The 121896-nt window shown below is 40.8% G+C and overlaps 5 protein-coding genes and 1 long non-coding RNA gene across 7 annotated transcripts; 4 read left to right on the top strand and 2 right to left on the bottom strand.

The window, feature by feature from the left end:
• Window positions 1-765: 765 nt before the first annotated feature.
• itgav (integrin, alpha V) lies at window positions 766-48032 on the top strand. Its single transcript, XM_085384327.1, has 32 exons — window positions 766-1343; window positions 5081-5208; window positions 20823-20911; window positions 21603-21717; window positions 22875-22936; window positions 24300-24348; window positions 26205-26327; window positions 26818-26862; window positions 27202-27245; window positions 29119-29175; window positions 30475-30527; window positions 32031-32106; window positions 32665-32794; window positions 33100-33197; window positions 33770-33863; window positions 34054-34099; window positions 35050-35157; window positions 35353-35408; window positions 35516-35667; window positions 35848-35985; window positions 36200-36267; window positions 36375-36513; window positions 36735-36827; window positions 37111-37190; window positions 40654-40734; window positions 41048-41153; window positions 41542-41700; window positions 42278-42412; window positions 42671-42784; window positions 43396-43503; window positions 44249-44368; window positions 44557-48032. Exons 1-32 carry the CDS (start codon window positions 1180-1182, stop codon window positions 44647-44649), a joined length of 3123 nt encoding a protein of 1040 aa, XP_085240453.1. The 5' UTR covers window positions 766-1179; the 3' UTR covers window positions 44650-48032.
• Window positions 11455-13128, top strand: LOC146650638 (uncharacterized). Its single transcript, XM_085384329.1, has 2 exons — window positions 11455-11768; window positions 12657-13128. The coding sequence occupies exons 1-2, from the start codon at window positions 11509-11511 to the stop codon at window positions 12925-12927; spliced, it is 531 nt and encodes a 176-aa protein (XP_085240455.1). The 5' UTR covers window positions 11455-11508; the 3' UTR covers window positions 12928-13128.
• On the bottom strand, window positions 47809-55349 carry LOC146650636 (alpha-aspartyl dipeptidase). The gene is made up of 8 exons (XM_085384328.1): window positions 54921-55349; window positions 54147-54235; window positions 52251-52325; window positions 52024-52103; window positions 51422-51595; window positions 48895-48954; window positions 48702-48784; window positions 47809-48400 (listed from the first exon to the last, which is right to left on the bottom strand). Exons 1-8 carry the CDS (start codon window positions 55013-55015, stop codon window positions 48334-48336), a joined length of 723 nt encoding a protein of 240 aa, XP_085240454.1. The 5' UTR covers window positions 55016-55349; the 3' UTR covers window positions 47809-48333.
• Window positions 55350-56977: 1628 nt separating this feature from the next.
• tgfbr2l (transforming growth factor beta receptor-like) lies at window positions 56978-72198 on the top strand. Its single transcript, XM_085385088.1, has 9 exons — window positions 56978-57145; window positions 64087-64243; window positions 66231-66439; window positions 66597-67345; window positions 68741-68878; window positions 69012-69153; window positions 70309-70436; window positions 70728-70877; window positions 71871-72198. Exons 1-9 carry the CDS (start codon window positions 56992-56994, stop codon window positions 72003-72005), a joined length of 1962 nt encoding a protein of 653 aa, XP_085241214.1. The 5' UTR covers window positions 56978-56991; the 3' UTR covers window positions 72006-72198.
• A 3097-nt stretch (window positions 72199-75295) lies between these two features.
• On the top strand, window positions 75296-88220 carry lmln (leishmanolysin-like (metallopeptidase M8 family)). Of its 2 annotated transcripts, XM_085384951.1 has the most exons (16): window positions 75296-75715; window positions 76694-76797; window positions 76924-76954; window positions 77382-77464; window positions 78259-78376; window positions 78730-78908; window positions 79096-79201; window positions 79556-79650; window positions 79730-79847; window positions 80155-80262; window positions 80354-80541; window positions 80789-80921; window positions 81125-81284; window positions 82504-82634; window positions 83645-83855; window positions 84141-88220. In XM_085384951.1, exons 1-16 carry the CDS (start codon window positions 75578-75580, stop codon window positions 84239-84241), a joined length of 2004 nt encoding a protein of 667 aa, XP_085241077.1. In that variant the 5' UTR covers window positions 75296-75577; the 3' UTR covers window positions 84242-88220. The 2 variants fall into 2 exon arrangements, with proteins under 2 accessions (XP_085241077.1, XP_085241078.1); XM_085384952.1 differs by lacking the exon at window positions 84141-88220 and having other exon boundaries at window positions 83712-83852.
• A 5259-nt stretch (window positions 88221-93479) lies between these two features.
• On the bottom strand, window positions 93480-94404 carry LOC146650633 (uncharacterized). The gene is made up of 2 exons (XR_014907830.1): window positions 94310-94404; window positions 93480-93728 (listed from the first exon to the last, which is right to left on the bottom strand). It is a non-coding gene; the product is annotated as an uncharacterized LOC146650633 (long non-coding RNA).
• Window positions 94405-121896: the final 27492 nt, after the last annotated feature.

Here is a 121896-nt window from a genome sequence, read left to right as displayed (position 1 = left end):
TTTGGGGCATGTATTCTGTAATCTGTAGTGGAATACATTTTAAAAGTAACCTTCCCAAATTCAAATTCATATTTTATTTGTCACATACACAGTCATACACAGTAGGATATGCAGTGAAATGCTTAGACAACTGCTCGTGACCTAAAATAAAAGACTATGAATAGGATAGGAAATAAATATCCTATTCTACTGCAATTATGCAATCTGCATAACTGCAGTAAGTGCAGTAAGTGGTTTTTGATGGAATTTTACTGCTTTTTCAGCAGAGCATCATACATAGTGTTTCTCACAACTGTAATGAATTGTAGTGGCACAAACATTTCTAGGACTTTTTTTGTATGTGTCTCCTGATGGTCTGGATCCAGTTTATTTCTCTTATATGTATTTTCTCTCTATTAATGGGAGTTTTTTATTTGGAAACGGCAGTGCTTAGTGGCCAGCTTATTTTTGGCAGGAAGAGAACCTGGGTGTATATGGACTTGATGGAATGTCTGAGCATTTATGAATTATCATCACAACAACAGTAACTACCAATGATACCATGGCAATGATTGAAAATAACTTTAACTATCTATTATTTATATTTATTTATATATCTAGCTATCTTGAAATAAGCTCAACTGTCCTGAATCCCTTCCTACATTTGAAATTGTACATTTGATTTAAATTCCCAACTCCCGGTACAGCCGAAAATCATGCTTTTGTTTTGAAGGGAATTCGACGGAAGTTGTTTGCTGTGTTTGGATGTTTAACTTGACTTTAGCTAGTTGGAGCGAGCCTATGCTTGACACACTTACCCACACCATACGCATACACAGTGTCGCGGCCTCTCCCCGAGCTTGTTCCGAGATTACGCCGCTTTCATCGGTTAGACAAACTAACGAATCGCCGGTGAAAGACTGACTCTCCCCCCGCCCTGCGCTGTGTGTGACGCTGGTTAGCTCCGGTACAAGCTGGGAATGTGTTTTATTTAACAATTACATGACGACTTGTTCTCCGTACGGTTGCGGGGGGGGACGCTTGTTAGCAGGGCTGAGATTTTAGGCATTTTAAAGTTGCACCGTGGGTGCATACAGGCCACAACACCTCTAGCTAACTGAGTAACTTGATAAGGGACAGACAACATCTTGGGCGTCTGTGTTTGTTTCGGTGAAGCCGCGGAGGTCTCCAGCAGCAGCCATGGCAGGGACACGGACAGCTGCTCTGCTGGTCCTGGTGTGTTTACACTTCCATCGCTCCAGCTCTTTCAACCTGGATGTGGATAATCCCTACGTATATTCCGGACCCGAGGGGAGCTACTTCGGCTTTTCGGTGGACTTCTTTAAGCCTTCAAACAACCTACAGTAAGATTTGTAGCAGAGTAGATGGTTATGGTAATGATGGTGATGGAGAAGCGCCTGTTCAATGTAACCTTTGGTTTGCTTTACTTTACATTATATATGCTTCTGTTAAAGTACTTTACTAAAGTTTTACACTTGGACCCTTTTCTTTTTTAGTGACAAGTTCTGAGTTGTTAAATCTTAAAAACATATTACTATGACAACAAATTAGAAGACAGTCCATTAACAGCAGTCCATTAACTTTTAACTTTTACTTCAGTTCTTTATTAACCAAATTGTAAGGGCATAACTTTCAAGAAAAGGTTTTCTCTGTTCACAGCTACACCAGCTGTAACTTTATTTAAAACACAGACAAACAGGAACAGTGCCCAGAGGCCATGAAGGCTTGTTGCTCTAAACTCTCGTCTACTGAAGCAGTGGATATCCATGGTTATCCAGTTTTACTGAAGTGAAAGTAGTTCTCTCAAAAGAACACTACTGATCTAGTTGTTTTCAGACTCTTTTTGTTTAGTTAATTTACATCATTAACAGACTAAGTGCAGTCCCAAAATAGTGCCGATGCCCTCAGTCATAGAGGAGGTTTAACCTGAGGTGCATTTAAATTGTGTTTCCCATATTGTCAAGTGTCATAAAATTTCCTGAAAAACGTTTAAAAAAAAAAATTCCCTGGAGTGTGTGAGATATCCTAATAACAGTCTTATCATCTGCCTTGATGCTTCCTGGTCTTGTTTCTTGCTGTATCTTTAGAGTGTCTGCATGAAATGATAGCAAAAAGCTGCCTGTCATCCTCTCTCCCTGCACAGAGTTTCTGCAGCAGTTTTGTAGATGCACATTAACAAACTTGCACCGTGCTACTTTTTATGTATATTAAGAAAACAGGTTTTTTCCCCAGACATCTTTAAAACATCATCCTATAACCCATACCCCAGTTGTTCATTTTTTGTGTGTGTGTTAAATCAATTCTTGTGGATTTCATTCCTTGTTCAACTAAACATATATCAGTAGGTACCCAGGAAAATGTCACTTTATTGCAGATAACTCCCTCAGAGCAGAGCCCTGTTGACCTTGGTACAGGAACATACTCAGATTCTGTAACTTTGTGTTTTAACTTAGTATCTAAAACCACTATGCTGTGTAGAGAAACATCGATTGCCTGCCATTTCTCCATATTTGAAAAAATATCAGAGGAATGTTGCAGTCTCATGTGACAATAGACTGACAGAGCGGACAGACAGTTAGAGACTTTCATCTACAGTAGCCTGAAAAACATTGAATCCTTTTAGTAACACTAATTAGATCAGCACTGAAATTCACTGCTCATATTACAGTTATTGCCATGGTCAGAGGGGATTTGTATAATATGATATCAGGACTGAAGCTGGCTGACCATGGCTTAATAATGTAAATATTTCCTTATACAGAACACGGTCACTGTGGAGACTCGTTTGGTTCTAGTTATTAAAAAGGAACTATACATCTTTTTTTCCTCACAGGGCCTAATGCATATCAAGCATTTTGGTTTACTGAACCCAGAAGTGACTGTGGTTAGATGATAGGGTGGAATGATAAGTTGTCGCTAGGAAACGTCATCTATAAACCATATGGGTTGAATGCACAGTTACAGATGCCTACTAACTAGTGCTAAATAACAGACAGACACTACAATTTCACTCACCAAAACTGAATCACAAACCTCTTAGATGCTCCGTACCACACCCATGTCGTCAACAGTTGTTTAAACATGGTGACTCCAGTTAGTGAAGCTGAAACCCAGCGGGTACCAATCAGCTACAGCTAAACATGTTGTCAGCATTCAGATGGATGAGTTATGAAAATAAATACAAATTCCCTCATACTAGAATTGTTATGAAGGTGGACACTCTCCACGGAGGCCAAAAACAGTTTTTACACCAGGCTGTAAACAGGCCTTGTAATGCATCTATGGGCACTGTCTCACATTTAGAGCTATATATTGTGTTAAATAAAAAAGGTGTTACAAACAATAAGCTACGCTAAGTTCAGGCTATCATTCAATTTTTATTAGCTAGTTTGAGGCAGCAGTAGTGGCTGGAAGCTAAAAAAAAAACCCCCAGCGTAACAATGTGTGGCCTGCAGTAATTACACGTATTGAGAGATCACTTGATTTGTAGCTGTTTTCCTGTTGTTGTTTTACTTTTATTCTACTGACTGTGGTTCCTGTCAGCTTTTAAAGCAACCACATCAATCAGTACAACCACCTCGGTCTCACTGAACCAGCAGCCTTTTAGCACGGCAGTGCTTAACGAATTAAAAGTATTCATTCGTTTTATAAGTGGTCAATACATTAGGTAGTGAAAACAGTTGAAAAGGAAAAATGTCCACTGAATGGCTCTTTATAAACAAATCCTGTTTCGCACTGCAGGGAAACCTTAATGCTTTGAACAAAGACCAACTGTTCACATGAAAACTGTTGGCTGTCTCTTGCAGCATCGCTACAAGCAGCCAAATTATGTTTTGTATTGCTGAGGAAATTTGTCATGTTACTGCAGCATCTACAGACGGGAGATGATCTGTGTTTCATATGTTTATTATATTAAGAACTAGTCAGTAGGGCATGTTCCAGGCAATGATACTTTTGGACAAACACTCACTGTTGCAGCACTGTGTAGACCTCTTTAATAAAGGGACACCAATACTACATATGAAGGTCATTGTACCAGTCTTGGTCAGTAGTACCGATAATATCATCTTGTGGTACTCTGGGTGTAGATTTGTAGTCCTGTGTGATTTATGCAGAGTAGAGACATCAACACTGGAAGAAATGAGCAGGTTGAAGATAAAAGCAGCATCCAGTGTTTTCTTTCTTTTCTTTTTAAATTTAGTTTGAACCGTATTAGAGACTAAAGTTCTGCTTTCACCACAGACTTCCTGGGGAGTATGAGTCTTTTGAGGAACTCCTCTACTTAAGATTTAACTGGATGAACCAGAGTTTAAAGTTCTGTGAGATGGTTAGATCCCCAGAAAGTCCTTGCTTTGGTGCTAGATAAAGTGTGTTTATTAGTTCACTGTTCTTCAGTAAATTGAACACACGGCTGAACTCTTGGCCTTTTTATGCATTAATGCATATCCTTATGCTAACAATATCAATCTCAGTGCTAAATATAAAAACCTGCCTGAAATGTGCTGTTGTTGGTATTACTTACACCACAAAGTTGGACAGTGATGACGCCCTGACTATGAGAAGATGGGGAAAATCCCACCACCTCATCACTGCGCCTCAGAACCTGAGCGATATTGAATTGAATTAAAAACAAAAACAAACAAACTGTATTTATTGGCTGTTATAAATATCATTGTGGGTATATCAACAAATAGCCAGAATTAACCAATATATTAACCCTGTCTATTTATCTATCAAGAAATATACATATTCGTATAGCTAATATGCACATTGCATATCCATATGCAAGTATTTGATGAGTTCTTACTCACAGACTTTCCTCATATCGAGTTCATTCACAGAAATTACTATGGCAGTAAAGCTCCCATACTTTGAAACACCAGCTGACTCATGTATGCACAGATTTTTAGACTGAGGTGGTAACAGATGACTGAAAGATTAAGCTTTGTTTCCTAAGCTGAATGAGACACAGTTTAGCCTCTCTTGGTCAGCTTAATTACTACATGAGAGCATTTGTGGCTTTTTCTGTATGAGTTGGTGGCTGTTTGTGTTACGGAATAACGTCCTCTCCTCTCCTCAGGTCAGACGTTCTGATTGGAGCTCCTCGAGCTAACTTGTCTGCGGACAGCATTGTGGAGAGAGGAGCAGTGTACAGCTGCCCCTGGGGCGGATCCAGCGCCTGTCAGCAGCTGGTGTTTGACAACAAAGGTACCAGAAGACCCCTTAGTTTGGTTAAAACCTCTTCCCCATCACCTTAGGGTGGGTTTAACCTTCAGTATCTCTCCCTCCTTTAATGAAAACCACTTAGAATTTACATTTTAATTCCAGACCATGATAGATATCATGAACAGTTTTCAGTAAGCATATTACTGATTGAATACTGAGGGTTCAGCTCAGCCTGTTTCTGTTGTTTTCATGCTAAGACGCATTCAGGAATGTGCGTTGAAGCAGAATGTGTGTGGACTCGTCCATGTACTGTGAGTGACTGACAAACTGCTGCCTCCTTCTGTTTATCCATGTTGCAATCATCTCTCTCCAGCATTGATCATAATTTAGTAATTTACTGTTTCTCTTTGATTGTGAAAGGCCAGATGAGCAGAGCACTGTCTTCACTGTAAATATTTACACAGTGATAAACAGTTAGAATTTGGTAATGTTCTGTGATGTGGGTATTAATCCCTTTATTGTCTTTGTAGAATTTCAGTCATTTTTTTTCTGTGAGGCAGCAGCACCCACACGTTCCAGGAATCCTGGAAGCTTCACACAATAAAATGTCCTTTTCTTAGGTGCAAATGGTGATTATTTCCTTTATATGTGAATGAAATGATTATGAAGAACAGCAGAAGTTGTCAAGGAAATGTTTTTGGTCATGTCTGTTGTTTTTACCAGGGGAAGCCAAAGTTACTCACTTTCAGAGAATATGTGGCATTTTGGATCTATAAATGAGTAAATCTGTGTTTCACAGACTTTTCTGACTACCCCAAATGTGATCCAGAGCTTTAAATGTTCTCTTTTAAAGTCTCCTCTCTAGGCTTAAAGCCTATGTGACATTTGAAAGGTAAACAAAGAAAAGTTTTATAAGAAATCGTATCCGTTTTTGTTTTGTTTTTCCCTCCAGCCATGTTGGTGCCTGATGTTTTGCAAAAGTTGTACCATCTCCAAGCTTCTTCTTGGGAGATGATGTGCTCAGATGTGAACACACCTTCTTACTGCCTGACACATTTCATTTAATTTAATCATTTGACTTCTGCCTGCTGTTCTGTCTGGATGTCCTCCTTAATGATTCAGACTGGGAGGTGGTCAGTTGGCTGTAAGAACCTATAAGTGTGTTGTTGTTAAAAGTATTACATTCAGATGTCTTGTTACTTTTGACAACTTAAGAAGGACAAGCTGTGGTGTGTTCACCACTGACTTTAAAGCAGGAAGAATCACACCTCTGAATGCTGCGACACCCAGCACAACACTAGTGGTTTAAATTGCTTTAAATGTAAACTGGGTGTGTAGCTGGTTTATCGCTGGTGTTACCAAGGTCTCTTTGAGTGTCAACAGTATTGTGTCATATAAAGATTTGAAAGATGTCTATAAGTCTTTCAAAACAGAACTTATCCTCTGGTGAAACAGTGCAGTCACAGTGTTTCCAAATCACTGGTGACTGCACGCATTGACAGACATGATTTATAGTTTTCATAACGGGGCTGGGTAACTGTGGCTATATGATTAACTTTTCCTGCTAGCTTTCATTTTTTAAGAGTAGGTGTTAAATGAGTGACTGTCATCTTTTAGAGTGTAGGTTTAATGTCTTCTACACACTGGAGTGAAATACAAAAACACACCTAAAGATCCAAGGGAGAAAAATGGCAGGCACAGGAGAGCAAAGACAAGCCAGGTGTTGATGTTAGCTGAACAGTATGCTTGGGGCAATTGAGTTCATGTAGCAACCAAATCAAATCACTTTTATTGTCACATCACATGTGCAGGTACATTGGTACAGCACATGTGAATGAAATTCTTGTGTGCGAGCTTCACAAGCAACAGAGTTGTGCAAAATACAATAACATAAACAGGCAAAATATACGAATGGCTAAATCTGAAACTAATAAATATATGTACAATATATATAATAGTATATGCTGACACTGACACATGCTCTAATAATGATGGCAAAGCACTGACTGACCAAAGCGATGAATAAACTTCTTTTTGGGTGCTTTGTGTTTTAAGCTATGTTTTTATGCACATTCTTAATTTGAGTTTAAGATATACCTAAGCTGAAATGTACAAGTCTTTTAAAGTCTAAAAAAACCACCCCTCTTAATCTATAAAAGCAAAGTGTGACAAAGTGCAGTGGAAAGAAATGATGACGTATATGAAGCATGTGACCTCAAGTTCCACTGAAGCTCTAGCTCCACTAAAGATGTGCAAAAACATCACATGAAAAAACAGAAACGTCATATTTCCGTTGTCTTTTCTACATTTTTATCTGGCACTCTTTCAGTTATCTCTTTTTCTGCTGTGGTGTTGGGGTAACCAACCAGCTACTTTTGGGGTTTTTTTTGACATAGTCGTTAAGATTGACATAGCAATAGTGAATTAAATTGGTGGGATGGGAGATTTGCATTTGGTAACTAAGGAAATTAATTTGTTTTTCTATGCTTACATTTGCCAAGAAATCTCCAGTATACATACCTAACATATTTTACCCTAAACTGGAACCACACTTTCTGCCAGTTCCATTAAAAGAGGACATGGAAGACAAAGCGGAATGAAGGAAGTATAAATAGCCGGAGACAGGGCAGTATGTGTTTCTTTGAGCGAGGCTGTGTAGTTGAGCTTGGTTGGTATTCTGTGGGAGACCTGAGCCATGAAAATAGGAAGTTAAAAAACAAACAAACCACACAACACTCCAAAACAGTGACGTCCCGCCCCCTCCAGCATGGCGTCAATATTGCCCGTGCACAAGCTCTTTGCAGACAAAGAATACATGCAGTATCGTGTTAAAGCAGAGTTCATGTTGCTTTCACCATTTAAACCAACAGCGAATATTCTCCCTCCTCCTTTGAAAAATCTGACACTGATGTTTGACACACTTTGAGTGGCACATGAATAAAAACTGAAATCTTCACTGCCACAGTTAATGAAACTGCTTTCATTTTCCAGTAAAATAATGTTAGACATTCAAAGTTAGAACCTACAATTTAGCTCTCTAAATTTCTTTTAAAAGCCACAAATGCCAAGGATTACATTTTGTGTTGATCAACAGAATTGCTTTTGCTGCTTTTATTTTGCATTCATAAAACTAATATAGAATAGTGCAGGATTTAGTTGGAAACCTGCAGACTTAAATACCTTCAGCCTTATTATAATTTGGCTTTTTGGCAGAAGTATTCAGTGCTATGTACTGTACGTATATCTGTCTTTAATCAACTGATTTTGGCCTGTAGCTCTACAGCACTGGAATACCTGCTGAACAGTTGGCTTCATGCAGCCTGCTGTTCCAGGCCTCTTATGTCCATAAAAGGTAAATTTGTCTTACATAGCCTCAGTAAGTCTTGTAAAGCAGGCGCCTAGTGCAGGATGTTTACTTTTCAACTTGTTCAACTTCATCTCCTGATGTTACAGTCTAATTGATCAGCAAATTCCTTCCCATCTGCCTTAGAACAGGACACGGTCAGCACTGAGAGCCTGCAGGCTCGGACAGAAACCAAACATGTTCGGTGACACTCTTCTCTTTTGGTCGTAATGTAGTTAGTCAGTGGCCTAGTTATAATGCTGTGTGTGCACACACGTGTGAGTGTGTGTGCGCCCATGTGTGTGCTTTTCCCCACAATAGAGGCCTTTGTTGATGACCTGAGTAATTACTGGCCAAAAGCTTTACTGGACCAGAGAACAGAATTAACTGGAATTTGACTGTGTGTGTGTGATTGTGTGTGTCTGTCTCACAGTGACCCAGACTCAGCATTAATCTGTCCTGACTCTGGTTTTTTTCTTTTTTTGGGTTGTTTTATACTGTCTTCAAGAATATTGTGTACAGCAAATATATAACAGTTTTTATATATTTGCTTTTATGTGCAGCACATAAAATTAGGTCAGAGGTCATAGTAATGCTATTAGTAATGCTCGATAGAGCTACTAAAAATGACAATAGGTTTTCAGAATGACAGGAACATGTCATCATAGGATGCTTTATGTGTATAATTGATTCATTTTATTACAACATATGATGTTATGTACAGTAACTGGTTATAATCTAAACTATTTACTGAACAATGAAATGAATGCTGCTCACACTTTATCCATGTAAATAAAAAGAAAATGTACTGAAAATGATCCCAGGTACAGTACAATGTGTTTCAACAGGATAAACTTTGCAGTTGTTTTTACTGCACTACAAACTTTTTAAAAGTACGAAGCACAAAACTTTTTAAAAAGAACAAAGAAAAAAAATGTGTAGAAAATACAAAACTTCCCCTAAAAGTGAGCTGAGAGCGAGTAAGTGAGCTGCCTTGGTGGAGGTTTGTTCTCACCACGTGAATGTCGATAATAACAAATTTTTTGGTTAGCAAACAACAAACAGTGTCTGAGTTTGTTCCTTTTCAGATGGTAACTAGCTGGCAGGAAACAGTTGGCATCATGGCTCCTTGATTCACCACCATAATTACAGATTAGGTAAGACTGATGCAAGTTATTGCCAAACTGGGAAACTAATCCTTTTGTACTTCATCCCTCGTGTCCACTAGAGCACTCTTTTATCAACCAAACAGTTCTGAGAGTCAAAGAATTTGAATTTAGCTGGAACTGCCGAGGCTGGAGTTTCCCATCCTGGTGGGAAAATCCCAAACTGTCCGTGTGTAATATCTGCCCAGGCTTAAATATTTATCTGCTTATTGCTTGTAAATATTTATCTGATTTCTATGGGAGTGGTCCTTTTGTTTCACTAATTCGGAGCTCAGTCTGTTATTATGTTTTTGTTGTTTTGTTGTTTGTTTTTTCACTCCAGCTGGGAGCAGTCAAATGCCAGCTGTTGTCTCCTGACAGCATTCCTATTATACACTAGTGATGGGATTTCCGGCTCTTTTTAGAGATCCGGCTCTTTCGGTTCGGCTCACTAAAAAGAGCCGGCTCTTTCGGCTCCGAACCGGCTCTTCAGGTTGTTTTGTTGCTTTAATTAATTTATTATTAACAATAATATAAAATTATGCACAAAAGGAATTACTAACATAAAAACAAGTGGTTTTATTTATATATGTTTATATATAAATATATGCGGTGGCCCCTAGAGACAAAACACGTACAAACTCCAAAACACATTTCTAGCATGAACTGAACTTCCAAAGCAGAGCTACTAGATCACTTAAATTACACAATTGAAAGCATGTGTGTATTGTTTGTGTATTTATACACAGGCACTCATATATATATTCAAATAATTTAAAAAAAAGTTCATTTACCTGTTATTACCACACACCAAATCCGGTCGTTGGTACTTGCTGGCTTGTGTAGCCACAAGATAACAAAGGCTCAACACTGCGCCCAGCATCCTGGAGCACTTCTGTTGTCTTTTGTACGTGTTTTGAGTTTTTATATGCTTCTGAGTTTTTATGTGCTTCGGAGTTTGTACGTGTTTTTACGTGTTTTGGAGTTTTTACGTGTTTTGGAGTTTGTACATGCTTCAGAGTTCGTACGTGATTTGAAGTTTGTATGTGCTTTGTCTCTAGGGGCCACCGTAAATATACTTTTATTTATTCACTCCACATAAAATGTAATAAATAAATCATATAATACAAAAATCAACTATTCACATTTCAAGTTTTAACTATTTAAATTTTCAGCTTTTTCCTTTCACAAATTTAAAGTGAAAAGAACACAAAACACTGCAAACCACAACACAATTAAATATAAATTATAATATGAAAACTAAAAGAACATGCATATTCTCTGTCATATGGACCTGCATGAATAAACTTTCTCAATCCTTTATCATCTGCAACTGAAAATAGTTGTGGATGATTACTATACCTTTCTAATGTTGTTGTCCCTGCCTCTCTTTCTCTCTCTCTCTGGCTCTGTTCCTGTGCTACTGAGTGTAACTACCGCCCCTCCCCCCTCTGCCCAGCGTAAAGCACAAGGCTCGCGTGCAGAGTGAAGCGGAAAAAAAGTGCGAGAGAGAGGCTGAGAGAAAGAAAAAAAAAAAAAAAAAAAAAAAACCCCACGTGACGGCTCGCGATAAGGAGCCGGCTCGCGTCGTTCACGGCAAAGAGCCGGCTCTAACGGTGTGTTCACACCGAACGCGATGGACGCGAATAAAACGCCCCAAACGCCCCTAATTTGACGCGTGTACATTCGCGTCTCAACGCGTGTCCAAGAAAAATCCATCGCGCGTCAAAATATGATATTTTGACGCGCGTGAACCGGAAATGTGGGAGGAATGTGGGAGGGAGTTGTGCCAGACCTGGTTTTGCAAGATGGCAGCTATCGAGCTAGCGCTTGAAGAGAGAGTCTCCCTTCTCTATGTACTGTGGAGAGCAGAGCAGCAGCGTAAAAGACGTCCTCGCCGTACCTGGGTCCATCAGGTCCTCCAGAGGCATGAGCAGTTTGGTGAGTTTCACCACTTGCTCCAGGAGCTGCGCCTGGATGACGGCCGATTCCAGCGCTATCACCGTCGGCCAGTTTGAGGACCTGCTTTCCCTCGTCGGTCCCAGCATTGCCCGCCTAGACACCAACTACAGACGCTCAATCCCACCTGCAGAGCGCCTGTCCGTCTGCCTGAGGTTAGTAAAACTATTTAATACGGTAGTCCTTTATTGATATCTGTGCTAATATGCTAATCCATCCAGTTATACACTGCTAACATGGATGTGCTATGCTAACAGTGAATGCTGTCGGTGTTTACTGAAAGCAAACTGTGGTACAGAGACGACTCTTTATAATATTTCTAGTGATACTCAGAAGGTCTCATCAAGTCCCGATTTAATTCGATTTATGCTGTTATCAGTGTTTGAATGATAGCATGGCTGTGGTGTCACATCAATGTATGCGCTCGGTGTTTGCTGATATCAAACTGTAGCATTAGGACCACTGAGTTAACCTTTGTAGTGATACTCACTCCTTTTTATTTAGACCTGGTTTAATTCTGGGATAGTTGAATATTTGTATATAATCCCTGCAGCTGTCAGACTCTATAGCAGGGGTCACAGCCTTTATTAAAACAGAGTTAGATAAAACTGTGAACAGTTTGGTTCATCTCTAGTTACATGGTTCTATCTTGATAAGCTGTCTTATCACAGATTAATTTTTCAAAAATATTAATGATTTAAGCAAGGAAAGGGCTACATGTCAACACACAACTCTTTATTTCTATTAATGTCTCACTTCATTCCTACCTGATTGACATGTTTAGGAATTATGAGTGATTGGCTCACTGTAGTTGTGAAAGTTGCTACCAATCAAATTATGATATGTTAAAGTTAAAACAAAACACAACTGTTTTAGATATTATCTAATATACATTTTGTAATTATCCTTATAATTACAAAAGGTTTTATGTAAGATTCATGTTTTGTGATTTAAATCTGACATCACAAAAGTATTTTGGAATTTGAATAATGTATTTTGTAACTGCAGCACACATAATACTAATTTTGAACAATTTTGTCCAGGTTCCTTGTCACCGGGGACTCCTTCAGGACCATCGCGTTCAGTTTCAGAGTCGGTGTGTCCACGGTGAGCCAGATCACCCCCCAGGCAGCGACGTCCATCTGGGACTGTCTAGTGGACGACTTCATGGCTGTGCCTTCACCTGGAGACTGGCGCTCCATCACAGAGGGATTCCAGGAGCGCTGGAACTTTCCTCTGTGCTGTGCAGCTCTGGATGGGAAGCACATCCAGACAAAGGCACCCCATATATCATATAGGAGACACACACATTGATATACACTAAATATTCATTTCATTTCTTTTTTGTGGTGCCCAAATTGATGCACCTGCTTGATTTTGTTTAAACAATTATTGCACACTTTCTGTAAATCCAGTAAACTTCTTTTCACTTCTCAAATATCACTGTGTGTGTCTCCTGTATGATATTTAACTGACATTTTTTATTGTAACAACCAACGATTTATACAGGAAAATAATGTCTATTAACAAGGTTGCCCAAACTTCTGCATCCCACTGTATCAGTATATTTTGTCATTAGTATAATATGAAATAAAGTCTACATGTGTCAAGTCGTGTGCCAACATTTGCTGTGTAGTAGAACTGAGACATCAGTCATTATAAACATTTATTTAAAATAATATTAAAAGTCTCAAACAGAAAAACATTAAACATAAATATATAAAATATAAGAATTTACAGAGAGACAGGAATAAAAAGGACCAGCTGCTCTCCAGAGCAGGAACAAGGCTGAGGAGGAAATGCTCCATTGGAGACTGGTGTGGCCTCTTCAGGGACTCCAGGATGGCCAGCTCCACCGCCGATGGACCGTCCTGGGACCCATCCCTCATCTGCCTCGGAGCCGTCCTCCTCTGTGGGCCTGTAAAACAGCACAAAACACAAAGAAATGAGAAGGCTGCTACTAGATTTTAATTTCAACATTGAAAAAAAACAAAACAATAACAGGATATAATCAGATTGGTTGTAGATATTTAGTAAAGGTGATCACAAGGGAATCCCACCGACTAAAAAGGTATCAGTGCTTGCTGTACATATCTGTGGGTGCAGCAGCAGGAGCTCAGGGACTGGGGATGCTCTGCTGCAGAATCAGTTGGTTCTATCAATACAGTATTAAATGTTAACAGGTTGGATATAATAATCGTAGAGTAGACAGTGGTCCCTCATTTATTGCAGGGGTTCTCAGAATAACTAGCCCCTGGTCACAGTTCTCACAATTGATTCTCAAAGTGCAAACCTTTGTAGATTGCAAAACGTAAAAGTATTATTATGCCGCGGTTTGTCTTCATCTGCCCGCCACTTTCGTGCGCCTTTTTCCCTCACGGTGCAGGTGTCTATTTCCGAATGAGGCTCATAGTTATGGGTGTTTTTGTGCTGTTTTTTCTATTGGACGCGATGGTTATCAAAACCAAACGTGATAAATTTGGCAAGCGCAGGAGATTTGTCAATCAGGCTGCAGAATGCAATGCTGTACTGTGCAATAAAAAATCAGCGAAAAAGCAAAGCAGTGACGGATGAACAGCGGGACCACTGTGTGCTGTTTATTAATAAACAATAAAATATATTCCTAAATGATAACATGCATAAAAGCAGAACGGTATTTGTACGTCAGTGGGAAAATAGCGGTGGCTTGCTAGCTTTTGTGCGGCTTCCCCGGGTCAGTGAAAACTTTCAAAAGAGAAATGAATGAACTTACCAGGTTGCCCGATCTCTTCACATATCTTCCTCCAAGCTCGGTCCTTTTTATTCCTGTCTCGGTACTGAAAGCAGCTGGTGTTGTACAGCTCCGAGTTGTTTGCTACCGCATTGATTAGCCTTCCCCTCCATTGAAGTATGAAAGGCTTTGGCTGGATCTGCCCCTTTGACCTAGGTAACAGCCATGTCACCAGGCTCCTGATTGGTTGTTGCGGCGCGATTTGACGCTGGAGTTCAGATTTTTCCAACTCGAGCGGTAGACGCGAAACGCGCGTATGCACAAAGTGCAACACAAAAACTCACGCGCGTGGTTTTATTCGCGCGTCAAACGCGCCAGACGCGCTACACTGACGCGCGTTTCACGCGTTTTGGCGTTTTCGCGACGCAAATCTGCTTCCGAATTTTCGCGGGACCCGCAATCGCGCGTCATCGCGCCTTTCCATTGACTTTACATGTAAACCTGACGCTCTATTCGCGTCCATCGCGTTCGGTGTGAACACACCGTAAGAGCCATTTCGTTCGCGAACGACCCATCACTATTATACACACAGTATCAGTCAGTGAAACCTGTGGAATCACAGGCATGTGGATTTGTGTGTTATAGTCCTCAGAGTAACTGCTATTTACATTGTATATGTACAAAGCTATTATCTACGGTGGCCCCTAGAGACAAAGCACGTACAAACTCCAAAACACTTGCAAACTCCAAAACACTTGCAAACTCCAAAACACTTGCAAACTCCAAAACACATGCAAACTCCAAAACACTTGCAAACTAAAAAACACATGCAAACTCCAAAACACGTACAAACTCCAAAACACTTGCAAAATCCAAAACACTTGCAAACTAAAAAACACATGCAAACTCCAAAACACGTACAGACTCCAAAACACTTGCAAAATCCAAAACACTTGCAAACTAAAAAACACATGCAAATTCCAAAACACGTACAAATTCCAAAACACTTGCAAAATCCAAAACACTTGCAAACTAAAAAACACATGAAAATTCCAAAACACGTACAAATTCCAAAACACTTGCAAATTCCAAAACACGTACAAATTCCAAAACACTTGCAAAATCCAAAACACGTACAAATTCCAAAACACTTGCAAAATCCAAAACACGTACAAATTCCAAAACACTTGCAAAATCCAAAACACGTACAAATTCCAAAACACTTGCAAAATCCAAAACACGTACAAATTCCAAAACACTTGCAAAATCCAAAACACGTACAAATTCCAAAACACTTGCAAAATCCAAAACACGTACAAATTCCAAAACACTTGCAAAATCCAAAACACTTGCAAACTAAAAAACACATGCAAATTCCAAAACACGTACAAATTCCAAAACACTTGCAAAATCCAAAACACTTGCAAACTAAAAAACACATGAAAATTCCAAAACACGTACAAATTCCAAAACACTTGCAAAATCCAAAACACGTACAAATTCCAAAACACTTGCAAAATCCAAAACACGTACAAATTCCAAAACACTTGCAAAATCCAAAACACGTACAAATTCCAAAACACTTGCAAAATCCAAAACACGTACAAATTCCAAAACACTTGCAAAATCCAAAACACGTACAAATTCCAAAACACTTGCAAAATCCAAAACACGTACAAATTCCAAAACACTTGCAAAATCCAAAACACGTACAAATTCCAAAACACTTGCAAAATCCAAAACACGTACAAATTCCAAAACACTTGCAAAATCCAAAACACGTACAAATTCCAAAACACTTGCAAAATCCAAAACACGTACAAATTCCAAAACACTTGCAAAATCCAAAACACGTACAAATTCCAAAACACTTGCAAATTCCAAAACACGTACAAAATCCAAAACACTTGCAAAATCCAAAACACGTACAAATTCCAAAACACTTGCAAAATCCAAAACACGTACAAATTCCAAAACACTTGCAAAATCCAAAACACTTGCAAACTAAAAAACACATGCAAATTCCAAAACACGTACAAATTCCAAAACACTTGCAAAATCCAAAACACGTACAAAACACAACGGAAGTGCTCCAGGACGCTAGGGGCAGTGTTGAGCTTTTGTTACCTAGTAACTACACAAGCCAGGAAGTACCAATGACCGGATTTGGGGTTTGCAGCCTTAAAGGCCGCATTTTAAGGCCGATTACGTCACAGTAAATGATGAGCGTTCTCTCTCTAGCTGGTATAAAGAAGGCTTTCCCAATTCAAAGGCTGCTCGAAATGCGGCCCTCAAATGCGTCCATAATTTCCCTGAATTTTAAGGATGGGTCGGTGTAGCCTTCATGGCCCAACATATCCCAGACTTCATAGTGCGGTGGTGGTGTGGATAATTTTGCCGAAAAAAAACGGTGGAAGCGGAGCGGAGGAAGTGTAAACTTTCAGAAGTAAGTACTGAATATTATGTCACTTATTTATGCGCAAATATTTTTTTAATGAAGAACATTAAACCATTATTGTTGGCCACATGTCGGGAAAGTTATGTGACATTAGTCATGTCTGTACTTTCAGAATTAACTTGGTTTTAAAGCCTTTACTTTAAAAATATATATATAGTCGACCTTAATCTTACAGAGATTGTGATGATTTTGTGGATAATTAAAGTCAGTCATATATCCACAAACACAACAAGCTGAAAGTCAGTGATGCTGCTCGGTTTGCAGTCCTGAATATCACAGCACAAGGAAGATTCACTGCACTGTTAATGTTAGCTATGTTATATTGCTGCCTCTGTTCGGTGGTGTCGAGCCAAACGGACTTTAACGTGTGTTTGAACGAGCTGACGGTTCACTCGTTAAGCTGAAAGAAAGATGCTTTAATCACAGGAGTCACACATGTGTGTCCACTGTACCATCTGGGAACTCCTCTTGTTTCGTAATAACACAAACACTAAATCCTCCTTCTTTTGTGCTGTTTTGTAGCAGTGTATACACCTGAGACTGTCACCTGTCTGTCTGTCCTGCACTCTCTCTCTGTTTCTTTCTCTCTGATTGTGTAATAAAAATATGAACATGTGTTTATAAGTCACACTTGTGTTTGAATCCTGCAGCTTATCACACATTTGATTTCCATGTGTGACAACTGCAAGTGTCCAGAGTGAGGACAGACTGAGGGACCCACTGCTGCACATCATCTGTGAGGCTTTGCACCCCTGATGATCCACCAGGACAAACTCAACAGCGTGTGAGGAAGAGGAGGAGGAAGAGCCAGCAGCAGCTGACAGATGGAGAGAATAGACAGACTGTTCCCTGTTTGTGAAGGACTGCTAGAAAAGTTTAAAATAACTAATTGTCTGTCCTGAATCAGTCTTACTAGGTAATGTTCAAATAATTTTATCATTCCAGTGTTTTCAGTGTGGGAGAAAGTACTCAGGGCCTTCAAGTTACGCACTATGAAAGGCAGCAACAAGTGTAATATTCAGAAACCTAAAGTATGTATCAGCAGCAGAATGGAGCTAAAAATAAATGTTTGTTTCAGTTCTATGAAGCTTTGAGTATTTTGGATTAGTAGCACTGCTGTGTTTGTTGCATCATATTGCTGTAATTGTTTATATGCTTTATATATTCTGAGGTAAGTTGATCTATAGTGTTACATCATATTCTGTAAGGATGTTATGTGTTTGTAGACTTTCTGCCCAGTTTGACCCATTTAGCAGAAGCCAGCCTGTTTAAGGCTCTGATATCTATTCTGTATGACTTAAAGCAGTTATGACATGGTCTGATTTTCTCACCCAATAAAGGAATATTTCATATATCAGTCTACTCTTCATTTTATCAGAAACAGTTATCACAGCTTGTACATTTTCTTTTAATAAATATATGTAAGCAATGAGCCAAATTTAGTAATGCCAACATACTGAAGGAACAACATTTATCTCTTATATATGATACACCTATATATGCACTGTCAAAGATACTTGTCTTTGAGTGAAGATTTAAGGTGATAAGACATATAAATAACTGCAACTTGAATCTGTACTGAAGCTCAGTATTTGACACAGAGTTCATGTTCACTGCTGTAATAGCTAATAATGATTAATATAATAACTAGAATATTGGCCATATTATATTTACATTACCAAAGTGATATGACTTTAGTCTCATGAACAACATCAGCTAATTCTTATTTACTAATTAATCTTGAAATGACTGTTCAGTACAGAAATGAAGCCCAAAAATCATGTTTTACTGTCCTGTGGTCTCAGCCTCAGATACTTATCAAATCACACAAAGCTCATGTAGAAACAAACAAACAAATGAACAAAATATGTTCTCCCTCATTTCTGTCAAACCAAGTTGTATGACACGTTTCCAGCGGTTAGTATCACGGTTGCTAGGCAACCTGGGAAGCGCGACGGAGACTAGACCGTCCCATACAGACAAACTTGCCGTTTATTTTGCAAATCGAGCTCAACACTGCCCCTAGCGTCCTGGAGCACTTCCGTTGTGTTTTGGAATTTGCATGTGTTTTTGAGTTTGCAAGTGTTTTGGAATTTGTACGTGTTTTGGATTTTGCAAGTGTTTTGGAGTTTGTACGTGCTTTGGAGTTTGTACGTGCTTTGGAGTTTGTACGTGTTTTGGAATTTTCATGTGTTTTTTAGTTTGCAAGTGTTTTGGATTTTGTACGTGTTTTGGAATTTGCATGTGTTTTTTAGTTTGCAAGTGTTTTGGGTTTTGCAAGTGTTTTGGAGTTTGTACGTGTTTTGGGTTTTGCAAGTGTTTTGGAGTTTGTACGTGTTTTGGGTTTTGCAAGTGTTTTGGATTTTGCAAGTGTTTTGGAGTTTGTACGTGTTTTGGAGTTTGCATGTGTTCTTTAGTTTGCAAGTGTTTTGGAGTTTGCATGTGTTCTTTAGTTTGCAAGTGTTTTGGAGTTTGCATGTGTTTTGGAATTTGCATGTGTTTTGGAGTTTGTACGTGCTTTGTCTCTAGGGGCCACCGTAATTATCACTGTAAGTAACATTTTTTCATAATTCACATTTAAAACAGAGCTTTTAGTGACCCAAGTGCTGTACAAAGTATGTATGGCTACAGTATGTACACACACAAGAATGTCATTAAATGAAAAAGTAAAAAGTGGGCACAAAATACACAATTTAAGATGTTTGAAGCACCTCCATTGGGTTGTTTTGTTGAATGTTTTTCAATAATTTATTAAAAATTGGTTATTCTGTGAAGATATAGTCAGATAATTTTGAGATTTTCAAGAACTTTGTTAAAGAGCAGTCGAAAAAGGCATGAAATGCTGCGATGGCACATACTGTCAGTGGTGTATAAGACTGTCATCAGTGTGCAAATGCCACTGTAAGGAAAAATGACGTATACTTTCTATTACATGGCATTACATAATTCCAGATGTTGTAGTTCAAATCCTGTTGCTTGTATAAATAAACAGCAACTGTCCATATGCAGTACTGTGCGAAAGAAGGTCAGGATATCTGGACTCAAGAGCAGAAGTGCTGTTTGGTCTCTCAGTCATAGTGAGACCCACTTCTCATCAGCATTGGTGATTCTCTGTAGCTCGGTTGGTCATTTTGAAACAAAAACACTTGTGTGTTTGCTAAAGTGTGAGGTCTGTAATGAAATGTCTGATGCAGAATGTGAGTGGTCATAATGGGAATCATACAGCGGTCCACAGGTCCATGAAAAGATGACCTTCATAGGGAGACTGGGGAAATTTTGTAGCCTTTTAAAACATGCGTCATAGCACGTGGGATGTGCTTATGTGTAATGGAGAGGGTGGCTACGCCAGTCTTGAATTAAATAAAAAAACAAAAACAGAAGGACCATTAAATTTCAGTGTGGTGTTCATCATTCAGTGCTTATTAGGAAAAACTGTGCTTAAGATGGTAATTAATGGTGTATGTTTGCAGTTGTAGTCATGCTGCGATCTGTCTGATTGTCTCCTGTTTTTCTTCCTGAAATACTCATCCTGTCTGTCCTTCTTTTAGGACACTGGAGATTTTCACAGCACTGCAGTCATTTATAGCCACAGCTGTGTATGTGTCATAAGTCTATCAGAATTCTAAGTTTATCCATGTTTGAATGGTGCGTGTTGGCAGGAAAAAAAAACCATATGCTGCCCAAACGTTATTAAACATAGGTCAGAGCTTTCCCGTTGGAAAACTGCTGCACTAAACTTTTAACAAAGACTGTCCCATGTCACATTATAATTTACCAATCAGGAATCTTCCCTGATTAAGATGGAGTCCCGACAGTCGACCATTTATTTCATGTAGTTATTGTTCATTTGAAAAACCTGGACAGTTTTGTGCTGCTGCAGATTTTAAAAGGGGAAAACGGACATCTTGAGTATTAGTCCAAAATTTGTATTTGTGTGTTTAAAGATATTTTTCTGCTGCTTTATTTTGTGGCCGTTTCTTTTTTTTACCATCGTTGTTCTCTAATTTAAATTGTTTAACAATGATCTTTTTCTTTTTGCAGACGAAAGGACGCGTGATGGGGCTAAGATGGAGTTTAAATCCAAACAATGGTTTGGAGCGTCAGTGCGATCTGATGGAGAACACATTCTGGTAAGAAACACGGCACGTAAAATGTCTGAGGAACAGCACTAACTTCATGCCTTGCCTCATGGACTTTCTGTCCAGAGTACCCAGAATGTTTTGTCTCACTGCCGTTTTTTTCTTCCTGCTGAAGTGAAGACCTCTGAACTTTTGGATTGTTCAATGTACTGATCTAGCATTTTCAAAATCCTACAATTCCTGGTTGTAGTATGCAGATGATTAAATGAATTATTTCCATGGTCAGTCCACACTTTCACATATGTGATTTGACCACAGGAGCTGCCCATTTAGAACCATTGTTTTGGGTAAATAAAGTGTGCCTTCTCCAGTGTAGGAGCCTCAGAGTTGTTCTAAAAATCCTGAAACCTTTGATCCAAACCTTTGTGGAAAGGTGAAGGACAGTACAGTGCATATAAGCTAAGAAAATAACACAGCGTCTCATTTTGTTTTCGTCCACTGTTCTTGTTTCATTGCGGTCGGATATGTCTTAAGGTTTTGCATCAGTTTGTGCCAGTGGTGGGTTCTCCACCACAACTGAAACAGAAAGGCTGAAAGGATACACTACACCACCTTGCAAGAGTCCTCACAGTTAATGACTTAGAGGATGAAGCACAGTTTTACCAACAATGGACACCAACCATTTTTACACTGAACTAATATGTCGCTGGATTTGTTTTGTCTATGTGTGTATGCTCTGTAGGCGTGTGCTCCCCTTTACCAGTGGTCAACCTTAGGTGTCTCTGAGCGTGAGCCTGTGGGAACTTGTTACCTGAAGAAAGGAAACCAGGTGGTTGAATACTCGCCCTGCAGAACAGGTATGTTTGTTGCTTCCTGTCCTAGTATCTGCAGTGGAATTCTGTTCTTACCCCTCCCAGTTCAAGTGCATGATCTCAGCTACAGTGGCCACTGTAGGACAAACATATTTCAGAAAACATTTAGTCCGTTTTTCATAACAACCCGCAGCTGGACAGGTTTCAATACTACATGTGCATTCTATATTTTAACATATTTGAGTAATATTGACACTTAGCAATACATTAGGAATAAGATAATAAGTGAGACATATTGTGCGATATTTTACATTTTTACCGTGGAGTTACCTCGAAAACTCTGCTCGCCGTTCATCTGTGATAAGCGCAGGCTGTCAGTCTGCTGTTTACCACAGCTGTCAGTATGATACAAGACAACGTGTCAGTGAAGCTCACTTCTGTTCAGTGACAGCGATACTGAGGTGAGTTTTTGAGGAATTTTTCTGTCAGCGCGTGCTGGTGGTTTTTGCTGCTGGAAGTGTTATTGAACTTGGGTACTTTTGAATAAACTCTCATACAATGTGAGAATGTAATCAAACTTCACGTCAGAAGTAAAGTGTGATTTTTAGCACACTCCAGCCCAACATTAGCCTATAACCAGCTGTTATTGTTTAGCTGGCTCATTCTCAGATATCCAGAGACTGGAGGGTCGCATTTTTAATTTGCTGTATAGTTTCAACTATGTCAGGAATAAATGAGCATGTTCATGCACATTTTCATGTTAGGGCTCTGACCTATGTTCAGTTCAGACTGAAGTAAGATCTTCAGTAAGGAGGAAAAGGATGAGGTGGAAATGAGGAAGGAGACAGCAGCAGAGTATGAGACTCATAATAAAATATTAAATAACCTCAAAAAATGACTTTTTTAGTTTTTTGTATTTAATAGATATTTAAGCAGTTAGTTTGTTAGTTTTTACCCCACTTTACAGCTGGGTGGCATGGACACCCAAGTTTGTCAGTGCGATAACTCCAGCATGAGGCGACGTAGGAATTCAGACCATAGGCACGTCTACTAAAAAGTCTTGAATGAGTTTGAATCTCAGTGACCTCGTCTTCAAGGTCAGGATAAGAGGTCACGCTTTCTGAAAATCTTGTCATCATATATCATCATATCCTTCTATTTGGTGCTTTATAATAAATTCTGCTATTTTATTTCTTCTCCAGATAAAAACTCACCAGAAGGGCAGGGCTTCTGCCAGGCTGGCTTCAGTGTCGATTTCCTTAAGGTAGGATTCACACACGCTGTCCCCAAATAACCTGTTTTGTAAATTGCCTCATAGCGCTCATTGTCAACTACGTCAGGAGTTAGTGAGGCTGTCTGCAGTGCTGCTGCTCTTGGAAGTTAGGTGTCAGTACAAATGAACAAATGAGTACCTAATCCAATAGTAATGTTTAGATTAGTGTGTGAGATTGTTATTTTTTTTAATTTTTATCATCCCTTTAGTTTGTTTTTGTGGACAGTAAACAGGTGGAAGAAAATGTAGTTTTAAATGAGTGTATCTTAGTTTACCTAGTGCACCTTGTTTATATAGACAGGAAGCAGCATGAAGAGAGAGAGAAATCTGTCTGGGATATACAGGGTGGGCCATTTATATGGATACACCGTAATAACATGGGGATGGTTGGTGATATTAAAGATGTGTCACATGGCCCTCTTCCTATTGAAAAAACAAAAGTTGTATCCAAGATGGCCGACTTCTAAATGGCCACCATGGTCACCACCCATCTTGAGGAGTTTGCCCCCTCACATATACTAATGTGCCACAAACAAGACTTTAATATCACCAACCATTCCCATGTTATTACGGTGTATCCGTATAAATGGCCCACCCTGTAGTTTTGCAGTTCAGAGCCACATCCAGGAAATTAAATATTGAGTTTTGCTGATTAATATTTGTTTAATCAACAAAACTCAACAACTTGCTGCTGGACGGTGATTTTAAACAAGTCAAGCCTCACACTGCTGGCGCTTCCATAAATGGTTCTGCATAACAGCATTTGCTCATAAAAGAAATTTCTCACAGCATTTTTCATGTAAGACAAGTTAATGAATTCAAAAACGAGTTTAAGTTATAGGATCACTGTAGTACTTAAGATGTATGCTTTGGAGATTCTCATAGCATCTTAATACTTCAGTGTCTGTGGGATGACATTCCTATAGATAAAGGCACGACCAAATGAGAGTTGGAGAAAACAGTGCAGGCTGTGGAATGTTGTATACACTGCACAGTTAAGCGATTTTGAATCAGGAGATAAAAATGCAATAAGTCTTCAGTTGCAGCAGATTGTCCTTTCATCAACCTTGAATCAATTTGAGGTTTTTAGTTTAGTACAGCAGTGTCACATTCAGCTAGAATTCACTGCCTCTCTATTTGTTACAACATAATGCAAAATTAATAATGGTAGAAATGAAAGATTTGGGGCGAGGATATGATCCCAGTCAGGGGAGCATCTGTACTGAATCACTAGTTCAGTAAGTTGAACTGTTAACCCTTTGGAAAAGAATGTGTTTTTTTACTATGATACTGAGTAAGGAGTGCAAGACAAAATCTGGATTTTCCTTTCCCCTCTCCTTTTTTATGTCTTCAGAATGACAAAAGGGTGGTGGTGGGAGGACCTGGCAGCTTCTACTGGCAGGGTGAGTGTAACACTGACTTACGTGTAGGCGTTTGTGTGTGTGTTTCCTGCTGCCACCTTAAAGCAAGTGTGGTGACTCACACATGAAGACAAACAGTTCATTTCCAGGTCATCCAGCCAGCCCTGTTTTCACTGCCCCTCTCTCTGTTTTTAGTTCAGGGTGAACAGACAGAGACCGGCACCTTTTTATGAATGACAAGTAGTAACAAATAAGGCTATGACAGAGCATTCAGGCCGAACACTGTGTCAAAAAGGTGTTTGTATATCCCTCCACATCGTTGATAACATGGTCTGCTGCTCGATGAGGCTTTCAGCTGAGCTGTCAGTGGTTTTAAAAGCTGCTGGATCAGCATGAGCAGTGTGTGCTGTGTCACTGTGGGGTCTGGGGGCAAGAGAACATTTACTGTAACTGTATTTAAATATAGTTTTACGCTAGGTACTTTACCCCTTTCACGCATAGTGGTCACAACAGTGGACAGTTATTCAAGGCCTGTTTTCTTGTATTTGTGTCAGTGTTGATGGTATACTTGCACATAAACCACTACATTGGAGACTGATGTGTCACTCCATACCCTGCCACCCACTCCAAAGGTGATGTTGTCCACCTAAGTGGACTTGTAAAAAAACTATTTGAAAAGTGCATGTTTAAAAAATCATGTTCAAAAATCTGTTTTTTCATGCCTAAAGATGAATAAAAATACTTAATAATAATAATAATAATAATTCATCAGAATCAGAAAGACTTTATTTATCCCCAAGGGGCAATTAACATACAACAGAGCAGCATGACGTTGAAGAACAGGACATGGCATAAACATGAAAGGGTTAAAGAAAGGTAGTTTTTCTGAGTCTATCCACTGGAATACAGAGTCATAACTATTGTTTTATAACTCTTAACTGAAGTGGACTTTGTATTCAAGTTCAAATTTGGTCCTAAAAACTGTTTTGCTTGTGAGCTGCATATAAAATTCATTTTAACTGTTGCAATTTTGATCAGCATGTGTGGTTGGAATTGAAGCACCCAGTTTTTTTTTTTTTTTTTCTACGTTGACAAAAAGTAACTCAGATTAAAAAATAATGAACAAAAGAAAAAGCTGTTATTATGATGTTGTCTGTAGCGTAGTTTTCACAGGTACAGTTGATCAGAATGTTAACAGCTATAGGAAAAAAAACACTGATCTCAACTTGTAGTTAACGGCATTACTCACTGCACCATCTCACTCTGGACCATAGCATGCATCATCGCACGCTTAAGATTTTAATGAGCAGGTAAAGCTATGAGGTGTGTGTGTGTCTGTCTGTCTTTCTATATCTGAGCAGCATTTTGTAATGTTTGTCTGGCTATCTGATATTAGAGGGTGTGACATGGATTATACCCCGAACGCTGAGTCAGTCACACAATTTTTTTTCCCCCCTTTATGGTCATAGTCTTCCTGCGCCTTCCTGTGTTAGCCTAATGATTGTTTCCTGTTGAGTCAGCACTCACAGTTACACACTCCACACTGTTGTTTCTGATTTGATAGCTGTTAATGCTGCGTCTCTGTGGCTCCTTTAATTACAAGTTGTATGTTTTTTGTTTTTTTCTCGACACCAAAAGTGCGTCAGCGTGTAAACACACATGTGAAAGAACTTTTTCTTTCTGCCCTTTACCTCCTTCACTTTTTTTCTGTTCCCCTAAATTGCTGGTGTTTTTTCACTTTTGTCTCTTGTGCTCTAACATTTTTCTTTTCCATCTTTTTTTCTCTCTTGCTCTCTATCCTCACTCTTTCCTTGTGTTCTGTCTTGCTTTGCTCTTCTTGTTCTCCTCCATGCCGTCTCCTCTGTCTTTTCTTCTTCTCTCTCCTCCTCTCTCTTCAGGTCAGCTGATCTCGGATGACGTCTCAGAGATTTTTACCCGCTTCACTAATGATTACTTCACCCGTTATGGAAACACGCTCTCCACCAAGTCAGCCAATGCCCAGTATGACGACAGTTATCTTGGTAACTACACAATCACGTACACACCTTCAGTCAGATTTTCATAACTTCTATGTTTATGTCTCAGAGCTCTTTGTTAACCAGTGGGTGGAATCCATCTTTTGCATGTAGTCTGTGATCATCATATTAGTGCTGGTCTACAAGCAGGACCTGGTATAAAGAGATAAAAAAAAAAAACCTGCTGCTTGAGTTTTTTTATGTGTAAAATAAATAACTGTCAAATATAAAACTATGAAAGCAAAGTTTAACAGTAAAGCATTTACACAAATTACAACGTTGCAGCTGCAAGCTTTGAGAACGATCCAAACACAGAGGATGAACTTTTCTAGTGTGTCTAGCTTTTGAGAATGTGCCTGTAAATTACAATATGTTTGAATTATATACACAAATTCTTATTTAGAGGTCCTTGTGCATCTTTAAACATTTTTTGAAACGATCAAACCCCAGAAAATTTGAACAGTTTGACCGAGAGACTCTGTGATTGTGTTCACAGGATACTCTGTGACAGTTGCAGACTTCAATGGCGATGGAAAGGACGGTAAGAGGGATAATGAAGGGGATTTATATAATGCAAGTGTACTGCAAATACACCAGTGTGAAATGTTCACACAGTTTTCACACACTTATAAAGAAAAGGCTCGGAGTGAGTTGAATTAATTGCTCTGTTTTTTAAAGGCAGTGTCCCGTGGACGCCCAGCTTCCCTTTTAAAGCCACAGTAAATGTAACAGTGTTGGGTTTTTTGATTTTCATATAAACCAAGTCAATGGCATAATTATAACAGCAATATTTGAAGCAATAGCAAAAAAAGTCACATCTGTAGTTAGATGATAACCAGTCTGTTAGTGTCTATCTGTTCAACTTTTTATGCTTCCACAGATTTTGTGACTGGAGTACCGAGGGGGGAGAAGGCGCTGGGTTATGTAAGTGTTACAAGCTCACACACACACTTCTCAATGTTTGAACTATGCCAAGTTACGGCTGTTGTCCTAGAGCTTCCATAGTGCAGGACATGCATATTATCCAGTCAGTCTGTGGTCAGAGAGTGTACCTACCTCAGGGCTTTAGGCAGAGTGCTTCATAGCATCTAACCAACAATTATCAGCTAGTGCTCTGCTTCAGATATTCACTGTCAGTCTTCTCAAGCTCAAGCTGTGATTGGATGATTGGTGGTTTCTCTTCATCTAGTTGTATAACAATTTAAAGCAAACCGTTATTGAGAGTTCAGAGTTTCAGTTACAAAGACTAACTTCAATTCTTCTTATGTTCATTACATATGGTTAGAGTAATAAACCCACACTTTAAAGACTTAAGATTTTTTTTCATTAGGAAACATAAGCTTGCTGTTAAATATTAATCATTGTGGCTTCATATTGCATTGCAAATAAAACACAGAGAAAAATAAGCTAAAAATACAGCACTGTCTACAGCACCATGTGTATCCGGTCGTTAAGTGATGACGTGACGAATCCTACTTCCGGGCCTAAAGTAGTCTGCGTTTAATATGGCTTTTGTGTTGTTAACATGTTTAATGTTATGTATTTTCTTCTATTTGATCTCAAAAAGCTCCTAAAACAGTCAGTGATCCCTGTTGACCTCCCTCGGCTTTTATTACCGCTAATCATTTATTTAAGCTCAGTTTTTAAAACCATAGGATGTAGCTACAGCCCAGCCCATGCAGCAGTATATGAATGACTAACCTCGTATTGTGGATGGATTATCTCAGTTGTTCTCCTGGCTGAAGTTTGGTCCTTTTACAGCATCCTGCCATGCGATTACATTTGTTCCTGACCACCGAGAACACTCACGTTAACTTTTATCGAGTGGAAAAAAAGTTAGCTTGTTTATATTATGCTAACATAGATGTGTCGCTAGCGGTCATGTAGCACATCATTATATACCAGCTAGCCAAACTTCAGTAACCCTACAAACGTCACTGCTGTTTAGTTTTCTGTCTTCATTTATGTTGGAAGTGATAGCAGAGCTGTACGTTTTAATTTGTTTCCAAAACCCTGTAGTCAGGACATGCTATATTGTATTTAGATAGAAGCTAGCGAGCTAACTTCCTGCTAACTTCTAACTCCGTTAAATGTCATAAATTCCGTTTTCATGGATGCCTTGATGTTAAACTCAATTATTACACCTGGTAGAGCAGAACGCTGATCATTTTATTAAAGATGAAAGACTTTAGACAGTTTTTCAACTCTCAGTAATGCCATAGTGATCGTTTGATATATGGACCTGCAGCAGAGTTTAGGTCCAGACACTGATAGTGACGTCAGACTTAATGACCGGATAGAAAAGAGTAAGAAAAGAAGACATAATGAAGTACAAATCTCTCTTGGGTTTAATTTTGTAGTTTGGAGTCACGTCCAGGATATAAATATTGAGGTTTGTTGATTAATTTTTAAGTAATTGTTGGAGCCAAGGGTATAATGCAGCTGATGTGGGCTATTATAAACCAGTGAAACTGCTTGCACTGGCTTATTACTGCATAAGTGAAGAAGTGGCAAAGATCAGAGAAAGTTGTATAGCAGAAACAGATTTTTTTTCCCTTTCATAATGTCTGGTAAACTTTTAGAGGGGCTGGACCCTTAGATTAGGAACCAGTGCACAAAGCTGGATTCAACGGTGCTGCTGACATTTGATGATTCTGTGTTATTACTGTAAATGTGTTATGTCAATAACAGAAGCAGAAGATGCTTTATTATTGTGAGATGCACAGCAGCACTGCTGAGTTCTAAAAGCGTTAATGGGGATTTAGCTGCTGATCTGTGCTGTGTTTCGATGTTTTAGGTGAACATCTTTAACGGCGCAGTCATGGAGTCCATGATCAACTTCACAGGGTCACAGGTGAGTTGTGGGACAGCCATACTCTGTGGCACAGAAAGCCACAGCTGCATGTTTCAAAGTGGGTTTGCCCCTGAGGATATAATCAGTAAAACAAGGGGTGGAGAAAAACAAAAAATCAGCAGGCGTTCTAGATCAGTTTACAGATTGCACGAGGCCAGTTAGAAATATTGGAAGTTGACACGGGTGTTTGGTTGCCTGGAGGAGACGAGCATCAGCGTGCATTGTAATGTAACAGCTTGTACTATACCGTTTTGAACCTGCTTTGAAATACGGTCTGATTGTGGTTTATTAATGAGCTGTTCACCAACAGTTACTTTTCAAGAAGCTGTAATCCAGATGATATTCACTTATTACATTGAGAAAAATGATCGATCATGTCTACACAGAGGGGTTATATTCAGCTGCACATTAAGCATCTCAGTGAGCTGCAAATGTTTTTTTAGTTTGCTGTAAAACACCTAAATGTCAGAAGAACAGAGCAGTTTTTCCTGCTACCACAAAGAAACGTGCTGGATGCCTTTTTAGTAATGGTCAGTGTCAGATGGCAAGAAGAAGAGAGCTGCTCCTGTATCCACTGTATTATTATTTTGGTAGTTCTGAAGGGTTGAAGAAACCAGGCTTTGGATCTTTTTAGGTGTAGAAGATCCTGTGAACACTGATCTTAAATCAAGATGTAAACTGCTCCAGATGCAGATGTAGCAGAGGGGGAGGAGGGTGGGGAGGAAAACAGACTGTCATCGCTCGAGTTAATTAGTTCCTCTTCGTTTTCCTGTCTGTCCACCATAGCTCCCTCTCTGAACTTTGTAACCTCACTTTTCAGCTTCCTGCTGCCTGCTTTCTCTTTAAAGAGACAGACGCCTCTCCCTGACGTCAAGCCTCTCACTCCTCCTTTAGTTTTCTCTGAATGTCTTCTGTTTATGCGATCTCACCTCTGATATCATTGTGCTAGTCACTGGGTTGTGGTTTGAGAACGGCCTCTTATTTCACTCAGAAGCCGCTGATGGACTGTGTTTCTTTACGAGGAGAAACATCATTCTAGCTTGTATCAGAGATGCAGCCATTACATCACAACTATTTACAGAGATATAACATTGAGTTCCTAAAGACTATTAACTTCAAAAGGCCACAGTAGTCTGACAGGCAATAAATGCTTTTGATTTTGTAATGCTAATATAATATACTTAAATAAAAAGTTCAATCTAAAGATTTCCAATCTGACCAAAATGTTTGTGACTGCGTGTTTTCTTGTGTAAACTCATGATTCCATCTCCTCGACTCTCCTTCGCTCTCATCTTGTAGATGGCCGCGTACTTTGGACATTCAGTTGCAGCTTTTGATGTCAACAATGACGGGTGAGTACGTGTTTGTGTGTGCTCATACAATTTCCCCATCTGTGGTTTAAGACAAGCCCTCCAATAAAAGAATAGATATATTCTTCTGTACGTAGATATCCGTACAGCACCATCCATGGAATTTATGGCAGAACAATTTTTGTCACCACAGTGCAACAATAGGATGACAACATATTTCCACTGAACTGTCTCTCTTTGCAGTTGGTGGCAGTTGGGGGTATTATTTGCTGTGTTTTGCTGCTATTTGGTGTGGTTCTGTGTGTATGTGTGAGTGTGTATCAGTGTTTTCTGCCGTGTTAAAGCTACATATTAAACCGGAATCCATTTTTCTTTAAATATCTGAATCCTACTTCCAATCACCATTAAAATGACAAGAGCTGACACTTAGAAGAGCTAATGTTTGTCCAGCTTGGGTAGTGTTTGGGGGAAATATGAATGGCAGATATTTTTATATTAATGCGTCTCTAAAGTAGACTTTGGTGTACTTGTACCCTCGATAGTGAAGTGAGCTCTGTTATTTTCTCTTGCGAGAGCTCCCGGGTAATTTAAAAGCACATTGAAGACTTTTTACAACTGCTTTTGACCTCTGGAAACGCTCAAACTTCAACACTGTTCACTTTGCTGTCAGCTTGAGCTTTGATGGCCTCTTTTAAGTGAAACCAGAACGCGGCTAAATTTGGAGTGTTTCGAGACTTTACACGTTTGTGAAGTTTGCGGTGGTTCATACACTTGTTTACGTGTTTAGTTGTGTGCCAACTAAAATAAGTGGTGTGAGAGAAGCTGGGTGCTAATGCCATCGCTTTAAGGAAGTGGTGAAAATTATCAAACACAACCACCAAACCTCTCAGAGGATGTTTGACCATCTTATCAGTGTTTCTGTTCAGCATGCTAACAAACACTGACTGCTTGTTCCCATCTGCTCCTGTTGTGAGAGTATTGTGTTAACTGGTTGATGATGATAAACAGCTGGTTGGTCTCTATTGGTGCGTTTAAGAAAGAGGAAATAATGAGTGTCAGTAAATCTATTAAAATCTATTTATCTGGCAAAGAATCAGAGTGGGTGAAATGTGGGTAACATCGTGGAAATGTGATACTAGAGTTGTTGTTGTTTATCAGTCGACACAGCTCTGATGTCTTCTGAGTGACATTTAAGTCTTTCCGCTGTTGTTGATGGAGCAATGCTGCACGGCACCTTCTAAAGTAAAAAAGCAGTTGAGATAAAATCACTCCATACTGAGCGATTCGATGACTCGGTGTATAGTTTTGTTTAAACAGCCTTTTCACCCGTTCTTGTGCCATCTCTGTCCTCTCTACAAGCACTCTTCTTAGTGTCAAACAGATCACAAAGGGATGTAAAGGATGACAGACGCTTTGCCCTTAGAATAATATGGATACACTGTGTTTTAGTTATAAATATAAAATGCAGATGAATGAATATTAAATTAATATAATCAAATAATAAGTAATCTGGTGTTCTTATTTTGTGTTTCATCTGTCTGTCAGTAATATGGATGTGTTCGTTGGAGCTCCTCTCTTCATGGACAGGGGCTCAGATGGAAAACTGAGGGAGGTGGGACAGGTAGGCACACACAGAGCATCCGTTGCATATGTGCATACATACATACTCATACTGTAAAAGTGTTTGACAGATTAGGTGAACTGTGCTTTCTTTGTTTTTTATTAAAGAAAGCAAATATATTTAGCTGGAAACTCATCAAATTTGTAAGAAGTAATTAGAAAATTAACAACTCTGTGCCGAAGTATGAAGCTATTTTAAAATAGTGCTGTCAGTGTTAATATTGTTAAAATGAAGTTAACAAGAGTTAGCTAAGGCATAGGGCTGCACGGCATCAAAGCATGCAGCAAGTTAGCACGGATCGCCCCGTGCTAACTTGCTAATGGAGATTTGCCGCGTTACTGCAGTTATGGCGTTAACATCATTTTAATGAGATTAACGCTGGCAGCACTAATTTTAAAATATTAATACTGTAACACAAATTTAAGGCAAAGGGTAAATCTTTCTAAAATATGAGCAAAATATAAAAGATGTGGAGTTTTTTGTTAGGCTTCAGTTTGTTAAAACCGTGTGTGTGTGTGTGTGTGTGTCTGTGTGTGTGTGTGTGTGTGTGTTCTTCAGGTGTCTGTCTATCTTGGTCGGGGTGGATTTTCCTTCCAACCACCTCGGTTGCTCACTGGGTCCGAAGTTTACGCCAGATATGGCTCTGCCATTGCAGCGCTAGGAGACCTGAACATGGATGGCTACAATGGTAACAGAGAGCACCACAACACACCACCCTCTCCCCCTCCGGTGTTTTAGCTCTTTCTGTCTTTGTGAGGATAAAGTGAGCCACTAACCAGTTCAAGCCCCCACACATCCCTTTGATGATGAAGACCAGTTGAAACAGCGGTTTAAAACTGAAATTTGTCCACAGATACATATGTGTGGATACAAACACAGACACAGGTCCCTGCTGAAGTATACATGATTTAGTAAATGCATCAGCTGCTTTTCACCTTGACATCTACACAGTAGTTCTTTACCCACTCCACATCTCCCTCCACTCTTGTCCAGATGTGGCCATCTCTGCTCCTTACGGAGGCCCCAACCATAATGGCTTGGTTTACATCCATAATGGCAGCCCTCAGGGGCCCAAAGCATCACCATCCCAGGTAAATGCCACACCTGCCCCTTCCATTCACTGTGTTTATATACACTTTAGTTACCCGCTTATAGTTAGATTTCTACAGTAACTGGATTTTGTAAATGTTATATAGGTGACAACTTTTATTCTTTGTTTTCATTTTTAAGACTTCTGTTTAGTGTTTATGGTGTGAAGCGCTGTACACAGTGAAAATCCTGCCCACACTCTGAAGTCGTCACAGGCAAAGACTGCTGAAACCAGTGATTCTAACCTCACTGAAAATACAGCAAACATAAAGTTTTCACTTAAACTGGTTCACAGTTAGTCTGGGATTACCATAAAACCCTGATTAGACATTCAAAGAATGGCTGTAAGAACTATTTTAGTTATGTTTGTTTTTAGTTTCACTTTCAAATCAGCTGATTTAGATAACTGGATTCAGTTCTGACCACTGTGCAGCTGGTCACGTCGATGTGGCCTTCCCACATCCTCCCAGTCACGTTGGTGTGCTATAATTTTTAGCTGAAAGGACGTTTACTACTATAGCAACAAGAGCTCCAACATAAACTTTTAATTTGAAATGTTTGCCTCATCTCTCAGCGCCTGGAGGGCAAATGGGCATCCAGTTACATGCCCCCTAGCTTTGGGTACTCCATGTCTGGAAATACTGACATAGACCAGAATGGATATCCAGGTAAAGACACACACACACACACACACACACACACACACACACACACACACACACACACACACACACACACACACACACACACACACACACACACACAGAAACGTGTACATGTAGAGAAGCACAGCAGGAGGCAAATGAATGTCAGTAGCTGTGCTGTGAAAAAGAGCTGATGTGTGTTTCTGCCCCACAGATTTAATAGTTGGAGTGTTTGGAGCAGACAAAGCCGTTTTGTACAGGTAATCAAATCCTTAATCTACACTGCGTGTGTGAGTGTGCTTGCCTGCTGTGACTGTGTGTGTGTCTGTAATGCTTCTGATAGAAGCTGATGAGTTTAATGAGCAAGGCCACCTCTGATATCAAAGAGCTGCTGTTTTCATTCAGCTCCTACTGGCTTTACAGATGCTATTAGGACACGTTCAACCTTCATCCCCGTGCTCATTTGTTTTTGTTTGTTAATATTTATGTACATATATATCCTAAATGTTTAATGTGAACCCTTTTCATACAGTCATACTCATTCATAACCGCTTAGAACAACCAGATGTGCATGGAGTGTTTCCATTGTTGAGGTCTTGAAACCAGATGTGATGAGTGAGTGGAAGGGTTTCTGACTGGGGCACTGTACGCTCAGCTGTCAATTGCAATAACTGCTTTCTAAAATGTACAGTAGAATCAGTGATGTAGATCATGCAGTCATTATGGAGGCATGTACTCAGATCAAGTTAAAGGAGAGTTTTGCAGAGACTTGTTGCAACAACAGCTGTCGACCCCCTGCTGGACATTAAGAAGAATGCAGGTTTAAGGCCTAGAACATTAAGTAAAAGTGTCCACATATTCACTGGAATTCCTAAAAGCTTGTTTTTCCATACTTAATTTTCCAAAACAAACCAAATGCAGGACGAACAACAAGGTTTAAAAACAGCTTTGTCCCAGCAGCCATGGCAGCCATGTGACATGATGCTGTGTGGTTTTTAAATACTTTTGTCTGTCTTAATGTGTTCTGCCTTGAGCACCTTACAAGGCAATTTTTTAAATATACTTTTAAAAATCATTTGTAAAATGCTAAATGCTTGATTAGAGCTGTAACAGTCAATTAGTCTTTCATCAAAATCTTTCATCTTAATAAGCAACTTTTTTGTTGCTTGTATTGTCACTGACCTAACCTCGGTGTGTTGTGCATGTACAGAGCCCGTCCAGTGATCAGTGTAAATGCCACGTTGGACATCACACCCCTGATCATCAACCCTGAGGAAAAGAACTGCACACTGTCTAATACCAGCACACCTGTATCATGGTGAGCAGTCACATTTCTACTAAAACATGTACTTGTAGTCTTTTCTGACAGGTTTTTTCTTTTTCTTGTCAATACGTTCGGTTCGCCTGCACACATAAACACCTACAGTCATCCTTTGCTGTGCATTTTTGTCAATAACTGATTGAAACATCATTGTTAAACATTATTAGGGGGGACTCATGTGTTGTTTTTCAGTTTTAAGGTGAAGTACTGTCTGAAGGTCAACGGCCATAGGGCTCCAAACCTGCTCAGTAAGTAAATCTGCAGAAGCTACATCCGATTTTCCCTCCGCACAACAAGAAGAGTTGCATTAGTTGTGGCGGTGCAACATTCACATTTTGTCTAATAACTCTCCCAGCTTTCCGAGTGCACCTCATGTTGGACCGCTTGAAGCAGAAGGAGACGACTAAGCGTGTCTTCTTCCTGCACAGTGGCACCTTTCAGTACTCCAAAAACACGACCGTGTCCAACGGCAAAGGGCCGACCTGCGAGGAGCAGTGGGTCTACCTGGTGAGCGAGTCACACGGTTTAGGATCACAGGACTAACACAGGATGAAAGATGCTTTTAGAGATGCATGTTAACTGGATTTGTGACCACAGAGGTTTTCAAAGTTTGAAGGATAAAAGGAAAATGCTTCCCAGGAATGGATTTACAAACATGGCTCTTTATGTTTCCTCCTGCTCTGTCAGGATAATCGAGAGTTCCGGGATAAGATCACTCCCATCTCAGTGTCAATGGAGTACAGTATGAACTACCAGCAGGCTGCAGACAAAACGGGATTGCAGCCTATTGTTGACATGTCATCTCCATCCGAAATCAACAAACAGGTAAGTATGTGCAGCTTATTCAATGAATGAACAGCGATCTGTGACTTTTAGGGCCTTTGGTAGTCATGTTGGCATGTAGAGAATGATAGTTCACAATAAATTTTTTTGATAATGAAGGCTTTATAGTAGTTTGGACCAAACAATACTGAATGACTCCTTTTATTTATCGTTCTTTGATACTGAACATCTTCATCTTTGCTCTTCTCTCCATCAGGTTCATATCCTGTTGGACTGTGGGCCTGACAACATCTGCAAACCTGACCTCAAGCTGTCGGTTAAAAGGTGAGAAAACAAACTCAACCTAAGTTAAACCAAAAAGTTTTGCCAATGAAATCAGGACGGAAATTTAGGTTGAAACCCTCAGTTTAGTGTTCTTTGCCTCCCTTCAGTGACCGTGACCAGATTTACATTGGCGATGATAACGCTCTGACCCTGGAGATCACAGCTGAGAATCAAGGCGAGGGAGCCTACGAGGCCGAACTCCACATCTACCCTCCGCAGCAGGCTGACTTCAGCGGTCGCAGTCAGGTAATACAGACACCACTCCACTTTGCCCAGATTCAGGCAAAATCAGTTTAATGTTCACTTTGAAGTGAGGAGGTACATTTTCCTGCTGCTGTACTTTGAGAAATAAAGCTGAAAAGTTCTTGCATTGGAATGTTTGTTCATAAAGTATTACTGTACAATCCAGTTCATCATTGAGCTGGTAATAATTCTTGTAATAATCAGTGATGTCTTATTTTTCTTAGGCCCTGTCTAGGCTGTCCTGCGCCTACAAGAAAGAGAACCAGACTAAAATGGTGGTGTGTGACCTTGGAAACCCCATGAAGGGAGGAACTAAGGTCAGTGATCGGTGCATGTAAAGACACACACACACATAGGAGTTGGTCCAGCTGGAAGTTGATCAGAAGGGAAAGAAAACTTTAAAGCACATTTGATTTGCCCGAATAAATATTTGAATCAAATATATTGAACTGCAGCTTTAAAATCAGAATACGTCAGTAATGAAGTTTCGATTATTTTGAGTGACCTTTGTTCACCAAATCAAGTCTAGTGATGTCTGCTGGATTTTCTTGCATCCTCCTGCTCACTGATTGTCCCTGTCCCTGTGCTCTCATTGGTCAGATGGTGGCTGAGTTGGGGTTCAGCGTGCAACAGCTATCAGAGGACGACACATCTGTCCGCTTTGACCTGCAGATAGTCAGGTACGGAACAGTGTTTGGTCTCTTTGTTCTGACCCTGCTTTAACTCATCAAATTTAACCCATTTTGATATTTGATAGAAGCAAAAATACCCTGGATGCTACGCTTTTGTATAGGTGCTATAAATGTTTGTACACCGAGACTGCTCCTGGACAAATTCGACCTGAATCGGTTCAGATCAGGTGGATTTTAAATCTTGGGGAACAGTAAAACTGTGTAGGAGTGGTCATATGTGGTACACATAAGAACAAAGGTCATAACGAGGTCAGATGGTGCCTTCACACAGAAACAAGAGCTGTAATAGGGTGGTGGGGTGGTTAGGAAACAGGGCAAGAAGGTTCCTGGTTCAAATCCCAGCTGGGGCCTTTCTGTGTGGGGCTTGCATGTTCCTCCTTTGCCTGCTGGGTACTCCAGCAAAAATGCACGTGTTAGGTTAATTGTTGATTCTAAATTCAATTCAATTCAATTTTATTTATATAGCGCCAAATCAAAACATAAGTCGCCTCAAGGCGCTTCATAGTTACAGAGAAAAACCCAACAATCATATGACCCCCTATGAGCAAGCACTTTGGCAACAGTGGGAAGGAAAAACTCCCTTTTAACAGGAAGAAACCTCCAGCAGAACCAGGCTCAGGGAGGGGCGGCCATCTGCTGCGACCATGGAGCCATGGAGGTAGATAAAGTGCTGTATGAAAGTCAATGTGTGACTAGTAGAAAAATGCATTACAAACATTTCATTAGGATTAATCATCAGTTTAGTTTGGTTATTAGCAATGTTCCCTCTAATTTTTCATGTGTCTGAGTGAACAAACAAACTCCCTGAGCGGTCCCTCGGACCACTGTGAGCAACATTAGACGTGTGCACTGTTGTCACGCCAGCATCAAATCCATCCAAGTCACATGGTTTATTAAAATAATCAAATTACAGCATTTACGTTTATGTTAGACGACTTTTAAATAACTGCTTTAGCCCACTTACAATGAAAATTTTAAAAAATCTTGTTCATGACCTGTGTAGTATGTTCACACTATTGGAAGTAAGTAGTAGTAGTATGTTTTTGCTCACAGGCGGAGAGTGTTTTCGAGCGTTTTCCTTATAAAACGCAGTTTTTACCGTTTCTTCCCGCAGTAAATATAAACAACGATGGTATTCAGGAAGAAAACCAAACATTAAAAATATTTTTATCATATCTCTGGTTTTACGTGACCTATCAACATGATTTAAAAACTGGTATAAAGTCGACACTTTTTCCGTCAATTGTTCCGTCTGTCCTGCTCACACCTCCAATGGTTGTACACGTTGTCATTAACGTGGCTTCACTCCACATCATCCACGCCGCTTTGCTAGCTAAAACACCGGTGTCGGCATATAAGGACGCTGTCATAGTCTGTCAACGACGTTGATTAGCTGCGTATATACGAATGTGAATCGCATCATTGGCTGGACTATGGGATAAGGTGGCATCGTTCTAATCCCATACGGGAGCAGCCAGCGACTTACTGACTCACACTGCAAAACAGAATTGTTAAAGTTTTAATTTTAATTTCAATTCAGGTAGATTTTTTTTTTTGTGCGCAGCACAGATTTTCTGTGTGCAGAGAGTGTGCCAGCAGTGCGCAATTGCGCAGCTTAGAGGGAACATTGGTTATTAGTCAAATGGGCTGTTTATACATTCTAAACAGATCTGTTGTTTAAAAATTGTTGTACACAATCACTATGATGGACTCTCTGGCCTTGGTCAAAATTGAGTCGAACTTACTTCGAAGGCCTGAAATATCAACAGTAGGTAATTCTGGGTAATTGTAATGAGTGCCGCATAGTGCCACCTACTGACAGCACTTCAGTTTTTGTTTTCTTTTTCATATTAGCACACAAACACTGGTGTATAGAGAGGCAAAAGTTACACAAAGACTAAAATCAAGGCTAAAATATAAATAAAGTTTTCATTTTGTCATTATGAGGAATTAATGGTAGTCTCAAGAAGTGTTTAAAATGAAGGATTTCAGTACATCCTGTATCCAGTGTGAAATGATAAGGACTCTGCTGTTATTCCAAGGACACAAAAGAAAATCAGGGTACAGTAGCATCAACACACCTCAGAAGGTTTAGCGTGATAGAAGCTAACTGCAATCAGACTGAGTGTTAAGCCCACTTAATTCATTAAAGCAGAGCTGTTTTCCTCGTCTCGCTCATCTGAATGACAAAAGCCCTGAAACTCTGAAGGAAGCAGCTCCGTCTTCACATTCTTCTGTGTTAGTGTTTTTGTACTTCTGTGGCAGAGAGAGAGAGAGAAGTATGTTAATGAAGGGTTTTCAGCAGTCTTTGGTTCGCCTCCTCTTCAGCTCATCGACACACTCGTACTGCACAGCAGTTTCACTGCTCCTTAAATGTGTGCCAGGAGATTTCTGAAGGCCGTTTCTCTCTTTTTGTCATCACCTTTGACATGTACAGATTAACTATGTTTTAACCTTTTCTCATATTCTTAAACTTTTTAAGGTAGTTATCTTTATTATTATCCGTTACATTTGACTTATTCCTGATTTATTTTTGATTTCTTTCATGAGCTCTACATTTTAGCAACTTTGTTGGTGATTACTGTATTTATTTGTCAGGTTGGAGCAACAGATTTTCAGTCAGTTAGTTGCAGTTGAGTGTTGTGATGTCTTTGATTTGCAGTATGGCACTGACAGCATTTTGTTCACGATAAGCACAAATGTAGAATTTAGCACTTTAGCATCAGGTTCGAACTTTTAATCAGGATTTTACTTTTTTTAGTATTTATTACCATCATTCACTGGACTTATTATTCAATAGTGGCTTTCATTTTATTTTATCTTTATCTTTATTTGCCTTTTTTATGACATATATCTTCTTTGAAATGTCTTTTAGATGCTTTACAAATAAGAATAGAGTAATCAATAAGTTGTAATATTTCTCCAGCCATTCATTCATTTTCTTCAGCTTATCCAATTTAGGATCCTTACATTAGAAATGTAACAGACTCCAGGACTGAGTTGCTGCGCATAAGATAGGGTTCTGGCAGAGCCTATCATAGCTGTCCTAGGACGAGAGGCACGGTTCCCCCTGGACAATTTGTCAGTCTGCCGCAGGGCTGAATCATAAAGACAGACAACCATTCATTGCATTCAGACCTGTGCGCAGTTTGAATTACTGATGTAACTAAACCTGGCACAGTGGTTAGTACGATGGCCTCGCAGCAAAAAGGTCCTGGGTTCAAATCCAGCCTCTACGTCTTCTCCCGTGTCTGTGTGGGTTCTCTCAGGTGACTCTGGCTTCCATCTACAGTCCAGAGACGTGTGCGAGGTTAGGTTATCTTAATAAGGTTAGATCATTGTATTCTGATGTTGTTTATTTTAACACATTTAGGGGTTAGGGATTTTGTTTGTTTGTTTGTTTGTTTGTTTTTGGTCATGTGAATGTGACTGTTTGTTGTTGATTTTTCAGCTCTAACCAGTTTGACAACACTAGTCCCAAAGTCACCAGCGTCATCAAACTGGCTGTACTCGCTAAAGTCTCCATCAGAGGGTAAAACGCACAGAAACACACACTGCTGCTCCTGAAGGTGTTTCTCTTTCTGCTTAAGAAGCTTCAAAAGAAGAGGCTGTAATTTATATGATTTTCCCAATAGTGTATTTAAATAATAATAATAATTGATAAGCTTGTTGCCTCATCTTTAAAAAGGGATGAGGCTTTAAAAGCTACAGAATTTGTACAACTATAAAAACAAAAGTGTTGACTACACCCTCGTTTAACTGGTATATCTCTGACTTTGAAACTTGCTTTAAAAACAAGTTTTTATGATTCCAGCTTCACATTGTTCCTTAAAATGTGTTTCCAGGTCTTCATCTCCTGGTCAGGTGTTTATTCCTATCGCCAACTGGAAACCGAGAGACCCTCCTGTATTCGGTGACGACATCGGACCACAAATAGTACACGTCTACGAGGTACAGACACACGTGCACGAACATGCGGGAGAGACGGGTGATTCTGTTTTTTTATCTCACTGATTTAACTAAGACTGCACAAGATGATAATATTATTATTATTATTATTATTATTATTATTATTATTATTATTATTATTAGCAGCAAGCATAATGTAATGTAGGTCAAGCTGACCTCATGATTTCACAATGAATTATGCTATATGAGACTGTATTTCTTGGTCTCCCACCCTTTTGGTATTATTGTATAGTTCAACTGCTTTTTGTTTTTTGAAATGATTTATTAGAGCTTCACAGTCACAGATTTAATGCCAGTGGTTATTGAAAATATTTCTTCTGTATTTTTATTTCTTTGGACTGAGAATAAAACTTGCATTCCCCTTTCACAGCTCCTGAACAACGGTCCCAGTACGTTCAGTAAGGCAGCGCTGGAGGTCAAGTGGCCGTACCAGTTTAGAAACAGCTCTCTGCTCTACATCACCAGCTACGACACAGAGGGACCCATCAACTGTACCACTGACATACAGATAAACCCACTCAATGTCTCTGTAAGGCACACAAATACAGAAACAACACAAATGCACACCAATACTCAAACAGTTCACAACATACAGCTTCTTTCCACAGTTTTGTCAATTGTGATCTTAAAGGTACTTCTTCTAAATTTGTGCTTAAAAATATGACTATCACAACCATGGATTATCTTAAAGAGATCAGCTGACATTAAACTATTGCCAGGCTGTACTTTATACCACTTTGTACCAAAACATGCTGAGTCAGTTTAACCTTCAGTTAAGCGGCCACATCATCACAGGACACACCTGCTTACAGTGGTGGCGAGAGAAAAAGGCAAAGCCTCTTGAGGAAATGGGGTAGCTAAATCAAATGTTCAAAGTCAAACAGCAGCGCAGACCAACAAACATGTCAACACCAGCTGATAAAAAGCTGCCCTCTAGTGGTGAAAGTTTTTGTTGAATTCTTCAGTTTGTAATTAGACGAAGTAGCTTTAAACACCAATAAGAAGTATTTCTGCTGTTCCAATTAATAATGTGCTGCTGTGGCAGTGCTCCTTCTCTTACATGTTTCCAACAAATAAGCCTTTCTTTGTGTGTCTGTGTCTTTCAGAACCCAGTGAGCACTTCAAAGAACACCAGCACTGTTACGCCTGGAGGACGAGAGTCGGAGGGACGGAATCAAAACAGCGTCCGCCAGAGGAGAGATCTGGAGTCCAGAAATGCAGAGAATGACCTGCAGACACTGGTAAATCTACACAAGCACATATGCTTTGAATAACCCATTTGTATGACATGAAATTACACCTTGACTCATGCCTGATCGTGCTAAGAACAGCTGATGCATCCCAGCAGCTTTAGATGACATCTCCCAATCAAATTGCGTTCCTAAAGAAAAGCATTCATTTGACTCCTGCTGTGCTTCTCTACATGTAAACGTTTCTCTGTGTGTGTGTGTGTGTGTGTGTGTGTGTGTGTGTGTGTGTGTGTGTGTGTGTGTGTGTAGGACTGCCACACAGCTAAGTGTCTGACACTGAAATGTCAGGTCGGTCGTCTAGAAAGGAGGAAGAACGCCATCCTCTTCATCTACTCCAGACTGGATGTCAACAACTTCCTCAGGGTAATCAAATAAAAGCACCTATGTTAGGGCAGAGCAATGTTACTGAACACAGCAACCAGCTCTGTGTCTGTGTTCTCTTAAATTATAAATGCATGCTCTTTTCTTTCTGTTTCCTTTCCTGATTAACACAACACAACATGCACTGGTTTGGGTTTGCTGTGTGTCTCCATCATATTATTGTAGTGTCTTTACCTTACAATATAGAGCACCTCAAAGCAACTGTTGTTGCAATTTGGTGCTATGCAAATAAATGGAATCTAATCACACAACAGAACATGTGTGCAACGTCTTAGAAACAAAAGCTGGTCTTTATAAAGTTTCACTGTTGCACTAACCCAGTGATGGCTGCCTGTGCATCTATGGGTGCATTACATGCAGTGGTTGCTAGTAGCTAATCCAACATTCATAATCTGGACTTTTTGCCAAAATGTAAACAAATAACCAGAACAGTGTTGCCCAGACTGTCACATTTTTAAACCTCTGTCCTAATTTCTCTAATAGCTGAAGAACACATGTCTGTTGTTAGGTAATATCCATTCTCCAGGTCGTGATTTATCCTCAGCATTTTGGACTTCATTTGTCAGACATGTGACTTTTTTCCCTCCTTTCAGCCTGAGAATCAGAATCGTTCCTATGTGATACAATCAACGGCTAGCTTCAGTGTGATCGAGATGCCCTACAAGAACCTGGAGATGGAGCTACCATCCAATAGCACCACAGTAAGACACACAAACAGAAATGATCAGCACTGCATGGAAGACACAGAATTATCTACAAACAGAAAGTCAACACAAAATGCGTGTGCACATATACGGAGGTTTCATGAATGAAATACGTAGCAAACTAGTGACTTTAAAGTTATGGTTTTCTTCTGAAGTTCACAGAAAGATAAACAAGCATACAAAACCTCTCAGTGCAGGAAGTCAGACTCATGACAGTAGACTCGTTATCAGCAAGGAGATGAAAAATAAGCTCTCTCACCTTGTTGTTACACAAACCAGTTCCTGTCTGCAGAAAAACAAAAAACAAAAGAAAAAATCTTGATTTCTGAATGAGCTCATATTTTCACATAAACTACATGAAATGTAATCATATAAACAGTAGGAGTCCCTTAATATTAGATTTTAAATCAGTCAGAGAAAACACATTCTTCAGTGTTTTGCTATAACACAGCAGTCTCTAAATCACTGATAAAACATGTTAGTGCAGGTCCACAGCGTGTTCGGAAGCACTCGCTGGCATTTAGACTCCCGACTCTTCGTAAAGATTATGGACCGTAGACTTAATGAAGCGTTGGAACAAGTTGATACCAGTCTTGAGGAATTTATTATAACAGCCTTAAAGGAACACAGATGGAAGGACAGTGCATATTTTAAAGAGTTAGATTGGTCATTTTATAACAGCATAATGACTTTAAGCTGATCAGGACGAAGTAAGTATGTTTTTGGTTTTGTCTCGTTTCAGGTGAGTGTATCAGTGGTTTGGGTGGCTGAGCCTCCTCCACCAGTGCCAGGCTGGGTGGTGGCTCTGGCTGTGCTGGCAGGACTGCTGCTGCTGGCGCTGCTTATCTTCATCATGTACAAGGTAGTAAACATGTCCATTGTCACTGTTCTTGTGCTGCTTTTTTCCTTTTTCCTAAGCTTCTGTAGTTTTACACTGAGACGTGTGTTCAGACGTTGCTCTTCTGTGTCAGATTAATGGCTGAAACACCACTTTCACTACCAAATATAACCGACTCTTGTGCCCTCTTTTCTTCTTCTTCTCCTGTGCAGTTGGGTTTCTTTAAGAGAGTCCGCCCCCCACAGGAGGACTGCATTGAAAAGGAGCAGCTGCAGCCGGAGGAGAACGGAAACACTGATGCCTAGATGTCAAACTGTGAGGGACTGATGGCAAATCAGTAGGGGGTGGGAAGAAATCAGGGTAAAAAGGCCTCTGAGAGCATTTCACTGTATTGACTGTTGGATGGCAGATAATGATATGATTTAAGATTTAATGTGCTGGTTTTATTTTTATTTTTATTTTTATTTTTTAAAAAGTCAACATGTATTTGTGCCAAAAGAGAATCTGGAAAACATTGATCAAACAAAATCCACAAAGTTTAGTGTTAAAGGAGCAGTTCGACGTTTCCTGAGAAGCTGCATCACAATGTGTGCGTGATGGCTGAACGACGCTGATGTTACGAACTGCAGATGTTTTGTGAGTTCACACATACATTTGTTTAATTTGTGAGAGTTGCATGATCAGATTGCCTGCTTTAAAAATATAAAGCTACAGCTTGATTAGCTTACCTTAACATGGGACTGGGAACAAAGAAAATTCACCTCATCTTTTCACATTAATGATATTAAAAATCACAACTCTAAGTATTATATAAACATTTAATAAATGTTTTTTGTTCCCTAAAATCATTATTGATAAAATGTGTCAAAATGCTTTTACAAACTAGCTGTGAGAGCTAGCAAGTCGATCTCTTGTATTGTATTCAACATTTGAAAAATGCAGAATTTCATATTTACAATTCAAGCATTAAAAATTAAACAAGCTAGAGCATATTAGTGAACATTAAAGCTGCCAGGCAGATCTTGTTACCTCTTCACAGGACCACGCTAGCTGTTCCCTAGCCAAGCTAATCCACTGCAGTTTCATATTTAATATTCAAACACAAGCCTGTTGTCATTCTGAACATGTCCTAAACCGTTGAGCTATTCCTTTAACAAATCGAGAAACTTAATGGTTTTGTTCCAGCAGGCAGTTGAAATCAAAATTACAGTTTTCCAGAAGTTATAAGAAGCATAAACCACCTTAATTTTCACATTTTCCATCCAAACACAAATTCAGCAATGAGATAAACAGCCTTGTTGTTATGCTACACTTAAGTCATTGTTTTAGAGTTTCTAAGAGCAGTTAATTATTAATACAGCCAGTGATTATTATTGTATTGTATTATAGAATACCACAGACTGAATCAGTGGAGTTTAAATCAGCAAAGGTGCGCTATAAAAACACATTATCCCAGCTGAGACACAAGAAGCGTAAAACACCACAAACACAATAGCCAACTGATCCAAGCAGAGCATAAACAAATAACACATATGTCACAGTGATGTGCCATATTATCTTAGTATGGACTCAAATTATTACTACGCAAAACAAGTGTTTGTTTCATATGTGAGAGTATCGGCCGATATATTGAATTTTTATCAGTCGGGTTCCACTTGTAATTTAGTAAATGTTTTTTTTCTTTTTGTTTTAGTGACGTGATTAATTTTGATCAACCAGCAATGTAAAAACAAACAAAAACAAAGCAATACGGTAACTGAAGCAGCTAGTTAGCTGCATTCAGGTCTTTTTAGATGTTTCGGTAAAACTGGTTTATCTGCTGTAGCATGGGATGATGGGAAGCTCACAATAATATATTTGCCCTTATGTACGCTTGTTTTTTCTCTTCCTGCTTTGTGTGTGGGGTAGCTGATCTGCATTTCTCTTGTATGAGTTTGCTTTGGGATGTTGGTGGTTGTTTCCTTTGTATTTTGTACACAACATTAATTAGAGTTTTAGAAGTTTGTCCAACTTTTTTCAACACAATCAAGAAAATGTTTGGCCAAATGTAATTTTGTTTGTGCAGAAAATGGTTGAAAATCATTTTAAGTTCTGTCTGATTAGTCAGTCCACAGAAGCCTCATATCTCGCATCATTATGTTGAAGCTGATCTTATGTTGTGTCTCTGCAAGCAAAGAGCTGTAACTGGCTGAGAAAATGTTTCAGGCTGTATGGAAACCGGTCTATATTTGCCATACATTAAATGCATTCTAGATCCTAACAAGTATTATTAAATGAACAATTTCAGTTATTTTTCAAGTGAATAGATAAACTTAAAAACATTTTTTTTGGATTTTTATTTTTATTTTTAACCTGACCAATTGATGAAAGTATTAAAGTATTTAAGACATTACACATTTTAATGTTTAAGATTTGTCAACATGTGTAAATACCTTCAGTCAGTGGCTAGAGCAACAGCAATAGTAACTATGGGGGTGGAGCTTAACAGACTATTAGTAATTCTAACCTGGCAAAGTACGGGCTGTTTTAGTGTTAGTGAGCTGCGACTTGAGTGTTGACCAGTGTGTGTTGACATGATCGATTGGATTGTGTATTTGCAAGCATGTGATTGGTTCATGTTTCATTGTAATCACTAGTTGAGGCCCGTTCAGCTCACACAGCAACAAGCATAGAGTTTTATTGTGTAGTTTTAAATCACAAACTTCTTTTTAAAAAGACTTGTAGTCCTTTTCACTGAATTGGTTGTGACAGTTTTTCCTGCACTGAGGCCTTTTGGATTTCTACTTATTTACATTCAGATTTCAGACTGGCAGCTTTGCTGGGAACAAGTTAAAACAAACGCAGGTTTCTACTTTGTGTTTTGAGTATATGATTGCTCTAATACTTAAGGAAAAAAAAAAAGAAAAAAATACTTTGCTATTTACCCATATTGGGTTCGCATTATAAATTAATGTTTATAGCTGATTATAGGTTTACAAATATAATAATGCAGGTAACATTCATCATAAAATAACAGGAAGACTTTAATAAGCACATTATACATTGTTTTCTTTCAGTGGCATCTTAACCAATACTTTGAACCAACTTGTCCTACTTGAGCAAAGAGTTGTGTGTTTGTGTCGGACGGCACTTCTTAACAAATGAGTGATTTTGGTATGAGGATTGATCTTAGGTCAGTGCTCTCATGCGGGAGATAAACTGAGCGGCTTCACTGCACTGTTAATTTTTTCTATAAAGGTTTTCTAAGGTTGATTGTGTGTAAATTAGACCAAAACAGCATGTTTCTCTTTGCCAGGAGTCAGTTGGACAGAAATCTGTTCATTTCAGTATCAGTCATTTCAAATTACTCAGAAAAGCTGCAAATCGCTAAAACATTTATTTCTGTCCTAACATCTTTGATATGACCTTATTGTCAGCACCGTTGTCCTGAGCGATGATGCAAAAGCCTTTGGTGAGTAGAGGAGTTTGTGTTAAATATGGAGGAATAATAAAAAAAAAACAAAGCCTCCTGGCAGATACGAGTGATTTGCAGCCAGTCATTTGTATTTAATATTGCTCCGTGTTTCTTTCTGCCCTAAGAAAATATTGACTATTTTTGATGTATGTATTCTTTCACATAGAGAATAAAACAATGATTTCATAAAGAGATGATTTTACCTTTAAACTAAAATAAACTGATTTGTTCACATCTGTTCAGTGTTTTGTGGTGATCTCTTCTTTTTAAACCAGGCAGCCTTTTACAAATGTATATACGAATATTGCATTTAAATCACATCACCATGTGTAAATTGGAAGGAATTTGTACTTTACAGACTTAATGGTCAATTTTTGTTTTAATTTATTCAGGTTTTTGCACAAGTTGCTAAAAAAAAAAAAACTAGATTAACTTTACTGGAGAGACACATTAGATGTTTCCTTAAAATCTTTATTCTGTTCCAACCAGAAACATTGAAAACTTTGTGCTCCTCGTCTTGCTTCCATTTGACCGATCATTGTGCATCAGTTAGCAGGAAGCTAAAGTCACTGCCTGGCTCATACTCCACTGTGGGCTTTTTCCTGAAACACATAATTATACACAAAAAGAAAGCATTTATAAAAATCCTGCTGATATTTTCTGGTCACTGGAATAACTCAACTTGTTTCGCGTTCTCAAATTGTGTGTTTGTTCTACTGATGATGTACACACCCTGGTTACACAGCCGCATTGCTGGGATGCTGTTTAGATTTAGTTAAGAACATGTTAACATTAAACTAATTTTGTTTTAGTGTAAGGCTAATAAAGGCTACAGTCGATTAGAAAGGAGATTGGATAAGTCAGTGTGATGTCATCTCAAGTCATGAAAACTTAGTGTGTTACCTGGTGAACAGTCTGGCCTTAGTGGTTCCCAGCAGTGTCGCTTTGTTTCCCTCCACTAGCAGCAGGGAGCCCTCCCTCAGACCCTGACAACAAACAAAAAAGACGGTAATTTTCTAATGAAGCCGCTTCATCTTCTCGGCATGAAAGATTTAAGCACTATTACATGTATGCAGGTCTGCTTCCCCTCACTTACCAGGACACACGGAGTATCGGGTTCTTCGTGGTACTGGATGATCCTCTGCTCTCTGGTTTCCTACATGAAAACAAGATTCAAGATTGTAAGCACAGTGGAAACAGTGGAGGCTGAAACCACAGCTGAAATATAACTATTGATGTGACAAAATGTTCAAAATAACCTCGTCATTCACTCTTCTTTTTAACAAGAAATAAGGACAACTGCTCATTGGTGACAAACTGTCCTCAGTTAATTCAGCAAGTGTATTTTAATAACAGCATTCCTGTTTTGCTGAATACCTGCTGCTGTGACCACATTACAATGACAGAAGAAAACCCAAACCAAAGGGGAAACTCGGGGTTTAGTATCTTACATGGACGACTAGAGGAGCTGGGAATTGAACCGCTGACCTTCCAAACAGATGACCCAGTGTACCTCCTAAACCACAGTTGCTCATGTCTGTTCAGCTAAATACTGCTCCCAAATGTGTGATGATATTAAAATAAATTATAAACATAAATAAAAACTAAAATATTTAAAGATACAAATCTAGGTTTATTAACATTTGTCACTGTTGCAATCACCAAGAGTGACCACCAGGGGTCGGTGGACACAGCAATATATCTTTCAGAAAATAAATTTGTGCTTTATCGACGCAAATATTTTTATGAAGTGATTGTTTTTCCTTTGTGATTCTTCTCACAGCTGTTTGTTAACAAATGCTAACAACTGCTTGTCAATGTAAATCATTTTTCCAGCACAAAATGCAATTATTCTTCAGTTCTTTTCTAGTGTCAGGATTTGGATTTTGTTTTGTTTTGGTTTTCTTCTTCTTCTATATCATTACAGCATCAGAATCATTTCACTATGAAATGTATGCAATAACAAAACTCATACTCCAGACTTCACCTTACCCTCTGACAGCTTGCACTGAGCAAACCTTTCCTGTTTTCTGACACTTTTACCATCTGAACAAGAAATGATGAAAACCACCCTTCCATGAACGAAATTTACACCTCAGGAACGTTTTTTAAACCATTTAAGAATAATAGTTCGTGTTCTCCCTTAAGCTGGACACCAGATGCTTGCTGCCACGCCCTGTAGGTAGTGCAACTGCTACCCCATGGCCTGGCTCTATGAATTCAGTGTTTCACAACCCTCAAACTAAACATTGCATGTCATCACATTGGTCAGAGCTACCCTAAATCGCTTTGCTGACACTGCAGCTTTTTTGTCAGCTGTTGCAGTTTTACAGCTCTGAGTGTTGCATAATTTCCTCAGGCTGTTTTATCACGTGTTAGCTGGAACTCATGTCAGTCAAACCTTCTGCAAATCATCTGTCCCTTCATGCAGATTGTTTATAAACCCTTAAGGTCTAGAATGCATCCAGTTTAGGCTGGAGTCCAGTCTTGGTTATTTCCTACTGTGTCTCCATTCGTTTCTGCAGAGATACTTAATATGACCACAAAATGCAGGTAGTGCATAATCATTTATTAAAAAGATTCCCACTGGTGTTATCGTCTTTCTCCTAACTATCATTCTGTGGCATGAAGTTATTAAGTAATAAAGAGCAGATATATCCATTCATCTTCTACGGTCCAGGTCAGAGGGGCTAAGGTCTCAGCAGAGAAGCCCAAAGCTCCCTCTACTCACCCACCTCATCCACCTCGTCCCAGGGAGACACGGAGGTGTTCCGAAGTCGAGAGATATAATCTCTCCAGTGTGTCCTGTGTTTGCCCTTGGCTCTTCCTGGTAGGACATGTTTGTTATACGTCATCTTGGAGGCATCCTAATCAGATTCCTGTACCACCTTAATTGTCTCCTTTCAAAGTGGACGAGCAGTTGATCTACTACTGCAGATTTACTGAGGTCCAAATTCACTCAGTGTAAGGCGACATCCTTTTAAAGCCGAGCGAAAAACCTCCATGGCACTTCCACCGTTTCACTGTTGGAGCTGTTTCAACAGCTTAATTATTTTATTTACATATTACTCATAGTGCAAACATGTTGTTGCTTTGTCGCTTCCAAACATATCTGCTTATCTCTGAGCAGAGGGCAGCCATAAAGCAATGTTAGAGTGTTACTTATAACACTGATACGGCATACAAGCGACAGCTCAGTGCAGTAATCATTTTCTTATATCTGTCAACCAGCTAGCAAAACAAAGACTCCTACATCGTTTTTCACTGATGATTTTTAACCTCGGGCTCGTAGCAGTTCGGAATTTTGAGTAGTTGTAATACTCCCAGTATCTCTGATCAGTTTCATTTATCTGTATATTAGTGAAGGCTTTGCAGTGGACTGTGGCTGGAGTGTCTGCAGCAAGAATTTCAGCTTCATCTAGTAGCAGTGTAAAGCAACAGAAAATAGAAATCCTCAAAAACAAGCATCCAAAGCTCTACTTGTTATAAAATATATAGTTATTTCCAGCTCTGACAATCAGTAACTCTGATTATAAAACTGATTATTTGCAGAGACAAAGTCTAGACTAACCTGGCCTAACGGCCTCCTCACAGCAAACAGAACCTCAGGCTGTGCGACTCACCCCCATGTGGCGGCTGGTGCGGTCGGCGTCCAGGTAGTGCGGGTTGATGTTGAAGGGGACGAGGCCAATGGCAGAGAAGGACGGAGGGAAAACAATGGGCATGTCGTTAGTGGTACTGATGCTGATGGTGGCCACATTAGTGCCTGCACTGGAGCCCATGTAGGGGACACCATCCTGGGCAAGGATTTAAAGAATGTGGGAGTAAAGAAAAGGGAGACAAGAAGTAGTCATACTACTTAACTAAGAGCACACAGGAATCATTGGTTTAATTTCTTTTTAATAATCAAGACAGAATTTTTCTGCAATTATTTTTTAAAGAATCTAATCGATTTGGTCTGTTGTTTATGTGCATATTCATATAAAATGCGTACATAACTCCCCCAAATCTATTAAATTTATTTAAAACCTTCATAAGACAATAGTATATGTTTTTATAAAACATACACAAAATTATATTGAAATGGAATGTTTTTAATAAAAAACAACATCTATCAATCTATATATATAACCATTTGTAAAAATGTTACATTTTGCAATTATAAAGTATTTTGTTTGTTTGCTGTCTTGTTTTGTTCCAGTAAATATTTTTGGATTAAATATACCTCCATCACTCTCTTCCTGATCTCCATCACCACCTTGTTGTCATAAAGACTCTTCAGCAGCCGGAAAGTGTTGCCTCCACCTACAAACAAAAGCCTCTTTTAGCATCTCCATACTGCAGATTGGGTAAAGTAAAGGTTAGATGGTAATGTAGAATAAGAGAAAGAGAAAAAGTGTGAAATCCCTGAAGAAATTCCAAGAGCTGTTGCTTTCCTCAGATGTTCCTCACCTATAAAAATGCCCTCGGCCTTCCGGACAGCATCTACAGGGTCTGAGGCCTCGTGGATGCTGTCCACCTCATAACCTGCAGAAGACAAATGCTCTTATGACATGTAGGATTTGACTGAATTACATCTAGCAAAGCATGTCCTGTAAACTATCGTATGCACTGAAATCGAAAACAAAAACAAATACTGAAAGAATGCAGAAAAAATGGAGAAAACACCAAAATGCACATAAATAATAATGGATTGCATTTATATAGCGCTTTTCGGGACCCTCAAAGCACTTTACAATACCACTATTCATTCACTCTCACATTCACACACTGGTGGAGGCAGCTACAGGTGTAGCCACAGCTGCCCTGGGTCAGACTGACAGAAGCGAGGCTGCCATATCGCTCCATCGGCCCCTCTGGCCATCACCAGTAGGCGGTAGGTGAAGTGTCTTGCCCAAGGACACAACGACCAAGACTGTCCGAGCCGGGGCTCAAACCGGCAACCTTCCAATTACAAGACGAACACCCAACTCTTGAGCCACGATCGCCCCTGGACTGTGGCTCAAGATAGACCAAATACACTGACTTACATCAACACGATGCACAGAAAACACAAGGAAATACACAGAATACACTAGAATATATAGGAGAAACTGCACAGAAAATACAGGGGAAAATTCATTTCAAAATACCATAAAGCATAACACCTTAAACGTGTGAATCACCCATAAATTATTACTATACTACGGAGGAGCGGTCTGTGTGTCTCGGTGATTCCATCGGCTATGATGTCCTATGGACTTGCCCCAGGTAGGGTCTCTTGTTGGACAGGGTTACCGGGACCACACCCTGCAGCATGACCTGGAAGGGAGGTAGAGCATCTGATTGCTGGGCCTTAGCACATGTGGTCCAGACAGGCACAGCTCAAAAAGGCAAATTGAGCCCATCTACTTGTTTGCTCAAAGAGACAGAGGCCTTCTACTTTGGTGCTCTCTGCTTTCCGCAGTTGATGTGATCCTGTTGGCTTCATTGGTGGGTCCAAGTCGTCTGAAGCCAGGGTTCTGAAAAGGAAAAGGATTGAGTTCCCACTCCGAGTTAGAGACTTGCTATCCCAAGTGGATGAGTTCAAGTATGACTGTGACTTGTTCCCAAGATAGGGAAGTGGAAGATTGACAGACAGGGCTGTATCTCCAGTGATGAGGACTTTGTACTGGTAGATTGCTCTGAGCCATCAGTTTACCAACCGATTCACATCCACACCCTCACCTGTGGTCACAAGCTCTGAGCAGTGACCAAAAGAATGAGACTGGAGCTACAAGCAGTGGAAATGAGTTTCCTTTGAAAGGCTGGGCTTTCGCTAAGTGATAGTGTGGCGAGTTCAGTCATTCAGGTAGAATTTAGAATGACTGAACCACTACTCCACACCAAAAGGAGCCAGTTACATCCTAATCAGTTGGGCATCTGATTAGGATGTCTCCTGAATGTCTCCTGAGCAAGTGTTCCAGGCATGTCCTAGACCCAGATACATTGGATTAATTACATCTCTTGCCTGGCCTGGGAATGCCATGGTGTTCCCCGACATCAGCTACAAGCAGTTGCTGGACTTCTGTGCTTTTGCTGCTACTGTCAATGACCCGGCCCCAGATAAGTGGCAAAAAATGTATAGATGGATATACAGAAAAATTCCTAGAAACACTGAAAACTGTGCTTTCCAAAACAAAATATAGAATATATACACACCCTCAAATATTAAAGTAAGAGAAAAATATAGAACACAACTCTTAAATAAATGTATGTTTTATTAAACATGAACACAAAGGCATATAATTACTTAAGGCTTTATAAATATGAAACTAACAAGCAGGTGTACAGTATGAGACTCAAAAATAATCTGTTACATGAACCTACCAAGAGTCTTAAACTTGTCTCTGGCTAACTTAGTGTAGGCGTCTCTATCATGGAGAGCATAAGGAACAAACAGCACCCTCTTCACGTCTCTGAAATACATACAAACAGATTCATGATAAACACCAGACAGGCCGTCAGGAGTCCTACCTCAAGGCCAGTCGTGAATGTCTGCACACTAAACTTAAAAAGATTTCATTCTAAGGATTTTCACTGCCCTCTGTCCATAACTTTACAGTATTACATTGATGCTGAGTAACAGAGCTAAGAATATTTATTAGGTACTCTATATAATTACATTTTATTAGTTTCATGGGTTTTCAAACACAAGTTGTGTTTACCATTAAATACAACCTTATGAACAGATTAAAAGTGCAGCATAATTTGAATTTCATACATATGAGTGGGCAGGCTTATATATGAACCAGAAAACTGTGCCCATTCTTTGCTGTTCAGGTTTTCTACAACATATTTATTTCTGATCAGCTATTCTGATTTCCTTTTCCTTCCAACCCCCTCATCCCAACCCCCCACCCCACTCTGCCACCACCCTGAAAAATTCTGCAAACGCCCCTGCTCGTAGAGGGATTTACAAAGAATCAAATACAAATGCAATTATAATCCACGTTTGCTCAGTAAACTGACAGAATAAAAAAATAAAAACTTTCATCTTTCTTTTACGTCTTTGCATGTCACTTGACTTTGGCCCCACTTCCTGTTTCCTGTCCCCTTTGTCAACTTTCTGGCCCACATATATGAACCGCGGCGCTAACTTACTTTCCAAAGAAGCTGGAGATGTGCTGCTGACAGTGCTCCAGGTAACCACTGCCGTGCAAAGTGGAGTTGGACACCAGCAGGAGTCTCCTCTTCATCTTGGCTCGAATAGAGAAACAGAAGAAAACCCACAGAAGTTTCAGTGCGGCGGAGTCCAGAGGTCCGGGGTCACAGTTCAGCTGTGATTAGGCTGATAGCGGCTCCCTGACAGCCCGTAAACCGGCTCTCATCAACTCTGATCCCGCCACGGAAGTTCACCTTGGAGCCGTTTAAAGCTCACAGCAGCATTCACGGTGCAGCACACCGTGTTACTATCAGAGCCGCTCTGTCCTTTCTACTTTAAACTTACACTGGATCCAGCTAATACTTTTTATAAGGAGTAGTTGTATTTGATCAATTTTACCACTAGCGGAAACAACACTAGCGCTTCTAACCAAGTACTTTCATAATAAAAGTACCTCTATTTCGTTTCTCCTCAATTCTGCCAAAATAAAAGCGTCCTTTTCCCTGCAAGTCTATCGTCTAGTTCTAACAAAACAAAAGTCCTTCTTCATGGGCTGCTCACAGTCCAGTAAAATCCTTTCAGGGTAGAATTCTCTTTTTCTCCTTTCTCTTGAGTTATGTCAAATTAAAGCCTTGTATTTCCTTTCTGGATTTCCCCAAGTTCATCAGAATATAAGTGTTCTGTACTTTTTGTACTACTACTACTACTTCTTTGTTGGTCTTCCATGGGTCCATTTAGAATAACAGGTGTTCCCTTGGCCTTGCTTTTTCCCTCTCCATCTTGTTTCCTGAAAACATGTGTACAAAGTGATTTCTAGATATAAATACAGAAAAAAGGTCATTTGTACTTTCATACAAAATTTATTATCTCAAGCTCAGAAGTTTTCTTCGTTCAGTGACCCAGCCAACAGGAACACAGTAAGAAAAAAAATCTTGTGAAAGTAAGTGATACAAAGTTGTGTCAGCATTTATATGTATTTGCTCACTGAGCCCTCACATCACTGTGGTTTGAGCATAACCTGACTAATGAGCTGGAATAAACCTGTTAGTGCTCACAGTCTCACCCACCGTTTCTTCTTCAGATTGGTTTAATAGAAATGCAAAGTTCTGTGAAGAAACTTTTAAAACTCTAAACTGAGATAATAAAAAAATGAAAAAAATGGACAAGGATGAACAATGGTAAAAAGTAAATAAATAAAATGTATTATAATATACAGAACTTACCTAGAATATATTTTCTGAGACTAAGAAAAAAATCATGCAACATAATAAATGCATTACAATGAAAGTTTGATTTTGCTCTATTAAAAAAAGACTAGAAAAATAGTTTCATAAACATTCTTGGTGCTGTTTGGCCAAGAATTTGAATTAAGTAAGTAATCTCACTGCATTTAACAGGCTGTCAAAACAGGACTGATACGTTTGGATTTTTCCTGCTTTTAAATATGTAAAGTGTAAAATTATATCATGAACAATATCAAATCATTTTCTTTGATGCCCATTTATTTTCCTTCTGTAACAATAAGATAAATGCGAAATATTAAATTAAATTATAATTAATTATAATGAATGCAGTAATAACAAAACAGTAATAATAATAACATAAAAGAGCAATAAAAACAACATTTCCTGTTTTCAAAATTAAACTGTTGAAAATAATTACCCAAAAATTTACCATTGTTTAAATGCTCATGGACCTAACTGCAAATGAGTACAAATAATAAACACACGATGACACTATGTTTTTTTTTTTGTAATTTTTTAAAGAAATTACAAGGAAAGAAATTCTTAATGAAAAAGTGATGTAAAGTCATAAAAAGGGCATCTGCTTTAATTGTTTGTTTTTAAAATACGTTTTCAAAAAGTATTTACGATGATTTTTGTTTGCGGATTTTTTTGAAAGCAGGACTTTGCTGTAATGGAGTACTTTTACACTGAGTGAATACTGTTTCCACCGCTGTGTGTCACATGTGGAGAAATGAGACACAGAAACAGAGGCAGTAGAAGGGGGCGGGGCCAGCCCACATCTGGATGAAAAACATCTGGGCTCCCTCTCTCTTTCTCTGCGTACATGAGAGGCTCTCCGCTGACACCGGGGGCTGAAGACCGAAGCACCAACACACCGACTGACCGGGGTCCCCTGAGTTTCATCGACTTACTTTGCCGGAAGATGATGGCTCAGTGCTGGACGATTTGGACCGGGATCCTCGTCCTCCTGACTGCCTGTGAGTGCTGCCTGATTTCTGGGCTGTTTCTCTCTTTTCCTCGGAGCTGGAGGGCCGAGAGGAGGGCATGACAGAGAGGAGGGACGTTTTGTTTTGGAAAAGCTACTCAGATCCGTTATCTTGGTTGAATGACTATACAGCACATGAAGAAATACTCATGTGTTATCAAGTGAGAGTGGAAGATTCATGTAGCAATAAAAGTTGCAACGAAGGTATCAGATTCATGTAGCTTAGTTGCAGTGTCAACAGAGAAGTACACAAATATCATTCATGTAATTTAGTTTATCAGCTTTGTGTATTGTCAGCAGTCCACAAATATTATCAGCTCCATCAGCAGATAAGATGCTAAATGTGACTGTCTTCTGATTCAAACCATGGATCCTGAGCCATTAAAGTCTCAGCAGCATTTTCCTGTTTATTCTCTTTTAATCTCTCTCTGATACTCTAAAAGTCCTGAATGAAAAATGTTACCTAAGTAAAACGTAGTCTAAAACATAGTCTTAATTTAAACATATTCATTTAAATGTACTCAGTACAAAGATATGACCCATGTGAATATTACAGATGTTATGTACTCCTGAACATTGTGTTTTACACTATTTTACTCTTGCTGGTTGGAGTGGATTTGATTTATTTCATGTGGGATTCTAAATAATGTCTGCACCATTTCATATTCAAATACGTTTCTCAACAAATCAGTTCGCTTGACTTCCTGGTTTTCTAAGTCATAATATCAATAATTCAAACTTCAAAAAAGGCGAAATAAGTTGTTAAAATATTTCAAAAGAAAAGCATGAAATGGTCAGCATTTTTGTTTTGGCAGTTATCGAAAAAGATATCTTTTCTATCAACAATCAAATTCCATTTCAGCTTTAGTCTTGTATATATTATATTTCTTGTTAGACATGGTTCAATCTATAGCAAAACATGCAGTAAAACAGACAGTAACTGCCTTCAAAATGCAGAAATGGATTCTCTTCTTGAGTAAATGTGCTTTCCACCATGGTCATTATGCATGCAGTTCCTGTTAAAGGGCAGCTTATTATCTCATATCTAACAAAGAGTGAGTGTATCTGAAAGTCCTCATGAATGGCTACACACACAGTCACATCTTGGCGCTGTTTAAGACATTGGAGAAGACACAGACTGGCACTAAAAGAAAGAGTGTGTTAATGCTTTTGGACACTTTTCTTGTACTTACAGAAGAAATTGAACAGAATACATATTTCAAAAAGATAAATTCCCAAACGAACAACAGTACAAAGGGAGTGCTGAAAAGAATCCACTTATGTGGGGATTTACAGACTTTTGTTTCTTTTGTGCACAAAATAATTCAAATCACATACAGACAGAATGTTAAACTGCATCTGACAACATGCTCCACAAAAAGCTGTCTAAGTCATCAGAGTAAAAAACAAAAAAGGCTGTTGTGTCAAATACAAATATCCTGTCACTTCAGTCTGATTTACTGCACATAGTGACAAATACAGCATCTCAAAGATGTCTCAGAGCACCATCCATGCATAAATATCAACTTTTCATTGTTCCAGTCTCTCATACAGCATGAGGTTGTTTTTAAAAAAAATTGTTTTATGATTTTACTCACATTTGAGGAGCTTTTGTTTGCATCCAGATTTACTGCCTGTGTGAAAAGTGCAAAATGCTGAAATGTAGTATTGAACCCGTTGGTATGTTTCTTTAAATTTTAATTCAATGATGGGAATAAAGAACATGAGCAGTACTAGTCCCCAATCATGGAAGGGATTAATAACAAAAAGGAAAAGGTAAAGATTATGACCAAACAATAGCGATAAAAAAAAAAAATCCAGGCATATGAGGCAGGTTGGAGCAACTTAAAGTAGATCTTTAATTCAGTTGGAAGCAAGCATAAAACAATACTGACTTACAAGCTGATGTGCATGATTTAATTCGTTTATATGAGTCTCTGTTGTAGTCGTTCATTGTAATTTTTCTCTTAAATAATGTTTTGAAGATGAGAACACCAGAAACTCCCAACTCTGGAAACTACTCGTCTACTAATATTCTACTAAGTATTTATGTCGCCTCACTCAAATTCATCATTAAATTCAAAACAAACATTAATGGCTACTGGCTTCAACACAATCCTGTGGGACTCCTGCTTGTGTGTTTACTCACATTAATTAAGAGAAAAATTAGATGGTAAATTATGTAGCATAAATACTTTGCAAATCTGTAAACAATGATAGTTTTAAATTTCATAATAATGCAACAACGAAACAGTCTGTTATCTGGCTAGTTTCTCAGAGCCAAACTTGAAGTCTCTATGTTTATAGTCTTAGGACTAAGATAAGCCAGCAAGCTGCCGGCTGAATGCATCAGTAATTGGAACATTTAACCATGGATGCAAATGAAGGTATTTTACAAAATGTCAGACCTTTCTGTCAACATAATGTAAATAAAAATCAGTTTGTTTTGCGCGTGTTGCACATGAGTGCAACATGCATATGTGTATAAGCTTAAATCTCCTGTTTGTGTGTGTGTGTCTATCTGTGTGTGTGTCTTAAGTAAAGTTGGAGTTGTGATAGGGAGGGCCTCCTCCTCCTCCGAGTAGCATGGAGCGCTCACATTTCCCATGAGCCTTTGAGGGAGGAGTGTTGGATGCTAACTTGGCTCTCGATGCAGCTCACTTCTGGCTTCAATTTATTCCTGGAGGCACACACACACACACACACACACACACACACACACACACACACACACACACACACACACACACACACACACACACACACACACACACAGACATATACTCACATGTGTGTACTTCTAACTCTTGAGGGTCTTAATGCAGTCCAGGCCACCTACCCTAACCTCAACCATATTATAGCTGCAGAGGGTGGGACAAGTATTTAGAACTTTTGCTTTAGTAATTCAATCATGTAAATGTCCTGTTACCAGTGAAATCACGCATGCGAAGCTTTACATAATTAAATACCAAAAAATAAAAGCACTTACCATGCATGATTAGTTGTTTGCATTATGGCTATAAATGCATTAATATATTTATGTATTGCGGCTATAACAGATGCTGCCTGTAACTGCTGGATACTGCTGGGTAACATTATGACATGATAATACATCATCATTTACATGTTGATGTATTTTTACTCCAAACTGTAATTAACCATTAAATAACATGATATTTACCTCTCAAATATTTGGGAGTGTGTTTAATATTGTGTGATATTTGTTGTGCTTATTCTACTTTGTTTTTGTAGGGTTACTGATATTTTAAATGGCCTTTTTAGGTATCCATGCTGTCACAGCTGCATGAGTATAAATGAATGATGGTGCAAGTAAGTGGTAGTAGCACTCGACCTGAAAGCAAACTATACTCTAGCCTACTTAATAACATTAGTTTGTTTTTTATTTTATATTACAATGATAGTATTATTAACATGTTATTAAAGTTAACATCATGTAATAGGTTTAGTTTTTGTATGATGTTAGACTTTGTATCTGAAAAAGTAAATTAACTGCAGACAGCCTTTGAAGACGGGTCCCTAAATTGGGACCAGTTGAAAGTTACTAACTTTCCACAAATGTCCACATACCCAGTCTCTAAAACTCGTACTGACCCTTACAAAGATAAACATTTGAGTACACGCAGAGCCTGTGATGCTGATTCAAGCTTTTTACATCCCAACTCTTTCTTCCTTTGTCTTCAGCCCAGTTTGGAAGAAACATCTGGAACTGCTTCGCCTTTGTGTGTGTGTGTGTGTGTGTGTGTGTGTGTGTGTGTGTGTGTGTGTGTGTGTGTGTGTGTGTGTGTGTGCGCGCGCGCGTGTATTTGTATGTGTATTTGTATGTGCATTTGTGTGTTACAGAGTTAATGAACTGCTGTGTGTTTATGTGTACTACTCTGTATGTGTGTGTAGAGCATTTCTAATTATAATGCATTGTGGTTGGGTTTGTGTGTGTAATTGAGTACATGTTTACATAGTTATCCATGCAACACTGGGATTTCTATTTGTGTATGCCTGTGTCGTTGAGAGGACCCATTTTAGCTTTCCATTTTATGCCACTTTATGTTGTTACTACACACTTGAATTATAAATATCATACCCTGTACTCCACTCTACTTTTTACTTAATAATTTTTTACTGCTTCTGTTACTTTAGTTACTTTGTAGATGGTATAAAGACAGAACCTCAATATATATGAATTAAACTGCGCTGCAGAATGGCTACTTTGCATTTACATGACTTTTACCTTCAGCAGAACGTTTTTACACAGCAGCATCATTAAAACTTTGACTCTTCTGGGAATGCATGATATCATAAGTACAGCATGTTTGTTGCTTGGGCCATTATATCTGTGTCATCTGGGTGGGATGGCAATCTGGCAGAGCAACACACGCATATGCAAGCTCAAGCATAGTGTAAAGATATTCACTTACTCTACAGACAAATACACAACAACCACATAGTACAAATACCAAAGCCTAAAACCGCACACAAAGAAATAAAGTCTGCTTATTTCTTTGAGAGACTGCTTGCTAACAGTTTTCAGCTCCAAAGGGACACACCCATATCCTGCTCTAAGTCACATTCACTTTATGTAATTCTGTACGTGGCAGAGCTGATGCAGTAGGATGTTTTGAACTTTACTATGTTGGAACCTCCAGCTAAAACCGAGAACACAGCTGTCTGTTGCCCTCAACACTTTCAGCTGTCATTATATTATCACATATCACAAGCCTCAAAGCTAATCTCCTCTGTGACCTAAGCAATGTCATGCTATATGTACGCAATGTTATTAATGAAGTAGGATTTTTGGGTTACCAGTCAGGCAGGGGTTGACACAGAAGTCACATATGTCTTTTATGTTTCATGTAAAACCTTTTTTACTCTGTGCCACACTGATCCATTTCCATAAAAGTCATAACACTGTGTAAAAAGGAATTAAAAGCACAGTGCAATGATCTCTTAGTCATTTGATGCAGATTGTTAACTGAACATGTTAAATGCAGAAATGTTGATTTGATTTGATTTGAAAACAGATGGTACATCCCAGAAATAATTGGAATTGTTGCCAACAGGTGAGTAACACTAGCATCAAAGAGTGTTTCAGAAGTAAGGGTGGGAGGAGGTTAAGCAATGTGTGAGGAACTGTGCAGCCAAATAGTTGTATGTATGATATATAAAATCTAGAAGAATTAAAGGAAAGCTCGTTAAAGGATAATCCAATGAAATCCCCTTGTGAGAAGGGTATGAGGCTGGAAACCAGTACTGAAAGGCTTCAGCACGGCATTAAAATCAGACACACGCTCAGGAACACTTGTGAAAACAAAACGTGTGCGCACAAATGTAAGTTAAAGCTCTGCCATGCATTGCATATAAATGACATTTGTGGCCCATGGACTGATTTGAATGTCACATCCATCGGGCCAGAGATGAGTGACACCATTCACCTTGTGATCCATGGAGCACCAGCATATAAACAGTTTGAAAATGGTCTGCCTGTTTTAATTTTTATCCTAAGATATACTTTAGTGAATAAGTAGCATTTTTGTGCCTTTTTCAAATTGTGAAACCCGGATGAGATCACTAACTCCACTGCCTAAAACGTTTTATACCAGCGGTCCTCAATCCCCGGTAACGGTCCGTGAGTCGTTTGGTAACGGGCCGCGAGAGTTGAGGGTCAGGTGTGAAATTTGTGGTTTTCAGATTTTTCCTCATTAACTCGGTCTCCCTGGGTCTTTTCCCGTGTTGTAGTTGTGTCTTATTTTGAAATAAATGTTTACGCGTTGCCATAGCGACCAGAGAGCATTAAGGGACAGAGAGGACGACGTCACTCTCAGTGTTGTTGGCGCATTTCAGGAGGACGCTGCTAATAAAGTAACACAATTACACAGTGAATTTGCGTTTATTATTATATTTACAAAATACCACAGTTTTTGTCTTGGTCGTATCATTTTATTTTGTTGTATTCATCCGTGACACCTTAAAGGCCGGTCCGTGAAAATATTGTTTGACGTTAAACCGGTCCGTGGCGCAAGAAAGATTGGGGCCGGTGTTTTATACAACAGAATGGGAGTGGAAACAGGAAATAAACAGGGATCTTGTTAAAGCGTTGTGTTTGTCGACACCAACTTCATACTATATGTGTCACGGTCTGCGGAGGCAGACCGTGCGGAAAGGTGTGTGGTGGACCCAGGTGCGAACACAAACGAGGATGCAGGAGTGGATTCCAACAAACGAGCCTTTTATTATGGCTGATGAAAAGAACAAAAACAGAATGAGGGCAGCATACGTGTAGTACTCAACAGAAAACCTAAACTGGACAAAACTAAGGAAAGACTATGGCTGGAGGTACAGAACACAGGAGGTGGTAACACAGACGATGCGAGACAGACTGTATGAAACACAGAGACTAAATACACATGAGGGATGATCAGGGGAAGTGGCCACACATGGGAACACAGCTGACACACATGAACTTAACGACAGGACAGAAGGAGTGAAACTGAATACACTGACCGTGAATACAGACTTTCAAAGTAAAACAGGAAACATGGAGATTAGACAAGACACATGAACCGGGGAGACGTAGTACAGGGGAGATGACATAACCGACAGCATGGACTTGACAATATAAGACACGCAGACATAAACACACGAAGGGCAAGGGAGACTTAATACACGGGTAATATGTACAAATGGCTGGACTGCCTTAGTGACCCTAAACAAAGAATAAACATCAAAATAGGCTAAAACACAAAACACTGGGTCGCACGACCCAGGACCATGACAATATGTGTTTATACTAAACCATAAACCTCTGGTCCTGCAGCATAATTCCCACGGCTGCTACAGATGAGCTTTGGGGTTGGCTGAAATGACTCATGTTGTTATTTTTCCTGCTGATTTCTGATTCATCCTTTTCTTACCCTGAAGGTCTTCCAGTTGATGTCCAGTCTTTAAGCCACCTGAGCTTCAATTTATGCAGGTGGTGTGAGGTATCCACGCCGGTGTGCGAAGGCAACATATGCTCCAGCAACTGCAACTTGAGCTCTTTCTGCAACACCACTGAAGAGATCTGCATGGCCATATGGTGAGACCCTTTTTGAGTAACTTATATTCCTATAATTTGTTTTGTCTGTCTTCTGTGGGGAAACTTACAGAGCCTATGACCTAACCTGTATATAGGTAACTACATGAGAAAATAGACACATGGTAGTTTTTACCTTTCTCAGTTTGATGTTTTCTAGCTGACTGTTTTGTTATTTGTTTAATACAGCACATCCTGAAGCCTCTAACATCCATAGAAATGCTATAAAATGACCATGCCCACATTGTTATTCTTCAGCACTGTCCCATGAGTCTGCAGATAAGAGAACAGTACAGCCAAGCTGGTTCAATATGGTGTCGATCAGTATTATGAAACATCCTGAAGTGATTTCTCTCAGCGTGCTACTGTTGGACTTAAATGAAAACACACACAGTCTCACACGCACGAACGCAAACAAAACATGTGACCACAGTTTGGCCTTTTTCATAGTTGTTGGTTAATTTTTCTATTAGAGAGAATCTCTGTAGCTTCAAAACTTCACGCCAGCTTTCTGCTGCTGCTTTCTTCATGACTGGAAAGTTTTTGCTGATTGGTAGTTTTGTTTGGATAGCAGTCCTACACTGTGATCCCCTCACTACACCCCCCCCCCCCCCCCCCCCTCTCATTTCCTGTGCACGTGAGCCAGCCTGACCCTCCCAGCTCTCTGAAGGAAACCAGCAATAGAGAACTGACAGAAGAAAAGAGGAGAAGAAAATTGGTTTATTCAGGGCAAATATACACAGTCTGTAGACTCTCTGTCAGGAACACGGTGTTTGTGTGAACTCCACTTCACTGGTGTCATCTTTGCATCAGTGGTGCAAAGATTCAAAACTCTGTTTACTCACGTACTGTAGCTCAGTGAAGGTTTGAGGTACTTTTATTTTCTGCTTTACTCTTTGATGTGTTTATTGGATGAAGATGAAAAAATACTACCAAAAATGGTCAAAAGCAACAACAAACAAACAACCCTACAGATTGTTGAACAGCTGGCTTGTGAGCAGACTTTGGGATGAGCTTAGAGATTGCTTTTATTAACATTATTAATAATGCAGTAGCCAGTATTCTATTATTCTCTTGTATTGTAAAAAAGACCCCGGACTCAGGCCTCTTCAAGCGTTAGTTTATAGAAAACTACAAGACATGAGAACATCACCATGTAGCTGTGGTCTTGTACAAGCCCAAATCGGGTGTAATAAACAAATCAGTGATTCTCTGAAATGATTGTTTTTCAAAAGAAAAAAATGTTATAGTATAATAGCTTTAATAAAATTAGCTTAGATGCAAATTAACATTCCAGGAGTTAGTCTGTATGTTCTCCCTGTGCTCATGTAGTTTCCTAGCTTCCTTTCACAGTCCAAAGACATGTATATTAGGTTAACTGGTGATTGTAAGTTGTACATCGATGTTAGTTTGAATATTGTCTGTCTCTCTGAATTAGCCCAGCAGCAAACTCTCAACTCATCCTGGGTGTACTATACCTTTTGCCAGCTGGAAAACGCCCCAGCCCTGGCTGAACTGGATAAGTGGAGGAAGATGGGGTGCATTTTCTTTTTGGACAGTTACACATTAACATATTTAACAGCAGGGGTAATAGAAGGGCTGAACTTCCATCCACTTTCTTCTGCTTGTCCAGTCCATAGTGAGAGGGACTGGGTACATCCTCAACAGGTTGCTGGTCTGCAAGTCTCCTTGCTAGTCTCGTGACTGTCCTCAGTCAGTGCTGTCTTGATGACTGTATAAATGGCTTCAAAGATAAATGTATGAATGTAATAAATGGCAGAGCACAGAGCAGTGTTGACCTTCAGCTTTGTGATGCAATCCGTGGCTGTTCACAAGCCAAGTGGGCATGAAGTCTAAATCTGCTGAGCGTCAGGCTGGAGAGATGATGTCTCATCTCTCTCACATCAGCAGGATGTAAACTCCTGTTTAAGTAAAGCCAGTCACATGCATTACTTTCTAATGTTTCTAATTTTTTTGTCTGCTCTTCCAGGAGGAAGGCAAACAACACAATGACAGTGTACACAATGTGTCACCACCCAAATCTGCCACTGGATGGTATCAGTCCTGACCTGCTGCAGACCTTCACTTCCAGGGAGTGTCGTATGGTCCCACAGGCTGCAAATGACTCCATGATGGTCTGTGGATGTCAGGGTGAACATGAATGTAACGACAAACTTGTCTTCGACAAGGGAGCAAATGGTGAAGAGAAGGAGGAACGAGGGAGTGTGGGAAAGAATAAATGCATGAAAAGATAAATATGTGAATATAATGAAATCCAGCTAGGTGGATGAATAGATAAAACAATGAACAGGTAGCTAAATCAGTGGTTAACTGATAAAATCCTCTGTTCCTGCAGGATTCTTACCGCTCCAAAGTAAGGATGTGATCCCTGTGGTAGTGGTTAGTTTGGTGCCCCCTATTCTGGTGGCCATAGTTGCCATTGCTGCCTTCTATTTCTACCGCATACGTCGTCCTGACAAACCAGCTCCGTCAGTATGCCCTGACTGGCCCACTAAACGCACCCCTGAGCTTTACCAGGCCTTGGATCTACCATGTGGGGGCCTGGGTGCTCAGGGAGAAGGTGGAGGAGGAGGTGTGACTGATGCTGAACAGGATGAGTCGAACACCAAGGTTCAACCTCTTAACAGTGACACTATCAGCGGTATGACCAGTTGGCAGGGCCAGCCAGCTGAACTGCTACCTATCAAACTGGATGTGCTCGTGGGGAAGGGGCGCTTTGCCGAAGTGTGGAGGGGATGGCTGCTCCAGGGCGAAAAAGGTGGAGTTAATAGCTATGAAACTGTGGCGGTGAAGGTGTTTCCGGATGTGGAGTACGCCTCATGGAGAAATGAATGCTCCATCTTTGCTGACCCCAAGCTACAGCACGATAATGTGATTCAGTTCCTAGCAGCTGAGGAAAGGGGCCTGTCGGGCCACACCCCACACACCTACTGGCTGGTTTTAGCCTATCACAGCCTAGGAAATCTGCAGGACTTCCTCACAGCTAACATATTGAGCTGGGAAGAACTTGTTGCCATGGCAGGCAGCATTGCTAAAGGATTAGCTCACCTTCATAGTGACACAACACTCAGTGGGCTACCAAAGGTAAATTTAACCTATTATCTTCTAAGATTTATTATTATTGATGGTCCCAACGAAGAGCTGAAGGGAATCCACCATGAAGTTTAGATTCAGTTCAATTCCATTTGTATAGCACCAAATAATAACAACAGTAGTCTCAAGATGCTTCAAAGGGAAAGGGAATGAGCCAGAATTTTAAACGACTTACTAACAATTAAACTACAATAGTGGTATCAAACACCGAAGCTGAAGACCCTATCTCCCATAGGAACCACAAGTAAGCCCACAGTCTGGGATAATATGTTGCTATAAGGTCTTTAAGATATTATTGAGCATGATTGTTCTAGAAAGAAATATAACTCCTGAAAATAATCAAATTAATTATTAGTCATCAAGTATTAACTTTGATTTTAGTACATTGCATGGATGAATTTTGAGTTGCATGGCTTTGATTAAATAAGTTGCAGTTATTCAAGGATTTGAACGCCAGCAATGAAATGTTTGTATGCTTTGTATGTTTATGAATTACCCCCTTTTTACATTACAAAGGTTTCAATGCCATTTACTAACTTCTAAAGCAGATTTAATGGAACAAATGCTGGCTGAGAGATTGCATTTACAAAGAAGCTGGTTAAAACTAGACTTGCTTAAGTGAAGCTTTGGCTCTATACACACACCTACAGTCATTCATGAAATGCCAGATCAGATTTCTAACTTAGTCCTGACCACCGCACAGTACACTTAACCCACACTGGATACATATATGACTCAGGGTGATTATAGTGGTTATTATGCCAAAGGGAAGTGTGGCTAAAATCATTTGTTTACAACTCAGATAAACAACGGTAAAAAGTATACTTCGTCTTGGTTAGCCAAACACAAGGCCTATGCTCTTTAGCTTCTTCTTCTCTTTTTTTCAATCTTTGCTCTACAGCTTCTTCCTAATATCCAAACTTAAGGACACAAGTGTATATTCTTGCATTGCCAGGTAGTAGACTGCTGTATCTATGTCAGTAAATTAACAACACATAATTCACTGAACTCATAGAGGATGATAAGGTGCCCTTGTCAGACCAAGGCCTAAGCATATAATGCAATTTAATTACTGTTTCCTCCAGGTTCACATAGATTTGGACAAAGCCATTTAAATTGACAAATGCTAGCCAAGAAAACTCTACCAGCATATTTTAAATCAATGCTGCCTATTGTGAATGAAATCATGCATTGTTTGAAACCTCAAAGCCTCATGATTCATTGTATGGATGTGGACCATGATACAGATACCACAGCAGCAATATTTTCACAAAACAGATTTATCTCTATCTGATATGAATATATATGAATCTCTAGGATTGATTTTGGGCACAGTTTTTGGCTCCTTGCTGAAGTTGTTGTTTTGAGCATTGCTTGTTTTTGTAGGTACCAGTGGCCCATCGGGACCTCAAGAGCAGTAACATCCTGGTAAAGAGCAGGAAAGAGTGCACACTGTGTGACTTTGGTCTGGCTTTAAGACTGGACCTGTCCCTTACAGTTGATGACTATGCCAACAGTGGACAGGTAATCTGTGCATATCTGTGCAGTTTGTGTTTGAATATTTTTATTAAATACACCCATGACCCAAACTATTATGCCTACCTGTCTGATGTGCTGTTTGCATGGCACCAAAAAAAGAGTTTATCATTCTGTCTAGGTGGGGACAGCTCGCTACATGGCTCCTGAGGTCCTTGAGTCCAGGGTGAACCTGGAGGATCTCGAGGCCTTTAAACAGATGGATGTTTATTCCATGGCTCTAGTGTTGTGGGAGATGGCCTCTCGATGCAATGCAATTGGAGGTATGTGTTCTTTTCTGTGTTTCTGTAGATCAAGAGAACAAATCCTTCATAGAGAGGACCTGCCACCCCATGTTTTTCACAGTTTAGGTTAAGGCCCAAGACCATACAAAGATGTGATGCCAGTCATTGTGCAGTCCTATGTTAAAAAAAGAAGGAGGTGATCAATCAGAGTCCAAAAGGAGGCTATGACCACAGAAGTAAACTAAATGTGTTCTGCTGTGCTTACCACAAGGAGGGAAAAAAGTAAAAGAAAACAAAACAGATTCAGTATGCAACCTTTGACTTACTGATATCCAACACATGGAGACTTCCTTTATGAATGAAGAGGTGGAGTTAGTTTAGTTTTTTGGAGCCCGTTTGTATGTTTGCTTTGACTGGAAGTGAACCAAAACCAAAGTCTCTGACTTTCTCCAGTTGCTTCACGGCATAGCACCCCCTGGCTGTAATGCTCAGCCTGCTTCCTGCACTTTCTTTGTTTAAAACTGATCTTGCGTGGCCCAAAGTGCTTTCCTTGCCTACAGCTTGTGTGGTTGATATAGTTAGCATATGTAATTTGATACACAAATATAATGACATGTAATCTTTCTAAATCTGTAGGGTAAAAGTGCTTAATTCTGCTTTGCTTTCCACTGTTTTTTTCAAACGGGGAAAGACTAGATCTCTGTCTTATCAAAAAAAAAGGGAAAAAAAGAAAAAAAGAGGTGACGTGGGACAGATGTTCTTAGTTTTTTGCATGTGTCCAAAACCTCTTTGCACTCTTCACTGTTCTTTAGAGCTTAGCACAAAAACGGCGTGTTGACGTGTGCATAAAAGTGAAATGATGGCTACTGTCCCCGGAACTTGATTTAAGCATGACCTCCGGTTGAAGACTGAAATTTCGATCTTGGAAGTTTGCTCCAAAGTGTGGGGGGAGTGGTGCAGCTGAACTAAAGGTAGTCCCTGTGACAACAGCTGCAAGTTCAGTTACAGGTCAGACAACTCCCATTGCAGAAAAAAAAGTTTATGATAAATGTGTGTGTGTGTGTGTGTGTGTGTGTGTGTGTGTGTGTGTGTGTGTGTGTGTGTGTGTGTGTGTGTGTGTGCGTGCGTGTGTGTGTGCGTGCGTGTGTGTGTGTGTGTGTGTACGTGCATGCGTGTGTGTGTGTATTGCTGCAGAGGTAAAGAGCTATGAGCCAGCATTTGGCTCCAAGGTTTGTGAGCAGCCCTGTGTGGATAGCATGAGAGATCTGGTGTTGAGAGACCGAGGACGTCCGGACATCCCACTAGCATGGACGCAGCACCAGGTCAGTAAAAAAGTAAAAGTGCAGTAAAAATCATGTAGAGACACAGACAAACTGAAAGTTTAGGCTTATGGCCACTGTCAACTGCCCACTCACAATTCAGCCAATCATATACCAGGGAATTCATTTTTTACATGGTTTATTTCAGGGTGTAAAAACTCACAAATCAATTACAAAGATATTCAAAATGTGCCTAATCGTGACCAAATCAGATTGTAAGAGTTGCTTGTTACAAGCTTATAGTCATCACTGTCTTCAAATGAAGCCTTTGGATCTAACGCTGATCTTCTTTAGGGGATGAACATCTTCTGTTCCACCATCACTGAGTGCTGGGATCACGACCCCGAGGCTAGGCTCACGGCTCACTGCGTGGTCGAGCGCTTCAGCGCCCTGGAGCAGGCGGAAGATGACGACAGGGTGGGAGACGAAGAAGACGAGGAAGAAGTAAGTCAGGAGTAAGAAGACGAGGTGAAACTCTGGCAAGAGAATGAAGCAGAGAGAAAAATAGACTTGGAGACGCCTCATGCTCCGTCTCCTCGAGGAGAGGAGATCTCTTTTCTTCCAGATTGAAAGGGAGGACATGCCTGAGGTTCACTGCTTCACACTGGTTTTCCCCCTAACGAGTCTTCATGGTTCGCTGTGTTTGCATTGTCGGAGAAACACGTGTTTTTTTCTGCTAATCTTCAATGAGACACTGATAGAGAATGAATTGTTAAGTCACTAAAACTGACAAGAATCTAAACCACAGTTACAGTTAAAGCAGTTTTTGACTGATAGTTAGGATTATCTAATTTGCCACAATAAGGATATTCAAAAAGTCAATATTAGCAAGAGTGGACCACTTCATAGACATTGCCCCAGTTTGCTCAGATGGAAGTTTAGCTCAGTCTCAACAGATGGGAATGGACCACTGGTGCAGACTGGAACATCTCAACATGGAGAGGGATTTTACACAAACTTTTAAACTCACAGTCGTATAGTCTGGAGAATCTTTAGGTAGTGTTATCTTTCTCAAATAAAATGTGAAGAAAATAAGTTTTCCCACAAGAATATATAAATAAATAGAACAAAATGGTCCAACATATAGTATGACAAACCTTTATATGAACCAAAGAATAATTCATTGTTGTGCAATTTGGTTGAACTTGTGTAAAGCAAAAAATCTATACCAGCAACCCCATGACTGCACTGTTGCCATTTTATATTGACTTCTAGAGAGACAATCATAAAGAAAAGAATGGCCCCAAATTTCATGTTTTTTAGACTGTACATTTTCTGAGATATTTCAAGCACACCCACTCTTGGTGCCATTTTTACCCCTTTGCTTTGTCGTGTAGTGATCTGGCAGTGCGAACACAGCCGTTGTCACCCAACAGAGGGATTTTGTTTATTACGAATTTGTGTGTTTTCTCTTTGTTGCTTCCTGGATGTTTCCAGCAAAAGACCAGAGGAGACAGAAATGAACCAAAGACTGACTGTGCCTTAAACGACAGACCTACTTCTTCGCAAACGTTTGCTGAGGATGTGACACCCGAATCAGTCATAGATCTGCTGGCAGTTGCTGATCGCTGAACAGTTTGAAAAAGATTTGATTTGTTGGAGCTGGTCTCCATTTTGTCACGGTATTATTCTTTTATACTGGCTGTGACATGTGACTTATCATTGCTATACTATAACCTACTACTGTAGGTCATGTGACTATAACCTACATTTATGAATAAACAGGAGAGAAAAATCTTTTTCCTGGTTTTATGTTTGTTTGATAAAAAAATCTTAAAAAATAAATTTGACTTTTTTCATCTACACAGTTTCATCCCTTGGTGTATTTTCTTCTTTTCAATTACTTCTCTGAAAGACATTACTATAAATGCTGATAATATAAACTTATCTGCCACTCAATTCTATACATCTTGCTATCACTGGTTTGAACCCCTTTTTTGCTGTTTGAGTGGCCTCATATGGATTTAAAATAAGATTCTCCGAGGTGCTGGAAACATTTCTCTGAGATTTTGGTCCATGTTGACATGACAGCTTAAAAATAACCTACACACCATTACACCACCAGCAGTAGCCTAAACCATTGATACAAGGGAGGATGGAGCCATGCATTTGCATTAATTACACTAAATTTCACAGCAGAAATTGAGACTCAGACCAGGGAACTTCTTTCCAATCTGGTGCTTGACTTTGGTGAGCCTGTGCAAATTGCAGTCCCAGTTTTCTGTCCTTTGCTGACAGGAGTGGCACCTGGTGTGGTCTTTTGCTGTTAGAACCCATCTGCTTGTGCTTTCAGAGATGCTCTTCTGCATACCTTGGATGTAACAAGCGGTTGCTTGAGTTACTGTTAACTTTCTATCAGTTTGAAGTGGTTTGCCTTTCTCCTCTGACCTCGGGCTTTTTGGCTTAAAGAACTGCCTCACACTGGATATTTTTTATTTTTCAGACCATTCTCTGTGAGCCCTGGAGAGGCTCTGTGGGAATATCCCAGTAGATCACCAGTTTATGAATTACTCAGACCAGCCTGTCTGGCACCACCAAGCATGCCACATTCAAAGTCACCTAAAATCACATTCTGATGCTTGTCTGTATACTTGAAGGCATTGAGTTCCTGCCGTGTGATTGGCTGATTAGATTTAGATTAGATCAGACATTTGCCTTAATGAGCATGTTATATACCCGAGAGTAAGGCTACGGGACGTGGAATAACAATGGTATAACAGGGAAAAGAAAAAGCCAAGCAGAACAAATTGTGAAAAACTAAGTTTAAATTAATAAAGGAGTCAACTCAAAAAGTCGGCAACACCGCTATTTCAACTAAACAAACGACATCCACAAACTAAAACACACCGAGGAAAGACAAAGGAGATGGTTAACCAAATTAAAGGTTCACTTCTGCTACCAGTGGATACCAGCTACTCATTAGAAGCTCAAAGAAAACAAAGTTTCATTAAGACAAGCTGAATACACCACTAATGCTCACTAAGAGGGGTCCACACACTGACTGAGCTGCTCTTTAGTAGCCAGCTGTGCACTGGCTCCTCAGGAGGGATGGATGGCAGCTGAGCTCCTGAATGACAATCTAGTGTCTAAAAACCTATATGTTGAAAAACAATATAGTATTGTTCATTATAAAAAATAAAGTTTTAAAACTTTTAAAACCATTTTTATGGTGGATACAAAGCTAAGTAACAATGTTTCTAGCTTGTTTCTATCTGACAAAAGATATTCCACCTAAAGATAATGCACCATATATAATAAAAATGATTATTTGTTTGAATTATCTATGTTCTGTTTTAGCCTACATTTGTTTACACTGAAAAAAAATATGCCCATTAGCCAGCAGAAGTTGTTGTGTACCTGTGAATGTAAAGATGAAATCCATTTTACTACTGGCTAAAAAACAAAAATTTAATGTGATGATTCAGAAGTAAGTTCTTCCACTTTCTGATCATTTCTGAACCCTTTTTTAAAAAATAAATAAATGTTTGTTCAAATTTAGGAATGAACACTTCATACGCTATTTCATCCTAGTTTGTTTATAAAAGAATAAAAATCTGTTGATTCTGTTTGTTGTGGGAGACAAGAGACAAAGATCGAATAGGTTAGATTGCTTTCAAAAAGGAAAGGGAGAGTAAGTGTCGCAGGATTGTTAGGGATAAACTAACACAGACATTGATCAACAAACGTATAAAATATAAAATGTCAGAAAATATTGAAAATATACAGTGTGTATATCATCATATCCTTACCAAGCAATCCTTTTGAAGCCGGTGCTTCTGTAGATTTATGTTTTCTTATTTTTTCTTTTTTAACCATAATGAAAATGCAAATCTCCAACATCACAGAAGAAACAAATGAAAGGGAAGCTGAAAACCACAAAAACTTTACAGCAGCATTTTATGGGTTGGGCTGGGCACTGAGATGGTTTTGGAGCCGGCTAAGCAAAACAGAATTTTTCATTAAAGCCTGAAAAATACAATAACCATAACACATGAGAAATAAATACCTATTACAATGAAAGAAATGATCACTTAACATAAAAAAACGTACCAAATATGCATGTTTTTGGTGCTACAATTTGACTTAAAATGTTCCGTTAAAATGAAAATTTTAAGTCATTACCATGTAACACTGGAGTTTTCCACCTTCCTAACAGAGTGAAACAAGAGCTAATACAATCAAACAGACACAGGGTGGATTCTCATTAGCTACAGCGATCAGAGATGGTCTAAGTGTAAGCCATGATGGGCATTCAGATGTAATCACATTTACCTCATGTGTCTGATGTTTTGGTGCCACAGAGCGTGGGAACACAGCATCACATGGTGGAAAAAGTGAAAAGCTTTACAGACCTGCCTTAAGAAAAGAGGCAGGCATTAACTTTGAAGTGAAGGGAACCATAATGAACCTAACCCATTTTCTTCAAATTTTTGGTTAAGCATGATGTCTTCACAATTCACAAGAATAATACCCAAAAGTTTTTCTTAATTTTTTTTTCTCCCATGTCCCTTGCGGGGCTCCGTAAAATTATGTCTCAAGTACATTTTTTAGACGGATTCTAACTTTTTATGGATTTGTGAATCTGTATCGCTGCTATAAATAATTAAACTTATGAAAAATATTGTATATAATAAAAAAATATTATACAAGCTTTTAAAGCAAATGCCTTTCTAAACTCCGCACTAAAAAAAGATAAAACGTTGTTATTTATTTCCTTTGCCCCTTTGAGAGAGGAAAAAGATGTACCATATCTGTTGAATATACCTCATCCTACTAAAATATGATCTTTGGAGCGCTGTCTTCCTTCATTTGGGGGAGTGAATCATCTTGACAACAGACGATCTTCGGAGTGCACCCTCAGCTGACATAAGCTACAAACCAGGACCGCCGCAACTGTCAGGCGTATATTTATCCCCTCACCGGCCGGCGTTACTGCTTTTACTGCTCTTTTCACTTCGGGTATAACTTATTTGAATTTGTTCGCTTGTTTTTCATTTATTCATTTATTTTTTGCGGGATGTTAACATGTTTTGATTCACCGCGCAAGCGATGAACGAAACGAAAGTAGAAGGGACCGGACCGACACCGGCGAAGATTCTGTTGACTTCGGGCTGCCAAGCCCCTTTTGTCGGGCAGGTTGGAGGATGGAGCTGAGGTTAAGCCGGGATGGCAAGCCGTCCGTGTCCTGGCTCCTCCTCAGCCCAGCCCTTTTCTTCTCCCTTCTGGCCGTGCTAGTGAGCTGTCACGGTTCCTGCAAACACCGAGTCCCTTCTCCCAACGAGGTGAGCCTCGGCTGTCTCTGCCACAGCTTAGCTAAGCTAGATCTGTAACAGCAGAGGCTAAGCTAGCACGTTAGCTGCGTCGGCTATTTAAGATGGTATTAAATATTATACAGTGTAATAAGACTTTATCGCCTCGGTACGTGGAAAATGAATAGTTGACAATCCCCAGCACGATGTGAAGGACGTGTTTTTGTGATAAATACAACGAAAGCGTGTTGTTCAGTTGGTTCCTCACTAAGACTTGATGTGCAGTTTGATAGCAAGCTTACAGGCTAACAGTGATGCCACTGTGGTATACAAAGCTTGTACTGTGTTCACTGTACAGCTTCTGTCATGCACATTTAGACTATGAAAGCAGCTTTCAGATCACATGCCACTGTCTATAAATCAGTTTCAGCTGTTCAGCTTCAGCCTTTTCCCCTTTAAACAGCCAAAATGACATCTGGCTAGATTAATTATTTCTTAATTTATTAATTCAAAATACAGCTGCACTCTGTACCCCAAACATTGTATTCACAGAAGACAGGTATTTTTAACTAAATGTACACAAAACCCATTCACAGTAAAATGGACAGATTAGGTTTTTAATAACTAACTAAAAGGCGAGTTTGTGACTCTCAGTTTTTAGCCATTAAAAAAATAAACAGAAAAGCTTATTGGACGTCGTTTGTAAGGTGGAGCGCTTTACCTATTCTGAAGGTATTTCCAGAATCCTTAAAGGCTCTGATCACCAGCATCAAATATAATACTTGCTTCTGATTGAGAGGAAGTTGAACTGTGTTTTGAGCATTTCAGTTTCTCAGTTATCATAAACACATTTTTGTACTGCAATTTCTACTCTTGATAGTTGGCATATGTTCCAATACTATACCAATAATAGTTTTGTAAAACACTAAACACATCTATTGTTAGTAGTATTGGTTGATTTAGTTCTCCTCTTATAAATTGCAATTCTCATTTTCTGCTATCCTGTTTCAGATTGTCCACCATGTTTACTTGAAGCCTGAGCGTTTGACTAAGAGAAGCTCTCCAGAAGACCTTCAGCTGAAAATAAAGATCATCTATGACAGCAGTGTTGACCAGTAAGTGCTACAGCAACTCAAAGGATTAAAAAACAAAACAAAAAGCCAAACAGAGCAACTGTCACCATTTTTCTAGCATCCATATGCCAGGTTTGTGTGTGTAACAAGTATGCTCTCCATCCACAGACTTACTGCAGACAAAAGGAGACTTGTGAAGGTGAGGACACACCTGAGCACTTTATACAATAAATGTTTTGTAATAGTTAAAGTCTAACTATAACCTTGTAAAATAACACATCTCAACCACAGAGAAATTGGTATAAATAAAAGTGGAAATTAAGAGTCAACTTGTTGTGGTTTTCCCGATTTTGATTTTTAAGCAGTAAATAGGGTTTTCTGTTAAATCTTACATTCAAAGTCCAGTATCCACAAGAACTGCAACATGAGGACATCATCAGTGGTTTTAACATTCAGCCGTGCCTTCTGCTGTTTGTTTTGGTTCTCAGCTGTGAGGTTCAAGTGCAGCACTCGTGAAAAACATTAGCAGTAGTTGAAGTGATGTCGGATTGGGCTTTGCAGCATTGTTGGCTGTGATCAGAGGTGTAACAGATTGAAAATGTGTTACTCCATGTGTCCCTCTCTAGGATAAGCTCTTTCCTCAGGCCATCGCTTACCTGCAGAGGGCTTTCAGTGTCAGGCGCAGAGTGGGGCCTGTACTGCTCAGCAGGTATGTAGTCCCTGCCGTCACTATTTTAGCTACACATGTGCACAAATTTTCAGTTCAGTAATCTAAAAGAAAGTATAAAACAATAGTCTAGAGTAATTTAGATTTTTAAATATGTTCCACATACTGTCATAAGAGGTTTAAAGGTATTTTATTTAAGTAAAAGCATTAATATCAAAGTGTGTGCATATGTATTTTATTTTATTTTTTAAAGAAAGAATGAAACTACAATGACATCACCCAGTGGTTTTGGGATTCTGCCTTTTGAAGACACAACGTTAGCATTTTGTTGCTTGCCATGTAGATTCTTTGGCTCTGTGATCAAATTTGGATCAGAGTGCAAAGTGCTAAGCAGTCAGCTAACAAACACTTGGTCAGAAACCTGCATCCACAAGTTGTGCGGGTGCAATGGGCAAACACAGATAGCTGACAACTGGTGGTAAGTGACAGATTAATAAATACTACAGTGTCACTCACCAAAAACTGTAGCACAAACCTCTTTAATTGGGCTGTTTCATGGATTAAGTCGTGTTATTTGTGTGATGATTTGAAGAAGAGTCACCAAACACACCAAGACCAGTTGACTGAGGCCTAGCAGGTGTCAATTAGCTCCAGTGTAAGCACTCCTATAAATCAAAGCACCCCCTTAATAAAATCCAGATGAGTAATTTAATCAAGTGCTGTGTGTTTATGTTATACTATTTAATTGCCAGAAAGTTGTTTAAATGTTTGTTTCTCTTGGATTTCTGGGAACCACATCTGTGGTTATATTTAATTAACTGTTTCTGTTATCTCAGACAATGTGCAACCAACCAGTACATGAGGAAGAGAGATGACCCTCATCGCTACTGCCAGGACGCCTGTGCAAACCTTACGCGATGTGGGCCCGTCATTGTACCACAGCACCACCTGCAGGTCAGAGCGTGCATAGATAGATTACTGATCACACACGACAAGGACTCTAGCCTTGTTAGCAGCTGTTTTCTGTTTTTATTTGGAACATATGAAGTGTTAATTCATTGCTAATTAACATTAAAATATTGACCAAGCATGCATTGACCAAAATGTATATAATGTTACTGCTGTAGTTGAATTCTACAGATAACACATAACCAGACAGTGCTGTTGACCATTTTCCCCATGATTTAAAAAAAATTCTGACCAACTTTTAACCGACAGTGTTTTTATGCTAAGATGTGAACACTGTTGTCCATCCTCACTGGTTCAGTGTGCTCTCTGCTCACTCCAATGTCGTGTTTCTCTTCTAGCAATGCAAGGTGTGCAGTGAGTCTGGGAAGTCATGTGGCCCTACAGGGCCCCCAGATGGGCCTGGAGTCGAAGGGTCCGATTTTGTGCTGTACGTCAGCGGTGTCACCACAGAACGCTGTGGGCAGGAGAACATAGTGGCCTATGCTGCTTACTGCCAGCTGGAGGCGGAGCTGGATAGGTGGGAGGATAAAAACCTTACTTAGTGTTAATTTAAAAAATAAACTAAAAATACAATCCAGTCTTTAAATAAAGTCTCATTTTTTTGCTTAATAAGCAATGAACTGTCATCTTGGTAACAGAAATAAATCAAACTGTCAGAATATCACAGTATAAACTAATGTTTGTCAGGGTGTTTTTCCTTTTAGACCTATAGCAGGCTACGCCAACCTGTGCCCTGCTATGATCTCCTCTCAACCTCAGGAGTTTGAAGGGATGCTGTCCACAGTCAAACATGAAATCATCCACGCTCTGGTCAGTACCACTTGTCACTGCTGTTGAGCTTCCCGTGGGTGAATTAGGTTCACACAGATTGCTCAAAAGACATTTTTGAACCATATTTTCGTAGGCAGATTTTTAACATTTGAATACATTTGGAGATGCTTTACTGTTGACCAACAACAGTTTGCCAAAGCTGAACTTAAAAGCTAAAAATTGATGTGGGTTTATTTTTACCTCGTGAGCATATTAATAAAAAATGCAAGATTTTGCCCAGAAGATGTGCTGCTATAAATATTCTTGTAATTTGGTGCTAAATAGACTCTTGTTGAGTAATTTGTGCATGTGTGAAATCTGTCACTGACTGGAGTTTCTCCTTACGTCCTCTAGGGGTTTTCAGCCGGTCTGTTTGCTTTCTACCACGATGATGAGGGCAAACCTCTGACTCCTCGTTTTGCAAGCGGCCTGCCCGCCTTCAACGAGAGGTGATTACACTATATGTAATGGTCATCTATGATTTCTAGTGTTCAAGCTCTAACTTCTAATCCTATACCTGTGCATCAGTCTGGGTCTGTACCAGTGGAGCGATGCCGTTATCAGAAGAGTTACCAGACTGTGGGACATCAGAGGAGGCGTGATGGTCCGACACCAAGTGCATGTCCTTGTCACTCCTCGTGTTGTGGTAAGAAGCTTCAATATTAAGAAAACTGGTTAGTTTCGTAACTCTTCTTCTGTTTATGTGAGTCTAGAAAAAGATCATGTACTGTCATTTTGCACCTCTTAGCTGTAGTTTTGACTGTGCTTATAAAAACAATTGTTTTACAAAGATTTATACACACCAGGAGTTGTTGAAGGAATGTAATATATAGGTCTGATTAGAAAGAGTGGACAAACTTGAACCTATGAGATTGTTATTGGAGGCCAGTTTAGGTGTTATAGTTGATGTCAAGTAATAACTAAGTAGTATGTGTCTTCCTTTCTGTTTCCAGGAGGAGGCGAGGAAACATTTTAATTGCCCCATCCTGGAGGGGATGGAGCTGGAGAACCAAGGAGGGACAGGAACCGAACTAAACCATTGGGAAAAGAGACTCTTAGAGGTCAGCACATGTTTTCTCGTGGCTTTTTGGTAGCCAGTAGTTTGGGCTTCTCCGTTGTGTTCATCCATTTTTTTTTTCTCATTCATCCCAGAATGAGGCAATGACGGGCTCCCACACTCAGAACCGAGTATTTTCTCGGCTGACGCTGGCTATCATGGAGGACAGCGGATGGTACCGCGCCAACTACAGCCTGGCTCAGAGGCTGGACTGGGGCCGTGGTCTCGGCTGCGACTTTGTCATGAAGAGCTGCAAATTCTGGATGGACAAGCAGAGACAGAGGTCACAGAAACACAAACTCTGTGTCAAACAGAGTTGAAGTTTTTTTTTTTTGCTATTTTTTTCCCTCATGATCACAAAGCTCATGGTTTTAGTTTGAAGCTGGCACCAATGGTTGAAAAAATGACCAAGTTTAACACACTGAAAAAGGGGCATATGTATATGTTACAGATAAATTCTGTACTGTACCAGGTACCCACAGTAATGGCATATCTAACTAGCAGCATTTATCATGTACTTGTTGTTGCAGAAGACACGCTGTAACTCCGTACTGTGACACAGTGCGAGCCTCTCCTCTGCAGCTCACCTGCAGACAGGATCAGCTGGCTGTGGCTGTGTGCAACTTGCAAAAATACCCACAAGAACTGCCACTTAAGTACCAGGTATGCAAGCCCCCCACCACTACCAATATTGATATGTTTGTGATTGTTCTGCTGAAACTAGTGGATGTGTTATTTTTTTTTTTCTTATATAAAATGCCTGACAAGGTTATTTATAGCTACCACACAGTGCTGTATGTGCATGTTACAGTAAGCTCTGCTGTGTTCAGTGAGTGTGCTGTGGGTAACTATATGTGCTGTGTCAGTATTTCGAGCGGATCCCTGACGTGGCTGCTGATCAGCTGTCGTTCTTTGGGGGTGCTGTGGAGATCGCGGACTACTGTCCATTTAGTCAGGAGTTCAGCTGGCACCTCAGTGGAGAATACCAGAGAAACTCCTACTGCAGAGTGTCTGAGAACCAGCCAGGTACTGCTTATACTGCTGTTTCTACTGCTGCCTTTAGTCTAGTGCTGTTTTAAATCAAACTCTGTGAACAGCTGTAGTACAGGGAGGGAGGTTAGAATAGTTTCCTAATATATTTCTTATTCTTCTGTGCCTTAAACGCAGGTCACACACACACACCCGATTATTTAAAAAAATAAATAAATAAATAAATAAAAATATGCAAAGAAACCACTCACTAGACTAATTACAGCAATTACCTTTACTCTTTCAAGTATTGAATTTCAAAAAGCGACTTCATATAAAGATGCATAAGATGATCCTAAAGCTCCTTAGGACTAGAACTAATCCTGGTTTGGACACCTTAAGGCCCTTTCACATAGGACACGGCACGTGCAGCAAGGAGTACTCACAGTCAAGTTCAACTTTGAACTTTGACCACTGTTTTCAGTGGCCAGATCAGACAGATGCATGGTGTTCATTTTTAAGTAATTTTATTTTTATTATAATTTTCAATAATTTTTAAATAATTTGTTAAAATCAAAAAGAGCTTGACAGAGAAGTAGCTCACCACCATTTAGCATAAATCCATAAGAACACATGTCTGCCCAGTTTCACTGTCAGGAACGTGAAACCTATTCTGTCATAGGTGTGACTGAGAGCTCATCAGTAAAGACGGTGGTCCCCACCCTTTTTTGCTCCATGGACCGGTTTAATGTCAGACAATATTTTCATGGACAGCCTTTAAGGTGTCTCTGATAAATACAACAAAATAAAATGATACGACCAAGACAAAAACTGTGGTATTTTGTAAATATAATAATAAACGCCAACTCACTGTGTAATTGTGTTACTTTATTAGCAGCGTCTTCCTGAAATGTGCCAACAACATGGAGAGTAACATCCTCCTCTCTGCCACTTAATGCTCTCTGGTCGCTATGGTAATGCGTAAATATTTCTTTCAAAATAAGATGCACAACTATAATACGGAAAATGACCCAGGGAAACCGAATTAACGATAAAAACCCCGAAAACCATAAATTTCACACCCGAGCCTCAACTCTCGTGGTCCGGTACCAAACGACTCACAGACCAGTACCGGTCCATGGCCCGGGGGTTGGGGACCACTGAGTAAAGACATTTGGAGGAATCCTTGTATAAAATCTGTTTTGATCTGCTGTTGTTGATGCTGTTTCTATGACATATGCGAGCTTTCTATCTGTGGTTTTCTCTGTTTGTTCAGACTGGTGGAGAAATTATGGAGCAGAGCAGTATGGACCAGACTCTGTGTGTCTGTACCAGAAATCAGCCTTTGTGATGGAGCAGTGCACTCGGAAGATGACGTACCCTGACTGGGGCTCCGGATGCTACAAGGTGCTGACATGTACATATACTTATTTATGTTTCTGTGAATTTTTAAGATCCCCTTTACAGCTCAGTGGAGAAGGTGACATCTGTAGGTTGAGACTTTTACCTTCTAGAAATCTGTAGATAGGGCTGTTCAATATAACGATATATATCGGATGATGATATAAAAACATCTATAGTTTCATTTTACACTATCGTTTGTTTCGTGGTGTCTTAAATAAACAGTTTACAGCAATATTTTTTTTCATCGTTTTGATGGTCACGGTAGTGGCTATATTAATTTCTTAAATTATTTCTTAATTTCTTTCTCTTATATTTAATGTAACCACACTACAGACAGACAAGGGGCTGTTTTTACGTGCTGTTATTTACAACGACGGTAAAACCATCCCGTGGCTCTGCGTGTTTGTTTTCCATGTACACCTTTCACAATAAAGCTCAAGATCCTGTTGAGACTTTTCAAAATAAACTGAATCACAGGAAAAAGTATGCAGAGAGTTTACGGATGAGAAGGGGGAAAAAAAAAAAAAAAAAAGAGCCGTCAGGTGCTAAAAAATAAACCTTAGACTCAAACTTTGAAAGAAAATGGTGGCCGTTACAACTTATGTCTTATGTCATGCATCGGTTAAAACACTCGAATCCAGCTACATGACGCCCAGCTGGAAAAACTTCATGCAAGTCGAGTTGCCAGAGATTCACAGAATTTACAGAAAATATTACATTTTTGTGATTTATATCCTTGTCAGGACGATAAATGTCTCATATCGGGATATGAGATTTTTGTCATATCGCACTGCCCCATTTGTAGATTTTAATTTTATTTATGTATGACAAACAGATTAATAGTTCAGGTTAAATAAATTAAATCCCTTTTTGTTGTCCCAAACTGCTTTAGTGGGCTCTCAAAAGGTTTTTATACAAAGGGAAAAAAAATCCCTAATAAACTTAGAGAAATGAGAGGAAAGTGCATGTCGCTGTGTGTTTTGGGTCTGTGTCACACCCTCTCTGTGCTGCAGGTGTCGTGCTCAGCTCAGGGCCTCATGGTGTTCGTTCAGGATCGTTCCTTCCTCTGTGTCCGTAAAGGTCAGCTGCTGAGCATCAGCGTACGCGTTAACGAGTGGGTTTACAACGGTGTCCTCATCTGCCCCGCCTGCACCGACTTCTGTGATGACTGCCCCCTACCCTACCATCTCCCACCCATCAACACCTCCAGGAGCAACCCAATTGGTCAGTCAGTGGACCAGCTGATTTAAATGCTTCTCTTCCTGTCCCATGGTGAAGCTGTCTGCCTTTTAGATTTCAACTGATGGTTGAATGAAGTTGTTTAATGAGTGAAGAAATGGGAAAAGATATAAATGAGAACAAAGTAAAGAAATCTGTGAGGAAAGCACTGAAAGGGAAAGATAAAACTTAAGATGTATGTATAATTAAATACTCAATGTGTGTAGAATATAATTCTGTTATGTAAAACAAACATGATTTGATAGATGTTATTTTCTGTCTTTCTTTTAGATCCATGCTCCAGTTCTCCAGGTTTGGCCACCACTCTGTGGCTCCTGCTGCTCAACCTGTTTCCTCTAGTGGCTGGACTGCTGCTCTGCCACTGCAGCTGATAAAACACACACACACCAAACACACCAAGGTAGCTGAACAGTCCTCTATACCATAGTCACTTGAGGACTTGGACTGCAGATGTTTTTCCTCTTTGTTTTACTCATTACCTCCTCCTTCCTTCCCTTCTGCACTTGCGTTCCTTTCTTTGCCATTCTCAGCCTGTTTTCTCATTTTGTTCTGTGACTGCATCCTCATGCATCTCTCAGCACAGTCAGGTATCCTTTTGCTGAAGGTCCATTCAGTTGTCCCTCACCAGATTTACATGCACTTAAGTAATCAGGTTATAGCCAGCTTTAATTTGAACAGGATTTATCTGACTGACACACACAGCCAAAACTCTGTCAGTTATCAACATGGAAAGCAGCTAAATGGCAGCTAATACTGTTATTTGTGGGCGAATTATTGGCAAAAAGAGCAAGTTGGATCGACAGGGACCATTTTTATGGCAGAGCAATGGAACATGAAAAATAAGCAGTGTAATTTGTCCTTTTCAGTGAGGCAGGGATTACTCACATTACATATACTCAGAATGCACTAACACCACTTTTTTATTATCAAGACCATGATACATATATGTACTTACAATACACCTATTATTGTTGTTGTTAATATTGTTATTATTATTATTATTATTATCAACAACAACAACCTCTTCAAAACAAAAGTCTAGCATGATAGAAATAAGTTTTTGTATGTAAAAATAATGAATAAAAAGCCAAATATTTGCAAATTTTAGCATCTTGTATTCAAAGATCTGCTTATTTCTCATGTTTTCACACACAGGGTTTAGTGTAAAACGAGACATTGATCAGTATGTTTCATATGCTAATCGATTAATGAACAGTAATTTAAGGTTATTTTAGGATTAAGAATTTTAAAGTGATTTTATAATGAATCATTTATGTAATTTGAAATGAAATTTGTCAGCCCTTTTATAATAATTGACCAGTTGTTACTACAGCTTGCTTTTCAGATGGTCAGCTAACATATCCAAAGTTGTAATAGTGTAATATTGTTTTGTGTACACTTGAAATTGTATTCACAGATATTTTTAAGGACGTCATTGAATGTTTAACCAGGTTACTGTATATATGTTTAATATGTTTCTGATTTCTGCTGGAACCAGGTTGCTTGCGGTGATTTGGTTACTTAAGTGCATGAAAATGGTTAATTCAATTCAGCATGTAGAGTGTCTGCAGCATCATTATTCCCTAAAAAAACACATTTTAGTTCTGGACACTTGTTTATTTTCAATTTTTTTGTTCTTTTTTTTTTTTTTTTTTTACTGTGAGCTGTGGAAACCTGATAGATTCACATTGGTTTCTGCCTAAATTTCACAACTTTACTTCAGCTTTGGGATCATCGTACTTCGTCAGATTCCTTTTTCTTACAGTGTAGTGATGGAAGCGGGATGTCTGTATTTTTTAGCTGATCTCTTCAAACTAATTTCAAGATTGTGACAAACTGACTGTCGATCGACAATACCACAATGGTGCAAACTACCTGCAAACTTCTTCCTCTTAACTGAAACAACACGAGGCTCTGTGCAGTTTGCTGAACTCTGGTGGCAGCAGAAGGTAACTGTTCAAAGTTTTTTAAGCTTACAGGATCTTTTATGCTGAAAACTCTTTCTGTAAATATAAATATGAGACCGGACAGGAATATGGTGGAAGGACTTCCCCTGCCACCTCCTGACAGGTCACTTGAGCTTAAATTCATTACCTCATTTTCTTCTAAGAGTCATTTTATCCTTATTTAAGATATGTAGCTGTTCAGATGTAGGTATGGATCTTCTTTGGAGTACAGATTGATAATGTTGATGATCGTTTCTCTCTACATGATGAGCTCAAGCGTTTGCATTCAAGGCCTTTGCTTTTTGCAAGTAGAAGTTTTGCTGATGACGATGCTGTACATTCACTTTACTATAATTATTTTCCAACCTCATAAATATATAGGAATTTATTTGTTGTAAAAAGCAAATGAATTTTCTGTTGTTGTTGTTTTTTTTTTTTTTTTTTGGATAATCAGTCAACTCAGATTAACACCTTAACAACTCAGATTGTCAAGCCTGCTGCTGCTGCAGCCACTTAAAGGCTAATAGGTTGGAGATTAAATGGTGGAAGGTCTTTACTGAGGAGTAATATCTAAAAAATGTTTCCCATAGGTTTCATTTCATTGTGTCCTCAGCAGGGCCAAAACCCAGCAACGTTTCCGCAAATGAGTCCACTGACATTTCAAAAGCACAAAGCTCTCAAATTTCCTCCTGAGTTCAAAACCAAGACTGGATTTGTCCTCGTTCCATTGGTCTTAAAATTACGTGACTGCTTATTTCTGTTAATTATTGGCCAAAAATTACAAACCAAATGGCCTGTTTACAGTTAGCTTAGGTGGTGATGCAATGAGCTAAACTAAGATTTGGCAGGAATCCAGTGGTGCTTAAAATCATAAACCTGCTATGGAAACACTTTTACTGTTTAAATACAGATTATAATGTTTGGCTCTTTGTTTCTGTAATGACGGGCACTCTTTCTCTCAGCAGTTCATACATTTGTTGGATTAGCGATTGTTTTCAGTTTATGGCCCAGAGTGAGAAGGGCTCCTACATTTGTGGTTCATTAAACTCTTTTGCATGAGCCAATTGAGAACAGCCTCTGAAGCCACAATGGCAATGCTTTAGGATAAAAGTGCAAATTTCTGTTTGTTTGTTTTTTGTGGTGGAGAGTGGTGTGGAGAATGAATGTCTGAAATAATGATTTGCTCCTTTTTTCCAATGAATCTGCAATGTTTTGCTCTTATTTATGCAAAAACAAACAAAGACACAAAACAAACTCAAAATGACACAAAATTATTAACAAACTTATTATTAACAAATTTTTGATTACCTTAAAAAGTACGTTGAGACACAATTCTACCAGTTCAGTGAGGAGAGAAGAACAATAAAGACACAAAAATGACCTTCCATAGAAAACAAAAACCTATAAAATCACCACACAGATGCAAAATAAGCACATGAGCATGCTAAATGTCTCCAATAGTGGAAACGTGACCATGAAAGCCCTGAAAATGTTTTGAAATGAGATGCAAATTAAAATTGCAAAGAAACTGTGTGACTTGCACATAAATTTAAGTTAGTAGCGTGGGTACAAAATAATTTTCGGACCGTAATGAAAAGAAAATAATTCAGCACTCAAAGAAAATATAATCTAACATTAAACAACTTGGTTTAGTGATTGATGTTAATAATCTGGCTCATTTCCTCGACTAATGGAGCTCATTACATTCATTTAAGACTGACTTTGCATTTCTGTGTTTGCACTAAAAGAACTGGCCTTAATGTGCGGGGATGTCTCTGTTTGAAAGCTGATGCCAGGAGAGGTTTTATTATTATCTGAAGCCCACAAATGACGTTTGCCACCAGGTCGGTCATGCATGTGTGTCTGTGTTGTGTAAGAATGTTTTAATTGATAACACTGTCAGTAATGTGTCCGGGAACATGATTTATATGATGTAAGTGTTTCGAGTCATGCGCTGTAGAGTTTGTGTCGTTGGTGTTAGTCCTGTGCAGACCTGACCTCAGTTTACTTTGATCATGTTAAAAGTGAATTTCAGCTAAAACTGACTGAACTGTAAGAGTTTGTGATTTACTTTTACTTGTTTGAAATTACTGTTCAATGTGATGACTGAACTTGCACTAAGTTGAGGGGGGAAGAAAAAAATCAGATCCCACGTCAGTGTTGGTGAAACACGCAGAAATGTGATGCTTCTGTTTCCAGTTAATTTTATGCAGAAATGAGGCTGTTGAGAAAACAGCCGATCTTTTCAGTGAGACACTTTGTGTTACTAAAATGATCTTTGTTATATTTATTTTATTTTTTAGGAAAAGGGCTGCTTTGTAAGACAAATCAAGACTTTTGTCTCAGAATAAAAACTGTCTGTATCCCTGAAGATGTCGGTGTCTGTCATGCTTAATAAAATTACATTTATTCATTATATTAAACCAAACAACAGAAAGTTTAATGCTCCTAAAAGTTTGGAACTAAAACTGATATGTAAAACCAACCAGTGTCTCCACCTAACAGCCACAGAATTAAACAGGATTGTAGATTACTGGAAAATTATTTTTGACAGAGAAGGAATTAAGGCTATAGTGGGAATATCAAACACTAGGTTTAAAAAAAACAAATTTCCTATTTGGTATAACTTGTTCTGGCTTATCTCACATGGTGATGAAATCCTTTAAAAGTTGGACTCAAAAGTTATTTTTTTTCCCACAGAATAATCAGAGAACAGATCAAACTAATGGTTGTTTCTGTTCCTCTCCATCAGAAACATTAAACTGGTGCAGTTGGTTGGTTTTCATGGAATGACCCATCTATCGCCTGGATATTCTACTGTAAAATGTGACAGATTTGAACTCTGATGAACCCAACTGCTATCTGTCATTCAGTTAATTAATAAAACCCACGTAGCCGGTCATTGGACTGAAAGTTCATTGAACACAAAAATTACCATGCTTTACAATGCAGAAAGAGAAATATCAACGTAAAATATGCTGTACAGATTTCTACAGTCATTCACCAAGAGAAATTGAATGGCCTCACCGCTTAGAGCCTCACTCCTTTAAGGTATTATGTGTGTTCTGTCTTAAATCTTATATCACTGAGTAATATTATGCTGTACGTCTCTGACTAAAGTTAAATGCCATTTAAAAACCATCTCTCAAGATTTTCAGTACAAGAATAAAAAGAAAAAGGTCTATTTGGTCCGCGTGTTATCCAAGTATTTAAACCCACCAATTCATTCTCTAAATGAATAATTCTGTTGGCTCAGGTTGGAATTAAGAGAGACAGATTAGAGCCGCTAGGTGAATGCTTACTGGCTAGTGGGTAGTTTGCTTGGTACATTGGATCCACAACTGTCCAAATGTTACGTGTTTGGTTAAAAACGGTATCAGTCCAGTATTCCTATGCCGTTTCCAAAAACATAGAAATAATTCCCTGCAAATTAGATTTGGGGGGGGGGGGGAAATATCTTATGAGTTATAAAACATGTTTGTTCAACTGAGAAATCCCTGAAAGTTAGCGAAATTTTAAATAATAAAATAGTAATAATTTAGCCTAGAGAAATTTTAATTTGTGTCTGCACTTACAGACTTAAGACAGGAAGGTTCATACTGTGGAGATCAGGGGAATTATTTTGCTGCTATTGTTAATAATCATCATCATTACCATTGCATTAATAATACAGTTTACAGTATTGATATTGTATTCAGATGTTTAAACATATTGGTACCCAATTAGCCTTTATTACAGGTGCAGTTATAACCACTTTAAACTGTTGAGTTAAATCAATAATCTTAAATGCTTTTGAATGCTTGTTATAATCTTAAATGTGTATGTGCTGATTCTGATAAAAGAAAGGCCTAACTCTGAGTACACTCTGTGCCAAAGTAGACAGGAAGCGCAGGCTTTTGCAGAGCGTGCTTGTGAAAGTGAATGTTACTTTGAGGAGCTGATTGAATGATGCTATTTGAATAACCAGGTTATTCAAATTGTCTTTTATACTTTTATATTCTTTGATTAAGCTTTTAGTAGAGGTTCTTGCAGGATGTGGGCCTGATGTTTCAGACGATAAGCGTGCGTCCGGCAGCGACAGAAAGACAACTGGCAGGGAGACGAGGCGATGTTCTTTTCAAACTGTGTTAAAAGTCATTGTGGTTTTGATTTGATGTAAGCATGTATTGTATCTGATGACGCATGAGGGGGCGTTAACCCTGATGAATCAAAAGCAATCTGAAGTGTCTTTTGGGTGGAGATCTACAGCTGATGTTTTGCAGTGTACATCTCACCACGCTGCGTGTGTTCATTAAAATCATCGTTTGACTCCACCCGGCCAGATCATTGTTGTTATTGGATTACCTCCTGTATCCCTCCTTAATATTTGAACCCTTAACAATACCCATGTTTTATCATCTGGTTTACTTCACTAAAGAAGCAAAAATGCGAGGGAAGGCGATAACTGGATAAAATGTCATCCTCTTTCTCCTCAGCTTAATCTACTGAACTGAAGTCAGAGCTCTAACACATGAAATGTGTAAAACATGTTCATTTTTTCCTGTTTTCATCACAATTACTTATTGTTAGCAGATTAAACATGCGACCCTACTACCTACAGACAGCTGACACCGAGCTGGCTAAAACACAGCAGCAATAAGCTAATGCTATATTACCTAATGTTAGACTCAAGTGTCCTAAAAATCACATTTTCCCTCCAATAAACAATTTGATTACATTCTCACATTGTATGAGAGTTTATTCGCTAAGAGTCTGAATTTAACAAAGTTAGCTCCACTTCAAAGTGTCACTAACAAGGGCAGCACTTATTGACAGAGAAGTTCAGGATATCTTGAACAACACTGCAGTATAATTTTCAGACCGAAATGAGCTTCAGTGACTCATCGACTCATATTGGACTCAACCACAAAGTTTTGCGTTTTCCTCCATAGATGTCGATACATATTGCTACTGCTGAGCTAAACAGCGGACTGACAGCACACACTCACTACAGATAAATGGAAACCACCTTAGTTGGGATTGTGTATTTGAACTGGGAGGGGTACGAAAACAGAAATGGGTTGAATGCAGTCTGCTATGTACTGACATCTAGTGTTGAGATTTTGCACACTGTAACTTTAATCTTGATTAATATTCACAATAAAAATATTAATCAAACATTTTGAAGTCTGTATGTGTTTCATAGTGTCTAACTGTCCTGGTACATTTAAACCTAACAATTACTACATGATGGAAACACGTCATGTTATCTCTTTTAATAAAGTTTGTGTATGTATACACAGGTCATGCTGATATTGAACAAAAAACACAAAGATCAGATGTTAATCAGATTTATTTGCTCTCTTTCCTTCTTAAACATGTTTTTAATGTTAGTTATGATTCAGAATTGGTGACTGACCCTTTCTCACTGTCCCTCTTCCCTTCTGTTTTTCTTTTCCTTCATCTTTCTTTCTCCCTTTCCTATCCCTCAGTCATGTCTGTCCCGTCTGTAACAACTGAAAATAAAATAAAATAAACAATAACAACAAAGGACGATCAAATGGACCAATACGGCAAGGCAGTGATGATCCATATGGCAAAGTAATTCTGACAGCTAAAGAACTAAATGGAACAGGCAAAAAAAGAATTGGTGACTGAAACAAGTATGACACATACGGACATCAGGAAATAAAGACACAATAGATATAACCTCGGTAAATGAAATTGGTGTACACTAGGCCAAAGCAATGGTTTTGACTGGAACAGTGTTAACCCCCTGGGTTTGATGTCATTAATCAAATAAAATTTAAAATAAGTAATTTATTAAATGTTTGAACAGAAATATTTAAATCTTTATTTAGTTCACTAATTCCAATTTTAAATAACTGACACATTTAATTATTTAATGGTGTATTTAATTCATTTATGTATTTAATTTTGTCACTCCTTGCCCCCTAATATTAATATTAGTTGTAAATAAGAAAACACACGAAGACAAAAAAGTACCCCAAATTGGATTAAAGTCATATTTCACCAATATCTTTTCCTTGGGACCCAGTTTTTAAACACCTGAAACCTTTGACTCAGATATAATGTGTTGTGAGACACGTGTGGCTCCTGAGCCACTGTCTGTGAATCACAGCATTCGGTAATGTCCATGACCCACACATTGGATTCCAACTCACTGTTCATCTAAGACCTGAAGTCAGGATAGCTGTCATAATTTATTGACAGCTCCATTACATGTGTGTGTCACAGGTTGTCTCTAGAAACCCGACATAACCACAGTTAATGCCTTTTATGCATTCATCATTTGCTAGAAGGCATTGAAAACTGAATAACCTGGCGCAAATTTGTTCACGTTTGCTACCTCACGGTCCGATTTTGAGTGCGCATGCATTGGCACCATCTCCTTCCAGGTAACAAGGAAATTAAATCATTCAGATGGGTTCCTGATTGGCAGAGCTAACTCGAAAAAAAAATTACTCTTTTTTTTTTTTTTTTTTTTTTTGCCTGTCCCGTTTGGCTCTTTTGCCATCAGAATTGTTGTCTAAAGGCAAACAAAGATGCCCAACGGATTTACTTTACCAAATTGACCATCCCAGCCTTGCCGTAATGGTCCATTTGATTCACCTTTTATTGTTTATTTTATTTTCACTTACTGAATACGGGACAGACTTGACTGGGGGAAAGAAGGGGAGAAAGAAAGAGGGAAAGAGAAACAGCTGAGAAGAGGGACAGGGGAGAAGGGCAAAAGACAAAAACCAACAGAATGAGCAGAAAAAAAAGAAAAAAAAGGCATATATCAATCACCTGGATCACCTGCTGAGAAAGAAAAAAGAAAACAAGCAGAAGAGAACAAGAGTAATAGAATAAACAACATCACAATGATATATGGGAATATGACAGTAAATACTAAATATTAAACATTATTGTGCAGCACATAAGATCAACAGAACACAGTGTGCTTTGAGGTAGGAGCCAAAAAGGGTGTAGTTTGTGGGTGTGATCACCCGTGTGTACACCTGTGAGCAAAAAAAATTACTCTAAATTTTGCGTTATGGATAGCTTTTTTTCTCTAAAGAGTGATACATGTGCCAGAAATGGCTGCCCCTGCTTCCTCCTCTGGATGCTTCTGAATTGAAGATTCACTTGTCCTCCTCCAAAAGGTCCAGGTGGTGGTACCAAATGAGAAGGAGGGGAAGAGGGACTGTAGGAGAGTCCATATCAATAAAAGCTGAGCAGGAGCTAAGAGCATGAACTATGAGAGGCTGAAAACAGAGCAGGAACTATGAACTAGGGGATTCAGAGCTAAGAGGGAAGTGGCAAATAACATGAACTGTGAGGGGACACTACACAGCAAATCCAGCATGTCCAAATTAACACTGTCGGATTTGATTTCAACACTATTAAAGTGTCTATATGGGTCCACACCAGAGAGTGTTAATTTAACTCTTTTTGGAGAGTTGGTACGTTAACTCTGATTTAGTGTTAAACACCAAATCTGTCTGGAGTTGATCATTTAACACTTGGTGTTAAGAGTTTATATATTAACCCTCAAAGAGTATTTTAGTTTAACTAAGCATAAGAGTTATCTTCTAATTCATTCTAAAAAGCGGGAATTTTACTGTTCTGAACTTCTAGAAATTTCTTTTGGAAATAAACATTTACTAAAAAGATGCAATGGTTTTTGAAAAACATTTATTCTGAACTGTGCACCACAATTTCAAAACATTTTCTGAAAGATGTAACAGTATACATGTTCTCACTTTCATTAGAATTTTGTTTATCAAAAGGTCTGACATGGTAAATGCAAATAACAGCGTTCTCATCACTTATTTCTTCAATACAATATGCATGTCCTTCATTCATCCCTTTGTGGAACTTCAACGCACTTCTGCTCTCCCCCATATTCCATCTTCACAAGCATATCCTGTGCGGAGATCGAATAAAAATTAGTTGACACTAATTAATGGCACAAATAATCCAGTAAACAATTGCAGCACAGTAAAAAAAAAAGGAATCCTCTTTGAGCCATTACTTGTGTAAAGTATTTTCCCAAAAGACAAAGACACAGGCAACAGGTAATACTGAACTAAATGTAAAACCTCAACCTTTTTAATTTTTACCTAAACCGTGTGCACAAAACTCTGGAGGGATCTATGCTAACGTAGAACCCAGTCAGGACGTCAGCTACTGCTGTTTGCTCGTTTTTTTTTTATGGGCGATCGTTTTCAGGCTTCAAGTAGCACCATTATACCAACATTTCACATTCTAGACATTGTTTTAGGTGTATTTGACCAAACGTTTGATTGAAAATTCACATGCAAGCTTTTTTTCAAGGCTGTGGTATTTGCCCGCAATCAATACCTTTCAGCTAGCTAAAACAGAATATTATGCTATCACCGAGCAACATGGCTAATGCCTTTCACACAGCTTTGTCTCAACTCCAAAGAGCCACAGAAGTAAAAGCTCATAATAATAATTGAAACAATCTTTGAAAAAATGACTTACCAAGCATGGCAAACAACTCAAATATGTAGAGCAAAATGTTCTGAAACGGCTTCACTTCAGCTTCGATTGGAGCCGTGCTGGGGGCGGAGTCTGTGAATTCACTCTATTGGTGTCAAAGCCCCTCTAGGAGTTCAGAGTTAAGAGGTCAAGAGTTAATGTTTCCATTGTAACACCTCCAGATTTGACAGAGAAACACTCATTTTTAACACTCGATTTTAACTACTATCATTTTACACCTCAGAGTTACATTAAAAGAATGTGACTCTGCTTAGAGTAAAATTAACTCTACTTTTGCAAGAAGACTATTAACACCAAAACATTTAACACTTTTGAATTTGCTGTGTATGAAGGCAGAGTGCGGGAACTTGATGGGGGAAACTGTGGCAGGTCATGGGCACTGTAACAAAAGGAGAGGAGAGTCAGGGGATTCAGAAGCACAGAGAATCGTTTGTCCAATTAATTAGCCATGATGCCTTACTTAGTTGCAGGTGGAGAGAAGTTGGAATTTTGGACTCCCCCAGACCTCTGTCTCACACCTTACCCTTCAAGCAGTAGTACAGGGAGGCAGACAGATCAACTTTTACTGATATTTTTTTTAAACAAAGACAGCTATACACAGTGTCACTGACCTGTGAGTGCAGCTCTTCAGTCTCCTTTGTTATTTGATCCCGTTTCCAGACTAGACCATCAACTTGCATGATTATTTTGCACATTTTTGTCAGCACTCGGATTGGCCTTGGTATCAGAGGCTGCTATTAAATTCTCTTTGTCCTCGCATTCCGGAACTTTGGTGCATTCCGGAACTTTGGCGCATTCCGGAATTCCAAACATTCCGGAACTTTGGCGCATTCCGGAATTCCGAACATTCCGGAACTTTGGCGCATTCCGGAATTCCGAACATTCCGGAACTTTGGCGCATTCCGGAATTCCGAACATTCCGGAATTCCGAACATTCCGGAACTTTGGCGCATTCCGGAACTCCGAAAGTTCCAGAACTTTTGCGCATTCCGGATTTCCGAACATTCCGGAACTTTGGCGCATTCCGGAATTCCGAACATTCCGGAACTTTGGCGCATTCTGGAATTCCGAACATTCCGAAACTTTGGCGAATTCCGGAATGCCGAACATTCCGGAATTCCGAACATTCCGGAACGTTGGTGCATTCCAGAATTCCGAACATTCCGGAACTTTGGCGCATTCCGGAATTCCGAACATTCCGGAACTTTGGCGAATTCCGGAATGCCGAACATTCCGGAATTCCGAACATTCCGGAACTTTGGTGCATTCCGGAATTCCAAACATTCCGGAACTTTGACGCATTCCGGAACTTTGGTGCATTCCGGAATTCCGAACATTCCGGAACTTTGGCGCATTCCGGAATTCTGAACATTCCGGAACTTTGGTGCATTCCGGAATTCCAAACATTCCGGAACTTTGACGCATTCCGGAACTTTGGTGCATTCCGGAATTCCGAACATTCCGGAACTTTGGCGCATTCCGGAATTCTGAACATTCCGGAACTTTGGCGCATTCCGGAATTCTGAACATTCCGGAACTTTGGCGCATTCCGGAATTCCGAACATTCCGGAACTTTGACGCATTCCGGAATTCTGAACATTCCGAAACTTTGGCGCATTCCGGAATTCCGAACATTCCGGAATTCCGAACATTCCGGAACTTTGGCGCATTCCTGAACTCCGAACATTCCAAAATTCTGAACATTCCGGAACTTTGGCGCATTCCGGAATTCCGAACATTCCGGAACCTTGGCGCATTCCGGAATTCCAAACATTCCGGAACTTTGGCGCATTCCGGAATTCCGAACATTCCGGAACTTTGGCGCATTCCGGAATTCCGAACATTCCGGAACTTTGACGCATTCCGGAATGCCGAACATTCCGGAATTCCGAACATTCCTGAACTTTGGTGCATTCCAGAATTCCGAACATTCCGGAACTTTGGCGCATTCCGGAATTCCGAAAATTCCGGAACTTTGGCGCATTCCGGAATTCCGAACATTCCGGAATTCCGAACATTCCGGAACTTTGGCGCATTCCGGAACTCCGAAAGTTCCAGAACTTTTGCGCATTCCGGATTTCCGAACATTCCGGAACTTTGGCGCATTCCGGAATTCCGAACATTCCGGAATTCCGAACATTCCGGAACTTTGGTGCATTCCGGAATTCCAAACATTCTGGAATTCTGAACATTCCGGAATTCCGAACATTCCGGAACTTTTGCGCATTCCGGAATTCCGAACATTCCGGAACTTTGGTGCATTCCGGAATTCCAAACATTCTGGAATTCTGAACATTCCGGAATTCCGAACATTCCGGAACTTTTGCGCATTCCAAAATTCTGAACATTCCGGAACTTTGGCGCATTCCGGAATTCTGAACATTCCGGAACTTTGGCGCATTCCGGAATTCCGAACATTCCGGAATTCCGAACATTCCGGAACTTTGGCGCATTCCGGAACTCCGAACATTCCAAAATTCTGAACATTCCGGAACCTTGGCGCATTCCGGAATGCCGAACATTCCGGAATTCCGAACATTCCTGAACTTTGGTGCATTCCAGAATTCCGAACATTCCGGAACTTTGGCGCATTCCGGAATTCTGAACATTCCGGAACTTTGGCGCATTCCGGAATTCCGAACATTCCGGAATTCCGAACATTCCGGAACTTTGGCGCATTCCCGAACTCCGAACATTCCAAAATTCTGAACATTCCGGAACTTTGGCGCATTCCGGAATGCCGAACATTCCGGAATTCCGAACATTCCTGAACTTTGGTGCATTCCAGAATTCCGAACATTCCGGAACTTTGGCGCATTCCGGAATTCCGAACATTCCGGAACTTTGGCGAATTCCGGAATGCCGAACATTCCGGAATTCCGAACATTCCGGAACTTTGGTGCATTCCGGAATTCCAAACATTCTGGAATTCTGAACATTCCGGAATTCTGAACATTCCGGAACTTTGGCGCATTCCGGAATTCTGAACATTCCGGAACTTTGGCGCATTCCGGAATTCTGAACATTCCGAAACTTTGGCGAATTCCGGAATTCCAAACATTCTGGAATTCTGAACATTCCGGAATTCTGAACATTCCGGAACTTTGGCGCATTCCGGAATTCTGAACATTCCGGAACTTTGGCGCATTCCGGAATTCTGAACATTCCGAAACTTTGGCGAATTCCGGAATTCCAAACATTCCGGAATTCTGAACATTCCGGAACTTTGGCGCATTCCGGAATTCCGAACATTCCGGAACTTTGGCGAATTCCGGAATGCCGAACATTCCGGAATTCCGAACATTCCGGAACTTTGGTGCATTCCGGAATTCCAAACATTCTGGAATTCTGAACATTCCGGAATTCTGAACATTCCGGAACTTTGGCGCATTCCGGAATTCTGAACATTCCGGAACTTTTGCGCATTCCGGAATTCTGAACATTCCGGAACTTTGGCGCATTCCGGAATTCTGAACATTCCGAAACTTTGGTGCATTCCGGAATTCCAAACATTCTGGAATTCTGAACATTCCGGAATTCCGAACATTCCGGAACTTTTGCGCATTCCGGAATTCTGAACATTCCGGAACTTTGGCGCATTCCGGAATTCTGAACATTCCGGAACTTTGGCGCATTCCGGAATTCCGAACATTCCGGAACTTTGACGCATTCCGGAATTCCGAACATTCCGGAACTTTTGCGCATTCCGGAATTCTGAACATTCCGGAACTTTTGCGCATTCCGGAATTCTGAACATTCCGGAACTTTGGCGCATTCCGGAATTCTGAACATTCCGAAACTTTGGTGCATTCCGGAATTCCAAACATTCTGGAATTCTGAACATTCCGGAATTCCGAACATTCTGGAACTTTTGCGCATTCCAAAATTCTGAACATTCCGGAACTTTGGCGCATTCCGGAATTCTGAACATTCCGGAACTTTGGCGCATTCCGGAATTCCGAACATTCCGGAACTTTGACGCATTCCGGAATTCCGAACATTCCGGAATTCCGAACATTCCTGAACTTTGGTGCATTCCGGAATTCTGAACATTCCGGAACTTTGGCGCATTCCGGAATTCCGAACATTCCGGAACTTTGGCGAATTCCGGAATTCTGAACATTCCGGAACTTTGGCGAATTCCGGAATTCTGAACATTCCGAAACTTTGGCGAATTCCGGAATTCCAAACATTCCGGAATTCTGAACATTCCGGAACTTTGGCGCATTCCGGAATTCCGAACATTCCGGAACTTTGGCGAATTCCGGAATGCCGAACATTCCGGAATTCCGAACATTCCGGAACTTTGGTGCATTCCGGAATTCCAAACATTCTGGAATTCTGAACATTCCGGAATTCTGAACATTCCGGAACTTTTGCGCATTCCGGAATTCTGAACATTCCGGAACTTTGGCGCATTCCGGAATTCTGAACATTCCGAAACTTTGGTGCATTCCGGAATTCCAAACATTCTGGAATTCTGAACATTCCGGAATTCCGAACATTCCGGAACTTTTGCGCATTCCGGAATTCTGAACATTCCGGAACTTTGGCGCATTCCGGAATTCCGAACATTCCGGAATTCTGAACATTCCGGAATTCTGAACATTCCGGAACTTTGGCGCATTCCGGAATTCTGAACATTCCGAAACTTTGGCGAATTCCGGAATTCCAAACATTCCGGAATTCTGAACATTCCGGAACCATGGCGCATTCCGGAATTCTGAACATTCCGAAACTTTGGCGCATTCCGGAATTCCAAACATTCTGGAACTTTGGCGCATTCCGGAATTCCGAACATTCCGGAACTTTGGCGCATTCCGGAATTCCGAAAATTCCGGAACTTTGGCGCATTCCGGAATTCCGAACATTCCGGAATTCCGAACATTCCGAAACTTTGGCGCATTCCGGAACTCCGAAAGTTCCAGAACTTTTGCGCATTCCGGATTTCCGAACATTCCGGAACTTTGGCGCATTCCGGAATTCCGAAAATTCCGGAATTCCGAACATTCCGGAACTTTTGCGCATTCCGGAATTCCAAACATTCTGGAATTCTGAACATTCCGGAATTCCGAACATTCCGGAACTTTTGCGCATTCCAAAATTCTGAACATTCCGGAACTTTGGCGCATTCCGGAATTCTGAACATTCCGGAACTTTGGCGCATTCCGGAATTCCGAACATTCCGGAATTCCGAACATTTAGGAACTTTGGCGCATTCCGGAACTCCGAACATTCCAAAATTCTGAACATTCCGGAACTTTGGCGCATTCCGGAATGCCGAACATTCCGGAATTCCGAACATTCCTGAACTTTGGTGCATTCCGGAATTCCGAAAATTCCGGAATTCCGAACATTCCGGAACTTTGGTGCATTCCGGAATTCCAAACATTCTGGAATTCTGAACATTCCGGAATTCTGAACATTCCGGAACTTTGGCGCATTCCGGAATTCTGAACATTCCGGAACTTTGGCGCATTCCGGAATTCTGAACATTCCGAAACTTTGGCGAATTCCGGAATTCCAAACATTCCGGAATTCTGAACATTCCGGAACCATGGCGCATTCCGGAATTCCGAACATTCCGGAATTCTGAACATTCCGGAACCATGGCGCATTCCGGAATTCCGAACATTCCGGAACTTTTGCGCATTCCGGAATTCCGAACATTCCGGAACTTTTGCGCATTCCGGAATTCTGAACATTCCGGAACTTTGGCGCATTCCGGAATTCTGAACATTCCGAAACTTTGGTGCATTCCGGAATTCCAAACATTCTGGAATTCTGAACATTCCGGAATTCCGAACATTCTGGAACTTTGGCGCATTCCGGAATTCCGAACATTCCGGAACTTTGGCGCATTCCGGAATTCCGAAAATTCCGGAACTTTGGCGCATTCCGGAATTCCGAACATTCCGGAATTCCGAACATTCCGAAACTTTGGCGCATTCCGGAACTCCGAAAGTTCCAGAACTTTTGCGCATTCCGGATTTCCGAACATTCCGGAACTTTGGCGCATTCCGGAATTCCGAAAATTCCGGAATTCCGAACATTCCGGAACTTTTGCGCATTCCGGAATTCCAAACATTCTGGAATTCTGAACATTCCGGAATTCCGAACATTCCGGAACTTTGGCGCATTCCGGAACTCCGAACATTCCAAAATTCTGAACATTCCGGAACTTTGGCGCATTCCGGAATGCCGAACATTCCGGAATTCCGAACATTCCTGAACTTTGGTGCATTCCAGAATTCCGAACATTCCGGAACTTTGGCGCATTCCGGAATTCCGAACATTCCGGAACTTTGGCGAATTCCGGAATGCCGAACATTCCGGAATTCCGAACATTCCGGAACTTTGGTGCATTCCGGAATTCCAAACATTCTGGAATTCTGAACATTCCGGAATTCTGAACATTCCGGAACTTTGGCGCATTCCGGAATTCTGAACATTCCGGAACTTTGGCGCATTCCGGAATTCCGAACATTCCGGAACTTTTGCGCATTCCGGAATTCCGAACATTCCGGAACTTTTGCGCATTCCGGAATTCTGAACATTCCGGAACTTTGGCGCATTCCGCAATTCTGAACATTCCGAAACTTTGGCGCATTCCGGAATTCCAAACATTCCGAAACTTTGGTGCATTCCGGAATTCCGAACATTCTGGAACTCCGAACATTCCAAAATTCTGAACATTCCGGAACTTTGGCGCATTCCGGAATGCCGAACATTCCGGAATTCCGAACATTCCTGAACTTTGGTGCATTCCAGAATTCCGAACATTCCGGAACTTTGGCGCATTCCGGAATTCCGAACATTCCGGAACTTTGGCGCATTCCGGAATTCCGAACATTCCGGAACTTTGGCGAATTCCGGAATGCCGAACATTCCGGAATTCCGAACATTCCGGAACTTTGGTGCATTCCGGAATTCCAAACATTCTGGAATTCTGAACATTCCGGAATTCTGAACATTCCGGAACTTTGGCGCATTCCGGAATTCTGAACATTCCGGAACTTTGGCGCATTCCGGAATTCTGAACATTCCGAAACTTTGGTGAATTCCGGAATTCCAAACATTCCGGAATTCTGAACATTCCGGAACCATGGCGCATTCCGGAATTCCGAACATTCCGGAATTCTGAACATTCCGGAACCATGGCGCATTCCGGAATTCCGAACATTCCGGAACTTTTGCGCATTCCGGAATTCCGAACATTCCGGAACTTTTGCGCATTCCGGAATTCTGAACATTCCGGAACTTTGGCGCATTCCGGAATTCTGAACATTCCGAAACTTTGGTGCATTCCGGAATTCCAAACATTCTGGAATTCTGAACATTCCGGAATTCCGAACATTCTGGAACTTTGGCGCATTCCGGAATTCCGAACATTCCGGAACTTTGGCGCATTCCGGAATTCCGAAAATTCCGGAACTTTGGCGCATTCCGGAATTCCGAACATTCCGGAATTCCGAACATTCCGAAACTTTGGCGCATTCCGGAACTCCGAAAGTTCCAGAACTTTTGCGCATTCCGGATTTCCGAACATTCCGGAACTTTGGCGCATTCCGGAATTCCGAAAATTCCGGAATTCCGAACATTCCGGAACTTTTGCGCATTCCGGAATTCCAAACATTCTGGAATTCTGAACATTCCGGAATTCCGAACATTCCGGAACTTTTGCGCATTCCAAAATTCTGAACATTCCGGAACTTTGGCGCATTCCGGAATTCTGAACATTCCGGAACTTTGGCGCATTCCGGAACTCCGAACATTCCAAAATTCTGAACATTCCGGAACTTTGGCGCATTCCGGAATGCCGAACATTCCGGAATTCCGAACATTCCTGAACTTTGGTGCATTCCGGAATTCTGAACATTCCGGAACTTTGGCGCATTCCGGAATTCTGAACATTCCGGAACTTTGGTGCATTCCGGAATTCCAAACATTCTGGAATTCTGAACATTCCGGAATTCTGAACATTCCGGAACTTTGGCGCATTCCGGAATTCTGAACATTCCGGAACTTTGGCGCATTCCGGAATTCTGAACATTCCGAAACTTTGGCGCATTCCGGAATTCCAAACATTCTGGAATTCTGAACATTCCGGAATTCCGAACATTCCTGAACTTTGGTGCATTCCGGAATTCCGAACATTCCGGAACTTTGGTGCATTCCGGAATTCCAAACATTCTGGAATTCTGAACATTCCGGAATTCTGAACATTCCGGAACTTTGGCGAATTCCGGAATTCCAAACATTCTGGAATTCTGAACATTCCGGAATTCTGAACATTCCGGAACTTTGGCGCATTCCGGAATTCTGAACATTCCGAAACTTTGGCGAATTCCGGAATTCCAAACATTCCGGAATTCTGAACATTCCGGAACCATGGCGCATTCCGGAATTCCGAACATTCCGGAACTTTTGCGCATTCCGGAATTCCGAACATTCCGGAACTTTGGCGCATTCCGGAATTCTGAACATTCCGAAACTTTGGTGCATTCCGGAATTCCAAACATTCTGGAATTCTGAACATTCCGGAATTCCGAACATTCCGGAACTTTTGCGCATTCCAAAATTCCGAACATTCCGGAACTTTGGCGCATTCCGGAATTCTGAACATTCCGGAACTTTGGCGCATTCCGGAATTCCGAACATTCCGGAACTTTGACGCATTCCGGAATGCCGAACATTCCGGAATTCCGAACATTCCTGAACTTTGGTGCATTCCGGAATTCCGAACATTCCGGAACTTTTGCGCATTCCAAAATTCTGAACATTCCGGAACTTTGGCGCATTCCGGAATTCTGAACATTCCGGAACTTTGGCGCATTCCGGAATTCCGAACATTCCGGAACTTTGGCGAATTCCGGAATTCCGAACATTCCGGAACTTTGGTGCATTCCGGAATTCCAAACATTCTGGAATTCTGAACATTCCGGAATTCTGAACATTCCGGAACTTTGGCGCATTCCGGAATTCTGAACATTCCGGAACTTTGGCGAATTCCGGAATTCCAAACATTCCGGAATTCTGAACATTCCGGAACCATGGCGCATTCCGGAATTCCGAACATTCCGGAACTTTTGCGCATTCCGGAATTCCGAACATTCCGGAACTTTGGCGCATTCCGGAATTCTGAACATTCCGAAACTTTGGTGCATTCCGGAATTCCAAACATTCTGGAATTCTGAACATTCCGGAATTCCGAACATTCCGGAACTTTTGCGCATTCCAAAATTCTGAACATTCTGGAATTCTGAACATTCCGGAATTCTGAACATTCCGGAACTTTGGCGCATTCCGGAATTCTGAACATTCCGGAACTTTGGCGCATTCCGGAATTCTGAACATTCCGAAACTTTGGCGAATTCCGGAATTCCAAACATTCCGGAATTCTGAACATTCCGGAACCATGGCGCATTCCGGAATTCCGAACATTCCGGAATTCTGAACATTCCGGAACTTTTGCGCATTCCGGAATTCCGAACATTCCGGAACTTTTGCGCATTCCGGAATTCTGAACATTCCGGAACTTTGGCGCATTCCGGAATTCTGAACATTCCGAAACTTTGGTGCATTCCGGAATTCCAAACATTCTGGAATTCTGAACATTCCGGAATTCCGAACATTCCGGAACTTTTGCGCATTCCAAAATTCTGAACATTCCGGAACTTTTGCGCATTCCGGAATTCTGAACATTCCGGAACTTTGGCGCATTCCGGAATTCTGAACATTCCGAAACTTTGGTGCATTCCGGAATTCCAAACATTCTGGAATGCCGAACATTCCGGAATTCCGAACATTCCTGAACTTTGGTGCATTCCGGAATTCTGAACATTCCGGAACTTTGGCGCATTCCGGAATTCCGAACATTCCGGAACTTTGGCGAATTCCGGAATGCCGAACATTCCGGAATTCCGAACATTCCGGAACTTTGGTGCATTCCGGAATTCCAAACATTCTGGAATTCTGAACATTCCGGAATTCTGAACATTCCGGAACTTTGGCGCATTCCGGAATTCTGAACATTCCGGAACTTTTGCGCATTCCGGAATTCTGAACATTCCGGAACTTTGGCGCATTCCGGAATTCTGAACATTCCGGAACTTTGGCGCATTCCGGAATTCTGAACATTCCGGAACTTTGGCGCATTCCGGAATTCTGAACATTCCGAAACTTTGGCGCATTCCGGAATTCCAAACATTCTGGAATTCTGAACATTCCGGAATTCCGAACATTCCTGAACTTTGGTGCATTCCGGAATTCCGAACATTCCGGAACTTTGGTGCATTCCGGAATTCCAAACATTCTGGAATTCTGAACATTCCGGAATTCTGAACATTCCGGAACTTTGGCGCATTCCGGAATTCTGAACATTCCGAAACTTTGGCGAATTCCGGAATTCCAAACATTCTGGAATTCTGAACATTCCGGAATTCTGAACATTCCGGAACTTTGGCGCATTCCGGAATTCTGAACATTCCGAAACTTTGGCGAATTCCGGAATTCCAAACATTCCGGAATTCTGAACATTCCGGAACCATGGCGCATTCCGGAATTCCGAACATTCCGGAACTTTTGCGCATTCCGGAATTCCGAACATTCCGGAACTTTGGCGCATTCCGGAATTCTGAACATTCCGAAACTTTGGTGCATTCCGGAATTCCAAACATTCTGGAATTCTGAACATTCCGGAATTCCGAACATTCCGGAACTTTTGCGCATTCCAAAATTCTGAACATTCTGGAACTCCGAACATTCCAAAATTCTGAACATTCCGGAACTTTGGCGCATTCCGGAATGCCGAACATTCCGGAATTCCGAACATTCCTGAACTTTGGTGCATTCCAGAATTCCGAACATTCCGGAACTTTGGCGCATTCCGGAATTCCGAACATTCCGGAACTTTGGCGCATTCCGGAATTCCGAACATTCCGGAACTTTGGCGAATTCCGGAATGCCGAACATTCCGGAATTCCGAACATTCCGGAACTTTGGTGCATTCCGGAATTCCAAACATTCTGGAATTCTGAACATTCCGGAATTCTGAACATTCCGGAACTTTGGCGCATTCCGGAATTCTGAACATTCCGGAACTTTGGCGCATTCCGGAATTCTGAACATTCCGAAACTTTGGTGAATTCCGGAATTCCAAACATTCCGGAATTCTGAACATTCCGGAACCATGGCGCATTCCGGAATTCCGAACATTCCGGAATTCTGAACATTCCGGAACCATGGCGCATTCCGGAATTCCGAACATTCCGGAACTTTTGCGCATTCCGGAATTCCGAACATTCCGGAACTTTTGCGCATTCCGGAATTCTGAACATTCCGGAACTTTGGCGCATTCCGGAATTCTGAACATTCCGAAACTTTGGTGCATTCCGGAATTCCAAACATTCTGGAATTCTGAACATTCCGGAATTCCGAACATTCTGGAACTTTGGCGCATTCCGGAATTCCGAACATTCCGGAACTTTGGCGCATTCCGGAATTCCGAAAATTCCGGAACTTTGGCGCATTCCGGAATTCCGAACATTCCGGAATTCCGAACATTCCGAAACTTTGGCGCATTCCGGAACTCCGAAAGTTCCAGAACTTTTGCGCATTCCGGATTTCCGAACATTCCGGAACTTTGGCGCATTCCGGAATTCCGAAAATTCCGGAATTCCGAACATTCCGGAACTTTTGCGCATTCCGGAATTCCAAACATTCTGGAATTCTGAACATTCCGGAATTCCGAACATTCCGGAACTTTTGCGCATTCCAAAATTCTGAACATTCCGGAACTTTGGCGCATTCCGGAATTCTGAACATTCCGGAACTTTGGCGCATTCCGGAACTCCGAACATTCCAAAATTCTGAACATTCCGGAACTTTGGCGCATTCCGGAATGCCGAACATTCCGGAATTCCGAACATTCCTGAACTTTGGTGCATTCCGGAATTCTGAACATTCCGGAACTTTGGCGCATTCCGGAATTCTGAACATTCCGGAACTTTGGTGCATTCCGGAATTCCAAACATTCTGGAATTCTGAACATTCCGGAATTCTGAACATTCCGGAACTTTGGCGCATTCCGGAATTCTGAACATTCCGGAACTTTGGCGCATTCCGGAATTCTGAACATTCCGAAACTTTGGCGCATTCCGGAATTCCAAACATTCTGGAATTCTGAACATTCCGGAATTCCGAACATTCCTGAACTTTGGTGCATTCCGGAATTCCGAACATTCCGGAACTTTGGTGCATTCCGGAATTCCAAACATTCTGGAATTCTGAACATTCCGGAATTCTGAACATTCCGGAACTTTGGCGCATTCCGGAATTCTGAACATTCCGAAACTTTGGCGAATTCCGGAATTCCAAACATTCTGGAATTCTGAACATTCCGGAATTCTGAACATTCCGGAACTTTGGCGCATTCCGGAATTCTGAACATTCCGAAACTTTGGCGAATTCCGGAATTCCAAACATTCCGGAATTCTGAACATTCCGGAACCATGGCGCATTCCGGAATTCCGAACATTCCGGAACTTTTGCGCATTCCGGAATTCCGAACATTCCGGAACTTTGGCGCATTCCGGAATTCTGAACATTCCGAAACTTTGGTGCATTCCGGAATTCCAAACATTCTGGAATTCTGAACATTCCGGAATTCTGAACATTCCGGAACTTTGGCGCATTCCGGAATTCTGAACATTCCGAAACTTTGGTGCATTCCGGAATTCCAAACATTCTGGAATTCTGAACATTCCGGAATTCCGAACATTCTGGAACTTTGGCGCATTCCGGAATTCCGAACATTCCGGAACTTTGGCGCATTCCGGAATTCCGAAAATTCCGGAACTTTGGCGCATTCCGGAATTCCGAACATTCCGGAATTCCGAACATTCCGAAACTTTGGCGCATTCCGGAACTCCGAAAGTTCCAGAACTTTTGCGCATTCCGGATTTCCGAACATTCCGGAACTTTGGCGCATTCCGGAATTCCGAAAATTCCGGAATTCCGAACATTCCGGAACTTTTGCGCATTCCGGAATTCCAAACATTCTGGAATTCTGAACATTCCGGAATTCCGAACATTCCGGAACTTTTGCGCATTCCAAAATTCTGAACATTCCGGAACTTTGGCGCATTCCGGAATTCTGAACATTCCGGAACTTTGGCGCATTCCGGAACTCCGAACATTCCAAAATTCTGAACATTCCGGAACTTTGGCGCATTCCGGAATGCCGAACATTCCGGAATTCCGAACATTCCTGAACTTTGGTGCATTCCGGAATTCTGAACATTCCGGAACTTTGGCGCATTCCGGAATTCTGAACATTCCGGAACTTTGGTGCATTCCGGAATTCCAAACATTCTGGAATTCTGAACATTCCGGAATTCTGAACATTCCGGAACTTTGGCGCATTCCGGAATTCTGAACATTCCGAAACTTTGGCGCATTCCGGAACTCCGAAAGTTCCAGAACTTTTGCGCATTCCGGATTTCCGAACATTCCGGAACTTTGGCGCATTCCGGAATTCCGAAAATTCCGGAATTCCGAACATTCCGGAACTTTTGCGCATTCCGGAATTCCAAACATTCTGGAATTCTGAACATTCCGGAATTCCGAACATTCCGGAACTTTTGCGCATTCCAAAATTCTGAACATTCCGGAACTTTGGCGCATTCCGGAATTCTGAACATTCCGGAACTTTGGCGCATTCCGGAATTCCGAACATTCCGGAATTCCGAACATTTAGGAACTTTGGCGCATTCCGGAACTCCGAACATTCCAAAATTCTGAACATTCCGGAACTTTGGCGCATTCCGGAATGCCGAACATTCCGGAATTCCGAACATTCCTGAACTTTGGTGCATTCCAGAATTCCGAACATTCCGGAACTTTGGCGCATTCCGGAATTCCGAACATTCCGGAACTTTGGCGAATTCCGGAATGCCGAACATTCCGGAATTCCGAACATTCCGGAACTTTGGTGCATTCCGGAATTCCAAACATTCTGGAATTCTGAACATTCCGGAATTCTGAACATTCCGGAACTTTGGCGAATTCCGGAATTCCAAACATTCCGGAATTCTGAACATTCCGGAACCATGGCGCATTCCGGAATTCCGAACATTCCGGAATTCTGAACATTCCGGAACCATGGCGCATTCCGGAATTCCGAACATTCCGGAACTTTTGCGCATTCCGGAATTCCGAACATTCCGGAACTTTTGCGCATTCCGGAATTCCGAACATTCCGGAACTTTTGCGCATTCCGGAATTCTGAACATTCCGAAACTTTGGCGAATTCCGGAATTCTGAACATTCCGGAATTCCGAACATTCCGGAACTTTGGTGCATTCCGGAATTCCAAACATTCTGGAATTCTGAACATTCCGGAATTCTGAACATTCCGGAACTTTGGCGCATTCCGGAATTCTGAACATTCCGGAACTTTGGCGCATTCCGGAATTCTGAACATTCCGAAACTTTGGCGAATTCCGGAATTCCAAACATTCCGGAATTCTGAACATTCCGGAACCATGGCGCATTCCGGAATTCCGAACATTCCGGAATTCTGAACATTCCGGAACCATGGCGCATTCCGGAATTCCGAACATTCCGGAACTTTTGCGCATTCCGGAATTCCGAACATTCCGGAACTTTTGCGCATTCCGGAATTCTGAACATTCCGGAACTTTGGCGCATTCCGGAATTCTGAACATTCCGAAACTTTGGCGCATTCCGGAATTCTGAACATTCCGAAACTTTGGCGCATTCCGGAATTCCAAACATTCCGGAATTTTGAACATTCCGGAACCATGGCGCATTCCGGAATTCCGAACATTCCGGAATTCTGAACATTCCGGAACCATGGCGCATTCCGGAATTCCGAACATTCCGGAACTTTGGCGCATTCCGGAATTCCGAACATTCCGGAACTTTTGCGCATTCCGGAATTCTGAACATTCCTGAACTTTGGCGCATTCCGGAATTCTGAACATTCCGAAACTTTGGTGCATTCCGGAATTCCAAACATTCTGGAATTCTGAACATTCCGGAATTCCGAACATTCCGGAACTTTTGCGCATTCCAAAATTCTGAACATTCCGGAACCATGGCGCATTCCGGAATTCTGAACATTCCGAAACTTTGGCGCATTCCGGAATTCCAAACATTCTGGAACTTTGGCGCATTCCGGAATTCCGAACATTCCGGAACTTTGGCGCATTCCGGAATTCCGAACATTCCGGAATTCCGAACATTCCGAAACTTTGGCGCATTCCGGAACTCCGAAAGTTCCAGAACTTTTGCGCATTCCGGATTTCCGAACATTCCGGAACTTTGGCGCATTCCGGAATTCCGAAAATTCCGGAATTCCGAACATTCCGGAACTTTTGCGCATTCCGGAATTCCAAACATTCTGGAATTCTGAACATTCCGGAATTCCGAACATTCCGGAACTTTTGCGCATTCCAAAATTCTGAACATTCCGGAACTTTGGCGCATTCCGGAATTCTGAACATTCCGGAACTTTGGCGCATTCCGGAATTCCGAACATTCCGGAATTCCGAACATTTAGGAACTTTGGCGCATTCCGGAACTCCGAACATTCCAAAATTCTGAACATTCCGGAACTTTGGCGCATTCCGGAATGCCGAACATTCCGGAATTCCGAACATTCCTGAACTTTGGTGCATTCCAGAATTCCGAACATTCCGGAACTTTGGCGCATTCCGGAATTCCGAACATTCCGGAACTTTGGCGAATTCCGGAATGCCGAACATTCCGGAATTCCGAACATTCCGGAACTTTGGTGCATTCCGGAATTCCAAACATTCTGGAATTCTGAACATTCCGGAATTCTGAACATTCCGGAACTTTGGCGAATTCCGGAATTCCAAACATTCCGGAATTCTGAACATTCCGGAACCATGGCGCATTCCGGAATTCCGAACATTCCGGAATTCTGAACATTCCGGAACCATGGCGCATTCCGGAATTCCGAACATTCCGGAACTTTTGCGCATTCCGGAATTCCGAACATTCCGGAACTTTTGCGCATTCCGGAATTCCGAACATTCCGGAACTTTTGCGCATTCCGGAATTCTGAACATTCCGGAACTTTGGCGCATTCCGGAATTCTGAACATTCCGAAACTTTGGCGCATTCCGGAATTCTGAACATTCCGAAACTTTGGCGCATTCCGGAATTCCAAACATTCCGGAATTTTGAACATTCCGGAATTCCGAACATTCCGGAACTTTTGCGCATTCCAAAATTCTGAACATTCCGGAACTTTGGCGCATTCCGGAATTCTGAACATTCCGGAACTTTGACGCATTCCGGAATGCCGAACATTCCGGAACTTTGACGCATTCCGGAATGCCGAACATTCCGGAATTCCGAACATTCCTGAACTTTGGTGCATTCCGGAATTCCGAACATTCCGGAACTTTGGCGCATTCCGGAATTCTGAACATTCCGGAACTTTTGCGCATTCCGGAATTCTGAACATTCCGGAACTTTGGCGCATTCCGGAATTCTGAACATTCCGAAACTTTGGCGCATTCCGGAATTCCAAACATTCTGGAATTCTGAACATTCCGGAATTCCGAACATTCCGGAACTTTTGCGCATTCCGGAATTCTGAACATTCCGGAACTTTGGCGCATTCCGGAATTCCGAACATTCCGGAACTTTGACGCATTCCGGAATTCTGAACATTCCGAAACTTTGGCGAATTCCGGAATTCCAAACATTCCGGAACTTTTGCGCATTCCGGAATTCTGAACATTCCGGAACTTTTGCGCATTCCGGAATTCTGAACATTCCGGAACTTTGGCGCATTCCGGAATTCTGAACATTCCGAAACTTTGGTGCATTCCGGAATTCCAAACTTTCTGGAATTCTGAACATTCCGGAATTCCGAACATTCCGGAACTTTTGCGCATTCCAAAATTCTGAACATTCCGGAACTTTGGCGCATTCCGGAATTCTGAACATTCCGGAACTTTGGCGCATTCCGGAATTCCGAACATTCCGGAACTTTGGTGCATTCCGGAATTCCAAACATTCTGGAATTCTGAACATTCCGGAATTCCGAACATTCCGGAACTTTTGCGCATTCCAAAATTCTGAACATTCCGGAACTTTGGCGCATTCCGGAATTCCAAACATTCTGGAACTTTGGCGCATTCCGGAATTCTGAACATTCCGGAACTTTTGCGCATTCCGGAATTCTGAACATTCCGGAACTTTGGCGCATTCCGGAATTCTGAACATTCCGAAACTTTGGTGCATTCCGGAATTCCAAACATTCTGGAATTCTGAACATTCCGGAATTCCGAACATTCCGGAACTTTTGCGCATTCCAAAATTCTGAACATTCCGGAACTTTGGCGCATTCCGGAATTCTGAACATTCCGGAACTTTGACGCATTCCGGAATGCCGAACATTCCGGAACTTTGACGCATTCCGGAATGCCGAACATTCCGGAACTTTGACGCATTCCGGAATGCCGAACATTCCGGAATTCCGAACATTCCGGAACTTTTGCGCATTCCGGAATTCTGAACATTCCGGAACTTTGGCGCATTCCGGAATTCTGAACATTCCGAAACTTTGGTGCATTCCGGAATTCCAAACATTCTGGAATGCCGAACATTCCGGAATTCCGAACATTCCTGAACTTTGGTGCATTCCGGAATTCTGAACATTCCGGAACTTTGGCGCATTCCGGAATTCCGAACATTCCGGAACTTTGGCGAATTCCGGAATGCCGAACATTCCGGAATTCCGAACATTCCGGAACTTTGGTGCATTCCGGAATTCCAAACATTCTGGAATTCTGAACATTCCGGAATTCTGAACATTCCGGAACTTTGGCGCATTCCGGAATTCTGAACATTCCGGAACTTTGGCGCATTCCGGAATTCTGAACATTCCGGAACTTTGGCGCATTCCGGAATTCTGAACATTCCGAAACTTTGGTGCATTCCGGAATTCCAAACATTCTGGAATTTTGAACATTCCGGAATTCCGAACATTCCGGAACTTTTGCGCATTCCAAAATTCCGAACATTCCGGAACTTTGGTGCATTCCGGAATTCCAAACATTCTGGAATTCTGAACATTCCGGAATTCTGAACATTCCGGAACTTTGGCGCATTCCGGAATTCCGAAAATTCCGGAATTCCGAACATTCCGGAACTTTTGCGCATTCCGGAATTCCAAACATTCTGGAATTCTGAACATTCCGGAATTCCGAACATTCCGGAACTTTTGCGCATTCCAAAATTCTGAACATTCCGGAACTTTGGCGCATTCCGGAATTCTGAACATTCCGGAACTTTGGCGCATTCCGGAATTCCGAACATTCCGGAATTCCGAACATTTAGGAACTTTGGCGCATTCCGGAACTCCGAACATTCCAAAATTCTGAACATTCCGGAACTTTGGCGCATTCCCGAATGCCGAACATTCCGGAATTCCGAACATTCCGGAACTTTGGTGCATTCCGGAATTCCAAACATTCTGGAATGCCGAACATTCCGGAATTCCGAACATTCCTGAACTTTGGTGCATTCCGGAATTCTGAACATTCCGGAACTTTGGCGCATTCCGGAATTCCGAACATTCCGGAACTTTGGCGAATTCCGGAATGCCGAACATTCCGGAATTCCGAACATTCCGGAACTTTGGTGCATTTCGGAATTCCAAACATTCTGGAATTCTGAACATTCCGGAATTCTGAACATTCCGGAACTTTGGCGCATTCCGGAATTCCAAACATTCCGGAATTCGGAACATTCCGGAACCATGGCGCATTCCGGAATTCTGAACATTCCGAAACTTTGGCGCATTCCGGAATTCCAAACATTTCGGAACTTTGGCGCATTCCGGAATTCCAAACATTCTGGAATTCCGAACATTCCGGAACTTTGGCGCATTCCGGAATTCCGAACATTCCGGAACTTTGGCGCATTCCGGAATTCCGAACATTCCGGAACTTTGGCGCATTCCGGAATTCCGAACATTCCGGAACTTTGGCGCATTCCGGAATTCCGAACATTCCGGAACTTTGGCGAATTCCGGAATGCCGAACATTCCGGAATTCCGAACATTCCGGAACTTTGGTGCATTCCGGAATTCCAAACATTCTGGAATTCTGAACATTCCGGAATTCTGAACATTCCGGAACTTTGGCGCATTCCGGAATTCTGAACATTCCGGAACTTTGGCGCATTCCGGAATTCTGAACATTCCGAAACTTTGGCGAATTCCGGAATTCCAAACATTCCGGAATTCTGAACATTCCGGAACCATGGCGCATTCCGGAATTCCGAACATTCCGGAATTCTGAACATTCCGGAACCATGGCGCATTCCGGAATTCCGAACATTCCGGAACTTTTGCGCATTCCGGAATTCCGAACATTCCGGAACTTTTGCGCATTCCGGAATTCCGAACATTCCGGAACTTTGGCGCATTCCGGAATGCCGAACATTCCGGAATTCCGAACATTCCTGAACTTTGGTGCATTCCGGAATTCTGAACATTCCGGAACTTTGGCGCATTCCGGAATTCCGAACATTCCGGAACTTTGGCGAATTCCGGAATGCCGAACATTCCGGAATTCCGAACATTCCGGAACTTTGGTGCATTCCGGAATTCCAAACATTCTGGAATTCTGAACATTCCGGAATTCTGAACATTCCGGAACTTTGGCGCATTCCGGAATTCTGAACATTCCGAAACTTTGGCGAATTCCGGAATTCCAAACATTCCGGAATTCTGAACATTCCGGAACCATGGCGCATTCCGGAATTCTGAACATTCCGAAACTTTGGCGCATTCCGGAATTCCGAACATTCCGGAACTTTGGCGCATTCCGGAATTCCGAAAATTCCGGAATTCCGAACATTCCGAAACTTTGGCGCATTCCGGAATTCCAAACATTCTGGAATTCTGAACATTCCGGAATTCCGAACATTCCGGAACTTTTGCGCATTCCAAAATTCTGAACATTCCGGAACTTTGGTGCATTCCGGAATTCCAAACATTCTGGAATTCTGAACATTCCGGAATTCTGAACATTCTGGAATTCTGAACATTCCGGATTTCCGAACATTCCGGAACTTTGGCGCATTCCGGAATTCCGAAAATTCCGGAATTCCGAACATTCCGGAACTTTTGCGCATTCCGGAATTCCAAACATTCTGGAATTCTGAACATTCCGGAATTCCGAACATTCCGGAACTTTTGCGCATTCCAAAATTCTGAACATTCCGGAACTTTGGTGCATTCCGGAATTCCAAACATTCTGGAATTCTGAACATTCCGGAATTCTGAACATTCCGGAACTTTGGCGCATTCCGGAATTCTGAACATTCCGGAACTTTGGCGCATTCCAAAATTCCGAACATTCCGGAACTTTGGTGCATTCCGGAATTCCAAACATTCTGGAATTCTGAACATTCCGGAATTCTGAACATTCCGGAACTTTGGCGCATTCCGGAATTCTGAACATTCCGGAACTTTGGCGCATTCCGGAATTCTGAACATTCCGAAACTTTGGCGAATTCCGGAATTCCAAACATTCCGGAATTCTGAACATTCCGGAACCATGGCGCATTCCGGAATTCCGAACATTCCGGAATTCTGAACATTCCGGAACTTTTGCGCATTCCGGAATTCCGAACATTCCGGAACTTTTGCGCATTCCGGAATTCCGAACATTCCGGAACTTTGGCGCATTCCGGAATTCTGAACATTCCGAAACTTTGGTGCATTCCGGAATTCCAAACATTCTGGAATTCTGAACATTCCGGAATTCCGAACATTCCGGAACTTTTGCGCATTCCAAAATTCTGAACATTCCGGAACTTTTGCGCATTCCGGAATTCTGAACATTCCGGAACTTTGGCGCATTCCGGAATTCTGAACATTCCGGAACTTTGGCGCATTCCGGAATTCTGAACATTCCGAAACTTTGGTGCATTCCGGAATTCCAAACATTCTGGAATGCCGAACATTCCGGAATTCCGAACATTCCTGAACTTTGGTGCATTCCGGAATTCTGAACATTCCGGAACTTTGGCGCATTCCGGAATTCCGAACATTCCGGAACTTTGGCGAATTCCGGAATGCCGAACATTCCGGAATTCCGAACATTCCGGAACTTTGGTGCATTCCGGAATTCCAAACATTCTGGAATTCTGAACATTCCGGAATTCTGAACATTCCGGAACTTTGGCGCATTCCGGAATTCTGAACATTCCGGAACTTTTGCGCATTCCGGAATTCTGAACATTCCGGAACTTTTGCGCATTCCGGAATTCTGAACATTCCGGAACTTTGGCGCATTCCGGAATTCTGAACATTCCGAAACTTTGGCGCATTCCGGAATTCTGAACATTCCGAAACTTTGGTGCATTCCGGAATTCCAAACATTCTGGAATTCTGAACATTCCGGAATTCTGAACATTCCGGAACTTTGGCGCATTCCGGAATTCCAAACATTCCGGAATTCTGAACATTCCGGAACCATGGCGCATTCCGGAATTCTGAACATTCCGAAACTTTGGCGCATTCCGGAATTCCAAACATTCTGGAACTTTGGCGCATTCCGGAATTCCGAACATTCCGGAACTTTGGCGCATTCCGGAATTCCGAACATTCCGGAACTTTGGCGCATTCCGGAATTCCGAACATTCCGGAATTCCGAACATTCCGAAACTTTGGCGCATTCCGGAACTCCGAAAGTTCCAGAACTTTTGCGCATTCCGGAATTCCAAACATTCTGGAATTCTGAACATTCCGGAATTCCGAACATTCCGGAACTTTGGCGCATTCCGGAATTCTGAACATTCCGGAACTTTGGCGCATTCCGGAATTCCGAACATTCCGGAATTCCGAACATTTAGGAACTTTGGCGCATTCCGGAACTCCGAACATTCCAAAATTCTGAACATTCCGGAACTTTGGCGCATTCCGGAATGCCGAACATTCCGGAATTCCGAACATTCCTGAACTTTGGTGCATTCCAGAATTCCGAACATTCCGGAACTTTGGCGCATTCCGGAACTCCGAACATTCCAAAATTCTGAACATTCCGGAACTTTGGCGCATTCCCGAATGCCGAACATTCCGGAATTCCGAACATTCCGGAACTTTGGTGCATTCCGGAATTCCAAACATTCTGGAATGCCGAACATTCCGGAATTCCGAACATTCCTGAACTTTGGTGCATTCCGGAATTCCGAACATTCCGGAACTTTGGCGCATTCCGGAATTCCGAACATTCCGGAACTTTGGCGAATTCCGGAATGCCGAACATTCCGGAATTCCGAACATTCCGGAACTTTGGTGCATTCCGGAATTCCAAACATTCTGGAATTCTGAACATTCCGGAATTCTGAACATTCCGGAACTTTGGCGCATTCCGGAATTCCAAACATTCCGGAATTCGGAACATTCCGGAACCATGGCGCATTCCGGAATTCCGAACATTCCGGAATTCTGAACATTCCGGAACCATGGCGCATTCCGGAATTCCGAACATTCCGGAACTTTTGCGCATTCCGGAATTCCGAACATTCCGGAACTTTTGCGCATTCCGGAATTCCGAACATTCCTGAACTTTGGTGCATTCCGGAATTCCGAACATTCCGGAACTTTGGTGCATTCCGGAATTCCAAACATTCTGGAATTCTGAACATTCCGGAATTCTGAACATTCCGGAACTTTGGCGCATTCCGGAATTCTGAACATTCCGAAACTTTGGCGAATTCCGGAATTCCAAACATTCTGGAATTCTGAACATTCCGGAATTCTGAACATTCCGGAACTTTGGCGCATTCCGGAATTCTGAACATTCCGAAACTTTGGCGAATTCCGGAATTCCAAACATTCCGGAATTCTGAACATTCCGGAACCATGGCGCATTCCGGAATTCCGAACATTCCGGAACTTTTGCGCATTCCGGAATTCCGAACATTCCGGAACTTTGGCGCATTCCGGAATTCCGAACATTCCGAAACTTTGGTGCATTCCGGAATTCCAAACATTCTGGAATTCTGAACATTCCGGAATTCCGAACATTCCGGAACTTTTGCGCATTCCAAAATTCTGAACATTCCGGAACTTTGGTGCATTCCGGAATTCCAAACATTCTGGAATTCTGAACATTCCGGAATTCTGAACATTCCGGAACTTTGGCGCATTCCGGAATTCTGAACATTCCGGAACTTTGGCGCATTCCGGAATTCTGAACATTCCGAAACTTTGGCGAATTCCGGAATTCCAAACATTCCGGAATTCTGAACATTCCGGAACCATGGCGCATTCCGGAATTCTGAACATTCCGAAACTTTGGCGAATTCCGGAATTCCAAACATTCTGGAATTCTGAACATTCCGGAATTCTGAACATTCCGGAACTTTGGCGCATTCCGGAATTCTGAACATTCCGAAACTTTGGCGAATTCCGGAATTCCAAACATTCCGGAATTCTGAACATTCCGGAACCATGGCGCATTCCGGAATTCCGAACATTCCGGAACTTTTGCGCATTCCGGAATTCCGAACATTCCGGAACTTTGGCGCATTCCGGAATTCTGAACATTCCGAAACTTTGGTGCATTCCGGAATTCCAAACATTCTGGAATTCTGAACATTCCGGAATTCCGAACATTCCGGAACTTTTGCGCATTCCAAAATTCTGAACATTCCGGAACTTTGGTGCATTCCGGAATTCCAAACATTCTGGAATTCTGAACATTCCGGAATTCTGAACATTCCGGAACTTTGGCGCATTCCGGAATTCTGAACATTCCGAAACTTTGGCGAATTCCGGAATTCCAAACATTCCGGAATTCTGAACATTCCGGAACCATGGCGCATTCCGGAATTCTGAACATTCCGAAACTTTGGCGCATTCCGGAATTCCGAACATTCCGGAACTTTGGCGCATTCCGGAATTCCGAAAATTCCGGAATTCCGAACATTCCGAAACTTTGGCGCATTCCGGAATTCCAAACATTCTGGAATTCTGAACATTCCGGAATTCCGAACATTCCGGAACTTTTGCGCATTCCAAAATTCTGAACATTCCGGAACTTTGGTGCATTCCGGAATTCCAAACATTCTGGAATTCTGAACATTCCGGAATTCTGAACATTCTGGAATTCTGAACATTCCGGATTTCCGAACATTCCGGAACTTTGGCGCATTCCGGAATTCCGAAAATTCCGGAATTCCGAACATTCCGGAACTTTTGCGCATTCCGGAATTCCAAACATTCTGGAATTCTGAACATTCCGGAATTCCGAACATTCCGGAACTTTTGCGCATTCCAAAATTCTGAACATTCCGGAACTTTGGTGCATTCCGGAATTCCAAACATTCTGGAATTCTGAACATTCCGGAATTCTGAACATTCCGGAACTTTGGCGCATTCCGGAATTCTGAACATTCCGGAACTTTGGCGCATTCCAAAATTCCGAACATTCCGGAACTTTGGTGCATTCCGGAATTCCAAACATTCTGGAATTCTGAACATTCCGGAATTCTGAACATTCCGGAACTTTGGCGCATTCCGGAATTCTGAACATTCCGGAACTTTGGCGCATTCCGGAATTCTGAACATTCCGAAACTTTGGCGAATTCCGGAATTCCAAACATTCCGGAATTCTGAACATTCCGGAACCATGGCGCATTCCGGAATTCCGAACATTCCGGAATTCTGAACATTCCGGAACTTTTGCGCATTCCGGAATTCCGAACATTCCGGAACTTTTGCGCATTCCGGAATTCCGAACATTCCGGAACTTTGGCGCATTCCGGAATTCTGAACATTCCGAAACTTTGGTGCATTCCGGAATTCCAAACATTCTGGAATTCTGAACATTCCGGAATTCCGAACATTCCGGAACTTTTGCGCATTCCAAAATTCTGAACATTCCGGAACTTTTGCGCATTCCGGAATTCTGAACATTCCGGAACTTTGGCGCATTCCGGAATTCTGAACATTCCGGAACTTTGGCGCATTCCGGAATTCTGAACATTCCGAAACTTTGGTGCATTCCGGAATTCCAAACATTCTGGAATGCCGAACATTCCGGAATTCCGAACATTCCTGAACTTTGGTGCATTCCGGAATTCTGAACATTCCGGAACTTTGGCGCATTCCGGAATTCCGAACATTCCGGAACTTTGGCGAATTCCGGAATGCCGAACATTCCGGAATTCCGAACATTCCGGAACTTTGGTGCATTCCGGAATTCCAAACATTCTGGAATTCTGAACATTCCGGAATTCTGAACATTCCGGAACTTTGGCGCATTCCGGAATTCTGAACATTCCGGAACTTTTGCGCATTCCGGAATTCTGAACATTCCGGAACTTTTGCGCATTCCGGAATTCTGAACATTCCGGAACTTTGGCGCATTCCGGAATTCTGAACATTCCGAAACTTTGGCGCATTCCGGAATTCTGAACATTCCGAAACTTTGGTGCATTCCGGAATTCCAAACATTCTGGAATTCTGAACATTCCGGAATTCTGAACATTCCGGAACTTTGGCGCATTCCGGAATTCCAAACATTCCGGAATTCTGAACATTCCGGAACCATGGCGCATTCCGGAATTCTGAACATTCCGAAACTTTGGCGCATTCCGGAATTCCAAACATTCTGGAACTTTGGCGCATTCCGGAATTCCGAACATTCCGGAACTTTGGCGCATTCCGGAATTCCGAACATTCCGGAACTTTGGCGCATTCCGGAATTCCGAACATTCCGGAATTCCGAACATTCCGAAACTTTGGCGCATTCCGGAACTCCGAAAGTTCCAGAACTTTTGCGCATTCCGGAATTCCAAACATTCTGGAATTCTGAACATTCCGGAATTCCGAACATTCCGGAACTTTGGCGCATTCCGGAATTCTGAACATTCCGGAATTCCGAACATTTAGGAACTTTGGCGCATTCCGGAACTCCGAACATTCCAAAATTCTGAACATTCCGGAACTTTGGCGCATTCCGGAATGCCGAACATTCCGGAATTCCGAACATTCCTGAACTTTGGTGCATTCCAGAATTCCGAACATTCCGGAACTTTGGCGCATTCCGGAACTCCGAACATTCCAAAATTCTGAACATTCCGGAACTTTGGCGCATTCCCGAATGCCGAACATTCCGGAATTCCGAACATTCCGGAACTTTGGTGCATTCCGGAATTCCAAACATTCTGGAATGCCGAACATTCCGGAATTCCGAACATTCCTGAACTTTGGTGCATTCCGGAATTCCGAACATTCCGGAACTTTGGCGCATTCCGGAATTCCGAACATTCCGGAACTTTGGCGAATTCCGGAATGCCGAACATTCCGGAATTCCGAACATTCCGGAACTTTGGTGCATTCCGGAATTCCAAACATTCTGGAATTCTGAACATTCCGGAATTCTGAACATTCCGGAACTTTGGCGCATTCCGGAATTCCAAACATTCCGGAATTCGGAACATTCCGGAACCATGGCGCATTCCGGAATTCCGAACATTCCGGAATTCTGAACATTCCGGAACCATGGCGCATTCCGGAATTCCGAACATTCCGGAACTTTTGCGCATTCCGGAATTCCGAACATTCCGGAACTTTTGCGCATTCCGGAATTCCGAACATTCCTGAACTTTGGTGCATTCCGGAATTCCGAACATTCCGGAACTTTGGTGCATTCCGGAATTCCAAACATTCTGGAATTCTGAACATTCCGGAATTCTGAACATTCCGGAACTTTGGCGCATTCCGGAATTCTGAACATTCCGAAACTTTGGCGAATTCCGGAATTCCAAACATTCTGGAATTCTGAACATTCCGGAATTCTGAACATTCCGGAACTTTGGCGCATTCCGGAATTCTGAACATTCCGAAACTTTGGCGAATTCCGGAATTCCAAACATTCCGGAATTCTGAACATTCCGGAACCATGGCGCATTCCGGAATTCCGAACATTCCGGAACTTTTGCGCATTCCGGAATTCCGAACATTCCGGAACTTTGGCGCATTCCGGAATTCCGAACATTCCGAAACTTTGGTGCATTCCGGAATTCCAAACATTCTGGAATTCTGAACATTCCGGAATTCCGAACATTCCGGAACTTTTGCGCATTCCAAAATTCTGAACATTCCGGAACTTTGGTGCATTCCGGAATTCCAAACATTCTGGAATTCTGAACATTCCGGAATTCTGAACATTCCGGAACTTTGGCGCATTCCGGAATTCTGAACATTCCGGAACTTTGGCGCATTCCGGAATTCTGAACATTCCGAAACTTTGGCGAATTCCGGAATTCCAAACATTCCGGAATTCTGAACATTCCGGAACCATGGCGCATTCCGGAATTCTGAACATTCCGAAACTTTGGCGAATTCCGGAATTCCAAACATTCTGGAATTCTGAACATTCCGGAATTCTGAACATTCCGGAACTTTGGCGCATTCCGGAATTCTGAACATTCCGAAACTTTGGCGAATTCCGGAATTCCAAACATTCCGGAATTCT

Source organism: Rhamphochromis longiceps, linkage group LG16 (assembly GCF_057381845.1).
Source record: "Rhamphochromis longiceps isolate RC_006_pf linkage group LG16, R_longiceps_female_GT1.1, whole genome shotgun sequence".
NCBI lineage: Eukaryota > Metazoa > Chordata > Actinopteri > Cichliformes > Cichlidae > Rhamphochromis > Rhamphochromis longiceps.
The sequence above is the reverse complement of the archived record's forward strand: the minus strand, read 5'-3'. Positions and strand labels throughout refer to the sequence as shown.

Bases quoted from the DNA above. Each gene is read 5' to 3' on its own strand.
- LOC146650636 (XM_085384328.1), bottom strand. From the start codon at position 55,015: ATGAAGAGGAGACTCCTGCTGGTGTCCAACTCCACTTTGCACGGCAGT. The intron at 54,236-54,920 runs GTAAGTTAGCGC...TATGTATTTCAG, and splicing joins ATCTCCAGCTTCTTTGGAAA to AGACGTGAAGAGGGTGCTGT. The intron at 48,401-48,701 runs GTAACACACTAA...TATGTGTTTCAG, and splicing joins AAGGCCAGACTGTTCACCAG to GAAAAAGCCCACAGTGGAGT.
- tgfbr2l (XM_085385088.1), top strand. From the start codon at position 56,992: ATGAGAGGCTCTCCGCTGACACCGGGGGCTGAAGACCGAAGCACCAAC. The intron at 67,346-68,740 runs GTAAATTTAACC...TTGTTTTTGTAG, and splicing joins CACTCAGTGGGCTACCAAAG to GTACCAGTGGCCCATCGGGA. The intron at 70,878-71,870 runs GTAAGTCAGGAG...GGATGTTTCCAG, and splicing joins ACGAAGAAGACGAGGAAGAA to CAAAAGACCAGAGGAGACAG.
- itgav (XM_085384327.1), top strand. From the start codon at position 1,180: ATGGCAGGGACACGGACAGCTGCTCTGCTGGTCCTGGTGTGTTTACAC. The intron at 41,154-41,541 runs GTACAGACACAC...CCCCTTTCACAG, and splicing joins AAATAGTACACGTCTACGAG to CTCCTGAACAACGGTCCCAG. The intron at 43,504-44,248 runs GTAAGACACACA...GTCTCGTTTCAG, and splicing joins TACCATCCAATAGCACCACA to GTGAGTGTATCAGTGGTTTG.
- LOC146650638 (XM_085384329.1), top strand. From the start codon at position 11,509: ATGTACTGTGGAGAGCAGAGCAGCAGCGTAAAAGACGTCCTCGCCGTA. The intron at 11,769-12,656 runs GTTAGTAAAACT...AATTTTGTCCAG, and splicing joins CGCCTGTCCGTCTGCCTGAG to GTTCCTTGTCACCGGGGACT.
- lmln (XM_085384951.1), top strand. From the start codon at position 75,578: ATGGAGCTGAGGTTAAGCCGGGATGGCAAGCCGTCCGTGTCCTGGCTC. The intron at 79,202-79,555 runs GTCAGTACCACT...TACGTCCTCTAG, and splicing joins ATGAAATCATCCACGCTCTG to GGGTTTTCAGCCGGTCTGTT. The intron at 79,848-80,154 runs GTAAGAAGCTTC...TTCTGTTTCCAG, and splicing joins TTGTCACTCCTCGTGTTGTG to GAGGAGGCGAGGAAACATTT.